The sequence below is a fragment of the Bos javanicus genome, chromosome 18 (assembly GCF_032452875.1).
Source record: "Bos javanicus breed banteng chromosome 18, ARS-OSU_banteng_1.0, whole genome shotgun sequence".
NCBI classification, from domain to species: domain Eukaryota; kingdom Metazoa; phylum Chordata; class Mammalia; order Artiodactyla; family Bovidae; genus Bos; species Bos javanicus.
This window is the reverse complement of record NC_083885.1, coordinates 56827759-56946295: the sequence shown is the minus strand read 5'-3', so window position 1 is coordinate 56946295 and position 118537 is coordinate 56827759. Positions and strand designations below refer to the sequence as shown.

The 118537-nt window shown below is 53.7% G+C and overlaps 4 protein-coding genes and 1 long non-coding RNA gene across 9 annotated transcripts; 2 read left to right on the top strand and 3 right to left on the bottom strand.

Moving 5' to 3' along the window:
• Positions 1–23897: 23897 nt before the first annotated feature.
• CLEC11A (C-type lectin domain containing 11A) lies at positions 23898–27064 on the bottom strand. The gene is made up of 4 exons (XM_061386170.1): positions 25893–27064; positions 25468–25657; positions 24945–25136; positions 23898–24581 (listed from the first exon to the last, which is right to left on the bottom strand). Exons 1-4 carry the CDS (start codon positions 26037–26039, stop codon positions 24136–24138), a joined length of 975 nt encoding a protein of 324 aa, XP_061242154.1. The 5' UTR covers positions 26040–27064; the 3' UTR covers positions 23898–24135.
• A 2946-nt stretch (positions 27065–30010) lies between these two features.
• Positions 30011–81332, top strand: SHANK1 (SH3 and multiple ankyrin repeat domains 1). Of its 4 annotated transcripts, XR_009730575.1 has the most exons (26): positions 30011–30112; positions 32621–32918; positions 33171–33374; positions 34088–34159; positions 35759–35867; positions 35971–36122; positions 38778–38945; positions 39331–39447; positions 45342–45419; positions 45634–45700; positions 45961–46291; positions 47180–47373; positions 51671–51784; positions 51962–52037; positions 52526–52552; positions 60307–60389; positions 60623–60747; positions 61369–61504; positions 61945–62025; positions 62603–62626; positions 62834–62902; positions 63361–63479; positions 70421–70517; positions 72857–75980; positions 77530–77736; positions 78020–78109. XR_009730575.1 is itself a non-coding variant. In XM_061386105.1 (25 exons), exons 2-25 carry the CDS (start codon positions 32664–32666, stop codon positions 78735–78737), a joined length of 6540 nt encoding a protein of 2179 aa, XP_061242089.1. In that variant the 5' UTR covers positions 30011–30112; positions 32621–32663; the 3' UTR covers positions 78738–81332. The 4 variants fall into 4 exon arrangements, 3 of the variants coding, with proteins under 3 accessions (XP_061242089.1, XP_061242091.1, XP_061242090.1); XM_061386105.1 differs by lacking the exon at positions 77530–77736 and having other exon boundaries at positions 78020–81332; XM_061386107.1 differs by lacking the exons at positions 52526–52552; positions 77530–77736 and having other exon boundaries at positions 30012–30112; positions 78020–81332.
• Positions 47256–51966, bottom strand: LOC133229643 (uncharacterized). Its single transcript, XR_009730592.1, has 3 exons — positions 51818–51966; positions 50550–50686; positions 47256–49102 (listed from the first exon to the last, which is right to left on the bottom strand). It is a non-coding gene; the product is annotated as an uncharacterized LOC133229643 (long non-coding RNA).
• C18H19orf81 (chromosome 18 C19orf81 homolog) lies at positions 81281–93292 on the bottom strand. 2 transcript variants are annotated; one of them, XM_061386166.1, is made up of 6 exons: positions 93188–93292; positions 92448–92515; positions 84281–84353; positions 84057–84177; positions 82816–82955; positions 81281–81644 (listed from the first exon to the last, which is right to left on the bottom strand). In XM_061386166.1, exons 1-6 carry the CDS (start codon positions 93196–93198, stop codon positions 81449–81451), a joined length of 609 nt encoding a protein of 202 aa, XP_061242150.1. In that variant the 5' UTR covers positions 93199–93292; the 3' UTR covers positions 81281–81448. The 2 variants fall into 2 exon arrangements, with proteins under 2 accessions (XP_061242150.1, XP_061242149.1); XM_061386165.1 differs by having other exon boundaries at positions 92448–93291.
• A 7152-nt stretch (positions 93293–100444) lies between these two features.
• Positions 100445–115130, top strand: SYT3 (synaptotagmin 3). The gene is made up of 11 exons (XM_061386119.1): positions 100445–100538; positions 101172–101302; positions 102756–102937; positions 105799–106324; positions 108495–108882; positions 108995–109213; positions 111577–111697; positions 111998–112169; positions 112258–112390; positions 114381–114449; positions 114616–115130. Exons 3-10 carry the CDS (start codon positions 102787–102789, stop codon positions 114444–114446), a joined length of 1776 nt encoding a protein of 591 aa, XP_061242103.1. The 5' UTR covers positions 100445–100538; positions 101172–101302; positions 102756–102786; the 3' UTR covers positions 114447–114449; positions 114616–115130.
• The last annotated feature ends 3407 nt before the right edge of the window (positions 115131–118537 follow it).

Below are 118537 nucleotides of genomic sequence, written 5' to 3'. Positions count from 1 at the left end.
CAGTCCATTGTTTGAAGACATTGGAGACTGATCAAAATCAAATATAAACTGGAGGAGAGTCTAGCCCTTGATAGGGAGAACTGGATGAGGTCTCCAGTGTGAGTTTGCATCTTCTGGGTGTGAACCTTTTGTAATTGCTGCATCCTCGCTGGCTTCAGGTGTGAGAGGAGAGAGCTGTAAGCCGGCAGACCAGTCAGAAAGTGAAAATAGAGGTAACTGTGGAGGAAAGGGAGGCCCAGGGCAGGTAAAGTCCAAAATCTGCATATGACTCCATCCAAATCCTTGCTTGACTAAATTATTTAAGCTTGAGGGAGACCCCAGGATGCCTGGTGAGAAAGCAAGAGCTGGAATTTGCAAGAACTAAGCAGAGATTTCAGTCGTTTGGCTACCACAGAGGTTAGCATTTGGAGTTTTGAGCAAAGGTTTGGAGGAGGCGAGGAAGAAAGCCGTGTGAATATCCAGAGGAAGAGTGTTGCAGGTAGCATTAACAGCAGTGCGGAGACCCTAAAGTAAGACCACACCTTCTCAGTCCAAGGAGCCGTGGGAAGGCCAGTGAGTGATGGGGAGAGGGGTTGGAAGTGATGTGAGACAGCAGGTGTGATCAGTTCACGTAGCATCCTGTGGGCCACAGGGAGGACTCCCCCAGCTTTTACTGAGGATGAGGCCGGAGCCGCAGGAAGACTCTTGGCCAGTGGAGGGACCGGTTCTCACTTAGATTTTAACAATTGCTGCAGCTTCTGAGTTGAGACTAGACTGAAGGGGGCTAGGATGGAAGCAAGAGGCCAGTGAGGAGGTGTCTGCAAAAATTGGGGTGAGCGATGGTGGTGACTGTGATCATGGTAATAAACATCACAGGAGGGGTGTGTGTGTGTGTGTGTGTGTGTGTGTGTTCGCGTGCACGCGTGCTCAATTGAGTTCAACTCTTTGCTACCCCATGGATTGTGGCCCACCAGACTCTTCTGTCCATGGAATTTTCCAGGCAAGAATACTGGAGTGGGCCTCCATTGGCTACTCCAGGGGATCTTCCCAACCCAGGGATCGAACCCATGTCTCTTGTGTCTCCTGCAATGCAGGCGATTCTTTACCACTGCGCCACCTGGGAAGCTCCATCAGAAGAGGCAGTGAGAAGCATATCTTGGATATGTCTTAAAGGCAAAGCTGACCAGATTTGCCAATGGACTAGGTGTGCAGAGTGAGAGGAAGAACAGAGTCAGGTGTGACCGCAAGACGGCTGAACAGCTGGAATCTGGAGCTCCAGTAACTGATGGGGAAGACACTGTTGAGGTCGGGGTGGGGTGGGGGTGGTGCGAGTTTAGGATAAGACTAGGAGTTGAGTGTTGGACGCACTGAGTTTGCCTGTTAGACACCCAAATAGGCAGTTAGATATTGGCAGTGAGATTACAGGAGAGAGTTTCCAGCTAGAGATATGTGGGCATTATTAAAATTTGTGTTCTTTTTTTTTTAATGCTTTTTTAAATTTATTTTTAACTAAAGGATAATTACAATGTTGTGTTGGTTTCTGCCACACATCACCATGGATCAGTCAAATTGAATGTTCTTGTTCTTGAGGCCTTGAGCCTGACTGTGACCATTAAGGGTTAGTGTAGAGAGAGAACAGACATCTGGTGTTGGAGAAAGCATGTGAGCTTAGACGTGGGACAGTCATAGTTGAAATTCTAGTTGAGAGGCTGGCTGTGTGATCTTGGGCAAAGAGCTTTCCTTCTCTGAGCCTCAGTTTTGCCCACTTGAGAAAGGGGTATAGAGTCCTTGAACACCTTTCTCCTATCCCCTAACTCCAATTCACCACAAAGCCTGGTTGATTTTGCCTCCAGAAAGCCTCTGTGTCCGTACACTTCTTCCTGTCTCCCCAGCCCCTCCGTCCAATGGAGGGGAGTGGAGCCCCAGCGTCTCCCACTTACTACCAATCTTTCTGCTCCTATATTTTGGTCCCCTGCAAGCCATTTGTCACACTGCAGCCAGAATGATCCTTCAAAAGCCCAACTCAGGAACCTCCCCTTTGGTCCAGTGGTTAAGACTCGGGGTGCTTCCACTTCAGGGGATGTGCATTCAGTCCCTGGTCAGAAAACTAAGATCCCACACGCCACGCGGTGCAGCCAGAAAAAAAAAAAAAAAGCCCAGCTCAAAAGCTGTGCTTTGGGGCTTCCCTGGTGGCTCAGTGGTGAAGAATCTGCCTGCCAATGCAAGAGACATAAGTTTGATCCCTAGTCCTGGAAGATCCCACCCACCCTCAGGGCAACTAAGCTCATCCGCCGCAAGTATTGAGCCTGTGCTCTAGAGCCCGCAAGCTGCAACTACGGAAGCCCTCACACCCTACGGCCCATGCTCTGTAACAAGAGAAGCCCACGCACTGCAGCTGGAGAGTAGCACCCGCTTCCCGCAACCAGAGAAAGCCCTGCTCTCTAGCGCCCAGTGGTGTCCGACTCTGCAACTCCATGGATTGCAGCCCGCCAGTTTCCTCTGTCCATGGGGATTCTCCAGGCAAGAATGCTGGAGTGGGTTGCTATGCCCTCCTCCAGGGGATCTTCCTGACCCAGGGATCGAACCCGTGTCTCCTGCATCTCCTGCATTGCAGACAGATTCTTTACCTGCTGAGCCGAATGACTGGCAGCAATTAGACCTGAGTTTGTGGGACTCTCTGATTCATGTCTGTCTCCCCCACAAGATTCTGAGCTCCATAAAGGCGCGGCTAGTATGTGACTCATTCACAAGCCCCTAGCACATAGTAAGCACTCAAGAAATAATTGAAAACCGATTGTCTAAGGAGGACAGTCTCTCCTTGTCCCCCAAAGGATGGAGTCATTCATTAAAAAGTCTAAGAATACTCATTGAGCCCACAGTGTGTGTCACACGCTCTAAGCACCAGGGGAGCAGCAGTGATGAAAACAGATGTCTCTTTCTTGGTGGAGCCGACATGAAAGGCATGAGAAAGCTCTTCACCTGGAGGAGGTGTTTCAGAGCTTTTCATCTCTTTTGCCGCCACCACCTCCTCCAAACTCCTTGCTTCGCTTCCCCTGTCCTCGCTGTCACACCTCCACCCTCTGAGCTCCCTGAGGCTCTTCCCTCCAAATACCAGTTCCACGTGAGCGTGACCGTTTCCCGTGTCCGAGGGCAGGGGTGTCAGGCTGAGGAAACTCTGTCTCCTCCGTCCGTCCTGGGAAGTCTCCAGCCTTGAGCCCGTATTGGAGTCAGGGGGCATATGGCCAGAAGATGGTCAGTGAGTTTGGAGCAGATAAGATCCAGGAAACAGTCTTGAGCAAGAATCGTGGTGGCCCCACAGATCAACATCAGAGCCCACGAAGCATCAGTAGATGCGGGTCCTGATAGACTGTGGAGGCTGGGAGCTTGATGGGGCTAAGAGGAGAGGGGCTCCAGACGGATCATTTTGTACCACTCCAGCCCCCCTTGTATGTCCTTTCTAACACCCCAGCGCCCTACCCCACCTCAGGAAGAAAACTCAGCCTGCTTATCCCTACTTTGGAGAGCTCCAGTTGACCTTCTCTTAGGAAATAATAGTGGATGCAATGGTGGGTAAGGTTTCTCCTTGTTCAGTCGCTCAGTCGTGTCTGACTCTTTGCGACCCCATGGACTGCAGCACGCCAGGCTTCCCTGTCCTTCACTGTCTCCTGGAGTTTGCTCAAATTCATGTCCATTGAATCAGTGATGCTGTCTAATTCTCTCATCCTCTGCCACCCCCTTCTCCTTTTGCCTCCATCTTTCCCAACATGAGAGTCTTTTCCAATGAGTGGCCAAAGTATTGGAGCTTCAGCTTCAGCATCAGTCCTTCTAATGAATATTCAGGGTTGATTTCCTTTAGGGTTGACTGGTCTGATCTCTTTATTGTCCAAGGGACCCTCAAGAGTCTTCTCCAACACCACAGTTTGAAAGCATCAGTTCTTTGGTGCTCAGCCTTTTTTAAGGCCCAAATCTCACATCTGTCCATGACTACTGGAAAAGCCATAGCTTTGACCATACAGACTTTTGTTGGCAGTGACGTCTTTGCTTTTTCATACACTGTCTAGGTTTGTCTTAACTTTCCTTCCAAGGAGAAAATGGCTTTTTATTTCATGGCTGCAGTCACTGTCCACAGTTGGCTTTGTATAAGCCAACATAAAAAATACATGTCCTCCCTACTAATTTTTCTGATGCGTGGGGTTGGTGGTCCATAGAATCCAAAGCTCTAAGAGGAGTTCCCCCAGATTCCTAGGGTCAGTAGGGATTTGTAGCAAAGCCCAACACATCAGAACTTCCCACAGAATCATGAGCAGGAGACATGGTTGTTGTTTTAAGCCTCTAAGTTTTGGGGTGGTTTGTTTGGCGGCAAAACTAACTGATACACGTGGGAAACAGCCACTTTCATTCAAACTTCACTGACTATGTGTTAGGCACCTGCCATGAACCAGGCGCTGGGTTAGATGTTGGGGAGAACAGGGTAGACACACAAATTCTGCCTCCAGGAAATTCTGAGTACTGAGAGAGAGAGACATGAAATAATACACTGACAACAAATGTATTATTTACAGATGGGGTTAAGAGTTCTGAAGAAACACTTGTTGAGGGTTGCAACAAAGGAGATGGTATCAGGGCTGGAGGTTTGATGAGGAAGTGACACTCAGGGTGAGATCGGAAGGCTGATAAGTTTTCAACAGCCATAGAGGAAGGGAGCAGTGTCCCAGAGAGTGGAAACGGCACGTGCAAAGGCCCTGGGGACAGCAGAGACTTTTCTCTTTTTTATCTTGCTGAGGTTTCTTTTATCAGCAATTTGGGACAGCTGGAATTTCCAAAACCAAGCACCAAAATTGCCTTAGTTGAAAGTGAGAGAAAATAGCAGACCTATAAAGCTGAAAACACAAATATGGGAAAGAAACATACAAAAGGGATTCCCAACAAATAGAATAGGAAGTGTGAAATGTTTTCATCGACCCAGAAGAAAGTCAAGGAAGTCAAGAAGTCAGCCTTGGGAAGGTCCAATAGTTTAAAAAATCAATTGCCTTTCAGCAGAGAGAAATGTTGAATGGGGATAAGCCCAGCCAACAACAAAACACACGAAACCTTGTCAGTCTGTCAAAAAAATAAACTCCATTGAGGTTTACTTTACATATAATAAAATTTCCCATTCTTAGCATACATTCGTTTTTTCCCCCTAAATACATGCATCCACGTGAAAGAGAAACTGTTAGTCATTCCACTGTGTCCCACTCTTTGCAACCTGATGAACTGTAGCCCGCCAGGCTCCTCTGTCCATGGGATTCTCCAGGCAAGAATACTGGTGTGGGTTGCCATGCCCTTCTCCAGGGAATCTTCCTGACCCAGGGACTGAACCCATGTTTCCCACATAACAGGCAGATTCTTACCATCTGAGCCACCAGAGAAGTAACCAGCACTATAATTAAGAGCTAGAACATTTTTGTTCCCCAAAGTTCCCCCAGGCCCCAAATGGCCACTAATCTGTTTTCTAATATTATAGATTATATCAGAAAACTTTTTCCAAGTTCCATATAAATATATAATCCTTTTAGTGTTTCCAGATTTAACAGGTGAAAATACAGGATGCCTAGTTACATTTTAATTTCAGGTAAGTAAAAATAATTTATTTAAAGATTTCATGGGACATGCTTTTTAACAAGTTGTTTATCTGAAATTCAACTTTAGCTGGACATTTTGTATTTTATCTGGCAATGCTTTTATCTTTATGGCTGGTTTCTTTCACTCAGTACAATGTTTTGAGATTGATCCATGCTGTGTATCAGGAAATGCTTCCTTTTTCATTGCTGAGTAGTATGCCACTATGTGGAGAAGGCGATGGCACCCCACTCCAGTACTCTCGCCTGGAAAATCCCACGGACGGAGGAGCCTGGTAGGCTGCAGTCCATGGGGTCACGAAGAGTCAGACACAAATGAGCGACTTCACTTTCACTTTTCACTTTCATGCATTGGAGAAGGAAATGGCAACCCACTCCAGTGTTCTTGCCTGGAGAATCCCAGGGATGGGGGAGCCTGGTGGGCTGCCGTCTCTGGGGTCGCACAGAGTCGGACACGACTGAAGCGACTTAGCCGCAGCAGCCGCGTGCCACTGTATGGACATAGCACAGTGTGTTTAGGCATTCTCTTGTTAGTGGATGTTTGAGTTGTTTTCAGTTTGAGGCTTTCAGTGGGCTGAATATTTGTGTCCTCCCAATATCCTTAAGGGCTTCCCAAGTGGTGCTAGTGGTAAAGAACCTGCCTGCCAATGTAGGAGAGATAAGAGATGTGGGTTGGATCCCTGGGTTGGGAAGATCCCCTGGAGGAGGGCATGGCAGCCCACTTCAGTATTCTTGCCTGGAGAATCCCAGGAACAGAGGAGCATGGAGGGCTATGGACCGTAGTGTCGCACAGAGTCAGACACAACTCAAGTGACTTAGTATGCAATATTCTTATCTTGAAATCCTAACCCCCAATGTGATGGTATTAGGAGATGATAAGGTCATGAAGGTAGCATGTTCATGAATGGGATCAGTGCCCTTATAATAGAGGCCACAGGGAGCAACCCCCACCCCCACCCCCGGTCCCCTTCACCAAAGGAAGACACAGCAAGGAGATGGCAGAGTGTGAACCAGGAGGAAGCGCTCACCAGCCACTGAATCTGCTGGCATCTTGATCTTAGACTCCCCAGACTCTGAAATTGTGAGAAATAAATTTCTATTGTTTATAAGCCCCCAACTATGGTATTGTGGTACAGCAGTCCAAGCAGATTAAGCTCTGAATTCGGCTCTGAATATCCAAGCTCAATGTTTAATATCTCCCCCCCACCCCACCCCCTGCCCTCCAGATGATGCTGGCGCCCTTGAACTTATGGTGACCACAGACACAGGTCATGGAGGACCTGGGTAATTGCAAAGACAGTGCCTAGAAAGTACATGTGTGACTGTGCTCCTAACAAGCTCGTCACTCCCTCTGGCAGGCACGGCCCTCCCTCAGTCCTATATCTGCTTTCCCCTCTCTTTGTGCTTCCTGGGGCTGTCGTGACCGTGAAATTAATTATTGCCTGCAGAGCGCTAGAACAGTGTCTGGCATACAGAAAGTGCTCAAAACTTGTCAGCTGTCAGGATAAACATGAGTGTGTCTTCTGCAGAGCATTTAATCAGCTGCATTTCAGCAGTTCTAATATATACCATTTTTTTAAGGCTATACCATTTTACCAACTGGCCAGTTAGCTCAGTTAGTTAGAGCAAGGTACTAAATCCAGGTTCGATCCTTTTTGAGCAGTCCAGGTGGTGCTAGCAGTAAAGAACCTGCCTGCCAATGCAGGAGGTGTAAGACATGTGGGTTCGATCCCTGGGTCAGGAAGACCCCCTGGAATAGGAAATGGCAACCCACTCCAGTATTCTTGCCTGGAGAATCCTATGGAGAGAAGAGCCTTGTGGGCTACAGTCCATGGGGTTGCAAAGAACTGGACATGAGTGAGCAAATATTTCAGTTACTATTACAGTCAGCTGGGCTCCATGAACAATGAAAAGACATAGCCTGTAAAATAACAAGCACAATGCTTCTTACCACCACCTGCTTCTGCTGCTAAGTCGCTTCAGTTGTGTCCGACTCTGTGCGACCCCAGAGACGGCAGCCCACGAGGCTCCCCTGTCCCTGGGATTCTCCAGGCAAGAACACTGGAGGGGGTTGCCATTTCCTACTCCACCTACACCTACACCACCAGGGAAGCCCAAACTCAGAATGTTACTTTATATTTATTGAAAGATCTCTTCTAGATGAATTTCACGCTTGTACAAAAAGGAAACTATAAGAGAAATTAAGTGTTTGTAGAATTTCTTCCTGATTGAGTGCTTCTTTTGTTGTTTGAAAATTTTCAGACACATTAAAAGTAGTCAAAATAGTGTAATGACCCTCGCATGTGCTGATCACTCAGCCTCAGCGATCTCGTTTCATCTGTATTCCTGTCCATTCTTCTCCAACCGGATTATTTGGAAGCAAATTCCAGATACACCATTTTATTACAAAAATTCCAACTTACGTCTCTCAAAGGAAGAGCACCTTTAAAAATATGTAATAGCACCATCACACTTAAAAAGTAATGAAAAACTTCCTCAATATATACAAAATAAGTTCTGTCAGTGTTCACATTTCCAACTGTCTCCTAAATATTATAACATTTTTTTGAGGGGACTCAATTCTTCCGATGCAAAGAGCTGACTTATTGAAAAAGACCCTGATGCTGAAAAGGATTGAGGGCAAGAGGAGAAGGGAATGACAGAGGATGAGATGGCTGGATGGCATCATCAACTTAATGGACATGAGTTAGAGTAAACTCTGGGAGATAGTGAAGGACAGGAAAGCCTGGTGTGCTGCAGTCCATGGGGTCACAAAGAGTTGGACACAACTAAGCGGCTGAACAACAACTCTTATGGATCACCAGAATCAGTAATGTCCATATATTATAAACAACACCATCCTCTGTCTAGATTTGGTGAGGCAGTGTTTCTTTAAAAATGACCTGGGAAAACTAAAAAAACCCGTTGCTACTGGGCTCTTGAGGCAGCTTTGCAATTACGTACGCTGGCCCATTACTGATTTCTATTTCCAGGGCATTTCCAAACACGACTTGTTCATGACTGATCCCCCCACGCACACCCAGCTGGGTCCCGGGGGCTCAGAGTTGCCCTGCAGGACTTTCTTCCAGGCTTCAGACAGCCCTTCTGCAGGAGTTCGTGCCTTGCCAGGAGCGATCCTGTGGTGCCGGTCGTTGGAAGATGCCTCCCGGTTTCAGACGGGTCAAGATGTGAGGCAGTGTAATTCTTAGAATAGATCAAATATGATACCTTTCTGATGTTCTGCTTTATCAAAGTCAGTTCCTTTTCCCAAAGGGGAGCACTGCGGGCAGCTGGTAAGATGCTAATTGTTCTCACCAGGTTGCTCTCTGCCTGGATTCAGGGACTGCTTCCTGCAGTGGTGAAATCCTGTATAATATATTCAAGTGGGTAGCTTTGTTCTACATAATTGATTTCCAGAAGTATTTCCCCCACTGCTATAGATGCTTCAACCTTTAAAAAAAAAAAAAAAAATCAGAGTGTCCCATGCAGTGATGGTGACATTCTCACGCAATTCCATCCAGCACAAATTCAAGTTTTTCTCCCTGTCCCCGCCCCTACACCACCATCACAGCTACACTGTGGTTTGTTTTTTTTGGCCAGCTCGTGGATCTTAGTTCCTCAACCAGGGATCGAGCCCTCAGCAGTCCTAACCACCGGCTTTCAGGGAACACCCCAGGGAACACCCGAACAAACATTTTTTTTTTCCTCACCACGTGTTTTGCTCTTACAGATAGTGCTGCAAACAATCTCTTTGGGGATAAAGCTTTTTCTCCATATTTAGGGTTATTTCTTTGGTTTCCCAGAAAGTGAAAGAGGCTCATTCGTGTCCGACTCTTTAGTGGGTGGCCTTTCCCTTCTCCAGGGGATCTTCCCAACCCAGGGATAGAATCCAGGTCTCCCACATTGCAGGCGGATTCTTTATCAGCTGAGCCACAACGGAAGACCAACAATACTGGAGTGGGTAGCCTATCCCTTCTCCAGGGTATCTTCCCAACCCAGGAACTGAACCAGGGTCTCCTGCCTTGCAGGCAGATTCTTTACCAACTGAGCTATTAGGGAAGCCAGATTGCCCACAAAGATGAAAAGACCTAACCTTTGTTTTCCACAAGGATGGATGTAAAACAGAGCAGGCCTCTCCTACCAGCTCTGGGTCTTCTAGTTTAAAAATTTTTCCCTGAGGGCTTGCTTCCCTGTTGGCTCAGTGGTTAAGAATCCACCTGCCAATGTAGGAGAAGTGGGCTTGATCCCTGGTCAATGAGGATCCCTCTAACTGCAACTAGAGAGAAGCCCTCGCAGCAACTAAGACCCAGCACAGGAAAAAATAAGTAAATAAAATTATTTTTAAAAAACCCTTTTTCCCTGGGTATTATTGGAATTTTTTAAGTTATTTATTTGCTTTAAATTAATTATTTGTTTGTTTTTGGTTGTGCTGGGTCTTCGTTTCGGCAAGCTGGCTTTCTCTAGTTGTGGTGAGCGGGCTTCTCTTTGCAGTGGCTTGCTTCTCTTGGTGCGGAGCACAGGCTCTAGGGCTTAAGGGTTAACAGTTGCAGTACACGTGATCAGTTGCTTCATGGCACGTGGGATCCTCCTGGACCAGGGATCGAACCCGTGTCCCCTGCATTGGCAGGTGGATTCTTAACCACTGGACCACCAGGGAAGTCCCCGGAATTTTTTGATTTCTTGTGTGATACACTGTCTTCCTGTAAGGCTGGTTTACTCCCTAAATTCTCTCTTTGGGGAACTGTCTCTTTACATATTTTGCCCACTTGCATCCTGGAATCTAACTGTTGTGTTCCCTTTTTCTGTCACTTTATAAGATTATTAACGTTATTTCTGTCACATGTTATCTCTGTACAATTTTTTTTCAAGTCTGTTTCTTCTCTTTGAATTTTAACATGAGCTGTTTTTTATACACAGAGCTTTTAAATTTACGGTTGTCAAATCTGTATCCCTAATACGAGGAGGGGAAAAGGAAAAAATCTACTGTAAGTATTTTTATCACAAAAGCATTATTTGCATACAGCACAATCCACGCTTTTAAATTCAGTTCTAGGGTTTTGACAAATGCATACGCTGTGTAACCACCAGCCCAGCCAAGACGCAGAATGGTTCCATCACCCCCAAAACCCCTTGCACCCTTTTTATACTTTAAGTATTTTAAAACCCAAGAAAGCGAAATGAATTGACCTGATGAATAGGCAAGTCTTATCTTCTAAACACATTATGTTTTTAGATATTGAACCAAGGACTCCCTTGGTGGCCAGTGGTTAAGAATCTGCCTACCAATGCAGAGGGACACGGGTTCGATCCCTGGTCTGGGAGGATTCCACATAGCATGGGACAACTAAACCCATGCGCCCTAGGGCCCGTGCCTGTGCAGTGGAAGCAGCCCCTGCTTGCTGCAACTGGAGAAAGCTCAAGCAGCAGCAAAGGCCCAGCACAGCCAAAGATAAATGAGTAAAAGTTTAAAATACTGAACCCAAATATAGAAGATCTTTAGTAGACGTCATAACAGTCATTGGTGCTATAGACACCATTACACAGGCCAGGAGGAGAAGAGAATGGAAAAGAGTTGGACACAACTCAGCGATTCAACCACCATCACCACCAATTATGTAATTATAGAAGATAGTACAAATGCATAGTTTTTCTCCTGTATTCTCTCAACTCACTTAAAAACAACTATATAAAGTGATACATATCTAATGTATTGTTGGCTTATCACATATAGAAATGTAGTATGAAGTAAAATGAAGTGAAAGTTGCTCAGTCGTGTCTGACTCTTTGTGACCCCATGGACTAATCCATGGAATTCTCCAGAACAGAATACTGGAGTGGGTAGCCTTTCCCTTCTCCAGGGGATCTTCCCAACCCAGGGATCAAACCCAGGTCTCCTGCATTGCAGGCGAATTCTTTACCAGCAGAGCCACATGGGAAACCCATGCTGCTGCTGCTAAGTCGCTTCAGTCGTGTCTGACTCTGTGCGACCCCTGGGATTCTCCAGGCAAGAACACTGGAGTGAGTTGCCATTTCCTTCTTCAGTGCATAAATGTGAAAAGTGAAAGTGAAGTCGCTCAGTCGTGTCCGACTCTATCTGCCTATAAAAACCAAAGGAGGCAAGTGGGGAAAAAGCGATATTGGACTGAGGAAATGATCACAGACTGTAAAATATTAATAACAATGTACTGTTGGGTTTGTAGCATTAATATGTAGAAGGGTAATTTCACAGAAAGAGAAAATGAGGAAATAGAGCTATATAGGAGTGACAATTCTATATCTCACTGAAATTAACCTAGTGTAAATCTGAACCTGCCGCTGATCAATTTAAATGTATATGGTAAGCCCCAGGCAACAAGTAAAAAAGAAGAATAAGAATACATAAAAAATTCTTACAATTCAATAACAAAAAGACAAAGGGCCTAATTAAAAAAAAAATTTTTTTACTCTAGTATAGCTGATTTACAATGTTGTGCTAATTTCTGCTGAACAGCAAAGTGACTCAGTTATACACATATATGCATTCCTTTTTAACATATTCTTTTCCATTATGATTTATCCCAGAAGATTGAATGTAGTTCCCTATGTTATACAGTAGGACTTCATTGTTTATCTGTAACAGCCCACTTTTTTTTAATGGGAAAAGGACCTGAAAGACATCTCCAAAAGTAGATACACTTAGGTCCAAAAGTACATGAAAATATTAACATCATTGGCGTTGGTGTTTAGTTGCTAAGTCGTGTCCCACTCTTTTGTGACTCCATGGACTGTAGCCCGCCAGTTTCCTCTGCCCATGGGATTTCCCAGGCAAGAATACTGGAGTGGGTTGCCAATTTCTCCCCCAGGGGATCTTCTCCAGGGATTGAACCCGTGTCTCCTGTGTTGCAGGGGGATTCTTTACCACTGAGCCATCAGGTAACATCACTAGTCATTAGATAAATGCAAATCAAAACCACAATGGGGAAACCACTTCATACCATTAGGATGGCTAGAAGAAAAGGTCAGTTAGTAACAAGTGTCAGCAAGGTTATGGAAAAACTGAAACACTCATACACTGATGGTTGGAATGTAAACTATAAAGTGGTGTAGCCACTGTAGAAAGCAGTTTGGCAGTTCCTCAGACAGTTAAATATAGAGGGACCATATGATCCAGAAATTCCCCTCCTAGGTACAAATCCTGAGAACCTGAGTGGCCCCGGTGGTGAAGAATCCGCCTGCCAATCCAGGAGAGAGAGTTTCAATCCCTGGGTTGGGAAGATCTCCTGGAGAAGGGAATGGCAACCCACTCCAGTATTCTTGCCTGGGAAAACCCATCGACAGAGGAGCCTGGTGGGCTATGGTCCAGGGGGGTCCCACAACAGTTGAACACGACTTCGCAACTCAGAACAACAGGCATAGATCCAAGACACATGAACACAAATGTTCACAGATCTTATAGACTTGTTATAGCAGTGTTATTCATAACAGCCCAAGAAAGGGAAGCAATCTAAAGGTCCATCAAATGAATAAACAAAATGTGATATGTCCATACAATCAAATGTCATTCAGCATAAAAAGGAATGAGGTACCCATACACACCTCTACCTGGATGAACCTAAAACATTTCGCTAAGTAAAAGAAGCCAGTCACAAACGACCACATATTTATATGATTCCACTCATATATATGGAAATATCCCCAAATGCAAATCTACAGAGATAGAAAATAGGTTAGTGGTTTCTTAGGGCTGGAAGAAGACAGGGAGATAGGGAGGTGACTGCTGAATGGTATAGGGCTTCTTTTTGGGATGGTGAAAAATCTTCTGGTTCACTGTGGTGATGGTTGTACATATCTCAGTATACTAAGAACCATCGAATTGTACACTTTAATTGTGTGAATTGTATGATATGTGAATCTCAATTTTGTTGTTCAGTCGCTAAGTCACGTCCCACTCTTTGCCACCCCATGGACTGTGGCACCCCAGGCTTCCCTATCCTTCACTACCTCCTGCAGCTTGCTCAGGTTCATGTCCACTGAGCCAATGATGCTACTTAACCATCTCATCCTCTACCTCCCCCTTCTCCTTTTGCTTTCAATCTTTCCCAGCATCAGGATCTTTAGCTGTTAAAATAATCCGAGTAGAAATTTGCTTGCAACTGTATTGAACCTATAAATTATTTGTGAGGTATTGACATCAGTATAATATTTAATCTCCTCAACCAAGAGCATAGCATGTCTTTGCTTTTATTCAATTCACGTTGGGGCCCTTTATTGGAGTTTAAGTTGTCTCCAGAGAATCTTACATCTTCTTATTTATTAGTTCCTATGTGGCTTCTAGATTTCATTTAGACGGTGAATGGTATCTTTACACTGTATGTTTGTTTATTGTTGGTGTAAAGCAAAGGAATTGGTTTTTGTAGGTTAACCTTGCAACTGGAGATTTTGCGATATCTCTTATTATTTGTTCTCACAGTTTGTTCATTCCATTGGTCTTATTGGGTATATAATTATATCATGTTCAAATAATGACAGCTTTCTCTATTCCCTTTTAGTCTTTACACCTCTACTTTCTTTTTTTCTATTTGAATATAAATTCATATACTTCATTACTTATTGGTTTATTCAAGTTCTTTATTTTGTGTAATTTTTAGCATGTTATATTTTTCCTTTACTGACAGTCATAATCACTATTTCGCACCTTTTTGTATCTCGGCCCTGGCCCGTGGACTATTCACTATTCACAGACTATTCACAGACTATTCACTCTGACAGTCTGTGTTCTATCTGCAGCCTGCCTCCTATTTTTAAGTCTGTTTATGACTTTATTTTCGGCCGAGCCGGGTCTTTGTTGCTGCTGCGGGCTGTGCCTGGCTGTGGCGCGTGGTGGCTGCTCCTGCTGCGGTCTGCAGGCTCCTCGTTGTGGAGGCTTCTCCTTGTGCGGAGTGCAGGCTCTGGGGACGTGGGTTTCACTAGTTGCAGGACCCGGGCTCCCTGCATCAGCAGGTGGATTCTTAACCACTGGACCGCCAGAGAAGTCTTAGCCTATTTTTTTATTCCTATTTGGCTTTGCCAAAAGTCAATTTATCTTAGTACCTTTTTCCAAAATTAAACTAGTTTTTGGTTTTGTTCATCTTCTTTTCTTCCCCCATTCATTTCATTGATATTTGCCCATATTTTTTTGTTGCATTTTCAAATGGTTTTTTAAAAATTAATTAATTTATTTTAATTGGAGACTAATTACTTTACAATTTGTAGTGGTTTTTGCCATACATTGACATGAATCAGCCATAGGTGTACATGTGTTCCCCATCTTGACCCTCCCTCCCACGTCCCCCTCCATCCCATCCCTCAGGGTCGTCCCAGTGCACCAGCCCTGAGTGCCCTGTCTCATGCATCGAACCTGGACTAGCGATCTATTTCACATATGGTGATATACATGTTTCAATGCTATTCTCTCAAATCATCCCACCTTCGCCTTCTCCCACAGAGTCCAAAAGTCTGTTCTTTATATCTGTGTCTCTTTTGCTGTCTCACATATAGGGTCATTGTTACCATCTTTCTAAATTCCATATATATGCATTAACATATTGTATTGGTGTTTTTCTTCATGACTTACTTTACTCTGTATAATAGGCTAATTTTTGCCCATATTTTAAAAATCATTTCTTTTTTGCTTGTTTCTGTGGTTTTGATTCATGGCTTATTTATTTTCCCACTATTTGAATTAGATGTTTAACCCATTGCAGAAAAATATATCTATTGAATAAAGTTTTTTTCTTTTTTTTCTTGAATAAAGTTCTTATCAAATGCTTTTCATCCACCTATAGAAATATGTTTTCCTTATTTATGCTGTTTTTGACATTTTTGTATTTACACCGTGTCACCTGGGGACAGGGAAGGATTTTTTAAATGAACCCCCAAAAGTACCAAGCAAAAGCACTTGGAAATTTGACTGCACTAAGTTTAAGAACTTCTAATCAACAGACAACACCATCAAGAAACAAAAAGTACAAGTCACAGATCTGCAATGCAAAGTGAAAGTTGCTCTGTCAAGACGTTAGCCTTGGGAAGATCCAATAGTTTAAAAAAGCAATTGCCTTTCAGCAAAGAGAAATGTTGAATGGGGATAAGCCCAGCCAACAAAACACATGAAACTTTGTTGGTCTGTCAAAAAAAATCAATTCCATTGAGGCTTAATTTACATATAATAAAATTTCCCATTCATTTTTTTTTCTAAATATATGCATCCATGGGAAAATGAAACTGTTGTTCCGTCGTGTCCCACTCTTTGCAACCCCATGGACTATAGCCCGCCAGGCTCCTCTGTCCACGGAATTCTGGACTGGGTAGTCGTTCCCTTCTCCAGGGGATCTTCCCAACCCAGATATCAAACAGGGACCTCCTGCATTATAGGCAGATTCTTCACCATCTGAGCCACTAGGGAGGTCCTGCAATGAATGCAAAACTGGCAAAGGATTAGTATGCAGAATATATAAAGACTACTAATTAGTAAGAAGAAAATACCACCATAAAAATTTTTCCAAGTGTATTTAAATTTTTGTCTTCAGGTTTTACTGAGATATAATTGACATACAGTACTGCATAAGCTTAAGGTGTACAGGGTAATGATTTGAGTTATATACATCATGAAATGACCACTACGATAAGTGCAGTGAACACCCATCATCTTGTATGGATAGAAAATTAAAGAAACAGAAAAAAATTCCCTTGTTATGAGAACTCTGAGGATTTACTTTTTTAACAACTTTCATATAAAATACACAGCTGTGTTAATTATATTTATCATGTTGTACTCTTAAACAGTTGTTGTTTAGTGATTAAGTCACGTCTGATTCTCCTGTGACCACATGGACTATAGCCTGCCAAGCTCCTCTGTCCATGGGATTTCCCAGACAAGAATATTGGAGCTTGTTGCCACCATTTCCTTCTCCCAGGGATCTTCCAGACCCAAGAATTGAACCTGCATCTCCTAAATTGGCAGGCAGATTCTTTACCACTGAGCCACCAGGGAAGCTCCACTCTTGAATAGAGTGATGGGTTAATAGGTGATCTTTTTATGCCTCATATTTACGTATCTGTTGTTTTACATGTATCAGATATTACAAAATAGCCAAAGAGATTATTTTTAAGGCAGAGCTGGTGTTCCATTTCCTGTCATCTCCGTCCCCCGACTCCACCCCAGCTGTGGCTTCCTGCCCACAAGGTGGCCAGGAGTTGTCACTGCTCAAGATCAGAAACCAAAGCCTGGTTGTACTTGGAATCTGTGGAGAGATCCAGAGGGGAAGGTTGACTTGCCTTCCCAAGGAGATTTCCAAAACCCACGTTCACACTGCCGCCTGGCCCAGCTCACACAAACCACCCATACTTTGAAAAGAAGCACTTTGCTCCTAGAAATGATGAGGCTGGCACTTTAGGAGATGGGGGCTGGGGGCTGGGGCAGGAGACAGGTTGTTCAAATGATGAACAGGGGGTAGCCCAGGAAAAACCCAAGGAAGCCAGAAAGGAGTCATGTTCACAGAGAACCACTGACAACAGAAAAGTAACTTAAAAGACGCCATCCCATGCTTCACACACTTCTCTCAACTGACCCTTAAAAGGAAGGATACACCTGACCTCACACAGTCTGCTAGAGAACATATAACCTGAATGTAATCATCATAAGGAAACATCAGGCAAATTCAAGTGAAGAACTTCTATTTTTTTTAAAAAGGGGGAGAGTTGTTCTTCCAAATTGTCAATATCATAAATATGGAAATGTCCCAGACTCAAGGAGATGCAACAGCTAAAGGAAATACAGGTAATGCCAGGCCGGATCCTGAACTGCATGGGGAAAATGCTATGAAGGACAGCATCTGGGCCAACTGACTAAACCAGTAAACCACCAGTAGATTATACAAGTATCATGTAAATGTTACATTTACTGAGGTTGATTACGGCCGGGTCAGGCAAGGCAATATCTCTAATTCTGAAGAATACACAGGGAGGTATTTAAGGATAAAGGCCGTGATGTGTGTAACTAACCCTTACGTGCTTCAGAAAACCTATGTATTTTGGGAAATTAAACCAGCTGGGACTAAAACTCTGCCATCTGTGGACACAGATGAAGCCAGCTGCAAAGTGAACAGGTAACATCTCTCCCAGAGATCTCTCCCACCACGTAGCTGTAGTGTTGTAACAACTCCCTTTGTGGGTTACTAGGGCTTCCCTGGTGGCTCAGTGGTAAGAATCCACCTGCCAAGCAGGAGATGTGAGTTCGATCCCTGGTTGGGGAAGATCCCCTGGAGGAGGAAATGGCAACCCACTCCAGTATTCTTGCCTGGAGAATCCCATGAACAGAGGAGACTGGCGGGCTACAGTCCATGGGGTTGGGAAGAGTTGGACACGACTGAGCAACTCAAACAACAGCAACAACAAAGGACTATTTTACTCACTGAGAAACGTAGTTCTCAAAAATCCTAAGCTTTTGGAACCTTTGCTATTTGAAAGTATCTCCGTAAGAATTAAACAGGGAGTTTCCGGGCGGTCCAGTGGTTAGGACCTGGCGCTTTCACCAAGTGGCCTACATTGGATCCCTGGTTGAGGAGCTAGGATCCTGCAAACTGTGCTGCATGGCAAAAAGAAAAAAAAAAAAAGTTAAACATCCTACTCTTGCCTGGAAGATGTAAGTCAGTTTGACACAGACAAGAAGCCTCCATTTCCAGCCCTGACACAGAGCTTTAGATAGAGTTTCCAGACACCACATGCCACATTTGTCTTAATTTTGTAGTTTCCAAGGAAACAGGACCCTGAGACCACTTTGCAGTCCAGACCTGATGTTGACTCATTTATACAAACTTCTGCTTTGCTCCCGAGCTATTAAAACACAGCTTCACTTAAATTTCACTCAAATTCCTCAGTTCAGTTCAGCTGCTCAGTCATGTCTGACTCTTTGCGACCCCATGGACTGCAGCACGCCAGGCTTCCCTGTCCTCCACCAACTCCCAGAGCTTGCTCAAACTCATGTCCATTGAGTCGGTGATGCCATCCAACCATCTCATCCTCTGTCATCCCCTTCTCCGCCTGCCTTCAATCTTTCCCAACATCAGCATCTTTTCCAATGAGTCAGTTCTTTGAATCAAGTGGCCAAAATTTTGGAGTTTCAGCTTCAGTATCAGTCCTTCCAATGAATATTCAGGACTGATTTCCTTTAGGATGGACTGGCTGGATCTCCTTGCAGTCCAAGGGAGTCTTATCCAACATCACAGTTCAAAACCATCAATTCTTCGGTGCTCAGCTTTCTTTATAGTCCAACTCTCACATCCATACACAACTACTGGAAAAAACATAGCTTTGACTAGATGGACCTTTGTTGACAAAGTGATGTCTCTGCTTTTTAACATGCTATCTAGATTGGTCATAGCTTTTCTTCCAAGGAGCAGTTGTCTTTTAATTTCATGGCTACAGTCACCATCTGCAGTGATTTTGGAGCCCCAAAAAACAAAGCCTCTCACTGTTTCCATTGTTTCCCCATCTATTTACCATGAAGTGATGGAACAGATGCCATGATATTAGTTTTCTGAATGTTGAGTTTTAAGCCAAATTTCTCTCCTCCCCCAAATTCTATAGCTCGATCACAGCCCCTTCTCTGGGATGTGGTCTTCACTGCATGGATCCTTTACCATCTGAGCCACCAGGGAAGCCCAGGAATACTGGAGTGTGTAGCCTATCCCTTCTCCGGGGGATATTCACAACCCAGGAATCGAACCGGGGTCTCTAGCATTGCAGGTGGATTCTTTACCAGCTGAGCTACCAGGGAATCCCTTCTTTCATCACAGCGAATTGGTAAACCTGACTTTGGTTTGTCCCTGGTGATCAGGTTAGGATGGAAGGATGAGTGATGAGTGGATGGATGGAATGGATAGATGGATAGAGTGAAAACAGAAAAAACCTCATTTAAAATGAATTCAGTAAACCCTGATGAGCAAGCTTTCATGTACATATTACACATGGTAGCCTGCGTGTGTATGTGTGTGTGTTTTAGTAAGTCAGTTGTGTCGGACTCATTGTGATCCCATGGACTATAGCCTGCCCTGTAGCCTGCATAACCAGAGGGAAAAAGAAAGATAAAAATTATTTTAACAAGGTCTATTTACATAAAATTATTTGTATAAAATTCTCTCAGTCTCAGCTTATTTTTTATTTATTTACGTGGCTGTGCCAGTCTCAGTCACGGCACATGGGATTCGCAGTCTTCATTGCAGCATGCAGGATCTAGTACCCTGACCAGGGATTGAACCCAGACCCCCTGCATTGGGAGCACAGTCTTAGCCACTAGGCCACCAGGTAAGCCCCTCAACTTCTTTTTTATGATGATTAAGAATATTAGATTTTTCCTCCTGGGACAGGAGAGAGGACACGTTTTCACATGAGAATTTCATCTCCTGATTTTAAGAAGAGGGAAGAGGGTCCCTCCTTGCCCTAGGAACAATGCACTGACCCCTGTTTGCAGTCAACAAGAAACCACTACCACCCCAAACTCCTGTTCTTCTCCAGTGAACTTTTATTCAAAACAATCCTTCCAAAGAGACGTAGAGAACAGATTTATGAACCTGGGGAGAGGGGAGGAGAGGGTGAGATGTATGGAAAGGGTAAACTTTGGAAACTTACATTGCCATGTGTAAAATAGATAGCCAATGGGAATTTGCTGTATGACCCAGAGAGCTCAAACAGGGGCTCTATATCAACCTAGAGGGGTGTGATAGGGAGGGAGGTGGGAGGAGGGTTCAAAAGGGAGGAGATATATATATATACCTAAGGCTGATTCATGCTGAGGTTTGACAGAAAACAACAAAATTCTGTAAAGCAATTATCCTTCAATTAAAAAATAAATAAATTTTAAAAAATCCTCCCCCGTTTTCTCTTGAACCCTAATAAAAGCTGACGGCTTCGTCACCTCTTCAGACTTGTTCACCCCAGCTTTCTTGTTTCAAATTGCAATTTTTCTGCTATTCCCACATAAACTCATTTTGCTGGCAAAATAATTGGCTATTTTATGTTTTCAGGTTGAAAATAGATTGATGATGATAAAGCTAAAGCAATGGGATGAACTGTTAATAAATACATCTGGATAAACGGTGTACACAAAGACAAAATACTATCTGTGTTTGTGCAGATTATTTGTAAGTCTGAAACTATTTCCAAATAAAAAGCTTTGATTCTTTTAAAACAGGCTAAAGTCGTTTGGACTAGTGTTTATCATATCTTTAGCAGGCAAAGGAAGAATTTTTATGTTGTGTCTTATATTGTAATTCAGTACAAACTCAAGAACTCAAATTTTGAGAACTATTTCTTTCCATTTTCTCTGCATTTTGATATTTTCTACGAATTGATTTCACTTTTTAAAGAATGGTAATGATACACCGGTGGAAATTCATCCGTATTTTGAAAAAAAACTCTCTCGGGAAAGATCTTAGAGCCCACTACATTCTAAGGCTAATGGAATGCTGCTGCTGCTGCTGCTGCTAAGTCGCTTCAGTCGTGTCCGACTCTGTGCGACCCCATAGACGGCAGCCCACCAGGCTCTGCCGTCCCTAGGATTCTTCAGGCAAGAATACTGGAGTGGGTTGCCATTTCCTTCTCTAGTCACTAGCAGTCTGTTACACTCTGCCAATTCTGGTTTTTCTACCGGTTGACTCGGGACCAGACTACATTTCCCAAACTACCTCGGGGCGAGGTCCAGTGGCTGGGGAGTCAGGATCTGAGCTCTGATTGGAGACTGGGTGTAGTCCTCCAGCTTGCAGGGAACGTAGGCAGTCTTCACATTGGAGGAGGGGAAGGAGCTTGCCAGAGGCTCCGCAAGAAGCTCCTGATGGCTTCTAGGAATGTGGTTCTGGGCAGGCCCGCCGCTCAGCCTGCTGGGATTTGTAGTCCTGCCAGGCCCGTGCAGGCCTGGTTCTTTTGCTTCACGATGGGGCATCTCAGGTTTGCGCCCTTCCTCCACCACTTCTCTGGAACCCCTTAACTCATCAATCCCAACCACCTGCTGGGCCGTCTCTGGTCCATGGCTTCAAGCTCTCAAACCGCAGGTGTTCCACGGTGAGCCAGGGAGATGGCATTGGCAGACTCTGGGCTCTTGAGAGGCCTGGGAGGGCTTCTTGGAGGAGGTGGCAGGGTTCCCCTATGCAGAGCTGAGTCCAGAATCAGCCCAGAATGCAACATACAGGTTAGCTGATCTGATGAATAAATAGTCCTTGAAATGCCATCCATTCCCAAACTCAGCCATCTCTGTGTACACAACTCTTTGTCTCTGGACTGATATGACAGACACTGACCAAACAAGGGCACCTAGAATGATGGAAGGTGCGATGAGGAAAGCCCCTGATCCACTGGGAGCCCAGGAGAGGCGCCTGACTGAGGCCTGCAGGACACCAAGGAGGAAGAGAAACAGTAAGAAAGTCATCTCAGGGTTCCCACCATAGCATCACACAGGCATCTTCCTTCATTCAAAGAACCCTCATGCCTGGGATGCTGGGAATAGGGAGTTAGTTATACCAGCTCTGCCCCACAGGGGTCCCCAGTATGGCTGATTAGGGCTCTGTCAAGAGAGGAGTCAGCCGTTCTGGAACACCTAAGGCAGTACTTAACGCTTCTGGGAAGGGATGCTGGGGGGGGCGGTGACTCATTAGCCAATTCTTGGAAGGACCTTTGCATATGCAGAGACAGTGTCTGGAGAGAGCAAGCAGAGGTGAAGGTGAGATTGAAATAGCCAACTGAGGATCAGAGCCCATGCTGCAAAGACCCCTCTGTGTCTGGAATAGCCAACTGAGGATCAGAACCCATGCTGCAAAGACCCCTCTGTGTCTGGCACTATTCTAGGGTATAGATCTTATTACCCCCATTGTACAGATGGGGACACTGAGGAACAGCAAAGTTATGTCTCACTCAAGTTACCCAGTAGGTAAGTGGCCAAGGAAGGATTAGAACCTGGGCCATCTGGCTCCAGAATCTAGTCAGGTAACTACTGAACTGTCCCATCCACTGACTTCCCAGAATGTCAGGTCCGTGAGAGTGGAGCTCTCCCAGGTAACAGCAGATACTCATCGTCGTCTGCCTCATCTGCCCTTTGAGATGCCCTTATGTGTTCTAGAAGACATCCTGCTGCCCTACTGCGACCCTGGGAAACAAGCTTAGAGGGGGATGAATTTGGGTCAAAGTCTTCAGTCTCCTGATGGAAGTCTTCCTGACCGGAAGCCACCCCCGCTTCTGTGACTCCTATAGGGACGGTGGGGCTGGGAAATGACTCTTAAAGGGAGTGGGTGGCTTGTGCTCCCTCCCCCAACTTCTGGAGATGACACAGTGGCTCGTTCCTCCCACTGGAGGAGCCAACGGTGACACTTTAGGCGGGAGGTGCCATGGCTGACAAAAGGGAAGGGACACAGACATAAGGACAGACAGGGTCACACTCTGATTCCTGGGCTCCATGATGGTATAAGGGTCAGAATACCATGATGCCTGTATGTGGGGAGACACTGGGTGGGTGTTTCCAAAAGAGTTCTTGCTCCAAAGAGTGCTGTCCAGAGTGCTGAGGCCCAGGCTGGGCCTGGGTGTCCTCACTGCCCCAGGGGATTAAGGTATGAAAAATGGCGGGGGAAGAAAATGTAATTGTGCCTTATGCGCCACCCTTTCCCAAATGCTCACTTTCCTGGGCTCATATGAACACCCTACGAGCCATACAAGGTAGGGGTAATAGTGCCTGTGTTCAGATGAGGAAACTGAGGCTCATAGCGGGGAGGGATTAGCTCATGGCCTCAAAGTCAAGGAGTGGAGGGATCGGTTGGGAGGGAGCCTGAGCTTCCAGGCTGGGTAGGTCCTTATGCTTGTGTCTAAACACAGGCCCCGGAGTTGGGGGAAGGGGAAGGGGGTAGGGCAGTGCCTGACTTTACATGACATTATGGGTACCATCTGATGAGTCAGGTTTGAGACCCACTTAAAAAAAAGAAAAAAAAAAGTTAAACGGGAGTCTTTCCTGCAGGACTTCCCAGATCTCGTTGAACAGGGCCAAGGCCAAGGCCTGGGACAATGATTGACAGGCTCTGGGTCCCAAAGACCTTGAGTAGGGGGCACAATGCAGGCAGAGGTGTCAGCCGCGTGTGCATTCGTGGACTCCAGACATCTGTGCGCAGGAGAAGATGACCATGTGTACGTATGCACATGTGTTCTCTATCACTCTGATCTGGGGCTCGAATAATACCTGTAAGAGGGGGACAGGCCTTGCCCCTCAAAAAGATAAAAGGCCAAAAGCGCCTCCACTGCCTACTCAAGTGAGATTCCACAACGTTTTATTGGCGCGGGACCTAGCCTCGTGCCCACCGCCTCCGGGAAAGACAGGCAAGGAAGGGGTCCCGGCCCCGCAGGAGTCCCCCAGGGATCGGCCAGCCAGGGAAAACACATTTCCATCCGCGGGCGAGGAAGGAAGGAAGGAACGGTGTCTTTGCTGGGAGCATAGCCCAGGCACAAGGCGGGTGGTGGGGCGGAGTGGAGAGGGGGGGAGCCGGCCCCGCTAATAGGGGAACTCGCAGACATAGTAGAGGCGCCGATCGCAGTCGTGGTCCCACCAGGAGCCATCGTCCGAGGCCTGAGCCACGCAGTTCTCGAGCACGCCGCCGTTGGGCTGGTTGGGGCTGAGCGGGTGCGGCGCGGCGCTGGGCCGGGCGCCGGGCTCAGGGCTGGGGGCGCGGTGCCAGGCGAAGAAGGATACGCGCTGGCCGTTCTCGAAGAGGTACAGGCCCTCGGCGCGCCGGTCGTGCACGCCCAGCCACACCGGCCAGTTGTACGGGGCGAGCGCCGCGCGCAGGTAGCGGGTGAGCGTCTCCATCTGCCGACTGTCAGCTGGCTGAGCCAGGCTCCCGCCCCGCGCCACGCACCGCGCCTGCGCCGCCGCCTGAGCCTCGAAGTCGCGCGAGAGCAGGAAGCACTTGTGTCCAAGACGCGCCCCCTTCAGGCAGCCTGCGGGCGGGACGGGGCGGGGCCGAGCGGAGGCGGGGTTAGTGCCTCGGGGGCGGGTCGAGGGCGGGACCAGAGTCACCCGGAGCCAGTGACAGAGCCGCCAGGGGGCGTGGCCAGGACGTGGGGGCGGGACCGTAGGGGGCGTGGTACGGCCCGAGCAGGGTCGGCTCACTAGCACGGTCGGGACCACGTTCACCCTCCCCATCAGCCAGCACACCCCAAATCCTCGAGGGCCGCCCTCCCCTCGCCCCTAACACCTAGGGTCCTCAAGTCTCAGACACCCTTCGGGGCTCCCCTCTCCCCACCGGTCCGCGGCCTGACCTGGATCGTCCCTCCTTCCCCGCCCGGCGGGATGCGACTCACCCTCTAAGCGGCCATGCTCGCGCTCGGCGCGGCTCTGCGCCTCCTGCAGGGCTTGCACGGCGTCGCGGGTGTCGCCCGCCACTTCCCTCAGCTGCCGCAGCCCCCGAGTAAGCTCGGCCACGCGGGTGTCCAGCGCGTGCAGACGGACGTGCACCTGGTGCAGGCCTGCGTCCAGGCCGGCCAGGCGACCCACTGCGGGTGGACAGGGCGCACGCTGGACGGGGACCCTGGGGGCGGAGCCAGGGTACTGGAGGACGTGGGGGGGACCCGGGACCTACGGCTTCTGGGGCGGAGTTGGGGTGAGGGGTGGGGGCCCTCAAGATTTCTGGAAGGTAGGGGCCGGTGGCCACCCCGGTCTCTTGAAAGGCAAAGCCGGGGACCCGGAGCTCCTGGGTGTGAGGGCTCCGAGCTGGGCGGTGGGCAACTGAAAAATCCTGGGGCAGGGAAAGGACGGTTCTTTTTTGTGAAAATGACCACGGAGGCCGGGGTTGGGGGGCGCAGGGCGGAGCTAAGGATTACTTACGGATATAAGTGATGGCGTCCTCCGGGGTGGGAGAGGGGCTGGGGCTGACGCCGGGGGTCGGTGTGGGTTCCTCCTCGTCTTCCTCCCCCTGCCCGTTCTCCTCGGTCGCCCAGGCCCCCCTGCCTTCAGAGTTTCCCTCGGGATTTTGATCTCCCCTCCTAGCAGGCAGCCCCAGCGCTTCCTGTAAATGCTAAGGCAAGGAGGGTGATCAGGGCCAGGCTGGCAGCTACATTCAGACTCCCCAGACGCCCCTTTCCAGCTGTCAGCTGGCTGTCTGCCCTCTTCTCTGAACCCATCACCTTCATCCTCCGAGCCTATCCCATCCCTCCCGTTGCCCATTCTTCTAACCCTGGAATACACCCCTCCCAAGCCCACAGTCGCCCACCCGGGTCCCGCCACTAGAGTCCCAGCAGTCTCCAACTCACCTTCAGCATCAGGGCTTCCCTCTCCCGCTCCTCCTCCTGGGCGCCACCCCAGCCCCCCTCCCACTCCCTCTCAGCTCCCCGAGCCCCATGACTGAAGCCCAGGAGCTGGGGTACCACCAGCGCGCCAAGGAGCCAGGCGGCCTGCATCAGGCTGGTCTCGGAGCACCCAAGGCTGCAGAAGGGTGTGTTTTGGAGGAGAAGAATGTTTCTGGGGACCCGGAGTGTGTGCTGATCACCAGCCCCCTGGTTCGCGCCTCTCCCAGCTTCTCTCTGGTCCCTCTCCTCCCAACTCTTGTCTCAGTCCGTTGGTCTCTGCTCCTCTGTGTGTGTCTCTCCCCGCCTCTCTTGGCTCCCCGGAGGCCCTGCCTCTGTGGCCGGAAACCTCCAACGTTCCAAAGCTTGGATCCCGCCTTGGGTCTCCACACACGCCCTCCTCTTCCCACTTTCCAGAGCTTGCTTCCGTCCTGTCTTGCTCTTCCCTTCTGCCTCGGCCAGAAGCTCCAGAAGGTCAGGAGGATGGAGCCAGCTCCCCAAGAGATCCTGGGGGCTCAGCCTCTGCCCAGGAACCTCCTCGGGGAGTTGCCAGGGCTTGGCCTTGCTTCCCTCTCCTCTCCCTGGCCACGCCTCAGGTCAGGGGAGACCTCAAGGTCTTGCTAAGGTTGTTATTATCCTGTGGCCACCGTTGCCCACACACCCTGTGGAATGAAGCTCTCACAGCATTCTCAGGCTCTAGAGCACCTCCTGCCCCCCAGATCTCCCATCCTGCCCTCCAGGCCCTTGCTCCAGATCCAAATGAGCATCTGTGCCTGTCTGTGGGGATCCGTGCAAAGAGCACGCGTGTGGCTTGTGTGCAGCCCCCAGAAAGGTAGGGCTCTTGGATCCATCTGCCATGCTTTCCTGGAAGCCTCCTGCAGTCTGGGTCCTGGTTGGGGGTAACATGGGGGATTCCAGCTGTTCACAGACCCCGCAGACAGCCCCATCTGGGTGAGGGGCTGGGGCAGAGGGGAGGGTGGAGGTTGGGTGGGGTCCGAGAAGCTTTCTCCAGGAGGTGGAGTAAGCAGCTGCTGGGCTGGGTGCACAGAGAGCTCTGAGCGTTGAGAGCTACTTCATCTCCTGCCTGGACCACTGCAGTCCTCTCCTCCTGCCTCTCCCCTCCTTCCTCCCGAGCCCCTCCAATCCACGCAGCCTGCCGCAGCCAGAGCAATGCTTCCAAACCGTAAATCAGATCACATCACTCCCCACTCCCCTGCTCCCCCCCAGCTTCCCATCATGTGCGGGAGTGAAGCCAAACCCTGGCCTCAGCACAGGCCTGGCCTGCCCAGCCTGGGGGTGGGCAGGGAAGGGTGGATCCTTTGCACCTCTGCAAACTCATCACCCCCACTCCCTTCACCGCCCCCCTCCAAGCTCCAGCCACACTGATCTCTTCACTACTTCCTGAATGCTAAGCTCCTTCCCGCTTCAGAGCTTTTGCGCCAGCCTTTTCCTCCTTCTAGAAGGCTCTTCCCCCCAGCTCCTTCTCATCACTGAGGTCTCAGCTCAGAGAGGCCTTCCCCAGGTAGTTTATTCAAACACCCCTTTTTGTCTTTTTTGGCTGAATCAAGACCAGCCTTGTCTAGCTGGCTTGTTTATCTGTTTGATGTCTGTCTCTCGCCAATGAAGGCAGGCATCCCTCTTCATGGCTGTATCCTCGGAGCTAGGACAGGGCCAACCCAGCGCATAGTAGGTACTCAGTCAATTGAACAAGGAAAGGAGCCTTCCCTGGCAGTGGGGTCGCAGCTCTGCCAAAAGACTGAACCCTGCATGATTGTGTTTAAGTGGAAACTCGAGTTTCCTGTGGCCCTGGGGGTGGGGGTGGGGGTGGGGGTGCCTGGTGACCGGGGTAGAGGTTATGAGGGCAGGGGCAGGGAGGCTGCAGAGGCAGGAGCAGCAGGAGGCTGGCCATGCCCACTCCATGCCAGACCCATGAGTCATGTAGGGCTTCCCCAGCTTCAGCCAGGCAGGCAGTGCCAGGATCACAGGGCCCACTCTTCCAGGGGGGACACCAAGGCTCAGAGAGGGGACAGCTGGGCCTGCTGGAGGTTACCAGCACAGCGGCGGCAGCTAGCAGAAGCTTCTGGCTCCCGGCACGAGCAGGGCATCCGCCCTCAGCTGCTGGGAGCCCCAGGATGGGGCCTTGGAAATCAACACAGCCAGACTTTTCCATTTTCCAAGAAAGCAAAGGGCAGTGTGACCTTGGGCAGGCTGCCCACTGCCTCAGAGCTCGGGCCTCTCTTGGGCACTCATGAGGAGCCTGGGGACCCCTCACCAAGAGCTGATGCCCAGGCCGAGAAAAGCCTCATAAACTGTAGAAAGGGTACAGAGCCCCTCTCACTGCTGGTGCCGACACACACAGGCAGCTGTTTTCTCCCCAGGCCCAGCTGCTCACCACCTGGGCTGGTGGGGGTGAATCCAGAACTGGGCCTCCTGGGGCAGCTGGGCTGGCACCTGCTCCCGCTCATCCCATGGCACCCCAAAGCCTGCAGCTGGATGCACACCCAGAGGCTGCCTGGAACTGCCCTCCGCAGGTGCCTGGGCTCCGGTTGGTGGCCCTGGAGGAGCTGTTGGAGCTGGGAGAAGGGTAGGGGCCTGGGCTGTGGCGACACACTCACCGCTGCCCTATGGGATCGGCCCTGTCTCTGCAGGTGTATCCCACGTGCAATGCGGAGATGGCTGGGGGGGATCATGTGTGGCAAAGAAAGATATGCAGCTATGGAGTGGCCAGTACTGAACCCCAGCACACAGCAGTCTAAAGACTTTGAGCCAGGCCACCTGTCTCTGATCCTGGCCACCAACTCTTGCTGGCTGGGTGACCTTGGGCAAATTGCTTAATCTCTCTGGGCCTCAGTTTTCCCCTCTCGTAAATGGGGATAGTGCAAGTCCATAGCCCAGAGGATTACAGTGTGCAAAGTTGAGGAGTAAACCCAGCACAGAGCCAGGCACACAGAAAGTGCTCAAGAAATGTCAGAGATAATTATCGGGAAGGAAGTGGTGGTGCAGGGTCGTGCTTCTCGATGGGCATGTGCACACCTGTGTGATGGACGGCCAGGGCACGGTGGGTGAATGTGATGGAGACAAAGCACACGTCTCCCTGTGGTTCTGTGTCTCTGTTTCAGGGTTGCGTGTGAGCTAGAGCTCTGAGCAAGCACAGCGGGCTGCGTGCCCGTGTGTGGGGTGGGTAGACGCGTGTGCTCTGCCGTGTGCATGCTCCGGCACACGGGTGTGATATGTACATGATGTAGCTGGCTGTGCTCATGGTAATGTATCCTGCGAGAGCCCGCACGCCCTGGAGAAGATGTGTATGTGGAGATGTCTGCAGGGGCAGGGCTGGGGAGCGACTCGCTGCACCTGTGCCTTGCGGGAAGGTGTGTGTGTGTTGGGGGGACAGGGCAGGAATCTATAGCTCTCACCATCCAGTTTGGGGGTGTAGAGTCTAGCAACGAATACTTAATTGCACCCTACTGTGGGTAGAGGTGGTGGGGGCGCCCTGGGAAGGGGCGGTCCTGGGGGAGTGCGGGGAGAGGCACCCTTAGGGGGGCGGAGCCCCATCCCCGGGGTACTGGGGCAAGCAGGGGTGGAGTCAGGGTTCGGGAATCTGGCGGCGGAGAGGAGCGGTGGGGGAGGGCAGGGGGAGGGGGCGGAGCCGGCGGGGGGGGATGGGCGAGGTTTGGGGGCGCGGGGAGGGGCGATGTCTCCTCCGCCGGCTCCCGGAGGGAGGGGAGAGGGCGGAGGGAGGGAGAGAGGGAGGGAGGGAGAGAGAGAGACCGGGTGAGGGAGAGACAGCGAGAGCGAGAGAGCGAGCCGGGAGGCAGAGGAGGCGCGGAGCGGGCGGCGGCGGCGGCGGCGGCGGCGGCGGCCTGAGGCCGAGGAGAGGAGCCGACGGAGACGCGGCGCCCGGAGCCGGCCGGACCGAGCCGGGGGCGGGCTAGCTAGGAGGGGCGCGGCGGCCGCGGCGCAAGGGGGGGCGCTCTGCGGATGGCCAGGCCCGGCCCGCGTGGGGGGTGAGGTCCGCGGCCCCCCCGCCCGCCCCCCCGGCCCCCGCCCGCCCCCTCCCCGGGCCCGCTCGCCCTCCGGGGCGGTGGGGCATGGCCTGAGGGTCCCCCGTCTCCGGGGGGGTGGGGGTGGGGGGAGGGGGGAGGGGCCGCGGGCGCCGCCGACCGGGACTCAGCAGCCCCGCCAGGCAGGTAAGGGGGCCGAAAACCGGGGGTCTGGGTTGGGGGGTGAAGCGCGGGCCTGGGGCCGCGGGCGGGGGCGGGGGCGCCCCGGACGTCCTTGGCCGAGCGCCGGGCTCCCGGCCCGGGTGTGCGGTGGGGGGCGGGGGTGAGGAGGGGAGCGTTGCCCCGGGCGACGCCAAATTGGGTTACGCCCGGGTCCCCCGTGCCCCGTCCCGGATCGCGGACTTGCTGGGGGCATGCGGCCCCTTAGCCCCCTGCCCGAACCCGCCTCCCCGCGCTCCTGGGCCGAGGGCTCGGTCGCGGTAACCGCCTCCCAGCCAGCCCGGCCCGGCCACTCCCCCGCCTCGCCCATCGCGGCCCACCTGGGCCCCCTGGACCCCTCCTGCGGCCCCACCCCTCGAGGCCCCTCGCCGTGGTCATTCTGGCGCCCACCCCCTCCAGCGGGGGTCAGGGCCTCGGCCTTCGCCGCCCCTTTCGACCCCCTGTGGTTTCGGCTTCTCCTTCCAGACTCGTCCAATCCCCTCCCACCCTTTCACGAGCTCCCTGCATCCCAACCCGGTCCCCGCTTCCTTCCCCACTGGCCGGCGCGCCCCCTCGGTTCCCGCCCCCGAGTCCTGCTCCCGGGGGCCTCCGCCCCCTCTCCGCGGACCCGGGCTCTCCCCCACCAGTTTCTCGGCCCCAGCCCGGGCTCCGTCTGCCCGCCTCTCCCAGCCTCTCCGCCTCCATTCATTCTCCCGGGCCGGCTCTCGGCCACGCCGGCAGCCTCCCCCCGCCGTACCCCCGCAGCCTCCCAGGGCACCCCCTCTCTCCCCTTTCTCCCCCCCCCCCCCGCCGATTCCTCAGCCCGTCTCGGTACCAGCTGCGTGCCAGCTATTCTTAGCCGCGGAGCGTTTGATTCATGCCGCCCCGGCGGAGTGTGCCCGCTCCCTCCCTCGGGGGCTGAGGGGGAGGGGCCCGAGCTGGTCCTGGGGGTTGGGGGCAGCCGCACGCGCCGGGGGACCGGGCGAGCTTTGCTTTCAGGAGTCCGTGGAGGCTGGGGGAGGGGGTCAGCCGGGGTCAGCCGAGGGGGAGTGGCTGCCAGCCCCAGGTCTGGAGGTGGGAGTGGAGTCGCCGGGTAGGAGGAGGCCGGGCGGGGGGGTGGGGGGTCTTCGCCAGGGCCAAGTAGGGGAGGCTCTGCTGGGTACCCAGAGGGGGAGGGAGCCGTGGCCACGCTTAGGGGAGGGGGTGGCTAGCCCATGGCTGGAGGCTGGCTCGCCCACAGTTCTTGAAACTCTCCTCCCCCCCGCACACATTTTGTCTTCCCTCCCCAACCCCCCCAGCCCATCCCCACTCCCCCAAAGTCAGCAGTACCCTCCACTGCTTCCCATCTCCATGGCAACGTGCAGGAGCCGGGCCTGGTGTGGGGGGGAGGGACCAGACCAGACATTCTGGTTTCCGGTGCTGGGGTGGGAGGGGGGGAGAAAACGGGAAAGAAGGGCCCCATCTGGACTCACCCTTATAAGACCAATTCAGGGGCGAAGAACAGTGGGGATCTGAAGAATAGTGGGGATCTCACCCTCACCCACCAGACTCTCATCCCACTCCTTAGCCTCCCTCCCAGCCCCCCAGTCTCCCTCAGAGTGGGGCCCCCAGGACCAGGCGATGCCCGTCCTTCCACCCAGCAGCGCCAGGCCTCGAACACACCCGCAGGTCACCTACCGCCGCCCTACACCCACCCAGGCCACCGCAAGGCTGTCACCCGGACAGCCCTGCCAGGGCCAGTCTCTCCACCCACCCACACACCCTCTCAAGATGCCCCCCGGAAGCTTGCACAGGCCACCTCTTGTGGTTCCCCCCGGGGGACACCTCATGTGTGGTACTCTCTGCCCCGGCCAGGTGCCTCTGCCCCCTGGGATGCTGGCTCTCCAGCAGCCCTCCACACACACGCGGTCAGCCACACTTCAGTGAAGTCACCGGCTCCACCCTAGGCTCAGGGCACCTCCCTCTCCTCCTTACTACATCTCAGCCTCCTCGCGGTCATCCGGGAGGCACCAGGAGCAGAAGGCGGGGAGGACCTCGCGTGAGGAGGGGCCAGGCTGGGGCCAGGAGGGCAAGGTGCCGGTGGGTCGCCCACCTGTCTGTCCTGGGCTAATTTTAGCTGCATTATCCCTGGCCTGGCAAAGTGGGCCAGCGGCTCCCGCGGTGATTCTGCGGTTTCTGGGACACCGCCGCGCTGGGTCAGCGGCAAAGTGGGGCGCAGAAGGGGCGGGGGGCTGCGAGCAAGGCCAAGGGCAGGGAAGGAGACACGTGCAGGCAGCATGGCAGGGCTGGGGGGGGTGGGGGCGTGTGTGCCCGGCAGCTCAGGAGAGAGCTTGGAGGCGGTAGGAGTGTCTGGGGGTGTGTCCAGCCTCCTGCCTGTCTCCCTCGGGCAGCTTGGAGCCACTGCCCTGGACCGTGTTTGACCACTGAGTGCACCCGTGGCCTCCAAAGGGCCTGGGCTCCTGGTCTGACCGCCACCCCTGCCCCTTCCCCCGCCAGCCGCCTGTGATGCTGCCGTCCCCCATCGCCCAGTGGCCCCACGATGACCCACAGCCCCGCGTCAAGCGAGGACGAAGAACGCCACAGTGTCAGCGAGTGTCCCGAGGGGGGCTCAGAGTCCGACAGCTCCCCAGACGGGCCCGGGAGAGGCCCCCGGGGGACCCGGGGCCGGGGCAGCGCAGCACCTGGTAGCCTGGCCTCGATCCGAGGCCTCCAGAGCCGCTCCATGTCCGTCCCAGACGACGCCCACTTCAGCATGATGGTTTTTAGGATCGGCATCCCTGACCTTCACCAGACAGTGAGCAATAGCCTGCTGGCCGGCGGATGGGGGGCGGGGGGGTGGGGTGGTGGTGGGAGACAGGGACCACTGGAGTCTGCACGGGGAGAGGGGAAGGGGAGGGGGGCTCTGGTTCTGGATGCCCTCACACATGGCCCCCACTGCCAGACCCTCATGGGTTTCCCCCAGCCCTCCGCTGTCCCGGGAATCACCCATAGCCCTCTGCAGACCACCTCAGGCCCCTTCTCTCTCTCCTGTCGCCTCCCCCACCAGAAATGCCTGCGCTTCAACCCCGATGCCACCATCTGGACGGCCAAGCAGCAGGTGCTCTGTGCCCTGAGCGAGAGCCTCCAGGACGTGCTCAACTATGGCCTGTTCCAGCCAGCCACCTCGGGCCGGGACGCCAACTTCCTGGAGGAGGAGCGGCTGCTGCGGGAGTACCCCCAGTCCTTCGAGAAGGGGGTGCCCTACCTGGAGGTGAGACCCCCACAGCCTTCCCAGCCCCTTCGCAGATGCAAGCAGGCGTCTGCCCGCTCCCCGTTTTTTTCTCCCAGCCCAGCCCTCAGCAAGGGAAAACCCTGTGGGCATTTCTGGATATAAAGGGTGCCCTAAGAATCCCGGGGCTTCCCTGGTGGCTCAGAGGGTAAAGAATCCGCCTGCAATGCAGGAGACACGGATTCCATCCCTGGGTCGGGAAGATCCCCTGGAGGAGGGAATGGCAATCTACTCCAGTGTTCTTGCCTGGAAAATCCCATGGACAGAGAAGCCTGGTGGGCTAGTCCATTGAGGTCGCAAAGAGTTGGACACGACTGAGTGACTGAACACTTTGACTTAACAATCAGAATCAGAGAGGCCTAAGTTCACATTACCAGGGCGTTCTTGCCTCTGACCAGCAGGCAGAGTGGCCTTGGGTGAGTCATTTCCCTGCCCCAAGTTTCCTCTGGCCTACCAAAGTGGGAAATGACAGTGGTTATTCTAGAACATACCCCGCGGGGTCCAGACACCTTAGGGGTTGCAGTCCACAGGCCCGTAGTGGCCAGCAGCCCTCTGCCCACCCAGCCAAGACTCTGGGGCTATTTTTCGTCCTGACCCTGCACTGACTTCCCTGGCTCAGAAGAGGTCCAGACTCCTGACTCTGAGTCTTTTGTCTCTCCCGTCACCCGCACCGCCCCCACCCCCCATGGCCTCAGTTCCGATACAAGACCCGTGTTTACAAGCAGACCAACCTGGATGAGAAGCAGCTGGCCAAGTTGCACACGAAGGTGAGAGAACCCTGCTGGCACTTACGCCACCACCCCCAACCTGGAGCCCCCTTCCCTAACTACTTTCTCTCCTAGCTCTTCCCAACGACCCTGCAAACCTTCTTTTCTTCTGCCAGCATCTCACACTTAACTTGGGATGCTGTGTCATATTTGGGACAACCCCAAATGCACCTGATGACTCCATCACAGCCTTTCATTAAAAAAAAAAAACAAAAAAACTTTTTATTTCGTACTGGAGTATAACTGATTCAGAATGTTGTGATAGGTTCAGGTGGACAGGGAAAGGACTCAGCCGTACATATACGTGTATACATTCTCCCCCAAACTCCTCCCCCATCCAGGCTGGCACACAGTGTTGAGCAGAGTTCCACGTGCTATATAGTACATCCTTGTTGGTTATCCATTTTAAACACAATAATGCGTACAGAACCTTCCCAAAGTCCTTAACTATCCCTTCCCGCCTCTAGCATACATCAGAGCTTTTCTCATCTTTTCTCTTTGTGCCTCTGCCCAGGCTCGTGCCATTTCCACCTGGCTCCCACTTTCTTCATCCTTGGATTCTCCCCTCTCATCTCCTGGGGCCCCTATATCCCATGCAGGAAAGCCCCCCCACCCCCAGCCAACGTGGCCTGTGACTCTGGTATCTAGTGTCCCTCTGTCTAGGGGCAGTTTCATAGACACCCTGCAGTTCACACAATTTCAGAGCCTAAATCTCTACCAGATCCAAGGATGCACTCCTCTGCAGCCATTTATCCTCCTGGCATCTTGCTCTCTGGGGCTTCCCTGGTGGCTCAGTGGTAAAGAATCCGCCTGACAATGCAGGGGGCACAGGTTTGATCCCCATATGGGAAAGATCCCCCGGAGGAGGAAATGGCATCCCACTCCAGAATTCTTGCCTGGAGAATCCCATGGACAGAGGAGCCTGGCGGGCTACTGTCCGTAGGGCCACAAAGAGTTGGATACAACTGAGCGACTTAGTTGTGTACTCACACACCTTGCCCTCCAGTCCTCAGGCTGTATCGCCTGCGTCTCTTCTGGTCCCCTGAAAGCTGGGAGGAAGTCAGGGGGCTGCTTCGGTCGGAAGTGAAATGAACGATCCTTGACACTTGGGAAGAAAGCTCGCTGGCTGCTTCTTACCCTCAGCCCCACCCCACCATGCACTTGTCTCTGTCCTCCCCCGAACAGTCTATCCATCCAGACCTGTACCATCTGCGGGAGCAGCCAGCCACATACGGCCACCGGGGTACCTGCGGTGTACCAGGTCCAAATTGAGCCTCACTATGAGCGTGAAATACACAATGGATCTTGACGACTCAGTACCCCTGAAAGTATCTCAGTAATAAATTTCATGTGGATTACCTGTTGAATCAGTAATATTGTGGATATATATGATAGACTAAAAACAGATAGGTCATCGAAGTGAATTTCAATATAATTGGAAGGTCTTCTTCCTTTAAAAAAAGTGGTGGCTACTAGGGACTTCTCGATGGCATGTGTGGCTTGCTGTGTGATTCCACTGGACAGCGCTGCTCCAAACCCAGCCTTGCCTCTTTCCTCCCTGACCGCCTGTCTTCTCTCTCTCTCTCATCTGCGACTCAGACGGGGTTGAAGAAGTTCCTGGAGTACGTGCAGCTCGGGACATCCGATAAGGTGGCACGGCTGCTGGACAAGGGGCTGGACCCCAATTATCATGACTCAGATTCAGGAGGTAGGGAGCGGGCGGCAGGGCGGGGTGCTTTGGGAGGGCTGGGGAGTCAGGGACGATGAGGCCCAGGGGCTGCACATGACCGGCCTTTCCCCCTGCCTCCCAGAGACCCCCCTGACGCTGGCTGCTCAGACCGAAGGCTCCGTAGAGGTGATTCGAACCCTATGCCTGGGCGGGGCGCACATTGACTTCCGGGCCCGGGATGGCATGACCGCGCTACACAAGGCCGCCTGTGCCCGCCACTGCCTCGCTCTGACGGTGAGGTTTCAGATCCTCCCAGGACCCTCCCCAGAGCCCAGAGACACCCCCGAGTGACTGCGTTCTTCACCCAGACTACGTCCGGCCAATCCCCCCGGCCCCTTTGTCCACCTCCCTCCTCCACAGTCACTCCTCTGACTGCACCCAAGACCCTCCTGGGACCTCTGGGAGCCCCCCTCCCCAGCTCAAGGCTCGTGATCAGCTATAACTGATGGTCATGTGGACCCTTGCCCTGCCCCCAGGTAGATCATGTTAACTTCCTGACACCCAGAACTTCTCCAGCCCCGCTGAGCCAGCAGTCCACACCTACCTCTGTCTCCCCGAGGTGTAGACTCTTCCTGGTGCCCTTTATTTTTTTTATTTTTTGGCTACACGGCACGGCATGTGGGATCTTAGTTCCCTGATCTTAGTTCCCTGATCCCATGCCCTGTGCACCAGACATGCAGGGTCTTAACCACCGGACCACCAGGGAAGTCCCCTGGTACCCTTTAAAATACAGAGTGAGTTTCCTACCGTGCCCCCAGACACCATTCCCCTATCTGCTCCCCCCAGACACTGGTCCTCTTGCTTCCCAACTCAACCCTTCCATTCACTTCTCAACCTACAGCTCACTCTCCCAGTACTCCACCTTCACTCACCTGAAATACAGCCCTCTACTCCAGTTGTTGTTCAGTCACTCAGTCGTGTGTCACTCTTTGCGACCCCATGGACTGCAGCACACCAGGCCTCCCTGTCCATCATAAACTCCTGGAGTTTACTCAAACTCATGTCCATTGAGTTGGTGATGCCATCCAATCATCTCATCCTCTGTCGTCCCCTTCTCCTCCTGCCCTTAATCTTTCCCAGCATCAGAGTCTTATCCAATGAGTCGGCTCTTTGCATCAGGTGGCCAGAGTATTGGAGCTTCAGTTTCAGCATCAGTCCTTCCAATGAATATTCAGGATGGACTTCCTTTAGGATGGACTGGTTTGATCTCCTTACTGCCCAGTATAGTGCCTAAAATGCACCTTTACAAGCAGATGAAGCTCATAGATCCTCAGTATATATACATGGGGGCTTCCCAGGTAGCTCAGAGGTAAAGAATCCTCCTGCGATGTAGGAGACTTGGGTTCAATCCATGAGTTGGGAAGATCCCCTGGAGAAGGAAATGGCACCCACTCCAGTATTCCTGCCTGGAAAATGGATAGTGGAGCCTGGTGGACTGCAGTCCATAGGGTCCCAAAAGAGTCAGATACCACTGAACGACTGAGCACGCACATATACATTTATGGAGTCAGCTTGCCCGGTCTTATTTTAAAATGTTCTTTTTCTCCTCCTACCCAAGGGCACTTGATCCCTCTTCATCCATAGGTCAGGATAGAGCTCCCCTGAAGTTGTTGGTAAACACCATGGTTCATAGATGATTCAGCCTAACCAGCCTTCCCTTCCCTTATCCAATCCTTCCCTGAAGAACCCTGAAGGCAGTCAGACACCAGTCCCAAAGGTCTGCCTCACAGCCCTGGAATTGACAGACCCTCTTCATGCACCCTCCTCCCCCAAACCCCTTCTCCTACCTGCTTCCCATGTGGCTCTAGTGGTAAAGAACCCTCCTGCAAAGGCAGGAGACATAAAAGATGTGGGTTTCATCCCTGGGCGGGGAAGGTTCCCCTGGAGAAAGAAATGGCAACCCACTCCAGCATCCTTGCCTGGAGAATCCCCATGGACAGAGGAGCCTGGTGGGCTACAGTCCATGGGGTCGCAAAGAGTCAGACAGGACTGAAGCGACTTTACACATACACACATACCCCCAAACCCCACTCCTGCTCACGCCCAATCCCTCCCTCCCAGGCCTGCGCTCGTGCAATCCAGCAGCCACTAGCGCCACGGGCGGGGGAGGGGGGGGGGCGTTTAGATTTAAATAGAAGAAAATGAACTAAAATTAAAACTTCCGATTCTCAGGCTTACTAGCCACCTTCCAGCGGCTCAGTAGCCCCCCACGCGGCTGCCATGTTGGATCGTGCGGTTGTAACTATTTCCATCACCGCAAATGTTGGAAATGTGCTGTTGGACTGCGCCACCGTGACTCTGTTCGCACGGCGCCGGCGCCGCCAACACTCCTCACACGCTCGAAGCTGCCAGTCTTCCAGGCCCAGATCCGTTCCTCGAGGGGGATCACTCCCTGCCCCCACCCCAGCCCCCGGCCCCAGTGAGGCTGAGCCAAGTCCGAGCTTGCCCCCTCTCAGACCATTTCCCTGCCTCTTCTTGCGATCCTGGACCTCACCACACCTCCCACTCAGCCAGGGGCCCTCCTGCATCCAGGCGCCCTTCTCTGATTGGTTCCCTACCACCAGCCTGTTGAGTAGGTGGGCACTGAGGCATTAAGCCTCTTCAGTGGCTCATGCCGCATGTCTCATGGGGGAAGGCTGGGCAGGATTTCACAGTGGGAGGGAGGGGTCCTCTGGAGGCATCGCCCCAGTCCCCCTGTTGTTCACAGGGATGAGAGAGGCTGACAGGGCAAGGGCCAGCCTCAAGGTCACTCAAGGGCATCGTGGCAGCATCAGCTCTGGCTCTGACCCTGTGTGAGGTTACCCAGGTCTCTTCGTCCAATTGGCCCTTGATAACCAGCCACTACTTGTGTGATTGTCATCTTTTTTTTTTTTTTTAAACCTTTCCTAGGCGCTCCTGGATCTTGGGGGCTCCCCCAACTACAAGGACCGCCGAGGGCTGACTCCCCTGTTCCACACGGCTATGGTGGGGGGTGACCCCCGCTGTTGCGAGCTGCTCCTGTACAACAGGGCCCAGCTGGGCATAGCTGATGAGAACGGCTGGCAGGAGATTCACCAGGTGCTCCCGCTCGGCCTAGCGAGGTTTGGGGTGGCATGGGCGGCAGGTGGGCCCCGAGGGTGGGCAGGGATCGGGGACCCTAATCCAAGGGCCTAGGGCTGCGGGTGCTGAGGTCCTCACAGGGGATGGAGGTGGGAGTAGCATGGTCCCCAAAGAGGAAGCATAGAGGTGTCACCACCAGGACTCTGAGGAGTTAGACTGGAGGCCTGGGCCTTGGAATGACTGGTGACGTTGACAGCATGGGTCCCTAAGCGAGAATGGGGCCTCAGAGGAGAAGGAAGGGGGAGTGGCGGATGCAGGGCTGCCTGGCCTCCAGGTGAAGGAGAGAGACAGATGCTGTGGCCAGGTGGGTCTGACCCGGGCTCTGGCCCCCGGTCCCCTCCAGGCCTGCCAGCGCGGTCACTCTCAGCATCTGGAACATCTGCTCTTCTACGGAGCTGAGCCTGGAGCCCAGAACGCCTCGGGGAACACGGCCCTACACATCTGTGCCCTCTACAATAAGGTCTGCTCTCCTCCTGACTCCTGACTCCCGTCTCCCGGCCCCCCCGGTGCCCCCCGCCCCACTCTTCCACTGTTTCATTCATTCGTTTGTTCGTTCATTCATTTATTCAAGAGAGGTTTCCTGAGCTCCTCCCCTGGGTCAGGCTCAGAGTCGGGGGCTGAGGGGACAGTAGCAAGCAAGACAGACAACCTCCCATCAAGGGACACACCCTGCCAGGGCGATCCCAAGTGTTCAGAGGGAGGTCACTGGGAGTCCAGGTCCCCGTGGGGGCCCACATCTGGGCTTGGCCTTGGGGCTGGGTCGATGGAGGTGGCTCTCAGGAGGATGTGCCATCAGAGCTAAGATAAGCAACAGGTGGTCATATAGAAGAGGGCAGAAGGGGCATTGCCGGCAGAGGGCACCGTCTGTGCCGAAAAATCCGGAGGGGAGAGGGTCAGGGTTGTTACTGGAAATGCAGGAAACTACAAAGGTCCTATTTCTTTTCTTTAAAAGTTTGTTAAGGTATATTTATTCATTTATTTATTTGTTTTTCGCTGTGCTGGGTCTTCGTTGCTGCGCGCAGGACTTTAGTTGTGGAGAACAGGCTCTAGAGCACAGGCTCAGTAGTTTCGGCACACAGGCTTCATCGCTCCACAGCATGTGGGATCTTCCCGGACCAGAGATCGAACCCGTGTCCACTGAATTGGCAGGCAGATTCTTAACGGCTAGACCACCGGGGAAGTCCTCCTTTTTAGAAAATTTTTTATTTTATGTTGCAGTATCCTGATTTACAGTATTGTGTTAGTTTCAGGTATACGGCAGTGATTCAATTATATGTAGACATATATCCCTTCTTTCTCAGGTCTTCTCCCACATAGGTTATTGCAGTCCTTGAGTAGAGTCCCCTGTGCCGTACAGTGGGTCCTTGTTGGTTATCTATTTTACATATAGTGTGTATATGTTGGGCTTCCCAGGTAGCACTAGTAGTAAAGAACCCACCCGCCAATGCAGGAGAAATAAGAGATGCAGGTACAATCCCTGGGTCGGGAAGATCCCCTGGAGGAGGGCATGGCAACCCACTCCAGTATTCTTGCCGGGAAAATCCCACGGACAGAGGAGCCTGGCGGGCTACAGTCCGTGGGGTAGCAAAGAGTCAGACACAGCTGAAGGGACTTCACATGCATGCACACATGCAGTGTGTACATGTTAATCCCCAAGGGTCCTATTTCTAATGGGTGTCCGTTCAGCTGCCAGTGGGGCACCTACTGCAGGGGACAAGGGACAGCCCCCGAGGGGACAAGAGTGTGTTGCACGTTGTAGCAATTCAGGGCGGGGTGGACGGTCCCCAGCTCAAGAGCTCTGAATGGAGGTGAGCAGTGAAGAGCTGCATACCCGCTGCAGCTGTGCTGTCGTGGCTGGTTGGGTTGATAAAAGCTGGGGCTTTAAGCCTCATGACCCCAGCTGGTTTGTCTCCAGTGCACCGGGGGATCCTGGGCAGATCAGCCCAGGCCCCGAAGCCCCAGTCTCAACACCTGCTTCCTAAGGCTCTCTGCCCTTGGAGGGTCTCCCTGCCCTTGGACGGTTGCCTCAGGGTCTTAGGACGCCAGGGCCTGGCATGCTGCGGCTGATCCATTAGCCTCTTTCCCCCTCCTCCAGGAAGTCTCCCAGAACAGCCCCAGCCCCTTCTCTCTCACCAGAACATGCAGTGCCAGGATGTGGCAGGTAGCCACGTGCCGCCTTGTGGCAGCGAGCAGTCTGCTCGCTCGGTGCCTGCCGAGCAGGGAGAACACAGTGTTTGTCAAATTGCCTGTACTTCCCCTCCCCGGTGCGTCTGTCTCTCCTGCTCCCGATGCAGGCCTCATTCCGGATTTTCTGACCCCACAGCTAGTGCGCAGGCCAGGGCACCCTGAGTCAGTCCCCTCCCCTCTCTGAGGTTCCATCCGGCTCCCTGAAGTCAGGGTAACAGCAGCTGATTGAAGGGGATGAAAGATCATGCGTGATAAGTGCTCATCCCTAGGAGGCAGCTATGCTAATAATAATGATTATTATCATTATCATTACTGTTATCAGTCAGGATCTGGTCAGGAGACAGAAACCATACTGGCAATTTGAAAGGGAAAATGTAGTGTATAGATAGAAAGAGGGTGGGGGGGGTGGATTCTCAGGTGGCGCTAGTGGTAAAGAATCCACCTGCCAAGCAGGAGATGCAGGTTCAATCCCTGGGTCAGGAAGATCCCCTGGAGGAGGGAATGGCAACCTGCTCCAGTATTCTTGCCTGGAGAATCCCATGGACAGAGGACCCTAGTGGGCTACAGTCCATAGGGTCATATAGAGAGGGAACAATTACTCCGAGTGGGTCAGATGACTCAGCCATTTCCCTTGCCTTGAGCTTCTACTTTCTCATCTGTAAAATGTATCAGTAACCTCTGCCTCGCAAAGGATCAAGGGTATGAATGTTTGGCTTGCTCTCAGCGTGGCGCTTAGCAAATAGATGCTTGACAGACACAAGTTCTTCTCCGACTTTCTCTCCCCTCCTCTTCCCTCCCAGACTTTAAGCTTCCCAAGGCCCAGAGCTGGGTCTGAAAGATTTCCTCACTCTCTGCCCCTCGGGTCTTCTGGCCAGCCCATCTAGCCTCTGGTGGTGAGGGTCAGGGCCATGTCCGGGTTGTGAGCTCCTCAGGGGTGGGCCTTACATCTGATCATGCGCTCTGTCCCAAGGCCGAGGTGTATAGTAGGCTTAGAGGCATCTTTTTTTTTATTATTTTATTTTTAAACTTTACAATATTGTATTAGTTTTGCCAAATAAAGGCATCTTTTTTAAATGAGTGAGAATGAATGAATGAATGATGGATCAGATACCTTGAATTCCCTGCCAAGACCATGCACAGCATCCAGCTCAGAACACTCAACAGGTATTTGTTTCGAGATAGATTGAATGACTCCAGGAATGAATGAATGATTTGAATGAATGACTTTTGCATGACTCAACTCCACATCCTCATCCTTTCCGGGCCCATTTCCTGAGCACCTACTGTGTGCCGGGACGTTAGATGAATCAGACACAGCATGGCGGCCGTCCTCGGGCAGGCAGGGTCGGGGGAGTTCACAGTCTGGCAAAGAGGCAGATGTGTAAACAGATAATTACAATTCAGTGGGATGAGTGCTACTGCCCCAGTACATACTGGGTGCTCAGGGGTGGAGCGAACTGCTGGTTGAGATGAAAGAGATGCTCTTGGGCCTGTGCTAGGCAAGGTGACCGTGGGGGCAGGCAGATATGCAAGAACACACACGGCACCAACTTATCGTCGAGTCGGGGAGACAGCTATGCACACAGGGACACACACTCACACTCACAAACACGCCCGGAAAACAAACCGGGCTAACTTTGCTGTCCAGTCGGGGAGCCATCAGACTTGGGCGATCAGAGTGCTTTCACAGTAGACAGATGAGCGCTAGGATCAGAAAGCTTGGTTTGAGTCCCAGCTGCCCCACTGACTGGCTGTGTGACCTTGCCCTCTCTGAGCCTGTCCTGTAGGATGGACCCATACAAGCATCGTTGATGGGTCTGTCACATGAAGAGGGTGAGACCGAGGAAGTGTCTGGTGAATGCTGGTTAGACTGGGCATCTGGGGGATTTGGAGTGGAGCTGAGCTGGAGGCCAGGTTGGGTTTGCCCAAGCCAAGACAGAGGAGGAGGACTCCCCTCATCCAGCAACCGTTTATTGAACAGTTCTATGGGCCAGGCACCATGCCAGGCCGTGGGTGCCACAGACAAAACCTTGCCTCTCCAAAATAGACAACGGAGTGGGGGAGAGATGCTGGAGATGAATAAAATCGAAATGTAATTTCAGGGAGGCAGTATTATAAGGAAAACGAGTTAATTGTAACTTAGAAGAATGTCCGGCACACAGCAGATATCATATAAATTAAAATAAAGCCAGGAACAGGTCAAGGGTTTATTTTTGACAGGGTCATCAGAGGGGCCTTTTCTGAAGAATTGGCCTCTGTGCAGAAATGTGCATCAAGTGAGAAAGTGAGCTGTGTGGAGAGCTAGGGGCAGAGACTCCCAAGTTGAGGAAGCAGCAGGTGCAAAGGCCCTGGGGCAGGAGCATGCCTGCCAGAGAAGGGAGGCCAGTGTGTCTGCGGAGTGGGGATCGAGGAAAGGTGGTATAGCAGATGCGGTCGATGAGGCTGGGGCTGGGGGTGGCAGGGCAGGCAGATCAGCGGGGGTGCCTCCCAGGCCAGGGCAAGGACGTTGGGTCTGTTGTGACTGACACTGGCAAGGAATTGATCTGGTCTTGGATGGCATTGTCTCCCACCCCCCCGACCATCCAGCCCTGGCCCCCACTGCCTCCTGCCTCTTTCCTTCCAGGTCTAGCAGAGTGTTTGAGTAAGGGCTCAGGAGTCAGACACACCTGGGTTCGAATCCAAGGGCTGATCGTCACCGGCTCCCTTTGAAGCCTTAGTTTCTTCATCTGTAAAACGGGGACAGTCACTTCCATCTCACAGAATTGTCAGGCTAGTCAGTGGCTACTGCCTCTAAGGTGCTCTGATACGCAACACATTAAGTCCCCCACCCTAAGAGGTCTGACTTGGTGGCTCTCAAGTCGGATGCTCCTGCACGCTAGGGGACATTTGGCAGTGTCTGTGGACGTTCTCTGCTGCCACCACTGAGGAGGGAGTGCTACTGGCATCTCGTGGCAGAGACCAGAGAATGATGCTCAATGCAATGCACAGGATGGCCCTGCTACAGAGACTTGTCTAGACCCTGAGCGTCAGTCGTGCTAATGATGAAAACCCCTGATTGGGAGGCTGGGGCGAGCAGGTGCAAGCTATTATATATGGAATGGATAAACAACAAAGCCCTGCTGTAGAGCGCAGGCAGCAATCTCCTATGATAAACCGTTAACCGGGCTTCCCAGGCAGTGCTAGTGGTAGAGAACCTGCCTGCCAGTGCAGGAGACAGAAGACACAGTGGGTTCAATCCCTGGGTTGGGAAGATCCCCTGAAGGAGGGCATGGCAACCCACTCCAGTATTCTTGCCTGGAGAATCTCCATGGACAGAGGAGCCTGGCAGGCTACAGTCCATGGAGTCGCAAAGAGTCAGACATGACTGAAGTGACTTGGCATGCACGCAGGCAAACCATAATGGAAAAGAATAATTTCAAAAAATGATATAAATATGTGTGTATGTGTATATAACAGATTCACTTTGCTCTACAGCAGTAATTAACACAACATTGTAAATCAACTGTACTTCAGTAAAATAGTAATAATAATAAGAAGAAAACCCTGGTTAAGTTAGTAGCCATCCAATACACTATAACCCAAGTCATGTGTAATTTTAAATATCCCAGGAGACACTTTTTTAAAAAAGAAAAAAAAACAGGTGACACTAATTTTAGTAGCATATTTTGTTTCAAAAATACTATCCTTTCAAGTAATCAGTATAAAAACTATTGTGCTGTGCTCAAGTGTTGGTCACTCAGTCATGTCCGACCTTTTGTGACCCCATGGACTGTAGCCCACTAGGCTCCTCCATCCATGGGACTCTCTAGGCAAGAGTACTGGAACGGGTTGCCATTTCCTCCTCCCGGGGATCTTCCCAACCCAGGGATCGAACGCACATCTCCTGCGTCTCCTGCATTGGCGGGTGGATTCTTTCCCGCTGTGCCACCTGAGAAGCCCCCATAAAAACTACTAGAGAGATTTAAACTGCACTTTTCGAGTCCTTGAAATCCGGCGCGCACTGTGCCTCTGTGTGGACCGGCCACGTTTAAAGGGCGAGTGGCTACTGTCCGGAGCAGGGCGGGTTCCCACCAGGTGGTTCCAAAGGCTCAGCACAGTGTCTGTGTCCGCTCGGGGTGACAGTAACTCTTTTTCTCTTGCCTTTCACCTCATGCCACTGACCACCAGGAGACGTGTGCTAGGATCCTTCTCTATCGAGGGGCCAACAAGGATGTCAAGAATAACAGTGGACAGACCCCCTTCCAGGTCTGTTGGGGCGGGTTGGGGGAGGCGTGAAGAACTCAGAGGGGCTAAAGTTTAGGGGGCTGGGAGGGAGGCAGGCGGTCTGGGAGAAGAGAGAGGCTGGACTTGCTGGGGTGAAGGTTGGGGGGCAGGGCAGCTGGCTGGAGACCTGACAGTGTTTCCTGTTTGCTTTTCCCCTCTCTCTCCTACCTGGGCCCCCCTTACCCCCTCACGCTAGGTGGCAGTGATCGCTGGGAATTTTGAACTCGGGGAGCTGATCCGAAACCATCGAGAACAGGACGTGGGTGAGCGAGCTAAGGGGAGAAGTCGGGGTCCTGGGGGGGATGCGTGGCGGGACTGGGGAGTCAGCAGACCTGATCTGGGGGCCAGGATGGGACCAAATAAACCTCAGAGGACTGCAGATACCTGGGCAGTGGGAGGGCCAGGCTCCAGGCGCCCCGCTCTTTCTCATCCGTTTCTCCCCTGGTGCCTTCCCCACCCAACCGTCTCTTGCCTCCTGTGTGTCTCCCCCTCTGCCCCCCTGGCCTCCGTGCCCCCCCCTCAGTGCCCTTCCAGGAGTCCCCCAAATATGCAGCCCGGCGACGGGGACCCCCGGGCACAGGGCTGACGGTGCCCCCCGCACTGCTGCGGGCCAACAGTGATACCAGCATGGCCCTGCCCGACTGGATGGTGTTCGCCGCCCCAGGGACCTCGTCTGCGGGGGCCCCCGGCCCCACCGCAGGGCCCCAGGGCCAGGCACAGCCCGCCGCCCCCAGCGCCAAGCTCAGCAGCGGGACCCTGCGAAGTGCCAGCAGCCCCCGGGGCGCCCGGGCCCGCTCCCCATCCCGAGGGAGGCACCCTGAGGAGGCCAAGCGCCAGCCCCGTGGACGGCCCAGGTAGGGGAGGGCTCAGCCCTGGTCCTGCAGACCCCCCTCCCACCCAAATCCCCTCCTGGGAGCCACGGCTGCCCATCCCCCCAACCAGGCCAGCCCAGCTGCCCACCTCCTGTCCCAGGGACAGCTGCCCCCTTACCCCGCTACATCCAACTCGCTGGTCCCCACCTCGGACCGCCAGGTCTCCCTCCTGACCCCAAGGCAGTGAGGGTTTCATGAACCAGTCCAAGTTTAGCTCAGCAGCCGCTCCGCAGTCCGGCCGGGGGTGGGGAGGGGGCCCAAGAGAAAGGTTGGTTCCAGCCCCTGAGGACAGGCAGGCAGGCAGACAGACAGACAGCCTGGGCAAGGTGAGAGGAAGCTCAGCGGAGTGGGGGTGGGCGAGGAGGGAGACTGGAGGGGTTTCCAAGCCTGGAGATGAGGTCGCAGGCGGGGAGGATGAGCAGGGGGCATTGGGGGGAGCCGGCTGGAGGGGCATGGGGAGGGGGTGGGCGGGAGGAAGATGGTGGTGGGCTGGGGATGGCGGGAGAGGCGCTGGACCCAGCCCAGGAGGAAGCTGGGAGTCGCCAAAGGCTCGTGAGCTAGGGATGACACAGGCAGAGCTCAGCTTCAGGAAGCTGAATCAGGCAGGGTGTGCAGGCCCGTGGGAGGGGACAGAGCCGGAAGCCAGGAGGCAGGAAAGGGGGCTGGCGGCCCACATCGGGCAGGCAGGGGGAGCCCCAAATGCCCTCTTCCCCTCCACCCCGCACCCCCGGCCCCCAGAGCCGGAAAAGGCACTCAGACCCCCTCCCCCACCCTGATGCTCCACCTCCCACCCCCCCAAGGACCCCTGTTCTCCCAGAGGTGCCCCCTCCCTCCACTCCCCCTTGCCTCTCACACCCTCTGTGTATGCAGCTCCAGCGGGACACCCCGGGAAGGGCCAGCCGGGGGCACGGGGGGCTCCGGGGGCCCCGGGGGCTCCCTGGGCAGCCGCGGGAGACGCAGGAAGCTCTACTCGGCAGTCCCTGGACGCTCCTTCATGGCTGTGAAGTCCTACCAGGCCCAAGCCGAGGGGGAGATCTCCCTGAGCAAGGGCGAAAAGATCAAAGGTAAAGGGGCAGGGTGCAGCCGGGCTGTGGGCAAGGGTTGGCAGGTGAACTCACCCACCTCTTAGGGAGGGGCCGGCCCGTGACCAACAGTTGTCCAGCACCTGGAACGTCCAGGGCACGCTGGAGACCTCAGAGAGACCTAGGTTCCCCTTCCGCCTCGGAGGAGCAAACAGTGGAGCTCAGATGCTGCGCTGCCAGGAGGTGGGGTCCAGGCAAAAGAGAGGAGATGAGCATCTCTGGGACATCGACCCCATGAGGGCCCATCTCGCTCACCATCACCCTTGAAGGCGGGTGTCCGGAGCCCATTGTCCAGTCGAAGGGGCAGAGCCTTACACGGGTGAAGCGACTTGCCTGAGGTCCCCAGTCCGAACCCACAGTTCTTCTCGCTCTCTTGTGCAGAGAGTGAGGGACATGCCACCTTGACTTCACCTCCTGCCTCTGCCAGGCGTCTTCATCTGAGACATGAGGTGGTGGTGCCCGCTCCCTCGGGCTCTGGTGAGATGGGCAGCAGGTGAAGCCAGTCCCTGCTGAGGGCTTTCTGAACAGAGGCTGCTGTCACGGGGCTTGCCTCTCTCCTGTTTCCCTGCCTTCCTCTGGAAAACCATGCCAGGATCCCCCGCGTGCGACTTCGCAAGGCTGCCGATGTGTGTTCTTGGACAGAATGGTGCTTTGGAGACAGGAAGTACCCTGCCGTAGTTCATTCAAGGCGGGGGAGCAATTCTTTGGCCAACTCTAGGCTGGCAGACGAGCCGAGTTGCGTAGGGGTTGAGAACCAGGCTGTCTGGGTTCAAGTCCCCGCTCCTGCACTTCCTAGCAGGGCGGCCTCAGGCGAGCGACTTCTCCAAGGCTCAGTGTTCTCATCTGTACAATGGGACCTTTGCGAGGACTAAAGGTGTCAGCTCTTAGAAAGCCCACAGTACAGTGATTCATACCTAATAAGGCCAGCTGTCATTATCATATGCGGCCCCCACTAGGGGCACTTAGAAGGGAGAGACCCTAGGCCCTGGGGGAAGCTGAGTCTGGGGGTGGAGGAGGGGGGTGTCTTCCCACAGGAGACATGGTTTAAGTGGGCCTTGAAGAGCGTGCCAGGGTCAGAGTGTCAGTTGGGTTGTGTAGTTACATCTGTCTTGTAGTCTGTCTCCCTGGGGCCTGAGTTTCTGAAGATGAGGTCACGTGTCACCAGGAGCCGGGTCATCAGGGCCCAGGTTAATGACGCAGCACACAGAGGGCCTCGGCGCACATCTGCTGAGTGAACGGGTGAATGGATGAATGGCCAAATGCAGGAGCTAACTGTGGGGGCCAGGCAGGGGCAGTGCCTCTGGCAGAGGGGCAGCGTGCCAGGGGAGAGTGTGTATGTGTGCGTATGGCCGGGTAGGGGGTCAGTTCAGTCACTCAGCTGTGTCTGACTCTTTGCAGCCCCATGAACCACAGCACACCAGGCCTCCCTGTCCATCACCAACTCCCGGAGTTTACTCAAACTCATGTCCCTTGAGTCGGTGATGCCATCCAACCATCTCATCCTCTGTCGTCCCCTTCTCCTCCCGCCTTCAATCTTTCCCAGCATCAGGGTCTTTTCCATTGAATCAGTTCTTTGCATCAGATGGCCAAAGTATTGGAGTTTTAGCTTCAGCATCAGTCCTTCCAATGAACACTCAGGACTGATTTCCTTTAGGATGGACTGGTTGGATCTCCTTGTGGTCCAAGGGACTCTCAGGAGTGGGGGTCAGGTCTGTGCAAAAGAAGAAGGGGAAGCTGAGGTCAGAGGTGAGGGACCCTCCCACAGGCAGAGGGCCATGGGCTACATCTTCTATGTGTCTTTATGAATGTCAAGCCCAGTCATCCGATGTGCTGCCCTGACTTCATATCCTTTCCTTTCCTTAAAAGTTCCCTGACTGCCTCAGAGCACACCCACATCCATGATGTCACTGGGCTTCTTCATAGCCCGATTAAGGTAGCAGACTCCCTCTACTCTCAGGATCAAAGCCTAGGGCCTCAGCCTGGCCTGAAAGCCCCTCCTCTGTCCACTCTGCCCCCAACACAGCCTCATCTCAGGCTGCTCTTTCCTTCACTTGAAGGGTTCCAGGGACCTTATCCTCATCCTTCCTCAAACACCCCAAGTCTTTTTCCACCCTAAACTCTTTGCACATGCTGTTCCTTCTGCCCAGAAAGCCCCCTCTCTCTGCCTCCTGCACTCCCCACATCCTTCAGGTCTCAGCCCGTATGTCACATCCTCTGAGATGCCTTCCTGATCCCCCCGTGCCATCAGATTTGTTTATAAAGATTTTTTTTTTTTTGATGTGGACTAGTTTTAAAGTCTTTACTGCATTTGTTAGAATATTGCTTCTGTTTTATGGTTTATGTAGAATCTTAGCTCCTCGACCAGGGATCAAACCCACACCCCCTGCATTGGAAGGCGAAATCTTAACCTCTAGGACCACCGAGGAAGTTCCCTCATCAGATTTATATACTCCTATCTGGTCTTTCTCCAAAAACCCTCTCCTTTCCCCGCTTGAGCCCTGACCTCAGTTTTCCAATCATGGGGTCACTTGTAGAGTTATGACTCCACTGGCTGCCAGTCTGGAAGCTCCGTGAGGACAGGAACCATGTGTGCTGTGTGACAGCTCTACTCACTTCCCTAGTGGCTCAGACAGTAAAGAATCTGCCTGCAATGCCAGAGGAGACCCAGGTTTCATCCCTGGGTTGGGAAGATCCCCTGGAGAAGGGCATAGCAACCCACTCCAGTATTCTTGCCTGGAGAATCCCATGGACAGAGGAGCCTGGTGGGCTATAGTCCACGGGGTCACAAAGAGTCGGACACAACTGAGCAACTAACACAACAGCTGTACTCGGGTCCTAGCCTGATGTCTGACTCATGACTGGCACAAAATACATATTTTTTTAGTGAACAAATGAATGATTCCCAGATCATCCAGCTGGGCAAGGCAAAGTCAGCCAAGAGCCCAGACCTCTTGACACACATCTGCTCTCTTCCGTGACCTTGAGCATCTCCTGGCTGGAGTTTCCCCAGACCCTCTCAGAGGAGGTGATCAGTGCAGGGCAAAGCATCACATGACCCCAACCCCAACCCTAGCATGGCTCGAGCCACCCCTGGGCAAGAGGTTTTTCTACTTTAGCTTCAGCTTCATCTATAAAGTGGGAAATCAGTTGTTACCTACCGAGGTGTAAGGATAGAGTGAATGAAGGATGTGAAGGGCCAAGTGGGAACAGAGCTGTGAAAGATGCTGGAGAGGTGGACGGCTGTGGGCTTGTCACTGTCGCTCTCGTCATGATCAGGAACAGCAGCAGCAAAGCACTGGAACAGAGAGGTAGCAAGACCGGAGTGTTCAAATCCAGGCTGCAAAGCCTGGGGCAAACAAGCCTGAATTTCTCCGAGCCTCTGTTTCTCCACCAGTAAAATGGAGCAAATGACCCCTCTTAGGGTCTTAGCCCCAGTGAGAGTTGGAGAGACATTAGCTGTCCCTACCGCCCATCACTGTAGGTCAATGTATGCTTGATGTCTAAGAGGTAGGGGTGGTAGGCAGGGGCCTCTGGTAACAAGCAGGGGAGAGGAGAGCCAACTCTAATCTCCCATCTAGAGCCAGGGGAAGCAAAGAGACAGAAGGAGGGATCTGGGAACAGATGACAAAAGGTTAAGTGGCAGGGAGACTGCAGGAGGTGGCAGGGGTAGTGATGAGGTATAACGTGACCTAGGAGCCTACCGGGGTTTAAGGAAATTACGGAATAACTGAGTTGTGACTGGTTACCAGGGGAGATGAGAGCCAGTTGTGGACATGTCCCTAACTTGCAAGGACCACGTCATGGGACACAGCCCTTCTCCCCAGTGCCTCTGGGTGTCCCCGCTGTGTTCAGGAAGCTACTATGCAGGAGTGACTATCTCCCCCTTCCCCCTCATGGGGCCTCCCCGATGGCTAACAGTAAAGAATCCGTCTGCAATGCAGAAGACAATGCAGATTCAATCCCTGGGTCCAGAAGATTCCCTGGAGGAGGAAATGGCAACCCACTCCAGTATTCTTGCCTGGGAAATCTCAAGGACAGAGGAACCTGGCGGGCTACCATTCATGGGGCCGCAAATATTCGGATATGACTGAGCGACTGAGCACACACACACTTCCCCCTTGCCCCTTCGTAAGGATGCCCTTGGGCCAGGTTCTGGGCAAGGTACTGAGAATTGTGGAAAGGCTGTGCATCACGTGTTGGGAGTGGGCAGGGTAGGGGAGGTGTGGGCAGCACGGAAATGCAGAAATATTTCTATTCTATGTCCCCACTCCCCATCCAGTGCTTAGCATCGGGGAAGGAGGCTTCTGGGAAGGCCAGGTCAAAGGTCGCATCGGCTGGTTCCCCTCTGACTGCCTGGAAGAGGTGGCCAACCGCTCCCAGGAAGCAAAGCAAGGTAATGAGGAATCCCCAGGTGTCCCCGACTTACTCTAGATTCTCATGTCCCTTCCTTTCCCCCTCCTGGTGGGGGTGGGAGGTCGAAGGGAAGGCTTGGGCCAGGACACCCAAATCAGGGGGTGAACCCATGATTTCCAGAGTAGAAGGTCCAAGGTCATCCTCTGTCCCCCTGCAGAAAGTCGAAGTGACAAGGCAAAGAGACTCTTCCGGCATTATACCGTGGGCTCCTACGACAGCTTTGATGCCCCAAGGTAAATGTCCTTACACCCTCGGGCAACCCCGCCACCCCAAATCCCTCCCACTCCACCTTTTAAATATTTCCTCCACCTTCTAAATATTTCTGTCACCTCGAAACCCCCTCTCTTGTCTGCTCCCTCTAGCGTTTGATCTGGGGTGGAGGGAGGTAGGGTTAGCTTCAGACCACAGAGCCCAACCCCAAACTGTCCTTGGCAGCCACTGAGACTGCCCAGCTCTGGGGTAGCCAGAGACCAATGAGGTGGACTGGGGCAAGGTGGGGATGCCCGGGGGGCTGGGGAGCTCACCTGTATGGTGGCTGGAGGCTCCTGTCTCCTTCACGTGCCGCATCTCTGTGCAGTCCTGTGCAGCGGAAGTGTGTGCATCCCATGCTGGCATGGGGGGGAGGGGGGGACAAGCAGAGCCGGCCAGGCGGGGTGGGGGCGGGGAGAAGGCACACTGACACCTTTCCCCTCCCTGGCTGCTGGCTGACTTGCTTCTGAAGCTTGATGGATGGGATTGGCCCAGGGAGGTGAGAGGGGAGGGGAAGGGAGGGAACGGGGTCAGGAGTGGGAAGGAAGGGGTGCTTGGGGGCGTATGGATGTGCGTGTGTACCCCCAGAGCTAAAGTTTCCCTGTGCGTGACCGTCTCACACAGTCACCGAGCATCTCTGTACAGATTCCCCAAGCGCGTTCTTGCCCGTGTGCCTCTGTAGGTGTGCATGACACGTGTCTGTGTGCATGTGTGGCCGGAGGCCCTTGGAGTTCTAGCCCCGTGCACATGCCCGTGACAGTGAGAGGGTGTGTCCCGCTCGGTACAGATGGGTGCATTTGTGGCTGTCATTTCTGGGTGCACGATTGTGGCTCGTTGTGCGGCTGGCTCTCTCTGCACCTCTCTTTCCCCGAATCCGTGTGTCTGAGAATGAGGGCCAGTGTTTTTCAGAGATGTCCAGTGTGTCTGCTTACCACCCAGGGACCGGCGGTGGGTCTCTGCACATGCCTGTCCCTCTTCATGCACGTCGCTGTGTGTGCGCATTAACGCATAAAGTTGTGTGCATGCATTTGTGTCTGTCAGATTGATCTGGAATTCAGGACCTGGGGTGTTGGGGGAGGGTAGGGAGGAAGAGGGGAGGACTCCAGGGCTTGAGCTTCCAGAAGGGCCAGGCTGTGGGGGAGGGATGGTCATAACTGGGCATCTGAAAGTTGACATTCCCCCCCCACACCGCTCCCCCTAATCCAGGGAAGGGTCTCCTTGTTCGTAGCATCCTTCCATTAAATGTGTCCAAACCTACGTGTCTGTGTTCTGGCCAGTGGGGATGGATCGGGGCGGGGGAGGGCCAGGGGAGGAGAGGGGAGGAGATAAATGACAAAATGGGAAGAGAGGGTGGGACTGGGGTGCCACCCTGCTCCCCAAGTGTCCGAGGCGCTTGACCATTGTGCGTGTTCGCCTGGCACGTCTCCGGCTCTGGGCACTGGGTGAGTATCCAGGTCCCCCCCACCACCGGAGTCTCCCCATCAGCCTCGGCTTCTTGTCTCTTGTCAGTGTCTCTCTGGGTCTCCCCTTCGCTTCGGTTTGGGGATCGTTTGCTCTACCAGCTGGATGAGGGTGGTCGATCAGTTTCTTCCTCCTCTTTCCTTTCTCTGCTTGTCAAGTGCGTTGCCCCCCTCTCCCTCCCTTCCTGCCCGCTGGCATGTGCTGCCCTGCGCACGGCATGTCTGAGCTTCTCCTCCCCACACCCCCACCCTCCACTCTCCCCGGCCCTGTCTGGGGAGGCCTGGCCCGTGTTGTGACCCTGCCTCCCTGCCGGAGCTGTGCCTTCCCGCCGCGTGTAACCCCTCTTGGCCTCTGCTGCCCTCTTTCCTCGCCCCGGGGGTCTGCGGCTCTCTCTCTCTGGCGGGGAGCCGTGGTGCGTGGATGTCCCTCCGCCTGGACTTCTTTGCTGGGAAGGGTGTCTCTCCCTGCTCTGGCGCCCAGTCTAAACGTCCTGGCTCTCCCTTTCCGGCCCCTTCCAGACTGTGTCGGGGTGCATCGTGCGTCTGTCTGCCGTGGGGGGCGGGGGGAGGGCTGTGCGTCCCCTCTCGGGGCCTCTCTCGCCGCGCTGTCCCCCTCGGCTCGGGAAGTGGGGCTCGGTGTCCGCGCGTCCCTCGCACGCGGTTGCGAGGCGTCTCGTGTGATGTTGTGCGTCCCTCTCTCTCCCCGCGCTCCCTCGCTCTGCACCTGCGCGGGAGGGCTCGGGAGGGGGGAGGGGGGCGAAGGGGGGGGCCCAGACCGGAAGTGCCTCCCCCTTCTCCTCCCCCCGTGCTCGCCCCTCCCCCGTCTCCCGCCAAGGGGGCCCCCGCGCTCCCCTGCCAGCCCCCTCCCCCCCCCCCGGCCCGGCCCCCTCCCCCGCCCGGCGCAGGACGCCAAGGGGTTAAGCCTCGCGCCCGCCGCCCGCCTCCGGAGCTGTCCGCGGTGCTGAAGCCGGCGCCGTCCGCGGTCCTCGTGCTCCCGCCGCGGCCCGACCCCGCGGCCCGCGCCCCCGCGGCCCCCCGGCATGTGAGCCCCCGGCCCTGCCCTCCCTCCCGCGGGAGGGCGCGCGCCCCCTCCCCCTCCCCCTCCCGGCGCGGGTCAGCATGAGGCGGGGCCTGGGGGCCCGGACACGGGGGTTCGGCCGAGCGGGGACGGGGACGCGGCGGCGGCGGCGGCGGCGGGGGCGGCCGGCACCGGGGCCGGGGCCGGGGCCGCGGCGGCGATGGCTCTGTCAGCGGTCGGCGGCGGCGGCGGCGGCGGCGGCGGGGGTCTCGGGGGCGGCCCCGGGGGGGGCTCCCTGCCGCAGCCGCCCCCCGCGCTCTCCTCCAGCTGGCCCGCCCTGGGGCCCCGGCGGCGCAGCGTCTGGTATATCTACAGGTAACGGAGCGTGCCGCCCCTTTTCCCCCCGCGGCCCGATCCGGAGGCCCCGGCCCGCGGTGAAGACCCTCCCCCAGCCGCTGATCCCCCATCCCTGGGGCTCCCTCCCTGCCCCCAAGCCTCCCGCCCCCTCCGCCCTTCTCCCCTTATATTCTCTCGGTACTAAGCCCTTTCCGGACCCCTCTTCTCTCCCCTTCGTTTTCTCATCCCCCCCCCCACTCGGGCCTCTCTCCCCGATACCACCCCCCCCCACACACACACGCACACACACACTCCTCCGGCCCCTCGTAGGCCCTTCTAGGCCCCCTTCAGCTCCTTCTCCAGGACGTCCCTCCTAAGGAGGCCCTCCAGACGGACTCCACTCCGGGATTAGGGCCCCGCTTGTCCTTTCTGCCACCCTTAGCGCCCCCATTCTAGAGCCCTCCCTTCTGGCATCTGCACCCCAGGCCCGCGTTCCTCTGATTCCTGTGTCCCCGCTCCCCTTCACGGAGTTGGCAAGTCCCCCCCATTCATACCCCTCTCTCCCATTCACAGTCATCTCCCCCCATCACACACGCATCCCGCCCCCGTCTCCCCTCCCCTCCTCTTTTTCCGCTGCGTGTCACTGTGCGACGGTGCGTGTGTTCCTGTGGCTGTGGCGGTGTGCGTGCGTGTGTATGACTGCCTGCAGCCCTGTTTGTGTGTGTGTGTGTGTAATCGAGAGAGAGAGATGGTGGGCTCCCGGCCCACCTCCCCAACTGTGTCCATCTGTATGTCCCTGTTTGCCGGCGTCTATCTCTGTGTGTGACTTGGAGCGATAGCGAGGCTGTCTGGAGACTAGTGTGTTTGCATGTGTGTGTGTGTCGGGGTGGTGGTGGGGGGGGTCTGTCCCAGGGACTGCGGCTGTGTTTCCCAACACCCACCCTCCTTGACCAGGCCTGTCCCCTCCCCCACAACCACCCTTCACCGGTCCCCGTCCCCACGCACCCGCTCCCTGCCCCCAGGGGTCCGTGCCTGTGTGGGGCACGTGTGCTGAGACACGGTGGAGCTTCTGCACGGGGAACTGCATCTGCTTCTGTGTGTCACCTCTCAGCACGGGAGGGGGCTGGCTTCCCTGCGGGGGCGGGGGGAGGCTCTGGGCAGGTCGTGGAGAGGCCCCATGGAGCTGGGACACGGGGAGGGGCTGAGTGGCAGAGGGGGGCGCTACGTACAGCAGCAGGCTCTGGGCTGTGGGATGCTGGGTGTGCGAGAGGGACCTTCGGGGTGGGGGTGGGGGGAGTGGAGGCTGCTGCAGTCCCTGTGTGTGGGATCTGGTGAACAAGAGCTGGCCGCTGAGCTCCAGAGGCCGCTCAGGGTCGCCGAGGGATGGCCTGGGGCGGAGCATTGTGTGTGCGCCTGCAGGGCAGGTAGTCAGCCCTACGGGAGCATGAATGGGGTGCTGCGTGGGTCGCCAACGGTAGGGCAGGAGGCGGGGTTAGAGGGTCTGGGTAAGAGGGTGGCAGGACGGAAAGGGAACAGGGGGGAGTGGGGGATACTGAAGTCGGGGGAGGAATGGGGGGGGAGGAATGGGGAACGCCGGAGCAGAGGAGCAGAGCGTGTGCGCCGGGCTAGCGGAGGAATGGGGTAAGGAGGGGGTGCAGGAAGTGTGAAGAGGATTGGGGGGCGGGGATTCAGGCAGTTCAGGGAGAGCACAGAGAGGAGATGCAGGGAATGTAAATGAAATGCAGCTGCCAGTGAAAGGAGACAGAAGGAAGGGTGAAGTGAATTGAGGATGCGAAAGTAGGAGGAGGCTTCCATAGATGAGAATGGGTGCAGGGGGAACTGGAGTAGGAAAGACATCTAGCATGCTGTAGGGTATACAGTGGAGCTCTGTACTGACGCTCCAGAGGCTGTGGGAGGGATGAGGGCAAAGGAGAGGGAGCGCTGGCCTGAGGGGGGGTGAGGAGGCCGCAGAAATCTGGGGGAGACAACTTTGGGAAAGGGGATGTGGGGTGTGCAAGGGCAAAATGGGAGGTGGGGGGACAGCCCCATGGGGTGTAATGTGGGCTTGCAGAGGTGAGAGCTGGTGGGGAGGGGGTTATGGTCCTGAGGAGCTTTCAGACAACTTGAGGGGGGATCCAGGTGCAGAGCAAGAAGGTATACACAAGAGTAGAGGAGAAGGAATACCCATTGTAGGGAGTTGTGGGCACAAGAGGGCAACTGGGCAGTTCAAGGAGGATGAGAGAGACCGCACACAGAGCTGGGGGTTGCGTGAGAAAGTCATGGGAAGGAGAGGCGTATGTCCAGGATAGGGAGACTCAAGAGGGAGGGGTGGGGTGATCTGCTGGTGTTTGGATATTATTGGGGTATATGTTTGCCTACCACTCCAGTATTCTTGCCTGGAGAACCCCATGGACAGAGGAGCCTGGTGGGCTGCTGTCCATGCGGTCGCACAGAGTTGGACATGACTGAAGTGACTTAGCATGCATGCATGCATGCATGGGTTGCCTATGGGGAATTCAGATCTTAGCTGTGACATTTTTTTCTGACAGGTGTGATCTGGAGCAAATGTATTTCTCTGTGCCTCAGTTTCTTCATCTATAAAATGGGAATGATGACAGCCAACCCCTCCCAGGGGGTGTCATGAGGACTGAATGAATACATAAACATAAAGTGCTTGGAATGCCGTCTGGCAGTCAGCAGTGGTTCGATAAATGTTACTTGTGCTATAGGCATAGCCTGGGATAAATTTCAGGAACTGGAGGGGCACATTCATGGTGAACTGGGGCAAACGTATATGTGCTGGGGTGTTTGGTTTCAGTGGAGTGGAAGGTGTTACTATTGCAACTACCCAGGTATTTTCTTGGGAATCATTGAAGAATGTTGTTCACTGTGTGAGCTCAGGCAAGTTGCTTGACCTTTCTGTGCTTCCGTTTCCTCATTTGTAAAGTGGAAATGGTACTCACGCCTACCTAGAGGCTCGCCATGGGAGATGATGGATTGAGTCATTTACCTGTGAGGGACTTCAGATACTGGTTGACACATAGCATGGGCTTTTTCTTCGCATCTAATGGATAAAGAAGTCTTAATGAATTGTATTAGGGGCTGGATGTTTGGGGGAGGCTTATGTGTGAAGTGTGAGGAGAGTGTGGGGGTGAAAGATTGAGGGGGATGGGGGAAAGGTAGGGTTTGTGAGATGAATGAAATGAAAGTGAAACTGCTGTAAAGGAGGAATAAAGGGGATCTGAAGAGCATTACTGGCCACTGGGGGTCCCTGGAGATCTGGAAGGGCTATGGGGGCAGCGAGGGCATGAGGGCTCAGAGGAGACTGTCAGTCTACACGGTGGGCCCAGAGCTGGGGACAAGGATGCTACAGAGTTCGTGGTCAGAAGCAGGCAACTCTAACCTCTCAACCCATTTCTATTGGCCCCATCGTTCACCCACTCAAGGAGCCTTCTTGACCTCTTTCCTCCCCTTTTTCATTGCTTTCAACCCCTTCCCTCCTTCTCTTCCAACATTCTCTCCACTCAGATACAAGGTCCCTGGGTTGCATATAAATAAGGTCTAGAAGACATAGTGGATATTGTGTAGACATGTTTACTGGAGCATCGTCAACTCTGAGCCAGGGCAGCTGTGGGCTGTGTCTACATGTGTGTGCCTGCTGTTGGGCCCATGGGGTTCTAATAGTGGCTGGGGAGCAGGGCTGGGGCCAGAGCACATGTGCAGAACACTGTCCCTATGGTACAAATATATGGATTCAACTGTGGACGTGTCAGGGGTCATGGGAATATCCAGCAGGGCTTGCGTGTGTGGAGGGGATTGGTGCCGAAATACAGTAGGAACACATTAAGTATTATCAGCATGTGCTGGTTTGTGTTCAGGGGGCGTGTTATGGGAATAGACTGAGATCAGAGTGTGGGGGAGTTATTATTGGAGCATACTGGGATGTGTGGGGGGGTTGCTGAAATATACTGGAGTATTCGTGGAGGGCTGTTTTGCCAAACCTGTGGGGGTAGGTAATTGGAACACGCAGGGAGCATGCTTGTCTATTATTGGAGTGTGTTGGGGCCTGTGGATATTATTGGGGTATTCTGAGGGGGCTGCGTATGCGCTGGGCCGGGTTTCAAATGTGACTGCAGGGTGTCTGGACACAGCAAGGCATGTTGCCTCTGGGGACAGGGGTTGGGGATAGTGGGTATTCTAAAAAGCCTGGAGCCAGGGTGGCTGGGTATTCCTGCTTATACTGGGGCTCCCGGAATGGAATGGATGTGCAGTCCTGATGTACACCGTGGTGACGTCTAGGGTTTGCGACTGTTACCTGAGTGAGCCCGGGGCTGGTGTTGAGAGACATGAAATAGGTCTGTATTTAACTGAACTTTCCTGGCTATGTGAGCATCCCCTAAATATACTGGTGGGCTCTGGTGGCATTACAGGGAACTCTCCACGTATTCACATGCAGTTTTCATTTTGCTAGAATCCTCTGACCGCATGAAGGAGATCCATTTGAGTACGCCAGGAAGTAGATGTCATCGCTGCACGCTAGAATTTTCTGTGGCGATGGAGATGTTCCGTATCTGGGCCATCCAGCATGGTAGCCACTAACCATATGTGGCTGCCGGGCCCTTGGAAACGTGGCTAGTGAGGCTGAGGAACTGAATTTTTCCATTTAATTTTTAATTAATTTGCATATAAATAGACACAGGCAGCTAGCGGCCACCATATTGGACAGCTGCTGAATAAGCAGTGTTACAATTTGCTCAGGGACCTGGGGAGATGTTACTGTAGCATATATATGTGTGTGTGTGTGTGTGTGTGTGTGTGTGTGTGTGTGTATAGTCTGGGAGTTGGGAGAGGTATTATCCAAGTACAATTGTCCTCTGGACCAAAAGACTTGACCAAAGACAGAACACATCGTTTTGCGTACATGCTGTGTATGTAGCACTCTGCTGAGTACTATATACACTACAGATTAGGGAACTCACACAGTGACCCTGTCAGGTGGGGTCTGTCATTGTCCGCTGCGATAGACAAGGCAACCAAGGCCCCACAGGTTAAAGTCGGGGCTCAAGGTCACAGACAAGAAGTGGCCAGCAGGGCCTCCAGCCAGGCTGTCTGGCAATGTGGCGGTTGTACCTCTGCGTTCCTCCCGCCGTGCTTGCTGAATGGATGGGTGGATGGATGCACCGATGGATGAATGAGGAAAGAGTGAGTGGGAGACTGCGCACCCCGGGCTCCGAGGGGGAGAGGCCTGTCAGGGCTGCTGCAAGCAGATGCACGTGGAGTGGGTGAGGAGGCTCCTAGGAGGAGGAGGGGGGCGGAATGAAGGGTTCCGGAGCTTAGGCTCAGGTCACCAGGTCGCTGGTGGGGCACCAGGTGGCTCCGTGTCTCATGATCCCTTTTCCGCCCACCTCACCCCCGCCCTTCCCCCACCCTCCCCACCAGCGATTACATCATCAAAGAGAAGACAGTTCTGCTGCAGAAGAAGGACAGTGAGGGGTTTGGGTTCGTGCTCCGGGGTGCCAAGGGTGAGTGCCGGCCGGGGAGGGGACAGGAGAAGGGCTCTGACCCAGGGGGACGGACAAGGAAAGGGACCCCCATCACCTCCTGGGACCCTTCCCCCGACCTGCCCACCACCCCACCCCGGGGTGCTGGTCCCTCAGCTACGGTGAGGCCTCCGTGACTTGGGTCTGAGCCCCATCCCCTGCTCGGCCTCTCCACCCCCTCCCCTCCGACCCCGCCGGCTCCTCCCCATCTGCAGCGCAGACCCCCATCGAGGAGTTCACCCCCACCCCAGCCTTCCCGGCACTGCAGTATCTGGAGTCAGTGGACGAGGGTGGCGTGGCATGGCGGGCTGGACTGCGAATGGGAGACTTCCTCATCGAGGTGAGTCCTGGCCCCCAGCCTCCCAGGGGCTTCTCCCGAGACCCAGTGCCTGGCCCACCTGCCACAGACACCATGCTTTCCCCTGGGACCCTAGCAACAAATCTCCAGAACCCTAGTGATCCATGCCAAGATGCTGCTGCCCAGAACCAGATTCTCCTTTGGCACCAAGCTTTCCAGCCCCGTGCCCTGCCCTTCCCCCCTGCCCCCCCAGCAGCTAGCCAGCCTCTTCAGTGATTCCATCTGAAAGCCTCTCTGAAGCGTCTCAGAAGATAACAGAGCTGTTCCCAGGGCGTATGTGCGCGCACATGTGTGCGTGTGCAGGGAGGCACGCACGTGTGTGTGTGCAGGGAGGCACGCACGTGTGTGTACACACACACAGCTGGAGGATAAGGAGGGAGAGAGGCAAATAGGGTGGGCCCAGCCCCTTCCCCAACCCTGAGGCCCTAAGAGTTACAGGAGTGGAGAGGTGGGGGCTTGCAAGGGGAGTGGGGGGAGGAGAAGAGTGACCGACAGCACCACAGACAGGTCCAGGCAGGAGGAGGCCACTTCAGCAGGGACCCAGAAGCAGAAAGCATCCTACCCCTCACCTATCAGGTGTGGTTGGGGGTGTCTGTGCCACAGGTGAACGGGCAGAACGTGGTGAAGGTCGGCCACCGGCAGGTGGTGAACATGATCCGCCAAGGGGGCAACACGCTGATGGTCAAGGTGGTGATGGTCACCAGGCACCCGGACATGGATGAAGCTGTTCACAAGAAAGGTGCTCCTTCCCCTGACTTGTGTGGTCAGGCTTGGACATTAACCCCACCCGCCACTGCCACTGGACTCAGACCTTCTGGAGCCCTAATGACCCAGTGGTCCCACCACCAGCAGCAGCCTTCCCCCTCCCCAAGGCTGCTTGATCATGACCCTCAGGAGAGGAACTGAGCGCAAGCCTAGCTTGCTGGAAGATCCCCTGGAGAAGGAAATGGCAACTGACTCCAGAATTCTTGCCTGGATAATTCCATGGACAGAGGAGCCTGGTGGGCTAGCTACAGTCTGTGGGGTCTCCAAAGAGTGGGACACGACTTAGCAACTAAACGCCATCACCAACATCTCTTCTCTGACCGTTGGGAGCACCACATTGGTGGGGGGTGGGGTGGTCGTGGAGGATTTCTGTCTATGGTGCTGATGTCTGACCTCACTGTCATTTTTTTGCAGCACCCCAGCAAGCTAAGCGGCTCCCGCCCCCAGCCATCTCCTTGCGTTCCAAGTCTATGACCTCTGAGCTGGAGGAGATGGGTGAGCTGGTGGGGCTGCCGGGGACCACTGCTGCGGAGGGAGAGGGGGCCGAGGGCGGCTGGACCAGCCCTGGGTTTGTTAGTGTTAGTGACCAGGGGCTCTCGTCCTCCTGTCCTCATCGCGTCCCCCAGTCCACGGGTCAGATTCCCTCTGACTTGCGTGTGTGTCGCTGGGAAAGGGCGTCTGAGAGTCAGCTTTCCCTGTTTCTGTTTCTCTGTCGGGTGTCTCTCTGGGTCTGTAACGTTCCTCTCTGCGGGTCCCGGTTTCCTTTCTAGCCCCTCTCCGTCTGTCCCCTCGCAGCCCCACCCGCATCCTCCATTTCTCCCTCTACCAGCTCCCCGCACTCCCACTAACAGACAGGAAGGCGAGCCCCCTCCCTCCAGGCAAGGCCGAGTGGACCCGGGGGGTCCGGTTCCCCGCCCCTCCCTGCCCCCGCCGCCCCGCCGGGGCGGATCGGGGCAGCCGAGCGCCCCCCACCCCGGGTCCCTGAGGGAGGCGGGCGTTCCAGAAAGGGGGCCCCTCGCCTCCCCACGAAGTCCTAACTCTTGGCTCCTCTACTGCCTCCCCCCCGGGCTAGTCTCCCCCTGGAAGAAGAAGAGTGGTGAGTGGGCACAGGACTGGCGGGAGGGCCCCCGTCCCGTTCCCGCCGGCGGACTCGCCCCTCCCCGACCCCGGCCCCTCACTGCCCCACTCGCGCTTGCGCACGCCCGCCGGCCACGCCCGCCGGCCACGCCCGCCGCCGGCTGAGCCCGCTCCGCCCCGCCCCCCGGGGGCTCCCCTGGGCTTCATCCGCCTCCTTTGCCCACAGAGTACGAGCAGCAGCCGCCCCCGATGCCCAGCATGGAGAAAAAGAGGACTGTGTATCAGATGGCTCTCAGTAAGACGGCCCAACCCTGCTCCGCGGGGGACGGCCCCGCTCCCCCGACCCCACGCCCCCTGGGGTGCCGCATCCGCCCCCCATCCCTCTCCCTTCTACCCCGCGCCCCCTTCAGCCACTTCCACGCTGGTCATCCACACACCCCAGCTTTGCACCAGCTGTTACGGTTAAGCACCCACCGCTGTCTTGAGCCTCTTTGCAGCCCCTTCTGCCTCTGCTCCACCCTCCCTGTAGGATGTCCTGTTCCCCGCCCTCAGCCCTTTCCATAGCTGCATCCCGCCCGCCCTGCCCGGCTGGGCCGTGTCTCCAAGGAGGCCCACCGGGAGGGAGATGGAGATGCCCTTCCCTAGTTTATACAAGTCACTGAATGGGGCGCCCAGCAGCTCTGTCTCTGTGCCCGCCAGGCCCAAGCCAACTTCATTTCGCTCTCTCTCTGTCCCCCTTCCGTCTCCCCCTAGACAAACTGGATGAAATCTTGGCGGCAGCTCAGCAGACTATCAGTGCAAGCGAGAGTCCTGGGCCTGGTGGCTTGGCGTCCCTGGGTAAACACCGACCCAAAGGCTTCTTTACCACTGAGGTAGGCAGCCTGGTCTGTGGGACTGGGGGACTTGGGGGACTTGGGGGGAGGAAAGGTTGAGGGGTAGACAGGGCAACTTGTACCCTTTATCCCTCCCCCTACAAACCCTTTGTGATTCCACTGTGTTGAGTGCTCTGCCTAAGGGGCACCAGATTTTCTGGGATCCCTCATTGCTCCCCACTCTGGGGGGTCCCCTTTCCTCTCTACCCATCCTCCTCCTCCTTTATCCCCCCAGATCCCATCTCTGTCCCCTCCCCCGACTCCTCATCCCCAAACCTCACTGCTCCCTCTCTCGCCCACCTCTTTCTGTCCATCTCTGACCCACCTTAAGGATCTCAGGGAAGGTAAATGGAGGTCAGGGATGGCACTCCCTGGCACAGGCACAGAGCATAATAATAGGTGCTCAACAAGTGGTAGTTATTAAAATATTAATTATCATCTCTGTCTCCGCTCTGCCCGCTCACCTACAGTGGGTGTTGATCACATTTCTGACACTCTGTTTTTAACGTGGATTATCTCATTCATTCCTTGGAATCATCCTGGGAGGTACACTCAGTTGTGATACAGAAGGGAAACTGAGGCTCAAAGAGGGAGCCAGGATTTCAGCCCCAGGCAATCCGGCAACTGGATCCACAGTCCAGCCACGGCCCTGTCATTTCTGGTTCGGACCTGCTGGTCCCTCACTGGATTGTGCCCCTTCACGGGGACACATCCCTACCACTACCCTCCAGGTCTCTGCCCAGGCCCTCCCTGCCCTCTGAGTGCACCCTCTGACTCCCTCTTTCAATAGGCCATACCCACCACCCGGTGGCCAAGAGGCCACTGACTCTAAAAAACCCTGTGCTTTGACTTTGGAGGGATGGTGGACCCTTTTAAAAGGCTAGCCTAGTCCTCCAAATTAATACTCTGAATAATGTATAAAATAAAATACATAATCCATAAGGGTCAAAACCCTTGATAGTTCAGCTGGTAAAGAATCCGCCTGCAATGCAGGAGACCCCGATTCGATTCCTGGGTTGGAAAGATCCACTGAAGAAGGGATAGGCTACCCACTCCAGTATCCTTAGGCCTCCCTTGTGGCTCAGCTGGTAAAGAATCTGCCTGCAAAGAGGGAGATCTGGGTTCGATCCCTGGGTTGGGAAGATCCTCTGGAGAAGGGAAAGGCTACCCACTCCAGTATTGTGGTCTGGAGAATTCCACAGACTGTATAGTCCATGGGGTTGCAAAGAGTCGGACACGACTGAGCGACTTTCACTTCACAAGGGTCAAGAACAATATATAACCATGGGGAGTGACAGTGGAAGGGTGTAGCCCCTCAGGGCACTGCAAGCCTCACCAAAAAGAATTCAACTCTTGTGAGCAGATGAAGTGAGGTTACAAGCCCCTTGAACCAAAAATAAAAGTAAAATATAATACATAAGATAACAAAAGAAGCCAGGTACACAGAAAAACAGTTATCAAAACATTTTTTAATTTTTATCAATATTTATTTTTATTTATTTGATTGTGCCACATCTTAGTTGCTGCACGTGGGATCTAGTTCCCTGACCAGAGATGGAACCCCGGCCCCCTGCATTGGGAGCTCAGAGTCTAAGCCACTAGACCACCAGAGAAGTCCCTCAAAATACTTTTAAAAGCAGAATTTGTGATACAGTAATGTTGGTGCCTTTTCTTAACACAGTAGCCAGCAAGTTCTGGTGGTGGATCTAGACTACTCTAATTTCAAAGTTTCAAAGAAGCATAAACACTGTTTAGCGAAATGTGCCATGAAGAATGCTCTGCCATGAAGAATGCAGAAATACCTGTGATTTCTGTTACAGTCACACATTTTGCTAAGACTGGCACGGTCTGTGGCCGACATCCTTAATTAAGGAAATGTTGTGTTTTAGTTAAGGCTAATGAAAATCAAGATGTAGGGATTTTCTCCCCGTCCTAGTGCACAGCCCCTCCCCACCCCCAAGTCTATCCACAACCCTCGCGAGGGTTCAAACACCTACTCTCGAAGGGTCGGTACTCTTACAAGAGCCAAATGCAGCTGGCAGATTTTGTATTCAGAATTTCTTTCCGATTTAAAGGCAGAGGGTCCTTGGCCACTTCTCAGGGCTGGGCACAGGGCCCTGCATGTAGGAGACCCTTGCTTCACACCTGTCCTTGGTTTCTCAAAGAATCTGAAATCTCTCAGCCTGGGATTTCCCTGACGATCTGGTTGTTAAGACTTCCACTGCAGGAAGTGCAGGTTAGATCCCTGGTCAGGGAGATTAAGATCCCACATGCCACACGGCCAATAATAATAACCTATAGTGGAAAAGAACCTGTAAAAGAACAGACACATACACGTATATGCGTGTGTGTATATATATATACACACACTGAATCATTTTGCCGTACATCTGAAACTAACACAACATTGTAAATCAACCATACTTCAATTTAAAAAAAAAAGCACATGGGCAGTAGAGCCAGGCAAACCCGCCTTCAAAGCCTGAGTCCCTCTAACTCTGTCACTTGGCCCATGCTTTATAATTCTTCTGTGCCTCAATTTCCTGTTTTTTAAAATATGGCTAAAGTCAGTCTTGCTGGCTTTTAGGAGGATTGAATGAGATCAGCTTCTAGCAGAGGCTCTCAAGAGATGGTGAGCACTCCTAGCCACCATAACTGGAGCCCTCACTGTGACCCCAGCCTGCACCCCCAGAGATAAACCCACAACAACATCCCAGGCTCAATATGGAGTCTCTAGTAACAGATTAGGGCCAATCCTGTTTTCATGTATTCAACAAATGCGTGGCGTACCCACCAAGTGCCAGGTTGCCAGCCGCTCTTTGCATGAACCTCCGTTACAAGACAGACAAGATCCTGGCTCCAAAGACACCCCCTCCCCCAGGGCCCAGGCACTAGCCAGTAATAAAACCAGCTGCCTGCCCACCCCCATCACCTAGAAATAAAATGCCTGAGGTCTTCATGGGGCCTTCTTTTCTTCTGGGTCCTGGAGGCCAGTGGTCATTTCCCCTTTTCTTCTCTTTCCTTCTTCCTCCTGGGGTCTGTTCCTGGGCCTCCCCCAAGCCCTCCCTCTCATGTTGCAGGCTGTCTCTGTCACCATCTCTGCCCCCCTGCTGCCACCAGCCATCCTGATCTTTCTCAGCCCCTGAGACACAGGGGCACCTCTGTGTCCTTCCTGTGTCTCTATGACCTTCCTGTGTCTCTCTCGGTGGTCTTGTTCTCATCTGTGTCTCCATCTCCCATCTGTTCTGGCTTCTCTCCCCTTTCCCACCTGGACTCTGCTTCATCTATACCAGGGGGACAAGCAGGCAGTGTGGAAGCCCAGTGCAGACGGGGGCCTGCACCACAGTGGACAGAGGTCCCTGAAAGATACACCTCTGGGTTAAACGTAAGAGGGGCTAGGGAGGATCCACTGCGCCAACAGTGGGGCTGCAGACCCCTGGCAGATCCACTGAAGGTCAAGATCCCTCTTGGGCTCCGTCTCTTCCTAGGGCTCTGCTGTTCGTCTGTCTGTCCTCTCCTCTGTGTGGCCTTGGTTTTCTTGGGTACTGTCTCTGTTACCTGGTCACTGATCCCCTCTTCCCAGGGGTCCCCTGCTCCCGGTCCACATCTTGGACTGGGTGGTCCAGGTTCTAGTTTCAGCCTCTCTCTGGACTCAGTTTCTCCCTCTGGTTATTTTTTACCATATTCTCTTGGTTGCATTCTCTGCCTCTCCCCCTCCCGGGGTGTGTCTGACCCTTCTGACTGCATGTTTTCCCCTCCTGGGCTGGCCCTGGCCCTCTCCATGGCAGGACCTCGCAGGACCACTTTTTTCTCCCTGCCTTGCTGTTTCAAGCCCCCTCCTGTGTCTCCCGCGCACCTCTGGACCCCCGTCTCTGTCTTTTGTCTAGCTCTGTCTCTCCATCAGCCTCCTACGCCGGTCTCTTTCCCCTCACCCCTTTCCGGGGCTGGCTCCCTAACGTGAATTTCCCAGCCTATCTTCAGCCTCTAGCCTGTGCACAGTGCCCGGGCACGCTCTCCTGTGGAGGCACCGGACCCTCAGCTGACCCAGGAGGTGGCACAGAGGAGGGCGGGACCTCTGGCCGACTTCCTGGGGAGAAATCTGCCAGGCAGCCGGTGACGTCACGGCACCTGACGCCCTCTGATTGGCTGCCCTCTCTGCGCGGGAGAGGACGCTCCCAATTTGTTGACTGAGGTCAGCCTGTTCCACCTTGAGTTGGTCCGCCCCTCAAGCAGTCATTCCTAGCCTCCTCAGACGCTATTATGCCTCCTCTGTCAATCTGGCACCTCCTCTGCCACTCTGATCCCTCTTGGTGCCGAACTAACCCATTCTTTGATCCCTCTTTCTCCCACACTTAGAAGGTCTACCAGTGTGCTAATATCAGACACCTCTCCCTTGAGTCTGGATCCTCTTCGGTTAGGGGAACTCTTCCTCTGTCACCCTAACCCCCCTACTTTTATTCCACCCCCTCCATTGCCTCCTCCCGCTTTGATTTCTCCTCTGTCACTGTGATCCACCCCCCATCAGTCTCTCAGAAGAGATTTGAAGAGATCTAGTTTTACACCATTGGTGGCTTGCCACATCTTGTCAGGATGTCCTTCATTCTACAGATATCTATTGAGCACCTACTGTGTGCTAGACCTAGTGCTCAGTCCTGGTAGTATAGGAGGGAACCTGTCAAAGTTACTTCCTTTAGAGAATTTACATTGGCAAAGGGAGTGGGGGTATTTTGGGGGAATTGGGTTCCATGGTAAGAGAAATCTCCAAATAACAGTGGTTTGAACAAGATAAATGCTTATATCTCTGTCATGTTGAACAAGTCGGGAGTAAGGAGTCCAAGGGAGGTGTGGTACCCTCTATGGTCATGAAGATCTAGGATCCTTCTCATCCCAGACACAAAGTTCCCTCATAGTCCAGAATGGCTGCTGGAGCTCCAGCTATTGCACCAGCATTCCAGATAGCAGGAACAAGGAACAGTGGAAAGACAGGAGTGCAAAGGAGGGCACATTGTTGCTTCTTGGGTTACCTCTAATGAGACTTTCCAGAAATAGCACACAACACTTCCACTTATGCATTTGGGCCTGCCTTAGTCCCATGACCACACCTAGTCGCAAGGGAGGTTGTGAAATACAGTCTCTTAATTAAGTGCCAAAGAAGATCAGGCTGTTCTTATTGAGTAGAATGGGTATTGGGTAGGCCACATGCCGAGGAAGACAGACAACAAACAAGTAAGCAAATAATTATAATAACTCTAATCTGGGATGAATGTTATCCAGGCTGAACTGTATTCAAGTCTCCTTCCTATCTGAAAAGAAATGAAAACATTTCTCGTCTAGAATTATCATAAGCCCTTGACCCTGTACCCATAGCGCCAGGGACAATGTCTGGTGCCTTCAGGGAGCCAACATTCTAGCTGGGGAGACAGTAAACAAGTAAACCAGATCATTTCAGATGGAGAGAAGTGCCTTGAAGAAGACAGGACAGGGAAATGCAGTAGGCTGTGACTGGGAGGGATGTTTGAGCAGAAGAGGTAAAGATGGAAAAGAATCTGTGATGATTAGGAGGAAACCATTGCAGAGAGAAGATCTAGGACTTGTAAGTGTCCTAAACAGGGATGGACCTTGGGGCATCAGAGGAGCAAGAAAAGGTGGGCACGGTGGGACCAGAGCAGGAGATGCAGGCAAGGGCTAGATCATACATAGTGTCTTAGTTTGGGTTTCCTAGAATCAGAGTCTGAGATACGGATGCTCGAGAAAATGATTTCTTAAAGGGGAACCTGTAAGGGCGGGGGGAGACAGGATGAGCTGCAGAGGTCAGCAAGCCTGATGACTGAATTTCCCCTTCAGCCTGAACTCTCACAGAGCTCTGGAGTGTGAACGACAGGATGGAGTTAATCCTGCCTTAGATGTTCATGTCAGTGGGCTGCGGGCTGCTGCTCCCAGAAGTGGGGACACCTAACTGCTGGGGCACATCAGCTCCTTTGGGGGAGGGTGATTCTTCAGAACAAGGGGCCGCCAAGTGCTGCAGGCAGGTGACACTGTGGCTGGGTGTGTGCACAGCATCCTGGCCAAGAAGATAACCTGGTGAGCACAGGCAGTGCCTGCTGCAGGGGGATTTGAAGATCAGACTCGGGAAATTCAGATCCCCTCTGAACTGATGTGAGATGTTGTAGTAGGATTTTAAGCAGGGCAATAGCATGATCTGAGTTTCTTTTAGAAAGATCCCTCACGTTTTCTTTTTTTTTTTTTTTTTAAGATTGATTGATTTTTATTTATTTGTGCTGGGTCTTTGTTGCTGCATGGGCTTTTCTCTAGTTGCGGTACACAGACTTCTCACTGCGGTGGCTTCTCTTGTAGCGCAGTACCAACTCTAGAGTGCCCTGGCTTCAGTTGTGGTGCACAGGCTCAGTCATTCCAGCTCTTGGGCTCAGTTGCTCCACAGCATGTGGTGTCTTCCCAGATCAGGGATCGGACCCGTGTCCCTTGCATTATAAGACAGATCCTTAACCACTGGACCACCAGGGAAGCCTGCCTCTGACTCTTGTGTGAAGAGTAGATTAGAAAGGGGGGTCAGGACAGGGGTGGCAGCCAGGAGCCAAGGAAGAGGCTATTGCAGCCATCCTGGCAAGTGATAACTTGGACCTGAGCAGTGACAACATGAGTGGAGAAAAAGTGCCCAGATTAGTGATCGGTTGGAAGCAGAGCAGACTCAGTTGATAATCTGCCTCCCCCCCGCTTTCTTCTTCCCCACTGCTGCCATCAGGATTCAGAAATCTTTCTCTTCCCCAGAATTCCCTTCCATTTCCTTCATGCCCCTCTCCCTTCCTGCAGAGGCTGGAGAAGGGAAGGAGGATGGCCCTGGGGGGGAATCCATGGATTTCCATGCCCTGACTGATCTTCCCCTGCTCTCTTTTCTCTCCCCTCCTCTGACCACCAACCCCAAGTCGAGCTTTGATCCCCACCACCGCTCCCAGCCAAGTTACGAACGTCCTTCCTACCTGCCTCCTGGACCCGGGCTCATGCTCCGACAAAAATCTATTGGTATGTCACCTGCAGGGAGGGCGTAAGGGATGCCGGAGGGGAAAGGGGAGGCTAGGAGGGTGATGGTTTATGGGGAAAACAAGGGAGCCTGGGGATGTTCTTTTCTCCTTCCATATGTGACAATGAAGTTGGGCAAAGAGCTCAGGCTTTGTTGCTGAGCAAACCTGGATTTGAATCCTGGTTCTTGTCCATCCCAGCTGTGTGATCGGGGGCAGGTGGCTTCACTTCTCTGGGCCTGGGGCTCTGCATCTAGAAAATGGGGGCGTCACTGCCCCTGCTTGGATGCAGTAAGTCAAAGCTCCCACCACAGACTCTGGTTCATTCTCTCATACCTGACTCCATTTATTTATTTATTCATTCTACAGATGTTTATTGAGCACTACCATATGCCAGGCTAGACTACTGGGGATTTGTCAGGAAACAAAGCAGACTAAAGGGTCCTGCCCTCGTGGAAATTACCTTCTAGCAGGGGAAGACAGACAACAGATTATAAGGATAAGAAATAAGAAAATGATATAGTATGTTAATTGTGGTGAGTGCTATGGGGGGAAAAAAGAGTAGAATGAGAGAGCTCAGGCATGCTGGGGGGCAGGTTTGAGCTGAAACTTGGAGATGAGCGGGGAGCCGTGGAGATGTCTGGAGATAAGGCATTCCATGGAGCAGGTACAGTCAGTGCAAAGGTCCTGAGGCAGGTGTGGGGGACTGAGCTGGCATGTGCTGAGAGAGCAGCTTGGGAATATCACAGGAGAGATCAGGAGCTCAGTTTAGGGTCTGCTGAGCTTGAGATGCAAATGAGACATCCAAAAGGATGCAACATTTGGATATATGAGCCCAGAGCTCAGGGGCAAAGATGGGGTCCAAGACAAGCGTGGGAGTCTTCAGCAGGGAAGTAGTGAATGAAGTGGTGACACTGGTTGAGATAGTCAAGGAAGAGAGAAAAGTCAGAGGTGAAGAGAGAGTCAAGGACTAAGCCCTGGCAGTTGGTCAGTAGGCAAAAGATTTCACTCCTCTGGTTTTCTCCAAGTTGGCTTGCTGCTTGAATCTAGCTTTTCCCCAACTTCGGTGTCCACAGTCCACCCATTTCATTTGCCTAGTAACAGCTACCCTTACATCCACCTGACATTGCTTACCTATAAATTGGCTCCCTCTTTTAAAATATTAACCTCATTCTGAGCTCCATCTGTGAAATCACAGATTTGATGTACTAATTACATTGCTTTTCTGCCTATACAAGAAATCTAGAACTATGCATATAGACAAGGTATCTCTTCCTGGCTCAAGCCAGTTTCGCTCACCGCAAGAGATGCCTGGTGGTGGTGGTGGTGGTGGTGGTTTAGTCACTAGGTAATGTCCGACTCTTGCGACCCCATGGACTGCAGCTAGCCAGGCTCCTCTGCCCATGGGATTCTCCAGGCAAGAATACTGGGGTTGCCATTTCCTTCTTCAAAAAGACCCCTGCTGCTGCTGCTGAGTCACTTCAGTCGTGTCCAACTCTGTGCGACCCCATAGACGGCAACCCACCAGGCTCCCCCATCCCTGGGATTCTCCAGGCAAGAACATGGAGTGGGTTGCCATTTCCTTCTCCAATGCATGAAAGTGAAAAGTGAAAGTGAAGTCGCTCAGTCGTGCCTGACCCTCAGCGACCCCATGGACTGCAGCCTTCCAGGCTCCTCCGTCCATGGGATTTTCCAGGCAAGAGTACTGGAGTGGGGTGCCATTGCCTTCTCTTATCCTATATTATACCTTTGGACGACTTAGAAAAGGCGCCCCCTCCTGGCCTGGGGAGGAAGTACATCTGAATTTCGCCCCACCTCTCTTGCTCCCTCTGCTGTTTGCTGTTGTGCAGTGCACAACCTGAATTACTGTATCGAGAGGATTTGCATTTACCACAGCTGGGGAAGGAAGCTCTGGACTAATGTTCCTCTTTAACACCTACTGGGTGAAGGCCATGGCACCCCACTCCAGTACTCTTGCCTGGAAAATCCCAAGGACAGAGGAGTCTGGTAGGCTGCGGTCCATGGGGTCGCTAAAAGTCAGACACGACTGAACGACTTCACTTTCATTTCATTTTCATGCACTGGAGAAGGAAATGGGAACCCACTCCAGTGTTCTTGCCTGGAGAGTCCCGGGGACGGGGGAGCCTGGTGGGCTGCCGTCTATGGGGTCACACAGAGTCGGACACGACTGCAGCGACTTAGCAGCAGCAGCAGCAGCAGCAGCAGGGTGTCACCATCAGTATCATCATGGGTGCTGCTGTTGTAATACTGTAGCTCCATAGGGTTAGGGGAGACTACCCCTCCCACCCCAGCCCTGCTCCTGGATCCTCTGTGTCTTCCCAGGGGCTGCAGAGGACGAGAGACCCTACCTAGCACCCCCAGCCATGAAGTTCAGCCGCAGTCTGTCTGTGCCTGGTTCGGAGGACATCCCCCCGCCGCCCACCACGTCCCCACCAGAGCCCCCCTACAGCACGCCTCCAGCCCCATCCTCCTCCGGCCGCCTCACTCCCTCTCCGCGGGGTGGGCCCTTCAACCCCAGCTCAGGTGGCACCCACCCGGCCTCGTCCCCGGCGTCCTTCGATGGGCCTGCTCCCCCTGACACCCGGATAGGGAGCCGAGAGAAGAGCCTGTATCACAGCGGGCCCCTGCCCCCACCCCACCACCACCCGCCCCACCACCACCACCACCACGCCCCGCCCCCCCAGCCCCACCACCACCATGCCCACCCGCCTCACGCCCCGGAGATGGAGACTGGCGGCTCCCCCGACGACCCCCCACCCCGCCTGGCTCTGGGGCCCCAGCCCAGCCTACGAGGCTGGCGGGGCGGCGGGCCCAGCCCGACCCCGGGTGCTCTGTCCCCGTCGCACCACGGCAGCGGGGGCGGCGCGGGCGGCCCCTCCCAGGCTCCGGCGCTGCGCTACTTCCAGCTGCCTCCGCGGGCGGCCAGCGCGGCCATGTATGTGCCCGCCCGTTCCGGCCGCGGGCGCAAGGGCCCGCTGGTCAAGCAGACCAAAGTCGTCGAAGGCGAGCCCCAGAAGGGCGGCGGCCTCCCGCCTGCCCCCTCGCCCACGTCTCCGGCGTCCCCGCAGCCGCCGCCGCCGCCGCCGCCGGCCGCGGCCGCCCCGTCGGAAAAGAACTCCATCCCCATCCCCACCATCATCATCAAGGCGCCGTCCACCAGTAGCAGCGGCCGCAGCAGCCAGGGGAGCAGCACCGAGGCGGAGCCCCCGAGCCAGCCCGAGGCCGCGGGCGGCGGGGTCGGCGGCGGCGGCTCTTCCGCGCCCAGCCCCGCCCCGGCCGTGTCGCCCGTGCCGCCGTCCCCCTCGCCTGTGCCCACCCCCGCCTCGCCCAGCGGCCCGGCCACCCTGGATTTCACCAGCCAGTTCGGAGCGGCCCTGGTGGGGGCGGCTCGGAGGGAAGGGGGCTGGCAGAACGAAGCCCGCCGGCGGTCCACGCTCTTCCTCTCCACCGACGCGGGGGACGAGGACGGCGGCGACAGCTCGCTGGGCCCAGGGGCGCCCCCGGGCCCCCGGCTGCGCCACTCCAAGTCCATCGACGAAGGCATGTTTTCGGCCGAGCCCTACCTCCGGCTGGAGTCGGCGGGCGCCGGCAGCGGCTACGCGGGCTACGCGGCCGGCGGCCGAGCCTACGGGGGCAGCAGCGCCTTCACCAGCTTCCTGCCGCCGCGACCCCTGGTCCACCCGCTGACCGGCAAGGCCCTGGACCCGGCCTCCCCACTCGGGCTGGCCCTGGCCGCCCGGGAGCGGGCGCTGAAGGAGTCCTCGGAGGGCGGTGGGCCCCCCCAGCCCCCTCCAAGGCCCCCATCGCCCCGCTACGAGGCCCCGCCGCCCACCCCGCACCACCACTCGCCCCACGCCCACCACGAGCCAGTGCTGCGCCTCTGGGGAGCCTCGCCCCCGGACCCGGCCCGCCGGGAGCTGGGGTACCGGGCAGGGCTGGGCAGCCAGGAGAAGTCCCTTCCGGCCAGCCCACCGGCGGCCCGACGCTCCTTGCTGCACCGCCTGCCTCCCACAGCTCCCGGGGTCGGGCCCCTCCTGCTGCAGCTGGGGCCCGAGCCCCCCGCCCCGCACCCCGGGGTAAGCAAGCCCTGGAGATCTGGCGCCCCCCCGGAGGAGCCCGAGCGGCTGCCCCTCCACGTGCGGTTCCTGGAGAACTGCCAGCCCCGGGCCGGCGGGGCGGGTGGAAGGGGGCCCCCCTCGGAGGACGGGCCGGGGGTCCCGCCGCCCAGCCCGCGCCGCTCTGTACCGCCCTCGCCGACCTCCCCGCGGGGCAGTGAAGAGAACGGGCTCCCCCTGCTGGTCCTGCCGCCGCCCGCCCCCTCGGTAGACGTGGAAGACGGCGAATTCCTCTTTGTGGAACCGCTGCCCCCGCCCCTCGAGTTTTCCAACAGCTTCGAGAAGCCGGAGTCGCCTCTCACGCCGGGGCCTCCCCACCCGCTGCCGGACCCACCCACCCCGACCACCCCATTGCCCTCTGTGCCGCCCCCGGCCGTGGCCGCCGCCCCTCCCACCCTGGACTCGACCGCATCCAGCCTGACTTCCTATGACAGCGAGGTGGCAACGCTGACCCAGGGGGCCCCCGCGGCTCCTGGGGACCCCCCTCCGCCAGGCCCTCCCGCCCCAGCCGCTCCGGCTCCCCCAGCCCCCCAGCCTGGCCCAGACCCTCCCCCGGGCACGGATTCTGGTATTGAGGAGGTGGACAGTCGGAGCAGCAGCGACCACCCCCTGGAGACCATCAGCAGCGCCTCCACGCTGAGCAGCCTGTCCGCTGAAGGCGGGGGCGGCGCAGGGGGTGGAACTGGCGGCGTTGGAGGCAGTGGTGGCGCCAGCGTGGCCGGTGGACCAGAGCTCCTGGATACCTACGTGGCCTACTTGGATGGCCAGGCCTTCGGGGGCAGCGGCACTCCTGGCCCCCCATACCCCCCGCAGCTCATGACTCCCTCTAAGCTCCGGGGCCGGGCGCTCGGGGCCGGCGGAGGCCTGCGGCCGGGCCCCGGTGGGGGACTCCGAGACCCTATCACTCCCACCAGCCCCACTGTCTCGGTGACGGGGGCGGGAACCGATGGGCTGCTGGCCCTGAGCGGTTGTCCGGGATCCTCGACGGCAGGTGTGGCTGGCGGCCCCGTGGCTGTAGAGCCGGAAGGTCCGCCAGTGCCCTTGCCGTCGGCCTCCTCCCTCCCTCGAAAGCTGCTGCCCTGGGAGGAGGGCCCGGGCCCGCCGCCGCCCCCCCTGCCGGGGCCCTTAGCCCAACCTCAGGCCTCAGCCTTGGCCACTGTAAAAGCCAGCATCATCAGTGAACTCAGCTCCAAGCTTCAGCAGTTTGGGGGCTCCTCGGCAGCTGGTGGCGCTCTGCCCTGGGCCCGGGGAGGCAGCGGGGGAAGCGGGGACAGCCACCACGGGGGAGCCAGCTACGTCCCCGAGCGGACTTCCTCCCTGCAGCGGCAGAGGTGAGCAGGGTGCAGGGCTGGCGGTTGGCAGTGGAAGCCAGAGGGCTGATGCTGTGGGTACCTGAGTCCACCTCCCACACCAACCCTGTCCCTTTAGGCTGTAGAAAGAAAACAGAAACCAGGTTGGCTTGGAGAAGTTTGCCCTTAGAGAAGCATGCTTTCCCAGGCACTCGAAATTTCCCTTTATCTCAGTAGCTTCTGTGATCTCCTCCCATCACCATGACAACCCACATTCCATGATGAACAAAAAGAGTGATGAACAGAGGAGATTGGAGCACAACTTGCCGATGTCCGTTTCCTTGGTGGGTTGTCAGTTCTGACAACCCCTGAAATCTTCGTGTCCCTTTGAGCCTAGTGTTGTTTCAAGACAAGAGGCTTTAGGGCATGGTGGTTACAAGCATGATTTTGGAGCTAGGTTTTTGTTTTTTTTGGGGGGGGGTGGGCCTGCTTCCAGCCCCGCACTTGCTAACTGGGTGACCTTCAGCAAAGGAATCTACTTCTCTGTAGAAGGAGGCAGGCATAGAACTCACCTAAAAGGGTTTTTGAGGCCAACTGTACCATGAGATGGAAGAGGGGAGGGGGTCTCTTAAAAGGCCATCAAGTATAGATGGAGGAAGTTTTCCAAAGCAGCTAGCTAGTTGGAATCAGCTCAAAGTTCAAGCCCTTCTAATCTAAGGGAAAGTATAGTCACATTCCTGACTCAGACACACAGTGTCAGGAGGTTTTTTAACCCTCTTGTCCTTCAGAGCTTACTTTAATTCTGCTCGAGGGTTTGATATCCTTACAGTGATATTCTAAGGTGGTTTTTAAGGTCTTTGAGATCTTGAGGCATCTCACTGATGACAGAGGAAAGGATGCTTAGTTTAGTTGACCTGTCCACCAATGATTGACTTGCCATCTGTTCTGTTACCGGGCGCCCTTCAGGGGGCTGCTGCTGCTGCTGCTAAGTCACTTCAGTCGTGTCCGACTCTGTGCAACCCCATAGATGGCAGCCCACCAGGCTCCCCCGTCCCTGGGATTCTCCAGGCGAGAACACTGGAGTGGGTTGCCATTTCCTTCTCCACCCTTCAGGAGGAGAGGGAGGGAATCCCGCAGTGAACAAAACAAGCAATGCATATCCCTTATAGAGCTCACAGCCTGATAAGCAGAGGTGGAGGTCAGACAGGAAACAAAGTCATTGCTGTCATCCTAGGGAAAAAATACAATGGGATGGTTTGGGAGAGGTGTGTCAAATAAAAGGCAAGCTAAACAAAGAGTGGAGGAGGGAAGGGAGCGAACTGTGTGGCTCCTCAAGGGACGAGAGCACTAAGCTGAGGGAACCATTCAAAAGCCCTGAGGCAGGGACTGTTGTGGAGGGAGCTAAAGGGATGAGGGGAACCCTTTTCTCCCCTCGTTTCTTCTCTCTTTCATCGCCCTCTCATCTCTCTCTCTCTCTCTGTCCCCTGTCCCCTTCCATCTCTCTCCCCTGAATGCTCCCCTTCTTTTTTTTGTTCCTCTCTCACCGTCTCCCTGTCTTCCACTCTGCTGTGACTTGGCCATACCCCGAAAGGCAGTATAGGGTAGTGGTTAAGAGCTCAGACTTTGGTGCCATATAACTGGGCTCTGCCACTTCCTGGCTGTGTGTCCTTAGGCAGGTTACTTAACCTCTCTGTGCTGCTGATAATAATAGTAACCTGCATCAGGGCTGTCACGGGGATTCCATTGAGATGTGATCTGTAAAAGCACTTAGAACAATGCCTGGCACACGTGAGCATCAGTAAGTGGTGGCGATTATTATTATTATCATTTAATGTCTCTTTTTCTTTCATCTCTCTCGACTGTCGCCCTCCCTGTCCTCTTACTTTTCTCTCCCTTCATTTTCTGTCCTGACATCCATCTTACCCCCTCGCTCGCCCCTTCCATCTCTTCCCATCTCTCTACCCACCGCCCTGTCTCTCTTCCTCTCTCCCTATATCTTGACCTCTGCCTCTTTCTTGCCCCGCCCTTGCCCCCCACCCCCCACCCTTCTCTTCCACCCCCGCCCCCGTATCACATTCCAGACTCTCCGAAGACTCCCAGTCCTCGCTCCTCTCCAAACCCGTGAGCAGCCTGTTTCAGAACTGGTCCAAACCACCTCTGCCGCCACTCCCCACGGGAACCGCGGTGTCCCCTTCAGCCGCTGCAGCCCCGGGGGCCACCTCCCCATCGGCTTCCTCCTCCTCCACGTCCGCCCGCCACCTCCAGGGCGTGGAGTTCGAGATGCGCCCACCTTTGCTCCGCCGGGCCCCCAGCCCCTCATTGCTGCCCGCCTCGGAGCACAAGGTCAGCCCTGCGCCCCGGCCCTCGTCCCTACCCATCCTGCCTTCCGGACCCCTCTACCCGGGCCTCTTTGACATCCGAGGCTCCCCCACCGGAGGGGCAGGGGGCTCGGCCGACCCCTTTGCCCCCGTCTTTGTACCGCCGCACCCCGGGATATCCGGGGGTCTTGGCGGGGCCTTGTCAGGGGCCTCCCGCTCCCTCTCACCAACCCGCCTGCTTTCCCTGCCCCCGGACAAGCCGTTCGGCGCTAAACCTCTGGGCTTCTGGACCAAGTTCGATGTGGCTGACTGGCTAGAGTGGCTGGGCTTGGCCGAACACCGGGCCCGGTTCCTGGACCATGAGATCGATGGCTCCCACCTTCCCGCCTTGACCAAGGAGGACTACGTCGATTTGGGGGTGACCAGGGTGGGACACCGCATGAACATCGACCGGGCTCTCAAGTTTTTCCTGGAGAGGTGATGGCTGGCCTGGACGGACCAGCCCGTCCACAGAACCCTTGAGCCTACTGGCCTCTTGACCTCTGTCCGTCCCCCCCCCCCCCAACCTAACCGTCCTTCTCTCCCCGGGCCAGGGACTCTGCTAGAACTTCGCCCCGACCCTTGTCTCCCAAGGCCGGAGGTCACCAGGTGGCCTGATCCCGGCCAGACATTTGCACCTCACAGGAGGGGGCAGCTGACACAAGACTGTGTGTGTGTGTGAAGGGGTGGGGGGAGCGGAGGGGCGCTGGAGGAAATCACAGACGGGGGAATGGAGAAGGAGGGAAGGGTCGATTTTGGGGAGCGGGGGACAGACAGAGCCATAGAGGGTCAGCCCTGAGCCTGACCGGTTGGGGGTCGTACCCCAGGCCGCAGAGGAAGGGGACGCCCTCAGATTCCACCATCTGCCGCCCCTCTAACCACCCTTCCCTCCATCTCCAGGCCCCTGGCTCTCCCCACCCTCCCTTCTCCCCAGCACACACAGCAGCCCCCGCCCCCCCAGGCTCTTGCACGCTCCTTTGCACGCCTGCTCACCTCTCTCCCCTTCCTGGGCTACAATTTTGCACAAATGCGCCCTCTGGCTGTCTTGCGCGCTCCGCCTTGGCTTCCTCCGCCTGCCTTTGCTTCCGCCTCACGCTCCGCTTCCCTGGCACACCACGGCGTCTGTCTCCCCACGCTCCACAGCCCCTTGGTCTCAGACTCTTCCCACGGGCGCCCTCCCCTCCCCCACCCCTTTCTCCTGAAGAATCTCTGGGCCCTTGCTGCAGACACACTTGGGACACCCTTTCCCTCGCCCTCTCTCAGACCGTGCGCCTCCCCCTAGACTCGCGCCTCCGTTCTCCTGAAGCACCCTCTCCTCTTAATCCTGCACCCCCACATTCTCACTCTACCCATCCCTCCGTCTCACAGTGACACTCCCACGCCACCTCCTTGCCCCTCCCCCCTCCCCCACTGTTGCTTGTACCCTCGCCTCCCAGGAACCGTATCTTCTCCTCTGCCAGGCTTCCCCACTCCCTCGCCCCGTCGTTTTCCCAGATCCTTGTCCATCTCCACTGTCAACTCTTTGATGAAGCTTCTTGCACGCCCGCTCTTGCACACGCATCCTCCCCAGCACTTTCCCTGCTCTCTTGAAGCCGTCTTTTCGTCCTTAACTAGGCTCTTGCACCCCGCAGCCCTGCCTTGCACGCTCATGCTTGAATTTCTGGTTGTTCTTGGGTAACTTTTTCCATCTCTCTTGGAGAACTCTGCAGCCTCTTTCCTTTTGCACACTCATTCCACACGCTCTTGGGACTGTATTATTGTTTCTTTTCCTGGCAGTTTTTTTTCCCTGCCCCCAAAGATCAGCTCTTATGATCATTTGCACTCTGCCTATTCTCTTCGCTCTGTACACTTTTTCTGGCAAGAGAAGATCCTGTGCACTCTCAGTTCTTGCCCACTTTGCTTCCTCGCTTCCTCCTCTCCCTGCCCCAGCCTTTGCCCTCTCAGCTCCTCCCTCCTCCGACTTCCGGTCCATCCATTTTGCACGACGACACCACCTCCCCCCATCTCCTGAACTTTCCGTCTCTCCCAGAAACTCCTCCCTCCAGCATGGCTGTTCCTCCCTGCACGCTTCCCTGTCCCTCTATTCCTAGGGCTTGGAAATTCTAAGCCACCCCCTTCCCCTGGAAAGCCCCCTCCCCTACTGTGGGCAAAAAGGGGAGGGCATCGCCCCTGATCCCCACCATGTTCAGCTGCCAAAGAAGGGAGCTCCCCCTCCTTCCCCCAAGCCCATTCCCCCTCTGCTGCCCCCTACCCCCGAGGGGGGGGCGCTCCGTCCTTGGGGGGAGGGTGCTTGCAACCCTCCCCCCTTACCACGTCAGGGATCTGCGGGGAACCTTGTGGGAGGGTCGTGGGAGGGGGGAGGGGTGGCGAGGAGGGGGGCGGAGGTCGCGCTGGGCCCCTACCCGCCCCCTCCCCCTTGTCGGATGCCCCCCGTCCGCAGGGGGCCTGCGCGGCGCTCGTCTATCAAGGGCTTGTTCATTCTGGATGGGTGCCGCGGGGTTGGGGAGGGTGTGGGGGGTGGGGAGGGGGGTAGGAGAGGTTGGGCTGGGGAGGGGGAAGGTACTGGATGGGGGCAGCGCGGGGTGGAGAGAAGCGACAAAGCAAAAAGAGGAACAATAACAAAATACAAAAAAAAAAAACAAAAAACCTAGAACACACAAAAAAAAATCCAGAAAAAAAAAAAAACCTGAAATAAAGCCCGAGAATTGTCTTCCAAGGGGGGGTAGGAGGAGGAAGAGGAGGGGGGCTGATGAGGACGTCTGGTTCTCGCTGGGACAGGGATCGCACGCGTTCAAATCCACGGCGCCCGGGTCTTCCCTCTCACGAGCCTCGGAATTCACCCCTCAAGGGATTGCGACCCAGGCGTCCATTCGCAGGGACTAGGGGAAGACAAGGGAGGCGGAATTATATCATGGGGGTTCGTCCCTACCCCCCATCACCACCCTCCCCCTGACTCCCCACCAAGATTTTGCAGAGAGAAATGGCTTTTGTACCAGGTCATTCTTTATAATTAAACTCACAGTATCCACCCCCTCGAGCCGACCCCGCCTCCTTCCTGGGGAGGCAACTCCCCTTTTCCTCTGAGGTTCCCGGTGGTTATCCCGAGCCAGAGGGGCGGTGCGCAAGCGCAGCCGGGGCCCGCCCCCCTAAATGTCAGTCTTCCTCGGTCGGCTCCGCCCCCAGAGCCTCGAGCATGCGCCGTCGGACCAGGGAACGGCGCAGGTGCAGGCGGTAATCGCTCAGGAGCAGTTCGTCGTGGCGCACGAGAGGATGCAGGTTCCCACGGAGTCGAAGCCCCGAGCGCAGCAGGCGCGAGCGAGTCTGGAAGTCCGTGACCATGATGAGCCACCTGCGAGGGGAAAAGGCCAGAGGGAGAGGAGCGGGGCGGAGACGGAGGGGGAATCGCTAGCGGCCCCAGCCCCGCCCCTGGTTGCTGGAGAGTCCTTGCCTGATCCCTGAGTTCGTTTACCGACTCGTCCCTCAACCTGTCGCTGCGTCCCTAAACTCGCCAGGCCTGCACTCTCGTCGGGGTCAATCTGTTCTTCGACCCTCAGGGGGGTCAGTCTAGGCTCTGTCTTCCCTGAGCCTGGTTCTGTCGAGGCTCCATATTTCTAAACCGCCACTGCACTGGCTGCCTCGCCCCTTCAGTGCTGCTCTCAGGCCTGGTCCCACCCGCCACCAGACAGTCTAGACCCACGGGATCACTCTGACCCCGCCCTGCAAGGTGCTCAGGCTCATAGCTGCTGTCTCGTGTTCCGACCCCACTCCTCGGTCTTGAGCATCCCCGTCACCACCTGGGTCACTGAAAGTCTGGCTCCTCTCTCCAGATCCCGCCTTCTTTTCCGATCTCACCTGGCCCTGCTCCCCCACCGCACCCACTCTCGGCTTCGCCCCTTCTAGGCTCCCGTGTGGGTGCATACAAAGTCGTTTCAGTCGTGACCGACTCTGCTCCCTTATGGACCGTAGCCCATCACGTTCCTCTAGCCCGCCAGGCTCCTCTGTCCATGAGATTCTCCAGGCAAGAATACTGGAGTGCGTTGCCATGCCCTCCTTCAAAGGACCTTCCCCACCCAGGGATGGAACCCGTGTCTCTTACTTCTGCATTTGCAGGCGGGTTCTTTACCGCTAGCGCCGCCTTTCAGCCAGGTAGGGGTCCTTCTAGCTACCACAACCTTCTCTGGGCGCTCCAGGCCCCGCCCCCTCACTATCAGTCCCCTCCCTGCCCCGCCCCTTGATGCGCTTCCTGTTGGCCCGCACCTCCTGGCCACGCCCACCCAAGGTCTCCGCCCCGCCCCGCCTCTCTCAGCCCTCACTCCCGGCCCCGCCCTCTCACTAACTGTCCCTTCCCCACCCCGCCCCTCACTGCGCTTCCTATTGGCCCACACCTTCCGTTAGCTCCCGGCCACGCCCACCCAAAGTCCCCGCCCCGCCTCTCTCCGCCCTCACTCCTGGCTCCGCCCCCTCATCGTGTTCACGGCGGGCCTATCACTCCAGGCCCTTCACCCGCGCCAAGGACTCACCGGTCCCGGCGTCCAGCAGTCCCACAGATGACGTTCATGTTCTCAAAGCGGATGCTGCTCACGCGCCCACTCTCCATGGCCCCGGGGAACTCGGCTTCCAGGGCCTCCAGCACCTCCACGTGGGTAAGGTCCTCTTCAGGCTGGGGATGTCGGGGACACCCGAGTTAAGTTCAGGTGCAAAAGTCCCCACCCTAGACCCCACCTGCAGAACCTGCCAGAGCGAGGAGGAAAGGAATTTTTCAGGTAGAAAAGCATCTGCTGCCATTCTAGGTCATTCTCAGAAAAACAAAATCAATCCTCACCAAGCCGATTTGCCAAAAGTCAATGAACAGTCGGCTAAATGATTCACCAGTTGGCCAACTTTGCCTATCTATTGAAAACTTTTCCAGCAACCTGCGTTGGATGGTGAGGTTTTGGCAGCCCTTGAAGATTTCCGCAAGGATTTAAGCTGTACATTTTTCCTTTTATAGTCACATTAGCATTTTAAGGACTGTTACTTTGTCAATAAATAGGGATCGTAGGGGAGGGTTTGACATCTTGTCAATCTATTTAACATTCAGAAAACACATTGATCACTAACGTTTCAGTCTCAGATTACCGTGTGGAGGGTGATACCATATGTCATATATAAAATTGCCAAGAAGCTACAATGAAATCAAGAAATTGGTCACCTCCAGGAAAGCAAGCCTTGGGTGTATATGTTGAGTGGCAGAGGTGGGGATGGGGTTGTTTCATGTTCAAAGACACAAAGAAGAGAAGCAATGGAGTGTGGATTGGCCTTGTCAACAAGAACGGTGATCCCTACGTCAGGGTAAAGTGACACAGATCAGCTGAGGGAACACTCGAAGGCTTGTGCCTGGCAAGCCTCATTTAATTCTCAAATTAAAGGGTGACACCTTAATAGCTACCTCTGCTGAAGCAGGAATGGCCACAGAAACCATACACGGCGTAACCACTTCGCTGAATCTGTCAAACACCTAAGCTTTTTTAAAATGAATTTCTGCACTATCTGTCCATTTTACAGATTTTCCTAGTAGACGGGTTAGCAGGATTCCCCCTGTCCTCTGTCTCCCTTCTCTCCGCCTCTCTCAACGATGGCCCCTTTGACAAATTCACAATTTATTTTCAGCCACTTATCCTGGTGCCAGGCCCTCAGCTGCTAAGCTGCAGAGCTTGGATTCAAGTCCTGTCCACCGCCCCAGCAGGGATCTGGGGTAACGGGCTTGGGGAGGGCCACTCACCGAGGTCTCCATGCACAGACAAAGCGGCTGAGCGGCAGGCGGCATGGGAAACTTCCGGATGCACGGGAGCTCTCGGTCCAGCGCCTCGTATTCTGCAATAACCTGACGCAGATACTGTTTCCTGGGAAAACAGCCAGCGGACAGGGACCTCCCAAGGTCAGAGGTCGATGCCCTCGCGCTTAGAGAAGCTGAGGTCAGAAATCACGGGGCCAAGGACCACTCACGAGGATTTGACAGATCTGCCCAGGCTCCGTGCCTGCATCTCCTCTGGGGTCTCTCGGTCCACAAGGAGCGCTCCTGGGGATGGAAAACCCAAGTACATCGGTTGCCCTGAGCACTCCTCACACCTTATTCTGCTTAAATGGCATCACCGAGTGACTGGCCATGCCACTCCCAGGATAGCTCCTCTGCCAGTTATTTGGCTGTTGTGTCTCAGCCCGATTCCACCTGCCCCACCCAGCTGTGGGATACCCCAGAGCTGGGACTCGCTACTAACCCCATTTCCCTTCTGACTTTTGGGGTCCCCTTAGACTCTGCCTAAAGGGGGCGCAAGAGGGAGACTGCAAGGCAGGAGGAAAAGGAAGGGACCTGCCCCTTTCTGCTTCCTGTTCCAGTCATCCCAGCCTGGCTCCTTCACCACAGCAGTATTTGAATCCGGTCTGTGGTTTCTCCAACACCCTCAGAACTGCCCTCCTGATTGGAGCTTGATAACAGCTCTCAAATCTGAGCTCTTCTCCACAACCCCTTTGTCAGCTAATTGGTCTCTCTTATGGCCAACTGCTGGTTGTCCCACATAATCCATTTCCTCTTCCTCTTTGCGACCCTATGGACTATAGCCCGCCAGGCTCCTCTGCCCACGGAATTCTCCAGGCAAGAATACTGGAGTGGGTTGCCAGGCTTTCCGCCAGGGGATCTTCGCAACCAAGGGATCAAACCCACGTCTCGCGTCTCCTGCATTGGCAGCCAGGTTCTTTACCACTAGTGCCACCTGGGAAGCCCCAAGTCTTCTCTAGCAACATTTTACTCAGTCATTGATGTGTTACCATCTCCTCTATTCCAATTCAGTAGACTGTGTGGTGTACTGGTAAGTGTTTTCTCTCTCTCTCTCAGCGGGCACCAGTTTTCATGGTGTGGGTACTCCCACCCTGACTAATGTTATGGCACCCATGGTTTTAACAGGGCTTCCCTTGTGGCTCAACTGGTAAAGAATCTTCCTGCAATGCGGGAGACATGGGTTCGATCCCTGGGTTGGGAAGATCCCCTGGAGAAGGGAAAGGCTACCTACTCCAGTATTCTGGCCTAGAGAATTTCATGGACTATAAAGTCCCTGGGATCACAAAGAGTCAGATATCGCTGAGCTACTTTCACTCATTCACTCGTGGTTTTAACAACCAGCTTGCAAACTTCCCCACTCAGATCTCGTGAGCTGGGACAGGCTGTCTCCAGCACACAGCTGGGTCCCAGCTCTACTCCTGGCGGTCTTTAGCGTCAGGCTGTCAAGACGGCTCAGCTTGTACCACAGTAAGCCCCCCTCTCTGGTCCTGGTCTTCCCACCTCCCATCTGTTTTAGCAGGGCAACTGGGGTGATCTTTTCCTCTCAGAGGCTCACAAATTTCCAGAGGCTTTCTCTTGCCTTCAGGATAAAGTCCTTCCCTGCTATGGGGACTCATTCCTCAATGTGTGGTCTGGGTGGGCCTCTCAGGGTCCCCTCCAGACCTACGGGATGAGAATCTGCATTTTAAACAGATCCCCTTTGAGAACCACCTGCCCTGCATCACGTATGGTCCCTCTGCTGAGCTCTCTGCATTTCTGTCTGGCTATCCTGGCCTCCCTTCCATCCTTCCAATGTAGTAATCTCCTCAAGTCCATGCATGTAACAATAACTACATGTTTACAGTCCCTTTTGCAAAGCCAAACACCTTTTAAAGTTCTTTCCATTGAATCTTCACAACAACTTCTGAGGTAGTGTAGTTTAACACTAAACTAGAAATGATGTATCAGTTCAGTTCAGTTCAGTCGCTCAGTCGTGTCCAACTCTTTGCGACCCCATGGAGTGCAGCACGCCAGGCTTCCCTGTCCATCATCAACTCCCAGAGCTTGCTCAAACTCATGTTCATAGAGTCAGTAAAGATGCCATCTAAGCATCTCATCCTGTCGTCCCCTTCTCCTGCCTTCAATCATTCCCAGGATCAGGGTCTTTTCAAATGAGTCAGTTCTTCACATCAGGATGTATAATGAACCCAAATGTTGCAATACCTAGCTTCAATCAATATCAATATTTTGCCAATCTTGTTTCATCTAGGCATTTCCCCACCACACAGAGAAGCACAGAGAAGTTAAGTGACTTTCCCAAGGTCACACAGCCCAAGCGATAGAATCATGATAAAAATTGAGCCATCTGGATCCAGAACATGTTCTCAATCCCCCAGTCTGCTGCCTCTCATCCCACTATTGTCTACACAACAGCTTCCTAACTTCTCAACCTCTCTGTCTCTCTCCTTCATTCATCCCATCAGAATAGCATTTTTTGCTACTGTTTCTTGGTTTGTTTTATAATTATTTATTTTGAGCTGTGCTGGCTCTTCATTGCTACATGGGTTTTTCTCTAGTTGCAGAGGGCATGGGCTACTTCCTAGTTGTGGTGCGCAGGCTTCTCACTGCAGTGGCTTTTCTTGTTGTGGATCATGGGCTCTAGCATGCAGGCTTCAATAGTTGCAGCACACAACCTCAGTAGTTGTGGCCCACAGGCTTAGTTGTCCCAGGGCATGTGGGATCTTCCCATGGGATCTCCCATGGGGAGCGAACCCATGACTCCTGCATTGGCAGATGGATTCTTTACCATTGAGCCACTAGGGAAGCTTCAGAATACCATTTTGAAATGTAGATCTGACCACATCACCACCTCCACTTTCCTCAAAACCCTCCCAGGACTTCTCATTGTCTTTGGGATAAATTAAGACCAAGACCACATAGGACCAGACCCTGCTGATGTCTCAAGCCTGATCAGACACCATCGACCTCCTCACTTGCTGCATTCCAGAAACATCACCTTTCTGGGACTTGAACTCTCCATGCCCCACTCCTGCCACAGGACCTTAACACATGCTGTAAATCCACGTGGTGCTCTCTTCCCCCTCACTTAGCTCATCACATCTCCTTGAGCATGTGAAGAGTTCCTGTCTCGAATGCATAACACCATGTATTGGCTGTCATCACAGCTGCATTTTTACATTTATTTCTATGAGTCTCTAATTATAATGTGAACAACATGAGGTCAGGGGCTTGTCTTCTGCTCTTGGCATCTAGCAAACCAGGCACCTTTATTGGATAAAGACTGAAGGGATATAATCATCAAATGCAATATATTGTCTTTGTTTGGATCTTAATTAAAACAAACCAACTGTAAAAAATGAGAGTTTTTAATAATTCAGTTCAGTCACTCAGTCGTTGCAACCCCATGAATCGAAGCATGCCAGGCCTCCCTGTCCATCACCAACTCCCAGAGTTCACTCAAACTCACGTCCATCGAGTCAGTGATGCCATCCAGCCATCTCATCCTCTGTCGTCCCCTTCTCCTCTTGCCCCCAATCCCTCCCAGCATCAGAGTTTTTTCCAATGAGTCAACTCTTCGCATGAGGTAGCCAAAGTACTGGAGTTTCAGCTTTAGCATCATTCCTTCCAAAGAAATCCCAAGGCTGATCTCCTTCAGAATGGACTGGTTAGATCTCCTTGCAGTCCAAGGGACTCTCAAGAGTCTTCTCCAACACCACAGTTCAAAAGCATCAATTCTTTGGTGCTCAGCTTTCTTCACAGTCCAACTCTCATATCCATACATGACCACTGGAAAAACCATAGCCTTGACTAGACGCACCTTTGTTGGCAAAGTAATATCTCTGCTTTTCAATATGCTATCAAAGTTGGTCATAACTTTTCTTCCAAGGAGTAAGCGTCTTTTAATTTCATGGCTGCAGTCACCATCTGCAGTGATTTTGGAGCCCCAAAAATAAAATCTGACACTGTTTCCGCTGTTTCCCCATCTATTTCCCATAAAGTGATGGGACCAGATGCCATGATCTTCACTTTCTGAATGTGGAGTTTTAAGCCAACGTTTTCACTCTCCTCTTTCACCTTCATCAAGAGGCTTTTTAGTTTCTCTTCACTTTCTGCCATAAGGGTGGTGTCATCTGCATATCTGAGGTTATTGATATTTCTCCCAGTAATCTTGATTCCAGCTTGTGCTTCTTCCAGCCCAGTGTTTCTCATGATGTACTCTGCATATAAGTTAAATAAGCAGGGTGACAATATACAGCCTTGACGTACTCCTTTTCCTATTTGGAACGAGTCTGTTGTTCCATATCCAGTTCTAACTGTTGCTTCCTGATCTGACCTTTAATAATTAGGGAAATTCAAATATATACTAGATGAGATGATATTCAAGAAAAATTTATGAATTTTTGCTGGTTGTAATTAATGGCATGGTAGGTCTGTTTTCTAAAACTTGTTTTAAAACAAATTTGTCCTATTGAATGTCCCCCCAAAAAAGTGTGTGTGTGGGTGCCTAGGTGCAACAAGATTAGCAAAATATTGATAGTTATTGAAGTTAGGTATTGGAATGTGTGGATTTACTAAACATTTTCTCTATTTTTGTGAATGTTTGAATTTTTCCATAGTAGAGAAAAATCTTTTAAATTCGTATCACGGATAGAAATAAAATTATATGCCCTGGAAAAGTGTGTGAAATGACTTGGAAAATGACTCTAGCAACATCAAAGTGATATGTTTAAAATGTGAATAAAACTGTTTCTTATGAAATGTGGCATTAGAAGTAAAGATTCCTAAATTACAACCATGATTTTAATGTATTTGTTTCAATGTATATGCATAACTTAATAAAGGTATACATTTATAAATGAGTACTTATTGAATAATTGAGTAAACATAATACATTCAAACATCAACAGACACCCCCAAGGCCTCCTGTGTGCTCTGAAGGATGATGCAGACAAAGAGATTAATGAAACCTCCACCCTGCCCTCCAAGAGCTTTTGGTCTGGTGGGGAAAGCAGTCACTGTAAAGTGCAGTACTTGCTACAGTGGAGGTGTCAAAGGTGGACAGTCTGGGCACAATCAAGGAAGGCTCCTTGGAGGAGGTGATGTCTACCATGAGACTTAAGGGATACAAGAGGAGTTTGCCAAATAAAGAAATGGCAGAGACCCTCCTCATTAAAAAAAAAAAAAAAGAAGAAGAAGAAGAAAGAAAGAAATTGCAAAGAAAGGGATATTTTATGCAGAGGCATCACAGGGTGTGTGGGTGGAGGACTAAGGTCTTTAAGCAAAAGAGAATATTCCCAGAATTCTCTTCAGGCCCAAAGCTAAGGAGTACTTATTGCAATTGTAGGTTATTCATTATTTGTGAGATAACATGTGTCATGTCTGCCTTCCTTGCATGAGAACAGGCTGGATCATTTCATTCACTACTACAGGCAAACCACTTGGGACCCACAGGCTTTCTAATGGCCTAAGCCAAAATTTGCAACCTGACAAGCTAAAAATGTTACTGGCTCCAAAATACCACAAAGAAAATAGAAAAACTGAAATGAACAAATATTGATCTACAAAATGGGCCAACTGGTCAACTCAATGCCACTCAAATTTTTCTGGAGCTATACATAAAGTTTTGATGCTTTTGAACTGTTGGAGTTCTGTTGGTGTTGGAGAAGATTCTTGAGAGTCCATTGAACTGCAAGGAGATCCAACCAATCAGTCCTAAAGGAAATTAGTCCTGAATTATTCATTGGAAGGACTGATGCTGAAGCTGAAGCTCCTTTAGCCACTTGATGCAAATAACTGACTCTTTGGAAAAGACCCTTATACTGGGAAAGATTGAAGGCAGGAGGAGAAGGTGATGATAGAGGATGGGATGGTTGGATGGCATTACCAACTGACTAAACATGAATTTGAGCAAACTCTAGGCTATCATGAAGGTCGGGGAAGCCTGGTGTGCTGCAGTCCATGGGGTGGCAAAGAGTCGGACATGACTGAAGCAAACTAGCACAGCAGGGAGAAAACGCTTGAGAGTCCCTTGGACTGCAAAGAGATCAAACCAAGTCAATCCTAAAGGAAACCATCCCTGAATATTCATTGGAAGGACTGATGCTGAAGCTGATACTCCAATACTTTGGCCACCTGATGCAAAGAACTAACTCCTTGGAAAGGCCCTGATGCTAGGAAAGATTGAAGGCAGGGGCAGAAGGGGATGACAGAGGATGAGATGGTTGAATGTCATCACCAACTCGATGAACATGAGTTTGCGAAAGCTCTGGGTGTTGCTGATGGACAGGGAAGCCTGGCATGCTGCAGTCCATGGGGTCACAAAGAATCAGACATGACTGAGTGACTGAACTGAATTGATACATAAAGTATACTTATCAGGTGGGTGCCTCAGTCTAGGTTAGAGATGATGTGGGGTGGGGGTGTCTCCAAACAAAAGGGGTTTTCAAAGGCACTAACAGAGACTGGAGGACAGAGAAACTGTCCATTCTGCCACTAGAGCATTTACTGTGCCTAGCCTAGCACCTGGCACAGAGTAGGTGCTTACAGCCAGCACCCAGAAGGGAGACCCTGTCAATGATTTCCATCCTTATCCCTCACTTGAGGAGTGTCCATTCCCCACCCATGGGAGAGATGGGGAGGGAACCAGGTGAGGCTCACCAATCCCCAGGATCCTCAGAAATATCTCATCCAGTGTAAACCAATGCCTTCGACCCCTACTGCTCATCATAATTACCTGGCAAGCAGTTAAAAACTATAGATGCTAGGGCCCCATTCCTAGAGATCCTGGTTAATTGGAATCTGAAGTAGGATTAGATATAAATTCTTTAAAAACTTTCTCCCACCTGATGCATAGACCCAATGACTAAAATAATTATAATAATTTCATTCTTTTTGCCAGGCATTGAGACAAGACTGAGTGGGTGCTTAGTGCCGGCCAATGAGATGTGAGGAGAGATTATTTGGAATTCTTAAGATTAAAACCTTTGGAAGTGATGCCTGGAACTTTGGCAGCCATTTGGTGACCATGAGGTATGCAAGCTAGTGTGCAAAAGAAATATATCCCAGACTAAAAAGCAGGGAAACAGAAATCAGCTTCTCAATAACATTCACTGAGCTGCTGATCCACCCAAACACAAACCCTGCTCCATCTATAGGCTTCTTTTACAGTGAGATAATGTCTTTCCTATTCTTTATACTGGGCTTTCCACATCGCTCAGTGGTAAAGAATCTGCCTGCCAAGCAGGAGACGTGGGCTTGATCCCTGGGCTGGGAAGATCCCCTGGAGAAGGAAATGGGAACCCACTTCAGTATCCTTGCCTGGGAAATCCCACGGATAGAGGAGGCTGGTGAGCTACAGTTCATGGGGTCGCAAAGAGCCAGGCACAACTTAGCAACTGAACAACAAGAATTCTTTATACTGCCTTAAGTCCAATTCTGTATTACCTGCTAGCCAAATGAATTGTCACTAAGATATTACTTTAGAAATGTTCAATGAGAAAATGAATGAATGAATGAGCTGTGCTAAAGTAGAGCGGAAATAGGCAGCCCTGGAAGATGAGCCTGACAGCTGGCGCAGGCTACATAGGGCCTCAAACACTGGATTGAGGGGCTGGTGCCGTATCCTGGGAGTGATGGGGAACATGGAAGAGCTGCGAGTAAGGGAGAAAAAGGGTTAGTGTTGGGTGTCAGAAAGTTTTCTCTGGAGCTACATAGGGGATGGGCGGGAGGGAAGAAACTGGAGGCCATGGGGAGGGAAGAAACTGGAGGCCAGGGGGAGGGAAGAAACTGGAGGCCAGGGAGTTAGGTGGAGAAAGGGTCCATTGGAAGAGGACAAGCCCTGACCTGGGTATGTGGGTATGGGACAGAGAGAATGAGAACGAAGACAGGGTTAGGGACTGATGGCAGTGGGAGGGAACGGGAGTCGGCGGAACAATGCCTGGGGTCTGGATTGGGTTGGTGGTAGGGGGGAAGCAGGGAGAAGGAGTAGCTTCAGGAGAAGATGCTAAGTCTGGTGGTGGAGACAAAAAGTGTGTGAGGGACCAGGGCAGGGAGTCTCTAGGGGCTCATGGCCTCCAGAAGACTTGTTAAGGCCCCAGAGACTCATGGGAAATGTAGTTCCGGGTCCAGACCATTGGCCAGGGATCTGCAAAGGCTCACGGGAAATGGCGGTTTGCGGTCTTAAAGGGTACTGCCTAGTGGGCACAAGATGTTAGGGGTAGCTCTCTCTTTGGAAGGCCAGTAACTCACTCGCGGCCACGCCGCAAGGCAGGCTGTGACACAATGCTCGGATGAAGGCCCTCCACCCCCACGCTTGCGTACAAACGCACAGAGAGTTACCTGCGTCCCTGTGCATGCCGGGGTTGCCCATGGCGGAGGAGCACAGGGGCTCCACCTCCTGTTGCATCCTGGGAAGGCGGGTGAGGGTTGTCTCAGGAGGACGGGGAGAAGCGCTCTGACTGGGCCACCCGCCCCAGCTCTGTCTCCCCGCTGCTTCCTCCCTCTTGTTCTTGAAGCCCCGGGGGAAAAATGTGGACGGCTGCGTCCACATAGGCATCTGGTTTCCTTTCATCTCTGGGACCCGCTGTGTGTCCCAGTTCCTTCTTTCCCAGCTTCCTTTTTCTTCCTCAACGTCTCCCGGTCTCCTCGAGCCTCTTTCCGCACTCCTGTCACTCGCACTGTCTTCCTCATCTGCTCCCCACGTCTCTGTCCCCCTCCCTTCCTCCCTCTTTCCCCATTTCTTTATCCTGACTTCTCCCTGTCGCTCTCCCCATCTCTCCTCTACTCTTTCCCTCGTTTTCTCTGCCCTCTTTCTCCCCACATCTCTCCCCTTCCCTTGTTCCATCTCCCCAGTCTCCTCCATCAGTTTCCCCAACATCGCCCCATCCCCCCATCCCTCTCTGTCTTCATTGTTTTCTGGCTCTCTCTAACCCTATCACCCCTTCTCTGTCTCCCTACCTCTCTCCCCATCTCTCCCAGTCTCCCTTTTCCCTCTTTCCCCATCTCTCTGCTCTCATAGCTGCCTCTGTCGGGCCCCTTGTCCTCCCCTCCTCTGTCATCCCTTTTCTGTTCCCACTTGCCCTCCGCTCATCCCTGTTTCACGCAGGAACTGCTTAGATACAGGCGAGATTCAAACAGAAACTTGGTTCTATATAGGGGAGGGAAAGGTGAGCAGGGGGCCTGGTTGCCATGGTACCTCCAGTGGATGGGGGAGGGGCTGGGAGTGAAGGAGTTTAGCCACAGAGGTGCCCACAGGGCATCTCCTCTTTGTGTCTGCCGAGCTCTCAGCAGGGGAGAGAAGCCCAGACTTTTCCCCTTCTTTTGTCTTTCTCAGTCTGTCTCTGCTTCTCTCCACTTCAACTGGTCGTTGCCTTAACTGTCGGTTATTCCTGCTTGATAAGCATTGGTTCTCTGCTTTTTAGCAGTAGCACCTCGATTTTCTGAGTCACTAATATTTGTGGTGTTGGAGAAGACTCTTGAGAGTCACTTGGGCTGCAAGGAGATCAAACCAGCCAATCCTAAAGGAAATCAGTCCTGAATATTCGTTGGGAGGACTGATGCTGAAGCTGAAACTCCAATACTTTGGCCACCTGATTCGAAGGACTGACTCATTTGAAAAGACCCTGATGCTGGGAAAGATTGAAGGCAGGAGTGTTGAAGCCACACGTTCCAGGAAACAAACTCATGCAGAAAGACGATGCAGATAGTGAAGTGCAGTTTATTACACCGGCGGGCCCAAGGCAGTCTCTTAGCCAAGGACCCCAACCAGTTTTTGTGAAAACCTTATATACCCTAAGTGTAAGTGCCCAAACCCACCTCCCCAAATTCCCTGAAACTAGTCTGAACAAAGGAAGAGAAAGATACAATCAAAGTTAACCCGTGATTCATATGCCTTAAGCCTAGGTAGTTAACAGTGGACAATTATCAATAGGCCTGTGGTCATACCCCAATAAGCATAATAGAATTTATGATTCTATTTGGTTACACAGATAATTAGGGTATTCTTTTAGGCAATGGAGAGTCTAGGTATGAGCCCTGGGGTTCTTCCATCCAGGAGGTCTGGTTTTCCAGTTGGTATGTCGTTTCCATAGATACTGGGCATATAGCTCAAAGTCCACAGTCCGACCCAAGATGGAGTCCTGCTTTCAAGATAGAGCCTGTTCTGTCTGTTTCCTCCTACAAGAGGAGAGGGGGACGACAGAGGATGAGATGCTTTGATGTCATCACCAACTCTATGGATATGAGTTTGAGTAAGCTCCAGGAGTTGGTGATGGACGGGGAAGCCTGGCATGCTGCAGTCCATGGAGGCGCAAAGAGTTGGACACAACTGAGGGACTGATGCCTGGAGAATCCTAAGGACGGGGGAGCCTGGTGGGCTGCCATCTATGGGGTCGCACAGAGTCGGACACGACTGAAGTGATTTAGCAGCAGCAGCAGCAGCAGCAGCAGCAGAGCGACTGAACTAAACTGAGCCTGAAAAGCAATCTAGGATAGTCAACCTTGGACTTTTGCTAGATCCATTATACAACAGGGTCTTTCTTTTTCCAGTGAGGTTAAGAGGCTGGCTGAAGCCTAGGTTTGAGCTGCTGGGGACCACCACATTGCCATATGGGGAGAGAGCCTGCCTGAATGCAAAGACAACAGGAGGAAAGCAGAAACCAAAGATACAAACAGTCAGATTCCTGGTGATGTTTGAGGCACCTAGATCTAGCTGTGCCTGAAGCCATCACTCACTCAATTAATTCCGTGTTATTGCTTAGGTTATTTGAGTTTCTGTTATTGGTAATTACAACAGTCCAGACTTCAGTGGACTCATTTCCAGACCCAGTTCCTTTGCAGCCCAGACTCCCTCTCAGCATCCTTATGTCTTTTTGTCTCCCATCAGACTGTCCTTTACTTCCAGTTGCCAAGTTCATCCCTATAGGAGAGGACACATTTTTCATTCTAATGGCCACAGGCACACCCAGCCTGCACAGCCCATCAGTCTCCAAACTCTATCCCTTCTGCTTCCTGATTCTGCTCTTTCTTCTCTTCATTCCCACAGCCCAATAACCACTCTGGTTTCAAGGTCCTTTCCTGCCTGGACCCTCTCCCTGCAGACTCCTTCTTGCCCTCACATCCTCCAGTCTCTTCCCCACAAGGTTTCTAGAGGGGTCTTTTGGCACTCAGAGCTGTCCCTTCCCCTGTACTCAGCCCTCCCATGGCTCCTCAGCACCTTGGACAACGTTTCAGTCAGGCGTTTGACAGATACATGATCTCTGGTCCCAGCTTCCTCTCTCACCTTGTACCTTCAAAACACTCTTCAGCCACCTTTTACTAATTACTTTATTTCATTAATCCCTCACCTCTATCTCCACTCTCTACATGCTGCCTTTTCCTGGTGCCCAAATGCCCTCATCCTTTCAAAAGAAGCTCAAGTGCCCCCTCCTCCAGGAAGCTTTCTCTGACTCCTCCTGTCAGTTGTGTTTTCTGTCTCCTCTCTGTGCACATTCTTTATCTGCTTCCCCACCGCCACCCACCCACCCCAGGCCTCTGAACACGGTGCACTCTGCCTGTCTTGCTCAGGGATTTGGGTCTTTTTATGCCTTCCACTCCAAACCATCCTTGACTCCTCTCTGGTTCTCCTGCATCAGGAAAGTGTGGAACGTGACTGTTGAATGAATGAATGAGTGACGATTCCCCTCTATTACTGTGACCTGCACTCAGCAACCCCCAAGCTCACGGACCTCTCCCTGTTGGTCCACATGACGTAACAGAATGAAGAAGTGAGTATGGACTCTGGAGTCAAACAGACTAGCATCAAATGCCATGTCCAGGCTGTGCAACCTTGGGCAAATGTCTTCTCCTCTTAGAGCCTTTGTTTCCTCCTCTCTTGCTAATAATGCTGCCTTGACGGGCTAAGCAAGATACAGCAAAGCCCCCACATGTGAGCCAGACACAAAAGAGACACTCAGTTGAAGCTTGCTCCCTTTTCCAGTTCTTATCTCAGCCTCAGGCTTTAGCTGCCTCTTCTGGGGCTCTCTCTTTCTTCTCTCTTTGGATGTCTCTCTCTGCATCTCTGGGTGTCTGTCTGTCTCTTCTTCCCTCTGACATCTGGGTCTCTTAAATTCCCATCTCTCCATGTCTTCATTTTTCTCTGTGATTTGTTCTTCTTTTCTCCCTAGCTGTCTGTCTCTGGAACCCTGCCTCATCCATCTCTCTGTGTGCCTGAATTTGAATTGCTCTGTCACGTGTCTCTGACTTTCTTTGTCTGCCTCCCATTCTCTGGGTCTCTGTACCTTTCTGTGTCTCTCTGTCTCTGTCTTTGTGTCTCTCTCTGTCTCCATTGCTTTATTTGCCATCTCTCTGTTTCTATCTCTCTACCTCCTTCCCTGTGTTTCTGCCTTAGCCCCACCTGTCTGCCACTGGCACTCACCCCACCTCTCTAGGTTCATCTCTGTCCCACTCCCTGGCCTGGCGTGCAGCCTGGGACACAAATCCCTGAATCAGCATTTTCTTTCTATTCCAGAAATTATGTCAGCGCTGCAGCAGGGGTGGGGCTGGTTGTAGCTCTGGTTAGAGGGTTTGCCTTCCTGGACCCTTGTCCACACAGGCCCTGGCCAGCACAGTCTACCTCCGTTCTCATTGCTGGTTCTCCCATGGGAGCACCAGGAGAAATGGTGAGCCTGTGTTTACATACACTGTGCATGTCTCTGGGCGTGTGTGTCTGCATTTGTCTGCAGGCACTTTATGTGTGGGTCTGTAGGTACTTTGCAAACTCATCCGTTCACTCATGCGTGCATCTATCCATCCACCCATGTAATGATCCACTCATTCACCCACTCAGCTATCCATCTGTTCATCCAACCATCCATTCATCCATCCATCCATCCACCCATCCATCCACCTATTCACTGATCCATCCATTCACCCATCCAACTCATAAATACATACATGCGAGTGTGTGGGCTCAGTTGTGTCTGACTCTTTGTGACCCCATGAACTGTAGCCTGCCAGGCTCCTCTGTCCATGGAATTTTCTAGGCAAGAATACTGGAGTACTGCATTGCCATTTCCTACTCCAGGGGATATACCTTACCCAGGGATCGAACCCGCGTCTCTAGTGCCTCCTGCACTGCCAAGTGGATCCTTAATCACTATGCCACCTGGAAAGTCCATATACATACATACACTTCTCTGTTTATCCATCCACTCGTTCATTCATTCAGCCAGCCAGTATTTATTGAGTGCCTACTGCGTGCGAGGCACTGTGTCAGGCAGCAAGGACAGAGCAGTAAACAAAAGGGCTCCCCCCGTGGAGCTTATGTGCTCATCAGCCCTCCTCCCTGTGCCAAGCTTCCTCCTCCCAGGCTTTGCACAGACTGAGTCCTCTCCCCGGAGGAGTCCTCTCCCCTCCCTCATCTTCACCCGGTTTATGCCAACTCAAATATCACTTGCTCAGAGAAGTCTTCTGTGACCTCCTTCTCAGACACAGCACCCTGGACTTTCCTTCATTAACGTTGATCCTCAGATGGAGTTATTTAATGACCATCTGTCTCCACCACTAGACCATGAGCCTTTCCAAGGCTGGGCTTCTCATCTTCTTTGTTCCCAGTCAAATCCTTAGTGCCTAGAACAGTGCCTGGCGCTCAGTAGATGCTCGGTATCTGCCAAATAGCTGCGTGGACTGAATTGAATGGATGTCTCTCTCTGTCTCCTGTTTCCCTGTCCAGTGCTCTGCACTCTTCTACACCCCCAGTGGTGATAACAGGCAAGGTTCTCAAACTTCCTAGATGCAAACAATGTAGTGGCTGTAAGCAGGGAGTCTAGAGTCAGACCACGTGGCTTTGAATCAACTCTGACACCTCCCAGCTGTGTGACCTTGGGCAGCGCACTTTCCCTCTCTGAGCCTCAATTTCCACACTTGTAAAATGACATTAAACAGTCCATGAGCAGGGATTTCCTCCTGGTGATCCAGGGGTAAAGAATTCGCCCTGCTAGTGGGTTGGATCCCTGGTTCTCGAATGAGGATCCCACGTGCTGCAGAGCTACAGTGCCCACATATCACAGCTAGCACATATCACATGCACTGCATTGAAAGATCCCGTGTGCCAAAATAGATAAATAAATAAACCAAGAAAAAAAAGACTCCATGAGCCAATGCATGTAATTACTAATTACGACAACAGTAAACATTAACCATTTTCTCCGAATCGCTGGTGAATTTAATCCTCAAAATAACCTAATGAGGTGGAATCTGGATTTAAAAAAAGATCGCCCTCCCAATAAGAAAAAGGAAAAAAAAAAAAAAAAGATTACCCTTACTTATAGATGGGGAAATGGAGGCACCAAGAATGGAAGTCATTCACCCAAGGCCACAAATGATGGGAGAGCAGGGCTGGGGTTTGAACCCATGCTCCCCACTCCCAAAGTCACACATAGTCAATGCACTGCAGCTGTTCCTTGATGCCTGACGGCCTCTTTGGGAACACATCATGGGGTCTGGCAAGCCCACCTGCGTACACAACTCTGATTGTGTGCATTACTGCATGCTGCTGTGTGTCTCTCCCTGCCTGTGGACCCCGGGTGGAGGTCTGGCTGTAAGAGTGGTATTTGGGGCACTTGTACCTCCATGCACATGTCTGCAGATGCACCTCCTCCCATGCAAGCTTTCTTGGGTGCAAATGTAGGTCCGTCTGGGAGAAAGCAAGGAGCACTGAGGATAGAATTTGGAGTGAACTCCAAAGGCAATTCTGGGGGATTCAGCAGTATGATTTGTTTTTGTTCAGCTGCTCAATCATGTCCGACTCTTTGCGACCCCATGGACTGCAGCATGCGAGGCTTCCCTGTCCTTCACCATGTCCCAAAGTTTGCTCAAACTCATGAATCGGTGATGCCATCCAACCATCTCATCCTCTGTTGCCCCCTTCTCCTCCTGCCCTCAATCTTTCCCAGCATCAGGGTCTTTTCCAATGAGTCGGCTCTTCTCATCAGGTGGCCAGAGTATTGCAGCTTCAGTGTTAGTCCTTCCAGTAACTATTCAGGGTTGATTTCTTTTAGGATTGACTGGTTGGATCTCCTTGCTGTCCAAGGGACTCTCAAGAGGCTTCTCCAGCACCACAGTTCGAAAGCACCAATTCTTGGGCTCTCAACCTTCATTATGGTCCAGCTCTCACATCTGTACATGACTACTGGAAAAACTTTGGCTAGACGGACCTTTGTTGGCAAAGTGATATCTCTGCTTTTTAATACACTGTCTAGGTTTGTCATAGATTTTCTTCCAAGGAGCAAGCATCTTTTAATCAGCAGTATGATGGTAGCTGCAAAATGTATACATAGGCAGCAACTGGGGGAGGTGGGGTCGTCTAATTAAAGGGAGACGTGCCTCGGAGACATGGCTTAAAGTGTTTGCAATTTTTCACTTAGAGATTATATTTATATGGGTGTCACTGGGAGGCAGGGGGCAGCACTGAGAAAGACTGGGAGGAGCCCTCCAAGTCACCCCTGTGGGCTGCACCCAGAGAGGGTAGTTCTGGACCTTCCTCAAGGAATTTCACCTCTGTGGGCCTCAGTTGTCTCCTTTGTGAAATGGAAATAACATAATTGACCCCCACCTGATAGGGCCAAAGTGAAGATTAACTCAGAGAATGCTTTCAAAGCATTTAACCCCGGTGCAATTGTCATTCATTGCTGCTTTGAAAAAATATTCATTAAGCACCTCGTTGATGCAAATTCTCTCTATATACTGACTGGCTTTTCAAATCTCTGGGTCCCTTAGGAAACGGGTCTTTTGTCTGTATTTTGGTGATGAGGAAACTGGAACTCAGAGCAAACAGGGCAAGGTCAAAAAGGTAGGAGCAGACCCAGGAAGAATTCGAGTCCAGGTCCTTGCTTCCACCTCCACAGCGGGCTCTGAGTCCCTGCCTCCCCTCCCAGCACCAGCCCTCAGAGCCCCTCCGCTGGGAGGACTGGAAGTCCTCTCCTGCGGAAAACTGAGGTGGGGAGTCGGGAGTCCTGCGTCCCCGAGGGAGGAGGGAGCAGGAGAGGTGGATTCCTGCATCTGAGAATGGAGGGGGTTGGGACCTCGGTACCCGGGGTCCTTGGAGAAGAGATGACCGGGGTCCCTGACTTCTCTAGGAGAGGAGGGGCTGGGGGCTGGAGCCCTTGGATCCTGGGGGGAGCAGAGGGTCCTGATCTCCGGTCTCTGTCTCCTCGGCGGTGGAAGTGCGCTGCGTCTCAGACGCCTCGGTTCGGGGAAAGCGCCCTCCTTCCTCTCTGCGGCCGCGCGATTTCGGCTAGAAAGCCGCAGGTTCGAGGGGAAGAAGGAGGGGGTGAGAGGGGAGGAGCCGAGGACCTGCGACAGGGGCGGGGGGAGGAGCCGAGCTGGCACCGCGGCCGGCGCGCGGGGCTGCGGCGGCGGCGGCGGCGGCGGCGGCGGCAGGGGCAGCTCCGGGTGAGTCCGCTCCTCCCCCTCCCTCTGCCAGAGCCCCCGCCCCAGCCCCAGCCCGGGGGGCGGCCCGAGCGCATGGGGGCGCGGGTCGGGGCAGAGGTGCGCGGATCTCCGACCCGGGAGTGGGAGTGCTGCAGCGTCTCCAGGCTGCCCCGGGGGAGGGGCACGTGGTTCTGGAAGGGGGGGTCCCGAAACACCTGGGTGCACCCCAACCTCTCCCACCGATCCCCCGGGCGTGGGGATGGTTTACCCACTCCATGGCCCCTCTGGACTTCGGACTCCGCGGCTTCTCGAGGTCCCAGACATTATTCCTCTCCCCTGCAGCGCCTTGGGACCCCGGCATCTCATAACCGCCCCCCCACCTCCAAAAAAATTCCCATCCTCTCTGCAGCCGGGAGAGGCACTAAGGACTCCAACTCCCATCAGTCCCTGCAGTGCCTGGTCTATGAAGCCGCAGCAACGCGAGCGCAAGGCCTGCCGGGAATTGTAGTCTTTAAGCTTAACGGGAGCTGGGGGCCCGAAGGTGGGAAGGGGGTGGCCGGACCTCCCGGGGGTCGCCTGGGGTCGAGCAGCTGGCCCGAGTAGGACAAGATGTGAGGCTCGGGCTGAGCTTTTTCTCACGGCCACGGCCCCCAGATCCGGCCCCCCCTCCCACCACCTGGTTCTTGGGGACAGTTCCGCAGCCCCTTATCCACCCTACAACCCCCATGGGCTACCGCCAGCCGCCGCCTCCGCTGCCATCCAGGACAAGGCAGGGATAAGCGCAGGTGAGTCTGACTATGCCCGTCTCAGAGTCCTGGCCTTCTGCAGCACCCCACAACACCTGTCCATCTGTGAGCCCTGATCTGTCCGTCCCAATTTCCCCTGCACCCTCCTTCCAGTCTATCTCTGATGTCTAGCTCCAAACCATGTATCGCTACTCCCCCTTCTCCCCACAGCCACCTATTTCTCCCTGTCTTTTATGAACCCCCCCCCCAATCCAGTCTGCCCCCATGACTGTCTGCCCAGTCCTCCATCCACTGTATCCTTTTGTCCATCTGTGATTTCTGGCCATTGTTTTTCTGTCCTTTATTTCTGCACCCCATCCATTCTCCTGTCCACTATTTGTCTCTCGAAGATATTTCAGTCCACTCTCTTGCCTGGCACTTATCACTGCCCGCTTGGTCCATCCATCTCTCACACTCCCTTGAATTACACCCAGCTTATTCTTTATGGCTTGTCCATCCCAAGTCTCAATCCTTGACTTTCCCTCCGTCTGTCTGTTCATCTGTCCCTCTCTTCCAGGCCCCAGTTTGCCCTTCCCATTATCTCTGTCTCCCCTCCCCTTATCTCTCCCTCTCTCAACTTGGTCCTTATCTCTGCATCCTTCACCTTCATCTCTCCACAGCCAGCATCAGACAACCATCTCCTATCTCTCTACCCCCATCCATCTCCTTCTCACTCTCCCTCTCATCTCCTTGTCTACACCTTCCTGTTCCCTGGACCTCCCAAGCCCTTTCCCACCCTGGGCCATTGCTCACGTTCCTCACGCTGTTTTGAATGGTTTTCCTCACTCCAGCCCCACTGCCCACTGTCCATGGCTGGCTCCGTCTCATCTTTCAGGTTTCAGGGAACTCCCCCGATGACCCACCTCCGGGTCCCTTTGTGACACATCCTTCTTTTAGGGCACTTCTCACAGTCTGAGGGCTGTGTGTTTATGTGTTTATGTGAGTGTGTTTGTTGATTTGTATGCTCCTTATGTCCTCTCATTGGACTGTGACACCAGGAAGCCAGGGACTGAGTGGGGCTTGTTCCCTGCTGGATCTGCAACAGCCCACACAGTGCCTCATGTGTAGTTGGTGCCCAGTGAATATCTGTTGTATGCGTGAAGGAGAAATGGCCGTTCCATTGTCTCTCCATTCCTAAATTCTGTCCCTGCATCTGTGCAACCCTAATCTTTGTCTCCTTGTCTGTCCAACCCTTTATTTGTGCATCCTGAATCTCTGCCCCTTGACTGGCCTTCCCAGTCTTTTCCTCCTTGTCCATTTCCTCCCAGTCTCTTCTCCCTTGTTCATTGCCCCCCCAATCTCCATCCGCTTGTCCCTCCACCCCCCAGTCTCTGTCCCTTTGTCATTCCACTCCCAATCACTGCCCCTTGCCTATCCTCTTTCGTTCTCTTTCCACCCCTTATCCACCCCCTCTCTCTCCCCCATCCCATTCCCCATCTGTACCCTTGCCCAGCCCCTCCCAAGCACAGGACTCGCTGGCCACCATGTCAGGAGACTACGAGGATGACCTCTGCCGTCGGGCACTCATCCTGGTCTCAGACCTCTGTGCGCGGGTCCGAGATGCCGACACCAGTGACAGGTGCCAAGAGTTCAACGACCTTCGGATCAGAGGCTATCCCCGGGGCCCAGATGCAGGTCAGCACCCCCAGCCATGTTGGCCAGCCCTCTGCTTCCACCATAGGCAGAATTTTTAGAGATTTAGAGCAGCCTTGCTCGCTTCCTGTGCCTTGTGGAGCCAGTCCCTCTTAGAGTCTTGCTTCCATCCTGCCTGTTGCTGATCCCCCTTACCTCTAATCTAAGGAGAAAGAGCTATGCGGTCCATTTGACCCACGGCCTTTTGAGTTTTGCCCTGCGGGCCTCCTATCCACCCTCCCCACCCCCACTCCACTGCTGCACACACCCCCTTCAAATGTCTTTGTGCATCTCACATAGTGCTTAGAAGCTCAGGCTCTAAATCAGTCTGTCTGACTTGTCTGGGTTCAAATCCCATCTCCCCCACTTATTAAATGCATGGGTTCTTCTGTACCTCAGTTTCCTCATCTGGAAAATGGGAATAATAAAAGTGACTACTCCATGGAGCAGCTGAGAGACTCAAATGATATAACACATGTGACTTGCTAAGAACAAGCTGGGCACACAGTGGGCATTCCATAAATGTTGAAATATCCTTACTGAGCACCGATTGTGTACCAGGCAGTAGGCAAGGTCCTTCACATATCTCATCAACTACTCATGATGACCCTTTGTGGTACATATAATCCCTATCTTCTCTTTTTTTAATTTTATTTTTAAATTTTTTAATTGAAGTACAGTTGATTTACAAAGATTCATGTATATGGCAAAGTGATTCAGATATAGGTAGATATTGATGCATATATTCTTTTTCAGATTCCTTTCCATTATATGTTATTATATGACACTGAATATAGTTATAATCCTTATTTTCAATGGGGGAAACTGAGGTTCAGATGGAGTGGTTTGTCCCTCAGCTAGCGAGCAGTAGGGTTCTGAGAGCTAGGGAATATCACGAGCGCCTTCGTCCAGATGAGAAACCTTCACAAAGCAGGAGTTGGGACGTTAGAATGACGGTCACACTGGCTGAGCACCAGGGCGGGGCTCAGCATCTTAAGTGCAGGGTGTCCAGGGGCTGGTGATAAGGGATGAGGCCCAGAGAGCTGCAGCAGCTCACTCGGGGTCTCACCGTCTGTATGCAGAAGAGCCCGACTGTGACCCCAGGAAGTCTAGCACACTACTGCAATTTGGCAAGCTGGGGGTGGGGTGTCTCAGGACCACCCTCAAATTCAGTGATTCCTAGGACTTTGACTTGGAGAGAGTCTGAGTCAGGCTAACAGTGGGGGATGGCATCTGTCCAACTTTTCTCCCCCTCCTCTTCCAAAACGACCCCTTTTGCTTAGTTCTTCCCATGTTCAGAAGGCTGGTTTCTAACAGGCCTTGCTCTGGTTTCTAACAGGCCCCCAGAACTCTAAGTAGGTGCTGATCATTCAAAAACGGACACCCTAAGGGGCTGGAGTGGGGTGGGAAACTCAGAGTCCTGCCACTGCCTGCACTGTGGCCCTGCAGGGTCACTTCCTGTCTCTCTGAGCCTCAGTTGCCTTATCCGTAATATAGGATCACTCACCCTCAGGTGGTATAGTGTCATGAGGATGAACATCAGGGGCCACTGACTTAGATCCACTGGGCAGTTCAGGACTGAAGCGCATCCCCTTGTCACCAAGCGCTCCCTGAACGGACAGGACACAGTGCTTCCACCCTGCTGTCCTTGCTGCCAATGCTTGGTGACCTGCTCCTCCCCCGTGCACCCCATAACCCACCGTCTGTACAGAGCAGGAATTTCCCTTTGTGATCCACTTCATGGACACCCAAGAGTCAACCCCCAAACAAACTCACATTTCCTGGAAAAACCCTACTCCTGGCACCACTTACTGAACGAAGCTTCAGTTCAAGATCTGGGCTGTCCCGGGTTTCTCTGAAAGGCATATCAGCACACAGCAAGCATTCAGAGTGTGTTAGCAGTGGGGGTGACAGTGCTGGATGCAGATGGCAGTACTAGGATTTATCATCCCAACAAAAAGTCTGCCATTCGTGAATGAACCGCCAGTGAACCGCCAGTGGGTTCAATGAACCCAATGAACCGCCATTCACTGGGAAACACTGAATTGTGGTAGCCCAGTGGTGAAGTCGGTGGGCTCCGGAGCCAGGCGCTCCGGACTCAGATTCTGCCTCCTCCACTCCATCTACAGGACTTCGTGTCTGTGGTAACTTCATGTCTCTAGGTCTCAGTTTCCTTTTGTGAAAAGTACTAATGGGCATAATCATGTTGCCAAGCTCCTAGGGTGCCCGTGAGGCATAAGGAAGCTAATGTCTATAAAGCACAGTAACCTCTCAAGAAATGCTTGCTATTATCTTCCCCAGCTTCCTCTGCGAGCCATTCACTCCCTCCATTCTTTAAAACTGCTATGACAGGCAGAACAGAGTTTTCCCCATTGGACAAATGGAGCAGGTCAAGCTCAGAGAGGTGAAGATATATTCCGAAAGCCACACTGTGAGCTGGAATTTGAACCCTGACCTATCTAACTGTGCCATGCAGTCTCCCCTCTCTTTGATCACCTCTGAGCATTTGGGGGAAGCTTGGTTCTAAATTGGAGGAGGTACCCACTTATAGGAGAGGCAATGCGATCAAGAGGATAAAAAAGGATGAAATCTGAAGACAGGCTGCTGGTTCCAATCCCAGATCTGTCGTGGACTAGCTGTGTAGCCTTAGACAAGTCACCCAAACTCTCAGTTTCCCTGTCTTTAAAATGGGTAGATGGAGACACTGACGTTTGCGTAGCCGTGGAGTCTACACTGAGTAGTATGTGTAACGTGTTTAGGACGGTGAGAGGCCAACACTGAAACTTAGCTTTTTGGGGGAGAGCAGCGGGAGGCTAAATTCCGACCCCACCCTGACCCCTGACCTTTGTCCTCACTCTCTCCAGACATCTCCGTGAGCCTGCTGTCGGTCATCGTGACGTTCTGTGGCATTGTCCTTCTGGGTGTCTCCCTCTTCGTGTCGTGGAAGCTGTGCTGGGTGCCCTGGCGGGACAAGGGAGGCTCAACCGTGGGCGGTGGTCCCTTGCGCAAAGACCTAGGCCCCGGGGTCGGGCTGGCAGGCCTGGTAGGCGGTGGCGGGCACCACCTGGGGGCCGGCTTGGGTGGCCATCCCCTGCTGGGGGGCCCGCACCACCATGCCCACACGGCCCACCATCCGCCCTTCGCTGAGCTGCTGGAGCCGGGCAGCCTAGGGGGGTCTGACCCCCCTGAGCCCTCTTACTTGGACATGGACTCCTACCCAGAGGCCGCAGCTGCTGCAGTAGCCGCGGGGGTCAAACCGAGCCAGACATCTCCCGAGCTGCCCTCCGAGGGCGGGGCAGGCTCGGGGCTGCTCCTGCTGCCCCCCAGTGGTGGGGGCCTGCCCAGTGCCCAGTCGCATCAGCAGGTCACAAGCCTGGCACCCACCACCAGGTGAGACAGGCCACCAGGCTGGGGGCCCACTCTGAACTTCCTTTCCTCTTTAGTGTTGCCTTCCCATCTGCGGCGCTCCTGAGTCCTGGGAAAGGAGGGAGCTTGGGGCATGGAGTCCTGGTTCCTGGAGAAAGACGAGGCTGGGGACCCAGACTCCTGAGTTTGAGGGAGGAGGGGGCTAGAGCTCTGAGCTCTTAAAACCAGCAGGAGGAAGATAGGGACAGGACTCAGAGATCAGGAAGGTGGGAGGGAATGGAGATTAGACCCCCGATTCCCTGCAGCACAGAGCAATTCATCACTGGTGGGACCTGCAGTTCACTGATCCATTGATCCTGATCCTATGCATGCATATTGAGTGCCTAATATGACCGAGACCTGAGCTGGGTGTTGGGAAAAAGTAGAGGTGAGCACTGCACACAGACCCTCATGCCACTCCCAGTCCAGGGGAAGTGGGTCCCCAGACCAGCTTGTCCTGAGCCAGCCAGGCCAGGGCTGCAGAAAGGCAGCCTAGGGGACACGGCGGGGACCGGATCACACAGGGTCTTGGATGCCAGATTGAGGGTCTGGAACGTTGTCCTGGGATGCTGGGGAGCCATGGAAGGCTTGAGCAGAGGAGGTCAGCTCTGGGTATAGAAAGACCTCTCTGGGGCCACACAGGGGACAGACTGGACGCCGAGAGTCCAGGCAGGAGAGGACAAGCCTGCGCTGAGATCACGGGGCGGCGGAGGCAGAGATGAGCTAGAGAGAGTCAGGGGGCAGTGAGTTGGGGATGGAACCGGGGCCTGACGGCTGGGGGTAGGAGGGGGTCGGAGGAGGTAAGGACAGCACCCAGGGGTCTGGCCTGGTGATCGGGTGGATGGTGGCACTGTCAGAGGACCTAGGAAGAGGGGAGGGTTTGAGGGAGACCCTGAGCTTATCTGGGTCTTGTTGAACGGGAGGGACCTGGGGGAGCATCTGGGGGAAACTGCCTTCTAGAAGGACTGTCTCAGGCCCCAGAGGTTCACCGGTGGTTCTCCTCCAGGTAGGGGCTGGTCAGGGGCTCATGGAAAATGTAGTCTGAGGGTCTCTGGGGAAGCCCTCCAGAGGTTGATGGATACACTGGTTATGAAGAAACTGAGGCTCAGAGGGTGTTAATGACCTGCTCAAAGTCACTCTGGGAGCACTGATCAGTAGCTGGAGGCATCTCACCCCGCATCCCTTTTCATGGCTCCGTGCTCCCGACCCCCCTGCTTCTCCCAGCCCCATGCCTGCCTCTCAGTGCATCTGGCACTGCCCTGTCCAGTCATCACTAGGGGCCCCACCACATGGACTTCACCATGGGTGCAGTGGTTCATGCAGGAAAGGATGGATGAGCAGAGACCGTGGGGGTGGGAAAATTCAGGAGACGGGAGGGAAAGGGTTTGAGGGGAGAGAGGAGGTGAGGATGGCCCCAGGTATCTGTCCTGCAGGCTGAGGTGGATCGTAGGGGGCTGGGAGAGGGAGTGGGTTGGGGAGAAGGGAGCGAGCCCAGTGGGGAACACAAGAGGTATGTGGTGTCTCATGGGGCTGGGAGGCTGAACCTGGCTAGAGCCCAGGAGACACACTTAGCAGACAGAGGCTGCTGGTGGTCGTGGAAACCTGGGGCACAGATGAGCTTGTCCAGGGAAAGCATATGGGTGAGAAGGGAAGATGATGGCCAAGATGGTTAAGGATGGAGCTGTGGGCTTCCATAGTGTTCCACAAGCACAGAAAAGACAGTTGAGAGAGAAAGAACAGGCCAGGGGGAGCAATGGCCAGGCGGGAGAGGGTGAGGATGGGCCGGGGAAATTTGGAGAAGGGCAGATGGGGGTCGGATGGTCTGGGCTGTGTGAAGCCCCTGGGCTCCACAGAGAAGTTATTCAGGGTCACTCCTGGAGGTCAGATGGAAGCTTTGAGAGGCTGGTGAGAGCCCAGGTCTGGGGTGGAGCTAGCTTAGAGAAGGGGATGGCCACCCCCCGCCCCCCGTACAGATGGGGAAACTGAGGCTCAGAGGATTCGAGCGCCCTGCCCAAGGTCACAGTGGGCAGAGGTGGGGGTCTGTGGGCGCCTGGCTGTGGGGCTTGAGGAGAAGGCCGGGAAGGGCCCCCCAGGTTTTCAGGTGCAGTCAGAGATCAGAGCCACTGACTCCATCTGTCTTCCTCACCCCCTACAGGTACCCCGCCCTACCCCGGCCCCTCACCCAGCAGACCCTGACCCCGCAGCCGGACCCGGGCAGTGAGGAGCGGCCGCCCGCCCTACCCTTACCCCTGCCGGGCGGAGAGGAAAAGGCCAAGCTCATCGGACAGATCAAGCCGGAGCTGTACCAGGGGACTGGACCCGGTGGCCGGCGGGGCGGCGGGGCCCCTGGCTCTGGGGAGGCCGGCGCGGGGGCGCCCTGTGGCCGCATCAGCTTCGCCCTGCGGTATCTCTACGGCTCCGACCAGCTGGTGGTGCGGATCCTGCAGGCCTTGGACCTCCCGGCCAAGGACTCCAATGGCTTCTCAGATCCCTACGTCAAGATCTACCTGCTGCCTGACCGCAAGAAGAAGTTTCAGACCAAGGTCTGGAGTGGAGGGCTGGACATCCGGGTCCCAGGGAGGGAGGGGCGGGGTCCGAGGGAGGAGGGGCCGGTGGGCATGGTGTCTGAATCCCTTCCTCGCCCGCCCCCTGCAGGTGCACAGGAAGACCCTGAACCCCGTCTTCAATGAGACGTTTCAGTTCTCGGTGCCGCTGGCTGAGTTGGCGCAGCGCAAACTGCACTTCAGCGTCTATGACTTTGACCGCTTCTCCCGGCACGATCTCATCGGCCAGGTGGTGCTGGACAACCTCCTGGAGCTGGCCGAGCAGCCCCCCGACCGCCCGCTGTGGAGGGACATCGTGGAGGGCGGCTCGGTCAGTGGCTCCCGCACCCCCTTCCCCAGGGGACCCAGGACCCCTCAGCTTGCCATCTCCTTGCCCCCCCTACTACTTCACACCCTCATAACTCCTGGATCCTGGAGTTTTCAACTTTATTTTACTGAAAGTTCTGCAAACGTACAAGCAGGAATGGAGAATGGTATAATGGGCTCCCGCTCCCCTTCTGCACTTAGTTAAATATTAACATCAGAACCAGGCTCCAGATTTCCCAACTTCTGACCCCACTTTGACATCTGATGGTAACCGTGAAGAAAACTATAACAGACACCACCCGTTTTATCAAAACTCCAGGCTGTGACCCCATGACTTCTGCCCTCTGACCCTGACCCTTCAATTTCCCAAGCCTAGAGTTCCCAGCTTTTGTTTGTTAAACTTCCTTCCCCTTTACAACCTCCTCATTTTTCAATTCCCAGTCTTCCTGAGACGCCTCCCCCAGCCCCTCTGATCTCTAAACATTTTGTTTCAAAGCCCTGACCCTCAAGCTCTCTAATTTAATCGAATCCTCTGTGTCTTCATGGTCTCCACCGGAACCCTGATAGTGTGATTCGCTAGAGCCTCACACTGGAATCCCCGATGTCCTGACATCTCCCCAGTGCCCCTGACATCCCCACTGGCCCCTTCCTCCTGTCTTACAGCCTCGTTCTCCTGTACATCCAATCCTTCCCCGAACCCAGTTCCTAGGTCTTTGTTTGGGTGTCCCGAGCCCTTCCGCACCCCGAACTTCGCACCCTCCCAACTGCTCAGCCCTCTCAGTTCCAGTCTGTGGGTTTCCCAACATTCCAGCTCTCTGTTGATCTGGGGAAGCTGTGTGTGAGTGGGGAGGGGTGTAAGCCCTGTCCTCATATCTTGAGAGGGCTGGTTTTGCTCATATCTTGAGAGGGCTGGTTTTGCCCACCCGATGGCCTGACTCAAGCTCCTTCCCATCTCTGAGCCTCCATTTTCCCATACATACAAGGACATGGTTGAACCAGGCATGTGTGGCTCTTCCTAAGGTCCCCTTCACCTGGGGGGACCACAGCCCGCTTGCTCTGTCCCCCAAGCTCAGGCTCTGAGAACTACCTGACTAGTTGTAGGGTCCTGGCCCTGCTCCCTGTTGTTCCCCGAGGCCACCCTGCTCAAGGGCTCCCTTCTGCATCCATCCTTGTCTCCTGCATCACCTCACATTTTCTCTTCTCCTCCTGATCGCTCCAGGCCTAGGTGGTCACACAGGGGCCAGCATCATGGGGACGCCTGGGGGGAGTCTTTGCACAGGGCGGCAGGGAGTCTGGGAGCATGTGGGAAGAGGTGACAGCTAAGCTGAGGCTTGATGACTGAGAAGCGACAGGGAGGGTGGGTATTCTTGCTGAGGACACAGCCGGGGCAGAGCCTCAGGGGAGCCAGTGGGGAGTCTAGGGACCTGGGCTCCAGCTGCGTGGGTTGGGGGTGAGGCACTGAGATGAGGCTGAAGACCAGGGCAGCCAGGGCGTAGGGCCCCTAGCCCTGGCCGCCGCGCCAGGTCCTTCTGCGTGTGTCGAGGCAGGAGATCTGCCTCCCTTGTAACCTCATGGTGGCTCTTGTCTGTCTCCTGCCCCAAGATTGACCTCTCTGTGTGTCTTTTCTCACCTCTCTAGACCTCTATCCCACCTCTCTGGATCTCTGTCCCTTCTCCATGTAGGTCTCTGCCTCTATTCCTCTCTCTCCTCCTGCACCCCCTCCCCCACCTTTTCCCCTCCCCTCTCATTCTGGGTCTCTGTCACTCGCTGGGTCTCCATATGTGTTAGTCACTTCAGTCGTGTCGGACTCTTTGCAACCCCATGGACTGTAGCCCACGAGGCTCCTCTGTCCATGGGATTCTCCAGGCAGGAATACGGTAGTGGGATGCCATTCCCTTCTCCAGGGGATCTTCCCGACCCAGGGAAGCCGAGTCTCCTGCATTGCAGGCAGATTCTTTACTGTCTGCACCAGGGATTGCCACACCAACCCCCTGCCCGCCCCACTCTGCTCTGGGTCTTTCTGACTCTAGAATTCTGTGGATCTGTCGTTCTGACTCTCTCTGGGTGTTTGCATCTCTGTCTCAGCCGATTTCTCACAGTGTTTTCTCTGCCTCCCTCTTTCTGTCCTTCTCCCCCCACCCACGCCTCTTCCAGTTTTCCCCGCAGAACAAATAGGCTTTGACGGTGGTGGGCCGCTGTGGCCGGGGAGTTTACCAGGTATTGGCCCGGAGTCAGATTGTTAAGTGGATCGGAAACCTGAGCCCTGGAAATCGGGCAGGAGAGCTGGAGGCTGGAGATGGGGAAGTCAGGGAGAGGCTGGGGGGAAGGCTGAGACAGAGCACCGCTGGCCCCCTTTCCCCACTGCAGGAAAAGGCAGATCTTGGGGAGCTCAACTTCTCACTCTGCTACCTCCCCACGGCCGGCCGCCTCACCGTGACTATCATCAAAGCCTCTAACCTCAAAGCGATGGACCTCACCGGCTTCTCAGGTGGGTTCCGGAAAGGCGCCGGCTTCTGAGGGGCGGGGAGGGGGGTGAGACTCCTGGGTCTGAGCGAGGAGGGGGCTGGAAGCCCAGACTCCACAGAGTCCTGAGAGAGGAGGGGAGGGGGTCCAGACCCCCTAAGTCTGGGAGAAGAGAGTCTGGGATCTGGGCTCCTGGATCTGAGGGGCTAGGAGAGAAAAGGTTGGGGAACCAAACGCTTGGGTTTGGGAGAAAGGTCTGGGGTCCGTGATGGGGTCCGAGGGCCGAAGACCCGGTTCAGCGCCCTCCCTTCACGCCCGCCCCCAGACCCCTATGTGAAGGCCTCTCTGATCAGCGAGGGGCGGCGTCTGAAGAAGCGGAAAACCTCCATCAAGAAGAACACGCTGAACCCCACGTACAACGAGGCGCTGGTGTTCGACGTGGCCCCTGAGAGCGTGGAGAACGTGGGGCTCAGCATCGCGGTGGTGGACTACGACTGGTGAGGCGGGGGGCGGGGTGAGAGCGGGGTGTGGAGCCCGGCCTGCCGGCCTCTGGGGTGCTCACCGGCCCCCACCCGTGACCTCCAGCATCGGGCACAACGAGGTGATCGGCGTGTGCCGCGTGGGTCCCGACGCCGCCGACCCCCACGGCCGCGAGCACTGGGCCGAGATGCTGGCCAACCCACGCAAGCCCGTGGAGCACTGGCATCAGCTGGTGGAGGTGAGTGCGGCACCACGCTCCCCTTCATTCGCGCAACCCCTCATGTCTTTGTGGGCTGCTCAGTCACAGGTTCGAATCCCCGCTCTGCCCTCTTTAGCGGTATGACTTAGAGCAAGTTCCTTGATCTCTCTGTGCCACCAGTTTCCCCAGCTGGGAAATGGGGCCGTTAGAAGCGTCTATTGTTAGGACAGATGTGAAGATGCAGTGAGTTAATGCAGGACTAAGTGTCCGCCTCTCAGTAAATAGTCAGCTACTCTTATTATTATTACCCATGATATGAAGTCCCAAATAAAAGGGGAAAAAAAAACCTCGATGATAAAATAGAGCAGGGCTTTCTTCATTTGTTGTTTAAAGCAGCCTGTGAAAATTGGTGGACTGTGGTTTACTGGGTAAGGATCAACAATTTTTCTTTTGAAATGAATAAGAAAATAAAATTGAAATAGAACAGAACAGAAATTTTCACAGGGCAGGAAACCAAGGATTGTGGTATTAATTTATTTTTTCCCTGGGGGTTGTGGTCCAAAATGTTTGAGAGTCTGGGGGGGAAAGGGAATCTGGAGGGGAGTTTTGGGGGTGCCTTTTCAATTAGGGAGTCCTGGAGGGCTTCTCGGCAGAGGCATAGAGGTTGAGAAGAAATGGCTTAGGTAAAGAAGCTTGTAGGAAGAGGGTAAGGCTGCCAGTTCCTCCAAATCATCTAGAAGAGGGGTGTCAGTGGTGAGCCTGGAGCAGAGAAAGAAGGGGATGGGAAGACCCCAGGAGGCCTTGGGGGTCATGGGAGAACCAGCTTGACAATTTTTAAATTAAAAATTTAAGATCACTTAAGGTCCTTAATTGGTCAAGAGAATTTTTCAAGCATTCTCTCATTTGAATCCAAGAAAAGCAAAGAAGTAACTTTCAAAACTATTGATGACTACTGTCACTAAAGCCAAGAAAGTAAGAGTATACTAAATTCTTACAGGGTAAAATTAAAACATTTAAGATAGTATGAATTTCAGTACACTTACTCTTTTTTTTTTTCCAATATTTTCCCAACTAGTTTAATATTCCAGGGTGGGGGGGGGGGGGCGGGAGACAAAAAATACAAAAAAATTGAGTACATATTTCTCCTTTTGTCTTTGGTTCCTGAGCCTAGAAACTGGCCTTTACTGACAATTTAAATAAATTTCAATTTTAAATAAAACAAGTTTTCTGTAAGATGGCACTGGACTAGCTTTTACTTAAAATTTATATTTTGCTCATCATGGACTCTTTTTGCATTGATTTTGATTTTTTTTTTTAAGATGGTATTACAATAGCATTTATCTGGATTGCTGAGTTTGTGTGTACCTTGCATTTTACACCTGGATTCAGTTCCTCACTTGGAACTGACTAGTGTGGCCTTGCTTTGAAGTTTTCTCTGGGGTTGGAGTGGGGAGGGATGTAAAGGGCTGAGCGCAGAACTCAGAAGTGAGTTTTGAAAAGACTGATTATACTTAGCTGAACAGATGGCAGCTCTCCCTCCTTTTATCACTTACTCTTCTTCTAATTCACTCACTCGTTTATTCACAAACTTCTCTGGCAGCTCCTGTGAGCCAAGCTCGCCGTACTCCTCAGTGGAGAGGTGCTGAACCCTGGCAGAGTCTGGCCGTGACCTTGACTTTCAGCCAATGATGTTCTGTGGCTGATCCTGACCATTCTCTAGCTCAGCCCTCCCATGGCTCCCCAGCACTCTCAGGACTGGGTTTCAGCTTCTCGGGGGCTGTGCAGGGTCTTCCCTATCACCCCAGTGGCCTCATCATCTCTTCTCACATTTCCAGTGATGTCTTCTTCGTGCCTCTGTTTTCTCATCTGTAGAATGGGACTGTAGTACCACTTGCCCCATCACTTCAGAGCTGGGCAAAAAAGAGAACTATAAATGATGAAAACAGGTGTGATGTCTTATTAGGTTCATTACTAGCCACTGTTTTGCCTCTGTCCCCTCCTCCTGAGCCTTCTGGATTTCCCCCTTCAGGAAAAGACTTTGACCAGCTTCACAAAAGGCAGCAAAGGATTGTCAGAGAAAGAGAACTCAGAGTGAGAGGTAAGGAACCCAGACCAGGGGTGGGAGGGGCTGGATACCCAAGTCAGGATGGAGGGACATAGCACTGGGATTCCTGGGTCCATGGGGTGTTTGACGGTCATGACCAGCCAGGTCCTGGGCTGGCTGTCCGCCATCACTAATGTTTCCTTGCTGCCCGGTCCTGCAGGTCTGGCCAAGGCTTGGAATCAGACCAGGCCCCCTGAGGACCCCATCCCTTCCTGCCCGGACTGTGAATTCATCTCCTCGAAGCCATAACGTCCGAGCTGCGTGGTGCGAGGCAGCCCTGGGCCTGCCCATCCTTCTACCCCGGAGGCTTGGGGGTGGTGGGAGGCAGGCGGGCCCAGCTCCCTGTTTCAGGGTGGGGGGCATTCAGTCTCCACTGTGTCTGTCTTCCCTCCCCGGGGTTCCCCATCCAGGTGAGGGGCCATGCATGTCTGGGGGATCCCTGTCCCCCCAAAACCTCTGTCTGTCTGTCGTCTGTCTCTTTGCTGTTTGTACAAGACTTAGTGTCCTAACCCTCGTGCTGGCTGTGAATGTCAACGAACCAATCTCCCATGTTCCCCTAGACACGCACACGCCCGTGTCCACCCTTTCTGTTCACCACACCCTGAGTCTGGCCGATTCCCCCCACTGCTGCTGCTATCAACTCCAGAATAAACACATACTTTGGGTCTCACTCCATCTGGGGCTCCTGTCCTTTCTGGGACTGGGAAGCTGGGGTGGAACATCTCGGCTCTGCATTCAAACAAATGTTTCATTCACTGGCAGAGTGACCTTTGGCTACTTAACTGATTTCTCTGAACTTTCCTTTTTTTTTTTCTCTGAACTTTTCTAAATTTCACATTGGCCAGGACCACTGTAGTCATAGGACACAAAATGAAACCCAGACTATTGTAAGCCACAAGGAGAAATGAAGGACCTTCATGGAAGCCTGAGAGTACAGAAGAACTTCAGGCAGGGTTGGACCCAGGTGTTTGAGAGATTCTGCTTTGTCCTTTATTGACTTCGTTCTCAGGCAGATCTTTGCAATGGTAACAAATGGTCATTTGGAACTGCAGGCTTATAATGCTGAAGCTGTTTTAATGCCGTCAGCTGAAGAAAACAGAATTCCCAACAGAGAGAACTGAAATGGTAGAGATTTCTTTTGCTCATGGTAGAGATTTCTTTTGCTCATGGTAGAAATTTCTTTTGCTCATCTAACATTTTAAAGACACAAAATGAGCCCAGGGTTAGCTCAGCGGCTCAGTGTCAGGCACTAAGTTGGCATCTCTGAGAATAGTTTGCTTTCCCCGCATGGGTACAAACTGTCTGGAACGGTACCACGCATCCTGTTCTCAGACAGTGACATCTAAAGCAGAAAATGTGGACAAGGGCCTCTCCCTTATGTGTTTGACATTTTTATTTTCTCCCTAGAAGAGTTCTCCTTTCTCATTTGCCAGACTGGGTTCTAGGGGGCCAGACTGGGTTGCAATGCAGTCTGAAAAGTGAGCATCTGTCATTTCTAGTCTATATCGTGGGGTGTGGGCTTTGCCAGCAAGAAAGCATGGAAAGGGAAATGGTTGTTAGGTAGGAAATTAACAGGACCTGCTGCAGTTGCGGAAAATTAGGAAACAAAATTAGGATATTCCCTTTCTCTCTCTCTCTGCATCCATATCCTTCAGGAAAAGGAGTCTGATTGGCCCTCCTCAGATCTTAAATGACCACCTCCAGCTAAGCAACTGTCCAGTTGGCAAGCTTGCTCTTGCCCATCCCCCTACACCCACCCTCACCATAGCTGACTCCTCCCCTCCCCATCCTACCCAGATTGGATCAGACTCCCTCAGGAACCCGACCCTTCTTGCCCAGGGGTGAATTCATCTCCTGAAGTCATAACATTCTTTAGTGGAGAATGCAGGGGTTCCCTTAATTGACAGCCCCAACAGAATGACACGGCAGGGGACAGTCCTTCAAACTAGCCAGTGTCCACTCCATGACTAGTTTACATTAATTCATACCCCCTTGTCCGTACACACCACTTCAAAAAATTCGACCATGAAAAAAAGTAATACAGATCCTGTATTTGTTGACGTGGGGTGCCATAACAAATTACCACAAGCCGGCTAGCTGAGAACGACAGAAGTGTATTCTCTGAGAGTTCTAGAGACTAGAAGTCTGAAGTCAAGATGTCAGCAGGGTCCGTTCCTTCTGAGACTCTGGAAGAGAATTTCATGCTTCGTGCCATGCCTCTCACCCGGCTCCTGGTAACTGTCTGAAATCCTTGGTGTTCCGGTAGATGTATCGCTCCACTCTGCTTCCTGTCTTCACACCACCTGGTCCCGTGCATATCTCATACTTACCTCTTCCTTTCCGGTTCTCTCTCTTTTAAAGCACATAGCACACTGATTTTTTTTTTTAATCGTAGTCTGACTAGGAGTACATGAACTCTTTTTTCTTGAGCATTGAGCAGCACTTTTCAAACCCTAATAAATGTTAAGGTTAGAAAGGTGCGATAATGTTCAGCTTAAAGGTAAATAAGCAGGGTGACAATATACAGCCTTGACGTACTCCTTTTCCTATTTGGAACCAGTGTGTTGTTCCATGTCCAGTTCTAACTGTTGCTTCCTGACCTGCATACAGATTTCTCAGGAGGCAGGTCAGGTGGTCTGATATTCCCATCTCTTTCAGAATTTTCCACAGTTTGTTGTGATCCACACAGTCAAAGGCTTTGGTATAGTCAGTAAAGCAGAAATAGATATGCCAGCAAATATGCCAGCAAATTTGGAAAACTCAGCAGTGGCCACAGGACTGGAAAAGGTCAGTTTTCATTCCAATCCCAAAGAAAGGCAATGCCAAAGAATGCTCAAACTACTGCACAATTGCACTCATCTCACATGGTAGTAAAGTAATGCTCAAGATTCTCCAAACCAGGCTTCAGCAATACGTGAACCGTGAACTTCCAGATGTTCAAGCTGGTTTTCGAAAAGGCAGAGGAACCAGAGGTCAAATTGCCATCTGTTGGATTATAAAAAAAGAAAAAGAGTTCCAGAAAAACATCTATTTCTGCTTTATTGACTATGTGAAAGCTTTTGACTGTGTGGATCACAATAAATTGTGGAAAATTCTGAAAGAGATGGGAATACCAGACCACCTGACCTGCCTCTTGAGAAATCTGTATGCAGGTCAGGAAGCAACAGTTAGAACTGGACATGGAACAACACACTGGTTCCAAATAGGGAAAGCAGTATGTTAAGGCTGTATGTTGTCACCCTGCTTATTTAACTTATATGCAGGGTACATCATGAGAAACTCTGGGCCGGAGGAAGCACAAGCTGAAATCAAGATTACCAGGAGAAATATCAACAACCTCAGATATGCAGATGACACCACCCTTACAGCAGAAAGTGAAGAAGAACTAATGAGCCTCTTGATGAAAGTTAAAGAGGAGAGTGAAAAAAGTTGGCTTAAAACTCAACATTCAGAAAATGAAGATCATGGCATCTGGTCCCAGCACTTCATGGCAAATAGATGGGGAAATAGTGACAGACTTTATTTTGGGGGGCTCTAAAATCACTGCAGATGGTGACTGCAGCCATGAAATTAAAAGACACTCCTTGGAAGAAAAGTTATGACCAACCTAGATGGCATATTAAAAAGCCAGAGCCATTACTTTGTCAACAAAGTTCTGTCTAGTCAAGGCTATGGTTTTTCCAGTAGTCATGTATGGATGTGAGAGTTGGACTATAAAGAAAGCTGAGCACCGAAGAATTGATGCTTTTGAACTGTGGTGTTGGAGAAGACTCTTGAGAGCCCCTTGGGCTGCAAGGAGATCCAACCAGTCCATCCTAAAGGAGATCAGTCCTGAATATTCATTGGAAGGACTGATGTTGAAGCTGAAACTCCAGTACTTTGGCCACCTCATGCGAAGAGTTGACTCATTGGAAAAGATTCTGATGCTGGGAAAGATTGTCAACTACAAATTCACACTTACCAAGAGCATTGCCAATGACTGAACAACAAGGCATTTGCCATCTGCCTCTACGGAGATTGAACCCCATGCTGCCATAGCTGTTGACCTTCAACAACCCCTGAGGGAGTTCAGGGTGGAGTGA

Bases quoted from the DNA above. Each gene is read 5' to 3' on its own strand.
- CLEC11A (XM_061386170.1), bottom strand. From the start codon at position 26,039: ATGCAGGCCGCCTGGCTCCTTGGCGCGCTGGTGGTACCCCAGCTCCTG. The intron at 25,137-25,467 runs GTAAGTAATCCT...GTCCACCCGCAG, and splicing joins GGACGCCATCACTTATATCC to TGGGTCGCCTGGCCGGCCTG. The intron at 24,582-24,944 runs GTGAGTCGCATC...TCCCGCCCGCAG, and splicing joins CGAGCATGGCCGCTTAGAGG to GCTGCCTGAAGGGGGCGCGT.
- SHANK1 (XM_061386105.1), top strand. From the start codon at position 32,664: ATGACCCACAGCCCCGCGTCAAGCGAGGACGAAGAACGCCACAGTGTC. The intron at 38,946-39,330 runs GTGCTCCCGCTC...GGTCCCCTCCAG, and splicing joins GCTGGCAGGAGATTCACCAG to GCCTGCCAGCGCGGTCACTC. The intron at 51,785-51,961 runs GTAATGAGGAAT...GTCCCCCTGCAG, and splicing joins CTCCCAGGAAGCAAAGCAAG to AAAGTCGAAGTGACAAGGCA.
- C18H19orf81 (XM_061386165.1), bottom strand. From the start codon at position 92,985: ATGTTGGGGAAACTGATGGAGGAGACTGGGGAGATGGAACAAGGGAAG. The intron at 82,956-84,056 runs GTGAGTGGCCCT...CGACATCCCCAG, and splicing joins GTCTGTGCATGGAGACCTCG to CCTGAAGAGGACCTTACCCA. The intron at 81,645-82,815 runs GTGAGTCCTTGG...TTCCCCTCGCAG, and splicing joins ACTGCTGGACGCCGGGACCG to GTGGCTCATCATGGTCACGG.
- SYT3 (XM_061386119.1), top strand. From the start codon at position 102,787: ATGTCAGGAGACTACGAGGATGACCTCTGCCGTCGGGCACTCATCCTG. The intron at 108,883-108,994 runs GTCTGGAGTGGA...CGCCCCCTGCAG, and splicing joins AGAAGAAGTTTCAGACCAAG to GTGCACAGGAAGACCCTGAA. The intron at 112,391-114,380 runs GTGAGTGCGGCA...TTCCCCCTTCAG, and splicing joins ACTGGCATCAGCTGGTGGAG to GAAAAGACTTTGACCAGCTT.